Below are 101,877 nucleotides of genomic sequence, written 5' to 3'. Positions count from 1 at the left end.
CCTTGGGTTAAACTGTTTGGCTCACTGTAGTCTCGCTTTGCCAGACCATGTGTAGTAGTATCAAATCATAACAAGAGTTATCTAAAGACACTTTACAGCTAGAGTAGGTCTAGACCACACTCTATAATTTACAAGAATCAACAATTCCAGTAATTCCCCCAAGAGCAAGCATTTAGAGCAACAGTGGTGAGGAAAAACTCCCTTTTAGGGGGAAACCTCGGACAGACCCAGGCTCTTGGTACCATTATCTGATTTACATCTGTCACAAATTGGAGAAACAGAGGGGTAAAATGTGTGTGATTATGTAATGTGAATATCTTCTGATAGTTAATGTTGTTTTTACCTTATGTTTTGACTTAAAAAAATGAAAGAAACTGAGGACAAATGTGCTGAAATGTACAGTAACTGTACACGTTGAAAAGAGCATTTCCTCTTGAGAGAAAGCAGTTAGTTACAAACGCTGCAGTTATCATCAAATCTGGTCACAGGATGAGTTGGCTTCCTGCAACAAGCGCATGGACAACGCCATGCAACAAGTGGAGACATTAGAGTGACGCAATACAGTCTTTTTTTAATGTCAGGAGGCATAATTCAACATAAATTTAGATATCATTTTTTTCCTCAAAGTTTTTTGTTTGCTCTCTTTACTTACTTTTTACCCACTTTCTTCATCATTGCCATGGAGATTGGAGAATATTAAAAATGATAATAAGATAAGATACGATTCCTTAATTGTCATTGCATTTACATACAAGGAGATTCAGGTGCACTACCTGAGACGGTGCTCAACAATATCCCTTAAACATACATTAAATATACATTAACTATACCTATCCAAAACATGTCACGTTCACACACATGCAACTCACATACACTACACAATGTCAACATACTGTATGTTAAAAGAGTAAAAAGGTTAAAATGTATGTTATATTATTGCACAGTTGTGTCTATACGGTCCCCGTCATGCAACAAGTGGAGACATTAGAGTGACGCAATACAGCCTCACGTTGAACGCTTCTCAAAGTAAACACATAGACATAATTCAACTTAGATATAATTTTTTCCCAAAGTTTCTGTTTGCTTACTTTTATTTTCACCCACTTTCTTTTGGAAGATCATCTCCATGGATAATGTATTTAAAAAAAAAATGAACTTCCATCGATGTGTGATCTTTGACCTGATCAGAAAGATTAACCCATTTCCTGGGCGCAGCATGGAAATTTCCCCGTGGCCTCTGACATGTGTGATCCGCGGTTCTCCTTTCCACCATGCTCCGTATCCACACTTTGTACACTGGGGTCCTGACCCCTGATGCTGTGACGCTGGGGGAACCGGGGGGCGGGGGAGGCCCCGGCTGGCATGGCAGCGCTGGTGGGAGGGTTAGCCAAGATTGCCTGCAGATGTTGTTTCGGGGGGCCCTCTGCTTATTTAATGAGAGGATGTGGGACATAAATCTCCCAAGCCCTCTGCTGCACTATATCATATGTGAGGTCACACATGAGGCCGTTTTGGTTCAACTTCCTGTTCACTAAGAGCCACTGTAGCAGCACGCGAGGCATAGACTCATGGTGTTATAATGTAGTAGTAGTACACGGCTGTCACGTGCTTTTATCAATTAATACTACATAAACAAACGCTTGCTCTCCGGAAATGTACCTCTCTCAAAAGCTACATAGAGAGAGAAGAGCATCCAGTCTGTGAAAGGATGAAAATGATAGTAATGATTAACTATGAATGGAGGCACAGCCTTGCCTGTAACGGATCATTATGATTAAAAGGAACATTAGCATCATTAGCAGAGTATGGGCAGAATGAGTGTAGCAGCCCAGACCTCCCTTAATTACAATTATCCAATACAACAATAGACAGGATTTATCACTTTAAATGAGCAGGAAGAAATGGAAGGATCAATATAACCGATAAGTAACACTAATACAACCGTGAGACTTAGTTCTCTTAATGGTGATAAAAGATCTTAAAATGATTAAATGTTAGGTTGCATTGTTCTGACCCAAAACACAGAGACTAAACATGAGACTAAGATAGGCAGGTTTAAAGGTGTCTTTAATGCAAAAAGTCAATACTCAAGGTTGAATGTGCAGCAGGGAGTAACAGGGCTGAATCTAGTCTATATCCACGATGTTCCACTTCCGGGATTGCTCCGTTGCCACCGGAAATTCCACCGGTTGACACTCTTTTCGGCCAGATGTCCATTACCTTCCGCTTTCTTTGTGTTGTATCTTGAGGTGAGAACGCATTCTCATAAACGGGTTTGTATGATATTGTATGAAAATGTATTCACACCAATTTGTATGATATCCTAAGATATTAGGCGACTTCCGGCTGATCACGTGACGCCGGCTACAGAGCTCCGTGAGCTGTCGGTCGTATTATCAGCGGCCTTTGGTAATTGAGTTTAGCCGACAAAAGGTGACTGCGAGCCGGGTACAGGGAACCGCGAGATGATGGCCTTTCAAGGGCTGTGGCAGTTGACTTTAGCCGACAGAAATTTTAGCGTCATGTGGTGACGACAAGTTTAGGCACAAAAATGACTAGTTAAGTTTAGGGAACATGGCAGATGCAAATACAACATCCCCTCTTCTGTTAGCTCTGTTTTGGTCTCCACCATCCATCCCCTGAGGGAAATATCTGGCTCTTTAGCTGCTAAATGCTCCACTGTTTTCACCAGCTAGTTGCTAACGTTGCTGCTTGGTTGGTAGCTTTTTGGCTGAAGAGTTTGTTACTGTGGGACGCAGATCTATTCATGGATCTTATGTTTGAAATGTTCAGTTATCCAGTGGAACACGTGTGATGGTCAGTGGGGGAATGTAACATACAGTACATTTACTCAAGTACTGTGCTTAAGTACAAATGTTGAGGTACTTGCACTTTACTTGAGTCTTTTCTTTTCATGCCACTTTCTACTTCTACTCTACTACATTTCAGAGAGAAATATTCTACTTTTTACTCCACTACATTCATCTGACAGCTTTAGTTACTAGTTACGTTACACATTAAGATTTTTGCACACAAAACGTATGTAGTTTTTAAAATACGATGTTTTATTATAAATTAAACTACCCAACAATATAAATGAGTAGCTGAAATGATAAGCCGATTCAACACTTGATTGAACGCTGATTGACAGAACTGTTTGGATCAGTTCAATTTTTCTGCATTGAGTACTTTTACTTTTAAAACTTTAAGTACATTTTCCTGATGATACTTACATACTTTTACTTAAGTAACATTTTCAATGCAGGAGTTGTACTTGTAACAGAGTATTTTTTACAGTGTGGTATTAGTACTTTTACGTATGTAAAGGGTCTGAATACTTCTTCCACCGCTGTTTCTTACCTTCTGTTAAGAGATGGGCCATGGATTATATGAATGAAAATGGGGGAATGGAGCCAGAGGAGAAGACATGGGAAATCCCTGAGCTATAAAATGAAGGTCAGAGTGGTAAAAGGATCTGAATATGATTCTTCCATCACTTGTGATGGTCTTATGACTTAAGACTCTGAATTGATCTCCTAAGTTTAAGGAGGCGCCGCTTTGCCGAGACATACAAGGGAAGCATTGACTGAGGACGTTTATGGGACAAAGGGAAAATATGAACTTTCCCACAAACATGGCAGCAGATCCCATTTTGACACTCTAGCCTTTTGACATGATGTCAAAGGTAACTGCAGGCTCAGAGAATCATATAAACATGATAAAAAAAACGAGATTATTTTAGCTCGGAGATTTGGAGTGGGACACTGAAATGAAAAGGCAAGCCGAGAAGCACTTTTCTTCCACACATTCTTTTTATTTGTAAATAATAAAAATGAACTTTTTCTTTTTTTTTTAAATATAAAACATACACATCATTTGAGCCACATCTGTTATACAAACAAGTAATGTTGCAGTGAATGCTTTACTTTTTTTTTTCGAATTTTCTTTTTGTTTCAGTGGAACACAGAAGTTGTAAACAATCAGCATTTTTTTTTTTTTTCCTGTTGTAATACTGACAAAGAAAAAAAGAAAAAGAAAAAAAGGAAAAACCAGCTTCACCGGACGATGAAAAGAAAAGTCAACTCTTCTGAAGAGGGACTGAACATGGCCGAGGGTGGGGGGGTTTTCAGACATTGGGTTTGAAGCACAAAGAAGTGTTCAGACGACAACCTTTAGTGGTACACCTGTAGTTTAAACTCAGCCAGTTTTTGACACGAGTCCATCATCTTGTGTTGTCCCGCTGCATGGTCCCTATGACGTATTACTCGCTCCTCATTACATGACTTGGCCCCTTTTTGCAAATCTCACTGAACCCAATGAAAACCCAGGGAATGGCTGTCGAGTATTTACAGTGTATGACTCTCTGTGCATCTGCGTTTATTCTTTATATATAAACGTAACAGATCTGATTTGTACATATTTATTCATACATCATCTCAGCCCCTTGGAGGTATACTATGGTGTGGAATAACAGTAAGGAGGGGCTGTGAGGTCTAGCGCAGTACTACTGTGCAGTACTGTACAGCTTCCGGAAGGGGACGAGGAAAAGACATCAATGTAATCTTGGGATTTAGTTTGAGAGACATTCAGCACCGGACTGAGGGATGTGGAATTGACTGCAGTTGAGTTCAAATGTCTTTTGCGTAATGGGAATGGCTTCAGTTTCTTGGTTTTATCTCTTTAATATTCAAGTACGAGCAAACTGTACAACTGCATGCAACATACAAGCGGCCCTACAGTATGTGGAACTAACACACGTATCTAGTTCAGTTATCTTTTCTTTTTTTTTTTTTCTTTTTTTTTTTTTTTACTGTATCTGTTTTGTTTTACAAAAAAATGTGCATGCAGCTCGGATCAGGTTCCAAAGTCATGCTGGCCCCGGCTTTTTTCCTGATGGGAGGAGTCTGCAGGCCGAAACGGAGGATGAGCATAGGTGTTGGTGTCCCGACAGAGCAGTCTGATTGGTTACTTTCACATTCACAGAGATGCACAAAGGGGAAACTGTGAGCGATTCTTCTTTTTCTGTTTGTTTGTCTGTTTCCTAACAACGGGACAAAGAATCAAATGGAACCAGTGACGGGATTTTCCTTTTCTTTTTTTTTAACTATGTGTTTTTTTTTTTCTTTCAAAAAGTTAAACTTTTTGTTGTAAAAAAATTCAAGCTCTTGTGCTTGGGTTTAAATTTTCAAAAGAATGTAAACTAAAGGGTTGGATTAAAACGTGCTGGGGTGATGGTGAATGGACTTCCCCAAAACAAAAATTTAGATGGTCCTATCTTGCTCTTACTTTTTTCAAAAGTTTTTGTTTTTGTTTTACAGTGATGTTGAACCCTTGTGATATTTTAAAGTGACTTAAATTTCATTTATTTGTCAACCTCCTGGGAGGCCTAATATACATCTATACAAAGACGACTGGCCTGGACGTTTGCCAGTGGTGGAACAAGGAAAACAACGCTGCACGCTAATCTCACTGTCAAAGTGTAAAAATCTAAGCTGTGTCCTCATCACCAGTCCCCCCTTGCAGACATTTAACAGTTTTTATATCCTTTTTTTTATCTCTTGTGTTTAGTTTTTTTCTCTCCATGCACACACCAGACTGACAACATTATCATGAGCATTTTACGCAGTGTAAAAAACATTTTGTGCCAGTAATAACAAGGGGAAAGTAATGAACGACAAAGCAAACACGCTAAAACAGCATCAGAGCAGCCATGGTAAACATACTGAAAAGAGGATTTTTCGACAGAGAGAGAGAGAGAGAGAGAGACCAGTGATGCGGCTCCGAGGTCTAGGCACCAGAAGAAGGCCCTGTGCTTCCAGACTGAACACCCACGCAGGAGCACCCTGCCTGGGGGGCTGCACATTTGCGCTTTCCGAGGATGGCGACCCCCTCCACTGCCTCTGATTGGCTAGTACTCGTTCGTAACCATCGTTGGTTGGACTGGTTAGGTCAAAGATTCTCTATGACTAAAGACTGCACCAATAGTATGAAGCGGTACACACTTCCTGTCATCTACATGGAGACAGGAAATGTGGCCTCGTTTGGAAGTGTAGTGAACATCATGTGGATGGATGAAAATTTATATTTGTATAATTTATTCATATTTTCTTTTGCTAACATTAGTTATTTACGCAGCTAAAAGCCATATTTAGCCTTACGAAAACTGGTTTTGTCAGGGTGTTTGCGAACGTTAGCTGACGCTAGCTTATCTGTGTTGCAAGATCTCGCGAGAGTTTGTTTCAGAGACAGAAACAGGTCTCGAACAAAGTTAATTTTCTCCTAATTTGTCCATCTGAAAATTTTAATTTTAGTGTCAGAATGATCAAAGGTATGTGGCTTGTGAAAAATTGGTCCAATATTTACTTTGGTGACTATGGAGCGAAATAATTGCTGATAATCTGTGTTCATGTTCAGTTCTCCCATTGGAATCAATACACACGGACCTGTTGCCAGTCTCCTATGAGACGTGATTGTGGCGAAACCCATGTGACACAGATACAGGGAACTACCCTGAGCTGTGGCGTTCTAGTTAGGTTTAGGCATGAGGAGTGATATTGGTTAGGGTTGAGGAAATAGTGCGTTCCTTTTACCTCGGAACTCGGAAGCCGGAGTTGGGAATGATGTCACACCCGAGTTGAATGCGTTCCATTTACAAGTCGGATTTTTCATTGTGGGGTTAGCTCTAGCCAGGTTAGCCATTGTTAGCAATGCCAGTTGATAACAACAGATTATGCTGTTTTTTGAGCGTACAACAGCCTGTCCTCATGAACCATTCGTTCAAAAAGCTATGAAAAGTTAAGCACTGTAATTCATAAGCATTCCACGTTTTTTTTTGTTGTTGCTGTATTCACTACATTGACTGCCGCTGTATAAGAAGGAGGTCGGGGTGGATGGGTGGGCGTTAACATAACGGACTTTCAAGCCAAAGAGTCGAGTTCGATATCCGGGGGAAAATTAAAGCCTTTCACCCAAGAAATGTGTATTCCTTAGGAGTGTGTTAATCCAAACTACGATCTTTTTCCTAAACTTAACTGGTCGTTTTGGTGCCTAATCTTAAAGGACAATTCTGGCGCAAAACAGAACCTAGGGGTTATTAACAGATGTGTACGCACTCTGTCGCTCTCTGGGACATGTTTTCATGCTAATCGAATGCGTTTTTAGCTTGAAAGATGCTAGCGCGGTCCGCTGATTAGCTTACAACGCTAGTATTCGGGGCACAGGGAACGTAAAAACAAATCACTATTTATACCACTAAAAAGGATCAACATATCACCACACTTCAATGGTAGCATAATGAGGGTCCCTAAAATGTTAACCGAAGCATTGAGAACGTTGTAAGTGTACAGACAGTTTATTGAACGAACAGCTGCGGGAGCTCCGTGAAAGGGCTACGAGAGAGAGAGAGATACCGGTAGTCAATGCCGCAACACAGCCTCGTACTTCGGGAAACTGGTGGTGTACCTGCGGACATTGTGAAGCTATGGCCACCGAACAGGAGTGTCTGTGTTGCACGGAGTGGGACCTGTTGCGTTGCGATGCCCAAGAGACGCAGTGTTTTGTACAGCCTGAAGATTTCCCTTCTCTGATTAACAGGGCTGTACTTGAAACTTTTTCGGCGACCCAGACCGGAGGGACCAGATGGACAGTTATCCACTGAGTAAGTACACTAGACAAGTCATGTAGAGTGCGATTATTTCAGACATATTGAGCAAATTGCTTTTGATTTCAGTTTGCATCGCCAGCTGTAAGTCATGACTGGTTTCCAAGACGGCGGCCGCATGTAAACATGAACGCGAGTGTCTTTATAATCTATCTTTTCAATAACACTTACAAAGTTCTCAATGCTTCGGTTAACATTTAGGGACCCTCATTATGCTACCGTTGAAGTGTGGTGATATGTTGAACCTTTTTAGTGGTATAAATAGTGATTTGTTTTTACGTTCCCTGTGCCCCGATTACTAGCGTTGTAAGCTAATTGGCGGTCCGCGCTAGCGTCTTTCAAGCTAAAAACTCATTCGATTAGCAAGAAAACATGTCCCAGCGAGCGACAGAGTACGTACACATCTGTTAATAACCCCTAGGTTCGTTTTGCGCCAGAATTGTCCTTTAACTTTTGACGCGCAGATCAGCCGGCGTCACATGACCAGCCGGCAGTCTCCTAATTTCGTAGGATATCATACGTTTTGGTGTACGATATCATACGGACCCGTTCCTGAAACTGCGTTGCATAACAACATGTCCACAGATAGAAGTTGGACAGGATTGTGTGACCGACTGACTTAGTGAGACACAAATAAGACAGTGCTAATAACTGTATGATTCTACAGCTTTCACAACTGTTGATGCACGGGGCATCCATGTTGGATTTTGAGCTCGGGGTACTGCAAGGTTGTCCGAGTTCCGAGCTTGTAAATCCGAGGTCAGGGGTCGTGTTTCCAACTTTGACCTCGGACAAAATCTGACTTCCGAGTACAAATGGAACGCACTATAAGAATACCAGGGTAAGCCAATCAGAGGCAGAGTAGAGCGGGTCATGCCTTCACCATCCTAGGAAAAGAAACATGGCCTGGGGGCAGGAGTGCCGGCAGCCTGTCGGGGTTCTGGAAGAGGCCACTGCAGAGAGGACTGCGCCCCTCTGCAGGTGTGGAGGGTGATTACCTCTGTCTTGAGTCCATACATTCCGATGCTTACGTACATTTCTTTGCTTATTGTTGATTCAGTTAAAAATCACCCTGCTTCATTTGATTCTCTGACACTTTTTTTCCGTCTCCTGTGTCGAGAGCTACTGCTTGTTGTCTGTCGACGGCCCTGCTTCCTCAGCATACACAGAGAAAAAAACGATGCGATTTTTCTGAATGGATATGAAACACTGAAATGTGGCGCTCCCTACAACAGACTAAAATGAACCGCGACAGGAGTGATTGTCAGATCTCAACAAAGCTTTCTCGTTGCGACTGTTTCTGATTGTAGTTGTTCTGCATTTCTGCCATCTTTTTTTTTTTTTTTTGTGTGTGTTTATTTATTTCTCTCTACAGTACGTTTCATGAGTTTGTTACCGGTTGGAGCGGTGTAGAGCTGTTGGTCCACTAGGATCGGACCCCAGGAGGTCCGGAGGAACTGTCGAGTGACGACTGAGAAGCCCGCCGTGTTATGGAGGCAAGTGTCGGATCCACCAAGGAGGACGGTGGGAACAACTTGTACCAACCAATGACTGTGCTTGATAAGTCCAGTTCCTCCATTAGGATTTGTGCAACTCCCATGAAGCTTTTATGGTCCATGCGGCCGTAGTCTCCCCATACAATCACCTGAAGGAAAATCATCGGGTAACAGTTTATAATAACTACACACTATGTTTAGCATTAGTTAACCCTGTGAGGACAAAACACGCACCGGCGAGTCCAAGCGATGTTTGACAACACTCCTACTCAAAAAGCGATATTACAAAATGTATAAAATATTTATGAAACATATATTAACACACTAACTGACCATTAGTGCATGTCTAAAACATTATATGTGTAAATACATGCATAAATGTACATCTAAATAGTTTGGTAATCATTTACTTACACTTTTGACTTTGATCATTGACAATTCTTAAATAACTGGTTTGTCATTTTTGTTAAACCTAATTTAGAAATGGTGAATCCATCATTCATAAAGTATGAAAATACAATCATCAATCACATTATAGATGAGGTGATTAATCAAGAATAAAACATGTACAACTGTGTTTATGAATACCATACGGATGTGTAATAATGTAGGAACAATGCTTTATATAAATGATGACTTAAGTACTTACTGATACTTAACTAATGCTTCACAGTCTGTAGTTATTACGAAGTGTTACCTCAAAATCATTTTCTGTCAAATAACAGGGCAGTCTAATTCCTCCTGCTAGAACACATTTTCTCATGATGAATTTCGAAAACCTTTGCGATGACAAGAAATTAATCTTGGGCTCACCTGTAAGACTTTACCCTGTGGGCTTTCCTCGAATAGCAGTACTTGCTGGTACAGTGGGTCAAGTGTTTTCCGTGCAATCTTGGTTTTCTTTTTGGCTACGTACGCTCCATTATTCAGCAGATAGACCTTGACATATGGAGCTGAAGGCAGAGACAGAGCAATAAAATAGCCATTAGTGAGGAACACAGCGACTCTACCACTATAATCTAGCTCAGATCTCAAAGCTGCTTCTATCTTTATGGGAAGGGAAAGCACAGAGCAAGCTTCGGCTGGGTGTATCTACTGGATTTCACTGGATGTGAGGTGTATATCACATAATATCAGTGTATGAAAAGTCTATATCGACGATGTTTAATTTACGGGATTGCTCCGTTGCTGCCGGAAATGCCGCCGGATGTCGCTCATTTTCAGCTGGATGTCCGTCACCTTCCGCTTTCTTTGTGTTGGCATTCTAAACTCCGGTGGATTTATGAGGGCTATGCATGGGCGTGAATTTCATCTAACAGTTTGGCATTTCAGATTTGACATTTCTCAAGAGCAATTTTTGAAGGGGACACAAACAATACAGCCAAAAGTGTACAGTTGATATGTGTAGCTGTGGAACTCCAGTAAGTAGGCTGGCAGGCTATTTTATTCACTTTAAACATTGGATGAAGTGATTCTTTTCTCTAATACAGGTGATGCTGAACTGAGAACTGAGCCCCCTAGCTAGCAAGTTAGCTAGATAACTAACGTTAGCCAGCCGGCTCATTTTCTGTAACCAGTGAAAGCATGTCGGGTGGAATTAGCAAGTTAGCTAACTTACGATCCAACAAGCTAACAAACAAGCTAGGTAACGTTATAAACGCTAACAGAGGATTCATGGAAAAATCATCATTTTATGTCATAAATAACACCGTATCATCTGTATTAGAGAAAATAATCACTTTATCCGATGTTTAAAGTGAATAAAATAGCCTTGTCTACTTACTGGAGTATCACAATTAGCTAACGCCAGCCCCATCTCTCTTAACAGCGCTGCTCCCACTGAACGGACCAAACCACTGTGAGGCAAGGAAGGTGGGGCTCAAGATGTTTCTCAATTTAAAATGCAATTTTTGCCCCGTTTGTATTGTTCTACTCCTTACAAAATTATTTGAATTATATATTATTACATTATTTACAATACACAGCATGTTTTTTAATGATTTTTTAGGGGCAACCCTCAAATGAGGTAGGTCCTAACCCCTTCGAACCCTCCGCGATTCACGCCTATGGGACTATGGTTAACTGCTCCTCAGATCTCTGCAGGGTAAATCCAGACAGCTACCTAGATTCTCTGTCCAATCTGAGTTTTCTGTTGCACGACTAAAACAACTTTTGAAGTTACACGTTCCACCAAAACAAGTTCCTTCCCGAGACTATTTTGCAGCGGCACCCTGGCTCTGTCTGGTGCTTAGCACCGCCCAAGACGATTGTGATTGGTTTAAAGAAATGCCAATAAACCAGAGCACGTTTTTCTCCCATCCTGGAATGCTGTGTGGACTAGCCAGACCCTCCTCCGCAGCGCCGTGGAGGAAGATCTGGCAATGCAAGACTAGCGTATGACTGATGTCTGGAGAGGGAGGGAGAGATTAGTTGTTCTTTGGTATCTCAGTTTTGGTTTAGGTTCTCACCAGGGAGGGATTTTGATCCTGGCTTTTGTACCAGTCCTCGAGCTCTGATAACTTCCACCTCCAGCTGTCCCTTTTTCTCCATCATACCGATCTGGATGTCGCCTGGGAAACACAGTAAAGTGAAAAGGTGATTGGTTTTAATAAGACAGGAAGCGATCGATGACAGTGTGTCCTGCAGAGCTGAAGGTGCTGGCAGCTGCAAGATGAACATGTTGTCGGAAAAAATAAACCACAGGAATAGTAGTGACTAGGAGTAGAGCCCATAAAGATATAACAGTAGGGATTTATCATTAACACTGATCAGAGCTGTATATCGCATACTTAAAGGGTAAATACTGTTATTTTCAACCTGGGCCCTATTTTCCTATGTTTTTGTGTCTAAGTGACTGATGGGAACAACAATCTTTGACATTGGTCCAGTATTAAGCAAGATTGCTGCAGTCGGCAGTCAGCGAAACAAACAATGTAAGTTAATAGGGCAAATGTCCAGCTTGTATTCACCTTCACAAAAGCGTTTGTTTTGCCACTGACAGGCTCAGATTAATATTCTAAGTAAAATAAAATGAGAAATAAAATATAAGCAATATATGTAAATGTATGTAAAAGTAATATCCAATACATAGTATACATGCAAGTAAATAGATCAATATAAATTATTTTAAAAAGAAAGTTCATTCATTATTAAAACATATATATATGAACAAACACATAAGAGAAAAACAAAAATGATTAAAAGAGAGGAGTGTCATGAGTGTGTTACCTATGGCAGGAGTAGCCAGGGTTTGCCTTCCCACTAACTGAGCCGGGCCCAGGCCATCCAGGAAGTCACTGAACTGACTGCTGGCACCCAGATTGACTCCAGAGAAGATCAAACTAACTCAGAAAACACATACAACATCAATTAGTTACGACAATAATCCCCGAGCACCACACAGTCGGCATACTCTATGACAGGGGTCTTCAAATGGACCCCTAAGCTGAAAGAGAGACGGTGTAGGGACCCCCTACCGCATATATTGTATACAATTCAGTTGCATATTAAACTGTGCCGAATGGATGAAAAGAAATGGATATTATTCATGCATCATGTTTTAAAGTTAAACATCCATCTGGAAGGCACAGTGACTCCTTAAGCTTAACTGTATGGCTACCATAGTTACCTAAGCTTATCTTCAATATGTAAATCATATTTTTCACAAATAGGCAAATGTATCTTTGCTATTAAAATGTTGCATTCATATTAATACATATTTTCAGACTTATTTTAATTTTTGAAATTATTTATATAATTTTTTTAATAATTTGGCGGACCCCTGCATTGACTCTGAGGACCCCCTAGGGGACCCGGACCCCCTGTTGAAGATCTCTGCTCTATGACTTCAGAGTGTTGCAGTGTTGCTGCCTTCAGGAGAACTCATTTGCTGCCACTCATTATTTACAACATGAAAAACATCTCGAAAACCGGCCAAGCGAGCAAATCCATCACAGAAAACACCAGGCCGTAATTTGATTCAGTCAAAGTTTGTGTTCTATCATCGCCTCACTGAGCCCAATTTTTATTTATTTTTTTACAGCGTACTCATTACATTACATTCTGTTCACTGTCAGCCACTAGACACATACATGCAGAGATGGAAGTGTACGCCTGGATATAACCGCTGAGAACATGTTGGCATACAAACTTTACTGCCACATCCACGTTAAGTCGGGTGGGACAGCAGCTACGGTCGCTTTAACAGTGTAACATTTGCAGTTTGAAACCAAGGAAATAGAAAATACATAAAACATTGCAGCTAGAGCTCGGTGATACGGAGAAAAACAAATATCACAATATTGTTGACCAAATACCTCAATATCGATATTGCGCTGATATTGTAGGGTTGACTATTGGTGCTTTCACAAAATATTTACACAATGAGATTTTAGATAAATAATCATCAGTACCATGGACATAATGACTACGTGGGTAACGGCAAATAATAGAACAGCTAGAACAGTATGCTAAGTTCAGAAACATACATCACTTTACTGTAATGCAGCCTTTAAAACCAGAAAAACTTCCAAAATTTAAGAACATTCAAATTTAAAGATATAGCCTCATATATTGGTATTGATATTATATTGATATATATTGCCCGTAACCTAATTGCAGCTTGAAAACACAGGTGGAAATGTAAAGTAGACATTGACAGAAATAAATGAACTATCATTTGGCATTCTCCTTTAAGGGCTTTTCACACCGGTGTGTGTCTCTAACTTTAGCGGCGGTTGGTTTGAATGTGGCTTTGAGCTTGACCGCAGTGTATTACTGTGAGAGAAACATTGCAACCTGCTACAGTTTGCATGCTCTTCCGCAGTTTGCAAAGCACACCTGACTACAGGAGCCGCTTAGCTCCAACTTGCAGCGTACACCTGGTAGTCGGGTTGGATCGAGGTCTGATCGCGTTCTCACCACAAACGAAGGGCACCGAAGCGTACCAGAGGTTGTTTGTAACCGGACAGAGAGCGCTTTAAAGAGGTATCCTCGGTCCGGTTGTTTTGGTCTGCACTGAGGGCCAGATGTATGTACATTTGCGAATATAGCGTTATCAGCGCCATGGCCAACCCGCAGAAAGCGCACGCTGTGATACTTCAGCTTACGTCGTATTTACCAAACCTGCAGTTCATCGTGTAATCGCCGCCTTTTCTTCGCCCACTATACCGTAAATTGCGCTGTAGCAAAGCGTCAAGTACTTGTGCTATGATACGGCTGAGTGCAGACTGCGATATTCGTTTGAAATTATCCTGATGCCAATATTTGTAATGTAGCGAGGAGTTTAACAACTACTGGAATGGAATGTGAACGCTGAGTCGGAGATTCAATGTCATCTTTGATTTCTTCCAGTAACTGTAATATTGCATGGCTGCTTAATCTGTAAGGCTTCATGATTTCGTGTTCACTCAACAGAAAAAGTGTGATCCTTGTGGCAAAAATCCTTTCAGCTCGTCTCCCTGGCCTATGTCTCCGTCTTGCTCGGATTACTGCTGCCATTTCACCAGGAGGCATGCAAGGAAACCCGCTTGCGGCTGGTTTACACCTGCTTTTAAGAGGCGGAGAATTTTCACCGCAAAATAGAGGCGCGCTGTCACGGGCGTTTTTTGTACATACCGCGGAATACACAATTAGGCTTACTTTACACTTTCCCTCCCATCTCTTTATGGGAAACTCCCACTTTCCCCTTCACCCTCCCATGAATGCATATGCATGACACGGAAAAGCGCAACTTGCCATTTTCAGTTCACGCGACAGGCAGTCTGCGCTTTTACCTCAGTGCGGCCTGTTTGTACATACCTCGCCATGCTTTTACGCACACGTTGCAAAACAAATACGCCTGAAGTGGGCGCAAAAGCGTTACTACATCTGGCCCTGAGTCTGATTGCTGTGTTTACACCTGCCCAAACAAACCGCACCAAGCGGGTAAACGCTCCAGGGTTCGATTCAACCCAACTAAACAAGGCATGTGTGAAAAAGCCCTGAGAGAGAAAGCAATGATAACGGTTACGTAGATGTAGAGAGTGTGCAGATGGTTGATGGAAAGTGATCACAGCAGGGAGTGTGTGGTTTACTGACTTCCCCTCAGAGTTGCAGCTGTTCATGCTGCCATTGTTGGACTCTTTGCTGGGCTGGCGGCTCATGTTCCTGGTCAACTCTACCGCCATGCCGGTCTCTGTGCTCCTTTGGATAGGTGCACCCTTCTCCTTCTTACTCTTCCCCTCTGGATGAAACGGGAGACACAGAAAACATCACAATGTTGTAGTCAGAGATGATGTTGTTGTCATTTTTTCCACCTTTATTTAACCAGACAAAATGTGCTCTCTCACTCTTTTTGTCCTGTCTGATGGCATTTTGGGCGTTGTTGGGCAACAATTCCATAACATCCTTTCAGCATATTGTAATTCATTAAAAAAAAAGTGATTTGAGAGAAAACTACACTTCTCTTAGCTCTGTTTTCAGGCTTTAGACAATCTAGCCTGTGATTGGAGACTTTGGACAATCACAGGTCATTTCAGAAAAGGGGCGTCACATGCACGTCCCTTCAAGGGTAAAGCCTGATTCAATGGCAGAAAAGCCTGCAGAAAAAGTTGCTGCACTGCAAAGCAACCTAAAACAACTTATCAAAACTTATCAAAACAGTAAACGCAATAAAATGTGTCAATATCAGAGATGATGGAAAATATTGCTAATAGTTTAGCCTTGTGCCAACAGTAGCCAAAGGCCCACGGCTGCGGCTAACACAAGTTCATGTTTATGTAGCTTCAGAGCCTCGAATCACAGTCTGCCATCTCAAAGGGCTTCATAGGCCCGCCTGTAAAGTTTGCAAAGAAAACAGAATGGTAATTCTCATAGAATTGTCTTTAGATGTCGGCATCGGGCTCACAATTGCGATCGGGACGATTGAAATACTCAGTAAGTAACACTAAGTATTTCAATTCATACGAAGCATGTTCATATTCCCATGCCCATGCTCATCTGGTGGGAGGGGCTTAGAACAGAGAGGGGTGAGCTGCTGGGGGAGGGCTGTATTTTTAAATTCTGGCAGTTTTTTTTGGCATTTTCCAGAGAACTGCCTCCCCCCGCTTTAATAATCTATAAATCCCCAAATTATGATTCAAGTTAATTTCTTGAAAGGAATAGTTTTGAAATTGAGTTAAATAACGCCTTTTCCTTTTCTTGCCAATAGTTTGATGAGAAGATCAATGGCGCCCCTGAGTCTGTATGTCATTTTACGCTTAACTAAGTCAGCCGAAAATGTTTTACAAAGGGTTTTATTCAGAACAGAAAACCACAGAGGATTAAGAGACTGATTTTCTTTTGATTCTTCACACCCCCTCCGGTTTGTGACACAGCCTTTCTGGTATGAATGTGTACTCCCAAAAACAACTTAACAAAATTCCTCCAGAGCCACAGAAGACATTATGCAATTGTAAAATCGGTGCAGTGCCCTTTAAACCTTTTGCTGCCCCACAAAATGTTTGATTTAGAAAACGGCAAATCAAAGATTAAGAAAAGTTTCCCTTGAACCCATGTTGTGGTTAGGAAACAACAAACATTACAGAGAAACGGACCAGCTCCCAGAGCAAATTTATCAATGAGCTAAAGCCTTTTTCATACAGTATCAAACAATTCACTGGGGGAACGACAAAGTAGAACACTACAGGACAGCCTACAGCTCTAGTTAGGGACTCGGTGATCTCTCTTTCTGAAGCACGCCAAAGTCTCCCCCATGTCCTGCTGAATCTGGTAATCAGTAGTAAACAGGAAATTGTTGGGCAGAAAAACAACCCAAACAACAGTGTGTGGCATCTTGGACGGGGGGGGGTGCGTCCACCTTCTGACTCAAAATATTGGCATATATGGTGTGCAAAGAGAGAAAATGTAGCTACGTCATTGAGCCTGCCTTCATGCCTTGTATATGCTGCGCATGAGATGTAGTTGTACATCTAGCAGGTGAGGTGGTCAACAGCACTTAAACAACGCAATGTGCAGTACAGCCTACCATACAATGTTAAGTAGTAATTATCTTTTAACCACACTAAAATCCCAAAGTTTAAAAACTCAAACGCAAGTCTCCCTTACCTGCTTTTGTTCTCATCTATCATGAAGAGGAAATTAAGGTTTATTTCTGCACTGTCTCTACTTCCTCTCTCTCCTGTCTACATCAGGCAGAGAGGGCAAGATCACCCCCCCACTCCCCCCCTCCCTTAGGCTTTATGTTCTCTAATAGCTTTTTATGTCCACTACAAAGAAGGAGGAGTACAGTGTTTGGCTTTCATCATGCGTTCATCGAGCTGAGCTGCGAGGGGCTCTCAGCGAGCCGCCATGTTCTGAAACTCTCCCAGACATATTATTTTGTTATTTGTCTTTAATAAAGGGCGCTAGGACAGCAGAGGTTTGTTTTTGTACAGAACAAAAGGGCACTTGCAATCCGTGGTTCTTCGGTACAGTCTGCTCCTTAGGAAAAATCTTCTGCATGTGTGAGGATTGTTTCTATGTGAAACACAGTCTCATCATTTAGTGCAGTATTTCGACCCGTTTTCAAAGTTTTTTTTAATATCAGAAATATGGGTTTCTTTCAACCAAATTGCCCAAAAATAACATGCGTGCATGGATGTGCTTCGCAGGTAAAATGAATGCTTACTTTCATTGAACTTTGGGTATTTCATTCCATTTTATAGCATTCATAGCAAAACAATGTTTAAAATGGTTTCAAAACAGTATCCGGACTAAACTTTGACATACACCGGTCTGCGATCCACTCAACTATTTATAATAAATAATAATAATAATAATTTATAATTTCTGCTTTTGTTTAACTCAAAAGATAGGTATAATGTCATATAAATTAGGTTGATTGACTATGAATTTTAAAAAAAAAACGTTAAAATGTGACAAAAAGCACCAAAGCATCGGAAAAAGCATCAAAAACGTCGGGGGGAAAACGCTGGAGTGATCCAGGCCAACTAAAGGTATGTGAAGCTCTATGATAAGTCACAGTAACAGTTTGCAACCTGCCTAATCCAAAAATCAACCTGCTTCCAGACAACACTCATCATAATAGTGCTAAGTAATGCTCCATGGTGAGGGAACAACAAAATTGGCCTATTTTGTGCATAAATCAGCCATTCCCATTTTTCCTCCAGCACCTGTAAACTTTCATGGATATGAAATCTCTGCTCTGGTTGCCCTGTTGAAAATGACCAAACGTATTCAAATATCTCCAGTGATTTAGCATGGCCCTTCCATTAAAGCTATAGTGCGTAGTTTCTGTCGCCCCCATGAGGAATTCTAAGTAATGACAACAACACTGTTGGCACGTCCACATGATACAAGCCTTCCGTGATCACGCACCGCCCCCACCCCTCTTCCACACAGTTGCTAGTAGCCAAGGAGGAAACAAAGGATTAAAAAAACATGATGGACTCTTCAGAAGAGGTCATTATCTTCACTTGAGTTTCTGGGCGCGAAAGTAGCCGGACGACACAATCCAACCCGTTCTCACTCCGAACTCGTTAAATACGGACGTTTGGATAGTGGCTGTCAGCGTCTGAAGCTACGAAAAAAGCGCCCTTCAGCATGTTTGTAGAACGCACCAGGGAGACCAGCAGCTCCACGGGGTTTGAAGATGACGTAGCACTAAGAGCGACTACGGTAGCGAGTAGTATGAAAGGCCGAAAGTCCGCATAGTGAGGTTGGTTGGGGTGGTGGGTGGGTCAAACAACACAGGACTTTCACCAAGGAGAACGGGGATTGTGTCCCGCATGTCACGTTTCCTAAACCCAACCATCGCTTTCTTGTATTACTAAACCCAACCATCACTTTCTTCTCTTCCTAAACCCAACTGTCCGTTCTTCTCTTCCTAAAACAAACCGTCCCGTTCTTCTTTTCCTAAACCCAACTGTCCGTTCTTCCCGCGTGTCATGGAAACGTAAGCCCACCCACGACCTATTCCTTAACCTAACTGCGTCAAAGGTGACGCCAATAGTTCCGATTAAGCGCGTTTAGATAAAGCACGTTTAGATATGACGCTAAAGGAGACTTTTAGCGTCAGTAACAACGCCAAAGGCACCTGACCAAGCATCCGTATTTTACGTGATGGGAGTGATAATCTGTTGCACAATCTTCTGAACATAGCCATATTAAGAAATACAGAGAGAGTTGTGTAGAGTCTTAATTAGCTTTGTATCAACTCATTTGGCAATGGCTCGAATGTAACGGAGTAGGTTATGCATGAATGCTTTAAGTTGGGGGGACTCAATATATGTCCCCAATATGACTGAGTTTGGTGAAGGTTAAAACTCATTTCACAACAGAAACCTTGTCCCTGCAGATGAGACAGCTAACAGTTGCCTTAAATTAACATTAGCTGCCCAACTCTTTGGTCTGTGCTATGGGTCAATCTTTCTTTTAGGGTTAGAAAGGACATTTTGGGAGCGCCTTTGTGGCTAAGGGGTTGAGGCGCTGACCGTTAACTGCAACGTGCGCAGTTCACATCTGGCATTCTTATGCTATTTATCAGCAGCCTTGCTAAAAAACAAGAGAAACATTTTAAAAAGTGTGCAGGCCAGACTTAAAGGTGATTATATATATTATATAGCATTTTTTAAGGTTCATGCTTGTATTTTGTTTTTGTACTGGAACATGTTTACATGCTTTAATCTTCAAAAAACACTTTATCTTTCTCACACTGCTTTCATATGGACTTGTGGCTTCTAAAGGAGACATAAACCTTAGTGTCACAATCTCGGGGCTTGTGGTAATCTACCTTGGATGGTTTAGACAGTATGGCTAATAATACAAATCCTTATGGATAAAAATGTATGGGATTTCAACCCGTTCTCACTCCCAACTCGTAAAATACGGACACTTGGTCAGTGTCTCTCAGCGTCAGATACGACGCAATAAGCAACCCTCAGCGTCTGTATGGAACGTACCGGGCAGAGCAGCAGCTCCGCGGCATGTGAAGAGCAACAACGGTAGCGAGTAGTATACAAGACCGAAATTTCACGCAGGGAGGCTGGCTGGGGTGGTGGATGGGTCAAACTACACAGGACTTTCACCCAGGAGACCGGGATTCGTGCTCCATTCTTGTTCCGCGTGTCACTGAAACGTTCATTTTATAAGCCCACCCACAATCTTTTCCTAAACCTTAAAGGACAATTACAGTGCAGAATGAACCCAGGGGTTAATAACATATGTGTACCGAGTCAAACGTTCTCTGGGACATGTTTTCATGCTAATCGAATGATAATTGAAACAAGCTACCGCAAACCGGTGGTTAGCTGCTAACGCTAGCTTTCGGGGCACTGAGAGGCAAGTGTACAGACAGTTTATTAAAAAGACAGATGATAAAGACAGTAGCGTTCATGTTTACATGCGGGCGCCATCTTGGAAAACAGTCATGAGCAGTCGAATCACGAACGCTGTGTTTGAGCTATGTTACTGGTTACTGGTTGCACGGCGTTAGTCGTTCGACTGCTCATGACTGTTTTCCAAGATGGCGCCCGCATGTACACTTACAAAGTTCTCAATGCTTCGGTTTACATGTACGGACCCTCATTATGGTACCGTTGAAGTGTGGTGCTATTTTGAGCCTTGTTAGTTGTGTAGAAATAGCGATTTACCATGTCCCCCGAAATCTAGCGCTAGCAGCTAACCACTGGTTTGCGATAGCTTGTTAAAAGCTACAGACACATTCAATTAGCATGAAGAATTGTCCTTTAACTGTGTCTAAAGTGACGCCCATAGTTCTCGAGCCAGTGCCGTTTAGATAAAGCACTTATAGCTATGACGCTAAAGGAGAGTTTAACAGTCAATAACAACGCCAAAGGCACCTGACCAAGCATGTTAATCGTCACTGAGACTACTAAAGGTCAACGTATCTGTTGAGACGTTCTCGCAGTATTGTGAACATTTACCTTTTATTCCAATAAATGAAGTATTTGACATCACATCATGAAGTACATGATAATATTTAGCGTCTGTCCTATTTTTTTGGAAAGAGATTTGCCACATTCATATCACACATAACTAGTGGGATATACAGTCACCACTGGCTATGTCAGGGTTGCCATGGCAACTCACCAGGGCCACTGATCTGTGAAGTGCTGCGGCTGCGACGGTTGCCGACGATGGCCACCACCCGCGCGCTGAGGCTGGAGCGTCTCTTCTTGCTGCCGCCGCCCACCGTGCCCAGAGCTGTGTCTGATTGGCTGCCGTCGGTGCGCTCCTGGGTGTAGATCTCTCCACTCACACTGGAGCTCTTCAGCATGCTGCGGCCCGCCGATCGTAGCTGCCGACTGGAGAGAGAAGACACTGAGTGACATTGTGATCTGGTGTAATGGAGCAGGGATGTTATTATGGTCTCTGTAACTCCCTCTGTACTGTACCTTTATAAACAGAGTTGTTGACAAGAAGCGGTAGATGATGATAATTGTAACATTTCAAACTGACTTGAGAATTTATGTTTAAAGGAGACCTGTTATTTACCGTTTTTCAGGTTCTTCCTTGTATTCTTTGTTTCAACTAGAACATGTATATGTATATGTTCTCATACTGCCCATGGCTGCTGCACCTGTATTCCCCCTCTGTCTGAGACAGTAAGCTCTGATTGGTCAGTTTTTCCTGATCTGCTGTCGCTGCCTCTGTACAGTCCGTACTGAGTATATAGCATCAATAAAGTCTTCTAAACCAGATATTACACAACCGGACGAGTTCCAGCAGGAATGTTGTCCAAAATTTGGGAGAAATTAAATAGAAACCCTACTCAGTATGACATGATACGGAGTAGAAAAAAACTGTTGAAACCGCAGCATTCAGAACAGTGGGAAATCTGAGGTTTGGGCTCACAGGGATTTCTTTTAAATACGTTTACCTCATTATTTGAATTATTTGAAGCTTTGGCCACGTTTAACATGAACATCCCACATTGTAACATTATACTAGATATGACAGGAAATACAGAAAAGCATAATAGGTCTCCTTTAATCACACAACGTGTGCATTTAATAACAGAGTATACACCTGGAATCCCAAAGAAGGGAAATGATGATGACAGACAAGGGACATATCCTATCAAATTACTCAAACACAAACAGTGTTTTGTGGTTTGATGTAACATAATTGTGCTGTCATCTGGGCTACAACTCTCTAGAGAAAGATATTTAGTTCTAAAGAGAGCATCCTGGTTATGGTTAAATGTTCTAGCAGTCCAAAGCTGATGATCATATCATGTATTAAAGTTCATTCTTCTCAAACAAGCCAGTCCACGCTGACAGAAGCTGCCCTGCGCGGGATGCTGCCTCCTAGGGGTTCGGAGGAGCTGCCGCATGTCCATCCCCTCAGAGGGGGTCAAAGTGCTGCAGGAGAGCCCAGCTACGCTGCCCCTATCACCCAGAGCCCCCGCTCCCAGTGGGCCCCTGACAGCCAAAGTCCTGTGGCCCAGGGGATCCAGTGAGCGACTGGGAAGGGGGAGGCTGGTTTGAGGCCTCTCCACCGCCCCCTGCAGGGGGGTTAAGGAAGGGCGTGCAGCAGAGGGAAGGGATGGGAGGGGAGGATCCGGGTCTGCAGGACGGAGGGGGTCCCGGCAGTCACAACACAGGATGCATGCAAGGAGGGGTCGCAGGGATCTGAGACATGCAGAGGGGATTGCACAAACATACACAGGCACAGAAAACAAGGGCTAAATGTAACAAAAATGCCAAACAATAGTGTACAAAATGCAAATTGATATGTAAAATGTGTGTAACATATACAAAAATATCAGTTGTTTAATATATTGTTGTGTTTGACTTTTTATAAAAGATGGACTGTAACTAAACTAATGCCCAGCAATATTTTGTCATTTAAAAAATGTATAGATATCAGCAAGAAAAAGTACCTTTTGTGGGGTTTTATTCTGAAAGGTCAACCTTTTGAAATCCCATTTTCATCCAAAGGCAAGTGATACTAAGTATATTATGTAAACAAATACAACGATTACAATGATTTAAGTATTTGTAAGTAAATTGACAAGGAGCAGTGTATCAGACATAAAGGCATATCAAGCAGGCGGGATTTAAGGGTGAAGAACATACAGTCATGTGAACAAATCCTGGATCCATGAAATAACTGGCCTTTAAAAATAAAAATCTGCCTGCGTCTATGGGAATTTAACATAGGGGTGTACTTACTTATGCCCCCTGTATTTTAAGGAAGAACATTTTTTTTATTTACGATACATTATTCATTCACAAAGAAAATTGGAGTCCTCAAAGATTGGATTTTTCATAATTTTTTGAATTAAGGCATTAAGATCAATTTCCAAAAGATGATTTTTTTATTCCTCTTTTTAGTCAACTTTAGCATGGGTGTCCTAATTTTTTCACATGACTGTAGGTAACAGAAGAACACGTAGGAAGGGTTGCAGTGTCAATGCCACCTCTGTTTCCATTCATCTGTATGTTCTCAGTCACTTCCATAACCTATCATCAAACTGGCCCGAAGCAGATGGGAGCGTATCCACTGAATACAGATATTAATATCCCACTCTGAGGGAGAACTAACCTGAGGGCAGCCATCCTTGTACATCCTTGGATTATTAATTCCTTCCCCCTGTCTCTCTAAAAACTGACCTCCTGTCTGAGTTACCGTATAGAGAAACATTACATTACAGGCCTTCTGAAACTGACCGACCACCGTCTGCTTTTTTTTAATTCAAATTTGCATTTTACGGTTCACTGATCCCGTTACTGTATGTTTGAGTGTCCACATACTTTTGGCCTTATGTTTGTGATAGTGCTTGTTTTTTCTAATTGACAAATGTTCAATAAAGAAGAAAATCTCTTTTTTTCAACAGTCAAACAAGTCCCCACTGTCTCTTTCACATCTCTGTCTCTCTCTCTCTCTCTTTCACTGTCTCTTTCTCTCTTTCACTCTGTCTCTCTCTCTGTCCTGCTCCCTCTGCCTCTGTCTGTCTCTCTCTTTCTCTGTTCCTCCCTGTCTCCCTCTCTCTCTTCACTCTGTCTCTCTCTGTCCTGGTCCCTCGGTCTCTGTCTCAAATTTCAAATTCAAATTGCTCTATTGGCATGGATGTCAGAAAAAAATATTGCCAAAGCATCAAGGATAATACAATTCAATAATAATTAGATGCGAGTCTCTCTCTTTCACACATACTCTCTGTCCCTCTCTCTCACCTCCAACTCTAGAAAGTGTGCCAAAGGCCGTGGGGCTGTGCTTTTCTAACGCTCCGTTTGGATTGATCTGTGGTGAGGCCATAAAGACGGGGGCCCTCTCTCTCCTCGTCCCAGACCTCCATACATTAGCCAGCTAATAAGCTGCACTCCATCACCTCTGGGCCAGCTGAGGACTGCTGGGATAGGCTCATTTGTCCCTGTCAGTGCACTGCTACTGGTCAGGGGCGTGTGTGTGTGTGTGTGTGTGTGTGTGTGTGTGTGTGTGTGTGTGTGCGTGCGTGCGTGCGTGTGTGTGTGTGTGCACACAGAAAGAGAACAGGAGTTTTTATTTTTTATCTACCCTTTAATTATTGATTTCAGCTCAGCTGGACTTGATAGATTTTTTCTGCAAATGTGTAGTTTAGGTTTTATTTCATTTGGAATTATGGTTTTGACATTTTTTGTTAGCGATTTTTTGCTTTAAAAAAAAATCTACAGTCGTTTATTTATATATTCCTCAAAAAAAAAGTTGGGACCGCAAATTTGTAAAACCTTATTCTTGTTTAATGCTGCATAAAGAAAACCTATCAAGCTGAAAATAATTCAATTAAATTCTATAAGTGTTTTTTTTTTTTTTTTATTCAGAAGAAGAGTTTATTTAATTTGATTTTAATTAAGTCTTTTTATTTCAGAAATGCTGTTTAACAACTAATGTATATGGCCATTCAGAGTTGCACCTTCATCAAGCTGGGGGACTTTTGGGAGAATAAAACCAGTGGTTAAAATTAAATGGTTTTATGGTTCAAGTTAAAAACAACTGCATCCTACATTTTCCATAATGCAAAATAATTGCATACAATGCAATACAAGTTGGAGCTGACCTCTGACCTCCCTTGGAGGATGCAAGCAAAAAAATGTAATTACTTCCATACAAAGATAATTGCTACCATTAAAAAACTTCCGTCGAGTTTTGGGGGATATAGGGATTCTATCTTGGGAGAAGTGAACTGGTTGTACAGTAAGATGATGGATGGTCTGCCATCATCTGTGAATTCCCCATTTGGGATCTCTGGCTCTTTACCTGGACTCCCTGGTGTCTCCGGCTACAGTGTGTCTCCTGCGCTTCAACTCTGCAGAGAAACGTCTCTTTCCTGTCGACCTCCTCTCCTCCTCTCCATTCACCCCCCACGAGATCCTCCTGTCTTTTTTCTCCTCCTCTAATGACTTGGATCTGAGTTCAGTTTGTTTGGATTTTCACCATTCAGTGTATGTTTTTACGTATGCGTGTGTGTGTGTGTGTGTGTGTGTGTGTGTGTGTGTGTGTGTGTGTGTGTGTGTGTGTGTGTGTGGAGGAGAGAGGAGATAGAGCATGCAGGAGGACAGAAACATGCAGCATGCATAATTAAAACAGAAAGACACACAATGTGATTAGCATGCATATAAAACAGGGCCGGCTCGTGGCATAGGCAGTATAGGCAACTGGAAAAAGCAACTTAGGTTACGTTCACACCGCAAGTCTTAATGCTTAATTCGGATTTTTTTGCTCAGATCCGATTTTTTTGGCTGTTCACATTACCTTTTAAAATGTGGCCTATATCAGATTCCAGTGTGAACGGTTTGTGGTTTCGAACTGACCCGCATGCACAAAAGAACAATAAGAATGACATCAGATGCAGCACGCTGTCGCACTAAAGTTAGGGAGGTTATGGAGGAAGTAATCATTTTAACTTTTATTTCAAAATGTGTGTGTAATGGCAGACGTAACATTAACATAACAGGTGCTGAGGAGGAGACGGTTATGGTATGATCCTTCTAGTTTTGATTTAATTGAAGTATCTCCCCATACACTAATTAGGTCTAACACCTCACTCTCCCTCCATTGACTTGCTCCATCACTGTTCTCCATTTTGTAGGCCTAGTCAAGTTTTTAATTTTACTGTCTGTGTCTAGGGCTAACTGCCGCCGGTGCATAATTGTGACAAATGTCGATGTAGATTGACGTAAAAGTCGCATCAAATCCTCCTCGGTTGTTCACACTGTGGCCACATTGTAAAAAAAAAAAAAAAATCTGACCTGGGTCTGATTCAGGACCACATGTGGAAGTGGTCTAAATCTGATTTGAAAAAAAGATTTGAGTGTTCACACTACTTCTGAAGAAGTCTGACCTGGTCACTTGACCCCAAAAAAAAAAGATTTGGGCCACTTTTGCCTGCAGTCTGAACATAGCCAAAGAAAAAAACATAAGAAATGCTGAAAAAAAGCGTTGTAAAAGGACAAAAAATGTCCAAAAAACCCCCAACAAAAATCTTGAATAAAGCGAAAAGAACGTCGATGAAGAAAAACGACAAAAACCAAAACTTGCCTAGGGCACCAAAGTGGTTAGGGCCTGATATAAGATATAACAACCAATCACCCAAACATTTAAAAAGGGGTGAACTGACTGTATGTGGATAGATGACTGTAATAAAAAAAAAGGGATGGACTGACTGAAATCCACAGAAGCTTTAACATCTAAACTGATCACCTGACCAATAGCTAATGACGACTGACCTGAGTCGTCCTCCGGGGCGTTCTGATTGGATGGACATGTAGCTGGTGCTACTGAGGCGAGAGGCACTGCTGGCACGGGAGAGGGCCGACACGTCGCTCATATCGCTGTCTGACGATCTGGCCGACATGTTGTCGCTGCTTCGCCTCTGCTCTGCGTACATCTAGGGGCAGAGACGAAGGGGCAGGGGGTGGGAGAGAAATGAGGATTGAGCTCAAAATTATGATGAAAAATAGACATACAGTATATCATTTATCAAGTGCAGGAGGAGGAGGAGGAGGAGGAGGAGGAGAAGGAGGGGATCCGAAGCAGGACTGGAAAAGGTTTAGATGCTGACCTCCCGTTTGGTCTTGAGGTCCGTCTCTGGGTCGTGGGAGGCTGAAGGCCGGTAGGAATGTACTTTCATCTGCAGCTGCCGGGCTCGCTCCTCTACTGCAAGGGCTGAGACAAAGGAAAAATTTTCAAATGGGGAAAATAATTAACAAACAAATAAATAAATCACAAAGAGATTTCTCCTGCATGCCGGCCCCACAAGTCCCCGACTGGGGCACCTGGTTGTGCTGCGTGGGGTTATGGGCGTTTGCGGGGGCCCTCTCTAGTCCCCCCTCCACCCCTTTTTTTTTTTTAGTACTACTATTATTATTATTGTTATTATTAATATTGAAATATAATTTTTTTAAGTTTAGTATCCACATTACGGTAGTCATTTACATTGACTAAAACTATAATTAGCAAGTACTATGCCTTATTTTCTTCTCTTTATTTAACCAATTGAACCTATGCATTGTTATTTTATTATTTTTTTTATTTTCTTCTCTTCTACATCTTTCACCATCTTCCCCTCCCAATCCAAATAATTCTATAATTCAACTTAATTCTTCACTGTTTTTTATATCACTATGACCCCTATGGTTTGTTTCCCTTGTCATTGTTTGATGTTGTTATTTATTAGCACACGTTTGTTCTGTCTTGTCCAATAAAAAATAATAATAATAATAATAAAAAAATACAGTAGTTTGTTCCCAATAAGAGAGACTACAGGGAGTATCTTGTAGATGCAGGATCTGGTTTCTGACACTAGATGGAGCATGATGTGCACTGATGGCACACAAGTGCCCTCATGATGAATGCTACAGTAGGAGAGTCAGGCACAAACGCTTACAATCAACACTGGGAACAAATATAATTAGCTTCTGAGTTGTGTTTGGGATGATAAGCTGTCAGAAAATGGCAACTACACCTGTTATTGACTGTACATTAACATTCTCTACATTAAACCCCACCCATCTGGCAGCTATACGTCAGCTAAAACAAGCAATGCATATTCTTTTGAAATGCTGTTTGACTCAGGACAACTGTGAAGAGTTTGGGGTTTTGGTTATGAGGCCCAATGTATTACTGTTGCATGAGTAAAGAACTATCAAATGATATTTCTGTGGATACAGATTTGCCTCTTCCACCGTTCCTAATGTTACCTTGAGCTCACAGCCTCATGAGCAGCAGTTAGCATTAATGGTTAAACTAAATTTGTCTTTGCACGCTGTACCTATTTCTGAGATGTGTGTTTGTGTCTCTACCAGAAGAACTAAATGTAATTTGGCATTATAACGTACTAACTAGTGTCGCTTTGCCAGACATTCCTCCACAGCGCTGTGGAGGAGGGTCTGAGCAGTTAACCATAGTCCTCATAAATCCACCGGAGTTTAAAATTACAACACAAAGAAAGTGGAAGGTGACGGACACCCAGCTGAAAATTAGGGACATCTGGCAGAATTTCCGGCAGCACCTGAACAATCCCGGAAATGAAAGGTCGTCGATATAGACTATGTGCTTACATGACCCACCACCCATGATGATCCGGCAATCAAACGTCCATCCTGGCAGACAACATACCTTGCTCTATACTGCTGCTTTTTGCGGGGAGCTGAGGCAGCTGCCTGCCCCTGCGACCTGATGAGGGAGTCCCCGTTGGAGAGGAGGGGCTGCCATGAGGGTGTGCTCTGACAGACGGGAACATAAAGCACATCGAAAACACATTATTAGAACCGCGTTCATCACTGTAGTGAAGTGAAGCCCGACACTGAATCACAGGGACAATAAAGTGATGGCCATTAATGGTCAAAGGTGATGTTAGGAGAGGAATGGGTAAAGGAGCAGGAGAAGTAAAGGTGACACTGAGTGTGTTTACAGACAGTATGCACAGTATCTCTGTATATATCCCTGTTACTGTATCACAATGTTGAGATGGTACATTTACACAATACACTTTACTATCCACAGTTTTGTACCTGATTGTACCTTAAATTTAGTACACTTTGTAGTAACAGTATAAGATATATATGGCCACCTCGGGTAACTATGGAAGCCCTGTAAGGCAAGGTGAAAAAAATTTAAATAAAACTTCGGCCATTGTTTTGGCCATGGATATTATCTCGTACTTAAACATATACTTCTTAATTAGGCTGTTTTGAGGGCGAGAAAGCCGTGGTGAAGCGCTTAGTGGATGATACTAAGGGAATTGAAAGTTTAACCAAATGCAGCATAAACACAAGGTTTTACCTCCTTAGTTAACAACAAATGTCTACTGTAAAACACAAAGGCATGGGTTAAACAGTGTAGATAGGCGATGTATATGAAATCATATTGCGAGGAGACTGTGTGTTGTAAACTCAACTGCTGAGACGAACCAGCCTCTTTTTTTTTTCTTTACCAGCAGTCCACATGGCTAATTAATATATTTACTCACGTGACATTTAGGTGAATAAGAATTAGCCACGTGGACCGCTGGGAGAGAGAAAAAAAGAGGCTGGTTCGCCTTAAAAAATAGCTTAGTTTACAAGAATTTGCTTACTAAGACAAACAGTTTGAACACATATCAGACAACTTTCGTTTTAGCATGTTTGTAGCAATTAGCTTTTTGTGCTGTGTAACACAGCAGCAGCAGAGCAGTGGATGAGCGCAGACTGAAATATCGGTGTTCTACATGTTTATGCCTGTTGAACAGGTGTAGCCAAAGTATTGGCTTGTTACTGACAAAGGTTTTATTGCACGTATAGGCTATAGAATTTTTTTTTTTACCTTGCCTTTCAGGGCTTCCGTAGCTAACATGGCACTGTTGTTAAAAGTACATTTTTGGAATTAACTTTAACATTATTTTGGCTTCTTGAGATATGACATTTGCAGTATATGTGGTATTTGTGCATACTGTTTTACCACACTCAGTGTGACATAGAGGAAACCAGCACAGAGGGGAGTGGAGGCGTAGTGCTGGCAGTAGCATGCACCTGTCTAGCCGTGGTGAGTTTAGGCAGGACCCAGCCAAGGCTGTCTGGCCAAAGGGCCTCAGCGGGCCCCCTCTCCCCCTACTGCCCCTCAGGATAGAGGTGGGCTGGATACGACTGCCGTCAGCAAATAAAAAGAAATGAAAATATAAATCCTTATAAATACAGCAAAATGAAATCAAATGATAATAATGCAACATATGTTACTCATTTTGGGGCTCTGTGAATAATGCTATTTCTTTTTTAGAATATTTTTTTTTCTTCAAATTTTCAGTTGAAAGAATCCCTTCCTTGACCCACCCACTTACAAACTGAGGTAGACCCTACTCAAAAGGAGTAGGTAATCAAATAAATAAATAAAACAAAGAAAGAAAAGAGAGGCAATGTGAAGAGACAATATAGCTTGTCCTGATGACCAGTGGCATATTGATTCAGGTCCGGTCTGCTATATGAGTCAGCAAGTACCCATAGGCCAAACAGGGCTGCCAAATCTCGAGTAAGATGTTATATTCATTTCTAAGAGCATAAGTGATCCTTTCAAGTGGAATACATGTTTTCATTTCATAAAGCCATCTAGCAATGGGGAGATAGAAATCCGACTTCCATGGGATGGCTATGCACTTCCTGGCAATGCAGAGGGCTACTGTAAGAAACTTCTTTTGTAGGTTTCTTAAATGTGCATTATTGGTTTTCAAGTTCCCTTACAAGCATATTTGTGGATCTAGTGGGAAGGTAAATCCAGTGAGCTTGGTCATAATGTCACTAAAGTCATGCCAAAATGTAGTAAGTCTTGTACATGATCAAGTGCAGTGTAAGAACAAGCCTCCCTCTATACCACATCTAAAACCCATGTTGGATTGTAATGCTATTTCGATTGTGCAGAGGGCCGTAATGAAAAGAGTGTGCAAACAGCGTACACCATCAGTGTACAATCATCCATTTCATGCAGCCAGTGCACTCTGCAGCAACATACAGTACAGGGGTCTACTGGTGTGCAGTGGCCTAGCTGAGCAAAATATAGTCATTATTTCATAGCTGTTGTTTCTTAAGTTAATTTTTGATTAGGCCATTTAACCACATTTAAATTACATTTAACCAAACAGCAAAACAATACAAACGTCTCTTACATCAGACAGTATGAATAAGTGGCTGCAGTTCAATCAATTGTATGGCTGCACAGTTATGGAAAAAATCATAATCACAATTATTTTGGTCAATTTAAATCACTATTATTTAACACGATTACGCATCGACTTTTGAAATTTTTTTTGCATTTATTGAACAAAAACCTGTGAAACAGTTAAACAAATTAACAGTGAAAACACCTTCAACTGTGAAATTCCACTTCATACTTTTCCTTTTTTTTTCATTGTGAACACAAGACAAAATAAGCGTTTACTTGCTAAATGTAATGTGCAAAATAATTGTTTTTCTCGATTACGTTATTTTTGTGATCGTTAAGAGCCGATATCCGGATAAAAATTTGATTAATTGCACAGCCTTCATTAATTGAATCACTTCTCTTTTACATTCAGTGCTTAGTCTACGTGTGCACAGGAAGGCCTACTTAAAACACAAACTCTGGTTTGACTCAAGTGTTTGACCCCCGATCTTAGAGCAGATCCTCCGCAGCAGAGGAGCCAGTCTAGCTTTAAGATGAACAGAGAGACAACTGTGCCACTCACTGATTCTATGCTGCAGAACATTCTGTAATTTTGATTGGAAAAATAATTACAGGACCTGTTTGTTTGCTCCAAATGACCTCAGTCTCCTAAGAAAGTAAATGTCGTTGCATTTGCTACGGATATAATCTATATGTGCACTCCAAGATAAAGCATTTATCACCCCATAAATGCCTAAAATATATACAAGAGGAAAGTGCATTTGTGTATTATGTAACAGTAAAGGTGGGTGTCCATATATGCGTTGTTTTCACGGATGGGATCCCCTCGCTTCCCAGCATTGCACGCTAGTGAGCTTGCCACCAGTTTCTCTTCACTGACCACTGACAGGCAGAGAAAACAGTCTCCACCCTCCTACAACCGCGAATTTCAAAACCGACCATAATGGCGGCTCATTCGGAATACGACCTCGTATTTTACAGTCCAGCGAAACTTGTTTCTGAAAACATTTTAAGCGAGAAATAGGCCATGCAGTTGCTGAATCTGTCTTCGTTTCAGATCGACAAAGGTCAGTTTAAAAGATTTTCGCCAGCCGAGCCGGCTGCTCCTTATTTCTATAAAGTTGGCTGGATACAACTTTATGCAAATGAGGAGAGGGTGACCCGACGCTCCGATTCTCCAAAGTCCTCGCGACGCTACCACAATGCATTGCAGGGCTGCTCCCATAGAAATGAATGGGAAGCGGGGGAAAGCACGCTGACAATGGACACGCACCATAACAGGTGGAGGATAAGTTTACCAAAAATAAAAATGTTCTTGTGTCTTCTATGGATTAATAATTAGTGAAGCCCTGCACTAATCTGTCCGTACAATACTGATGAATACTAGGATCATCTTGTGTTGAATGCATTTGAATGTTTAAGGCTTGTCTAAATGGTTTTATATCAGGTGTTTTAATGTTACAACCGCATGTTCAGTGCTGCGATTCCGCTTATATGCAAACTGGTAAGTGTCCAGTAAGTGGTCAAAAATGAGTCCAGAAGATAACTTTATTAACCCTTATAAAACCACAAATCAACACCATATTGTGTTAATTAGTTAGCTTTAGGGGTGCTGGTACAAACATGTATATTGTTTTAACCTTTGGACAGAGTCAGGTTAGCTGTTTCTAGTCATAATGCTAAGTTAAGCTAACCAGAGTTTTTTTTAAGTGAATGTAGCTTGATTTCTACCATGTAAACCACAACATCCAAGCACCTAGAAACCTACAAAGCAGCAAATGTCCAACATCGGGGAAAGGTCTATTTTAGAATTAAAAAATCAAAGCACAAATATTGTATTGTAGATATCATCCCTCCCCAGAGAGCAGAGAAAAAGTGGCAGTAATGAGAAGAGATGAGTGAGTGAGTGAGTGAGTGAGTGAGTGAGTGAGTGAGTGAGTGAGTGGGAGAGTGAGTGAGTGAGTGAGTGAGTGAGTGATCTCACCTGTCCCCCTCCAGGCTTTTTTTGCTGCCCCTTTGACAGTTTGGACCTGATGAATTGCTATTTCGGCAAACAGCCGCCACAGAGACAGACAGAGAGAGAGAGAGAGAGAGAGAGAGAGAGAGAGAGAGAGAGAGAGAGATGGAAGAAAAAGAGACACGGTATGGAGAGTGATGACCCACAGAATGGCAAAACTGAATATTGACTGATGTGTTGGATATAATGTAAAAGGCTCAAGCTGAGACTTTATGGTTTGTTTTTTGTGTGGTTTGTAAAGCAGTATAGCTGAGAATTGCATATTCTTTTTTTCCCCACCAGCAACAGAAAAGAAAGCACTTTCAAGCCAGAGAGGTGGGGGAATTCAGAACAGGCGCTCAGCAGAAAGGGCAGGTGCAGGGATTACACAGCTTTAGAGACCACAAATATTTACAGAAAAAGGGGAAAAGGCAGAGGATCTGTGCAACGCTACCATCTACAGAATGAGCTTTAGGCTAAAGGGTAGGCTTCGGAGGCACAAGCAGGCAAGCAGAGCTGTAGCCTAGTGTTTTAAGAGTTGGGGACAGCAGGAGGGGGCAGGCCTGGTGTACCTGTCTTCCTCAGGGCCCACATGTTCTACTAAGATCCTGGGGCTTGGGGGAATCTTGCGGGGCAAAGAGTTGGAGCACCTAGAGGGGCGGAAGGGTGGGAGGAGGAGCATCCCAAAGGTAGGGAACAGTGGGAGAGGATGTCAGTGAGTTAAAAGGGACAGTCAAGGCTTTGAAACTGTGAATTCTCTTTAAATGTTATGGCACAATATCAGTCAAAAGAGACAGCTTGACTTTTTTTTCATTTCAGCATTTCAAGTCCCGTTAGAAATCTGAGCATTCCAAGCACTTACTGTACAAAAGCTGTAAACATACTGGAACTTAGATAATGCTGTTTAAGTATTTATTTTAAGGAATAGTTTGACACGTTTGGAAAATATACTTAACTGCTTTCTTGCTAAGAGTCTGATGAGATCATCAATAGCCAGGAAACGGTAAGCTTAGCTTAGCATACAATTTTTTTAAAAAGGGGGGGGGGGGGGGGCCTAGTGTCTGTCTGCAGGTCAGAATCACAAATTGCCATGTCATATTTAATTTGTTTAACAAAAACTGAAGTGTAAATACAATAATTTGTGTTTTTTGTTACCTATGGACAGGCTAGCTGTTTCCCTCTGATGCCAGTCCTTGTGTGAAGCTAAGCTAACCGGCTGTTGGCTGCAGCCTGATATACAAATTTAGGAGTGGTATCAATCTCCTAATCTAACTTTACACACATTTGTTAGCTCTATTACCGGGTCCGCCATTGTTCAGACTGCCTCTGCTAAGTATTCTGTGCAGAACACTACTGAAATGATAGATATTTAAAAATAAATCCAAATTCAAACAGCAGGTTTTTCTATAAAAACAAAGTGTGCAATGGCAAATTCATTCATGGATGAGAGGGACACATGACATGAACTGGCGTGAAGACGTGCAGCATCCTAAACCCTAAAATGTTGGAGGATTCCTCAATCGTGCAGTCCAGATGTGAAAGCAGGGCGTTCAGTAGAGTCTACGATCATTGTTTCTGTATTCATCTTTAAACTAAAATATCAGAACCACGTGTAAACTAAATTCACTTGACTCACGACCCTGCATTAAAAACAATGTGTGGATTTTCATTTTTTTTTTATATACCTGTCTCTGTCAGGGGAGTAAAAGTTGGTGTCTGGTCTCAGACAGGTGGTGCTGGCACTCCTCGCTCTGTCCAACGACGGCTGCAGGTCGCTGCACCGCCACAACATGGCAGCAGAGAGAGAGAGAGAGAGAGAGAGAGAGAGAGAGAGAGAGACACACACACACACACACACACACACACACACACACACACACACACAGAGAAACAGAGATGGAGACAGGAGATGAACAAGGACAGAGGATGGAAGCAGAGGTGTCAGGAAGAAGAGATGGTGAATAGTGTTGGGGAACAAATAGGAGGTAGACAAAAGAAAACAGAGAGAGAAGTGAGAAAAGGGGAGGACAGTGTGAAGTCAAATTGAGAAAAAAAAGAGGCAAAGAGGAGATGGAGGGAAGGAGGGAGAGACACAGAGAGAATAAGGAAGGCCATCAGACAGTGCAGTAACATGTAATGGCTCTGATGCTGTAACTACATTTATCATAGCCAGTCATTCCTCGTGGCCATACACTGCGAGACCACTCAGATGGAAGGTTGGTGAGTTGCCATGGGAACCAGGTCTAAGTGGGAGAGGGTGGGGCTGCTTGTAAGTGTGCGAGGAGGGGGTGAATGAGTGAAGAGCAGAGAAGCAAGCCAGTGTTTGAGTTTACTCTGCGCTTGCATACGCTCGCAAGCTGTATGTTTGTCGCGTAATGCTGCGCCGTGACAACGCTTACTTCCAACAGATGGTCGGCTCCGTGTCATCGCATGACATTGCACATCATTTTTTCAGGCCCAAATGCCTTTAAACGGATGGCAGCAAGGGCTTAGGAGTTTAGTGTTTGTTTAATGCTCTGCCAGGACATGCTTAAGCCTCTGCTATGTGCGTTGTCGCCCGAAAAAAAAAAGGGAGAAAGAAAAGGTTCTAGGGGGGAGGGAGGACGAGGGAGGAGATGGTGCGTGAAGCGTGTATGGTCTTACCTAACCGTGACCTCATCAGTGAACCTGAGCACACGGTGTGTAAGGATGCTACGAGGCATGGTGCTGCCCCCTTCCCGCCGGTGGTACGGCTTGCTCTTTAGGCATGCGGGGAGGGTGGAGCTGTACGCCAGAGCCCCGCCCACGAGAGGTGGGGAAAGGCCGGCGTGCAAAAGGGAAAGGCAAAGAAAAAGAAAAAAATGACACATGCAGCTGACTGAAAGAAGCAGAGCAAAGTAACTGAAGGGGGAAGAAAACACAAGCATGAAACGGCGCAGGCTTTTTGCAAATGATTAGGAGAGACAGAGAAGCATCATTCACATTGTCACAAAATGATGCAACAAAAAATGTGGTTGCCAGTTAACGTTGTAGCTCAGAAAAAAAAGGGAGTATTCTCAAAAAAAACCCTAAGATTAGATAGCCATAGAATAGAGATGTGGCTGCTCCGTGTTGCTGGTGATGACCGGAAACACGCCACACACAGCAACTGACTTAAGGAAGACTTGAGATAAACTGCATCTTCCTGTCTGTGATTTCAGAGGGAGGAAATCATTACATAAGAGTGTAGAGATAGTTCCTCTTGCCCTCTCTGTGGATTGACCCCACACACATATATGGGGAGATTACATGTAATGCTGATTATATAACACAATCTACAGTTATAAAGCCGCCGAGGCGGCACGTGGCGAGGAAAAACCAAGCTACAGTAGATCTATAAAATGTATAAGAGTGGCATGAAAAGGATTAGAGTACAACAGAGAGAAATGGAGGAAATGACTTCTACAGAAGGTCTGTCTGTCCAGTAGCTACATGGCCGAGAATGAGGCATTACAGTAAATATGACTGATGATTATGTGTTTTTAATGCCAGTTCAGAGGTAGAGAAAAAGTATGCTAAATATTAATATGCACTAATATTCTAGGATCAACATCTGATAAATACATTAAAGGACAATACTGGTGCTTTTGCATGTTTTAGCTATTAACTGCAACTCACGTATTCTTTACATTATGCTGACCATTTCCAAACCATTCCAGATGTTTTTGACTAATTTCCAGGCAGCCATTACTACAAGGTACACCAGCAACTTAGTATAGCATTTACATAAAGTTAAGGGCGCTCGCTTGGTGCAGAAGAAGAAACTACAGCTGGAAATTAGCCCTTGAGCTACAATCTGGCACTTTTACGTGTACTGCTGTACATGTTCATTAAATGTGCATTGTCCTGAAATAATAAATAAATAAAAATAAATAAATAAACATGCTAACAGTGACAATATTAATATGCTGATGTTTTGCAGGTATAATGTTTACTGTGTTCATAGTCTCACATAGCCAGACCTTCCTCCACAGTGCTGCGGAGGAGGGTCTGGCTAGTCCACACAGCATTCTGGGATGGGAGAAAAACGTGCTCTGGTTTATTGGTATTTCTTTAAGCCAATCACAATCGTCTTGGGCGGCGCTTAGCGCCGGACGGAGCGATGGTGCCTCTACAAAATAGTCTTGGGAAGGAACTTGTTTTTGGTGGAACGTGTGTACGTTCAAAAGTAGTTTTAGTCGTGCGAGAGAAAACTCAGATTGGACAGATAGACTACCTAGTTGTCTGGATTTACCCTGCAGAGATCTGAGATGCAGTTAACCATAGTCCTCATGAATCCACCAGAGTTTAGAATTACAACACAAAGAAAGAGGAAGAACCTGTTTTGGTGGAACATGTACGTTCAAAAGTTGTTTTAGCTGTGAAGAAGGACGTTTTGTGCCGCTACGCATCAGTTGCTACTCATCTATTTTTAATGTAGTATGATTTCTATATTTATATTTATTATATTTCTATATATTATTTCATAGCCATTTAAATAAAGGCTTTTTAAAAATATTTGCTAGAAGAGTGCCTTGGTGCACACTTTATTGACACTCCTCTATCAAAATCCAGATGGCAGAGGTCCCATGACTGCACAGATGACTTCCTGTTCTCAACTGCTACATAGAACATAGGAAATCAGTCTTAAAACTTTTAAAATGCTTTGGAAAAATGGTCAAAAGTGAAGGATATGTATGTAGGTAAAGGTCTACAACATGTGAGAGCACCAACAGGGTCCTTTAAAGGATTGCATAATACAGAGGGGAAAAGCAACACAGACCATTTAGTTAGCTAAAGCGGCACCATGACAAAAGCTACGTGGCACACACTCCAACCAAAGCAAGCACAAGCAGCACAGTGGCCTGGGAGACATATGGACATGTATTGCTTTGAGAGAACGCTGCTGCAACTACATGACCCACCAAGCCCACAAATGAGTCTGGGAAAGCTGGAAACAGGCACAGAAAAGGGGTACGCAACACTGCCTTTCACGCTAAACGCTTACCTGTAAATGTCTTTATGGATACCGTTTACTAACAGGGGCATTTTGGGGGGTAGTGTGTTGCTGTATCTACCTATGCCCCTGGTTGTACGATTGGAGATCATGCATCGTAAAGCAAGACAAGAAAAATAAAGTATACAACTGCTGTGAGTGAACACATCAAATGCAATTAAAAGATAAATAAAAGAAATTTAATCAAAAGAGCTTTGCCTTCTTTGAGGTCAGCCACTGAGCAGGTCTCTAATCCCCTCACACAGTCATCAGTGTGCTGTGTGTGTGTGTGTGTGTGTGTGTGTGTGTGCTTTCATGAGACAGTTGTGGTGATAGAAAATAGTCAGGCATGAATTTATGACTGTGCTCCTCCTGTTTGATCCTGATGTGACACTTTTGAGACATTTTGTGTTCATGCGGTTGCAAAAATGCAGACACACACACACACACACACACACACACACACACACACACACACACACACACACTACAGTATCTACAGTGCATTTAGGACAACCCACACACTCTGTTTGCATTGACGATATTAACATGAAGCGTGTTAAGATGGAGTTGTTAAAGTATAGTGAGGATGGAAATGATGATAAAGATGGCATATTTTATTAAAATAAAGCTGAGCGGTGGTTGCTGTTCTTTTATTTATATTTTTTACCTGTTTGTGTGCAGGCACTCGGCACTCCCGCCACGGATAGACCTGTGCATCTCCAGGACCTCACTGGCCATTGCCATGACGATGGGTGAACAAATGAGAAACAACCCCCGAGAAAACACAACAGAAGAGGATGGCAACTCAGACAGGCAAAGTGAGTTTATGAATGAGAGAAACCAGGAAATCGTAACTCTGAGATTTCAGTTCAGTTGCATTCATGTTGCAATGACTAGTTTCACACTGTTAGTGGTATTAGTAGAAAGTAGTTTGGTAATATCACATTACACACATTGATCGACCCAAACAGGATTCAACCTTTATGGAATCTAAGTAAATATTAGCATGTCAAGGCTCCATACTGGGAGTACATTTTGGACCAGAGCTGCTGTCCAATCATTGCTAAATGAGCCTCTTGCAGCACTGATCCAATGTATGTGCATCTTGTTTTTTTTACATAATTCAAAAGTAAAATGGGTAACACTTTATAATAACCACCATAATAGTTATTTAACTTTTAGTCCATATCCTTGACATTCAACTTCCGGGATTGCTCCGGTGCTGCAGGAAATTCTGCCGGATGCATGCATTTTCCGTTTCCTTCCGCTTTCTTTGTGTTGGAATTTTAAATTCTGTGGATTTATGAGGACTATTGTTGACTGCTCCTCAGATCTCTGCAGGGTAAATTGAGACAGCTAGCTAGACTATCTGTCCAATCTGAGTTTTCTCTCGCACGACTATTTTTCAGCGGCTCTGTGTGGAGTTTAGCACCGTCCATGACGATTCTGATTGGTTTAAAGAAATGCCATTAAACCAGAGCAAGTTTTCCTCCCATCCCCGAATGCTGTGTGGACAAGCCAGACCCTCCTTCAGTACACTTTGGAGGAGGATCTGGCAAAGCGAGACTATTTTACTGTTAACTAACAACAAAATGATAATTAATAATGTTTACTAATTATTAGTTTTGCTATAATTTCTGTTGTTTTAAGAGGTTATTGTTGCTCACATTATACCATTTTATATATTTTATAAGGATTTGTTAATGATTAAGACATTGTTTATAAACCGTCAATAAAACACTTGATTGGACGGCTATTATAAAGTTGCACCTGATGAATATAATACCTTGTTAACTGTTAATTAAGACTTTGTAAAGCATCTATAAACATTATTTAGAGAGCCGTTATAAGTGAACATACAATCCAATAATCATCTCTTCTAGATTGGCAAAAAAAGATTTAATGGGGTCAAATTAGTGTTACTTGATGCTTTATTAACCATTTATTAATCATTAACTAATTAGAATAAGCATTAGTTGCAACTTTATAATAGCCATCCAAATAATGTTTATACATGTTTTAAAAAATTATTATTATTAACCATTGACAAAGTATTAACAATCTAGCTTCATTTATGAACTTATTTCATATGACACTAAACTAATGATGAAACTAACATGCATTGTAATAATTAGTACACATTGTAAATCATAATTTAAGTGTTTGTTAACAGTAAAATAACTATTAACTAGAGGTGTTTGTTTTACGTCCGTCATTTGTTTGTTTGTCATGTTAAAACTTTTTATGCTGCTGTCTTGGCCAGGACTAGCCTGGTCCTACCAGACTCTTGTACATTTCATTTGTATAGCGAGTCTGGCCACTCTCCATTGACAAGTGTTAACTTCCTTGAAGGCGGGTACTCTGTTGAAGTATTATATAGTATATATATAGTATATGTTGAACTATTGGATCTGCCCAGAGCCCCTCTGGTAGCCTGGCTCCGCCCTCCTACGTACTGTCTGGTAGGACCAGGCTAACAAGAGGGGAGACGACAACAACTATCGGCTTAGCATCGCTAGCGTTAGCCTTAGCTAACTCCTTCACCACTAACGGAGCGAGCTGGAAAATCAAACTGTTCCCGAACCCCATGGGGAGGAGGGCCACAACATCATGGCCACCAACAAAACTCAGCAAAGATTGTTCTTTCTCGGGCTTTAACTTCTGGATATTTGGCAGCGTTGCCACAACAGACCACATCTTTCTCCACCGCTATTACGGAACTCGCCGAAGGTTACTGAACCTAAACGTCATCGTTCTCAGTCACTCCCTCTGTTCGCTGATTGGACCTGTTAAAATTTGATCGGAGGAAACCCAAGAATATACCGCAAACCCAGACGTAGTACTGAAGGAAAATGAAAATTGAGCGGAAGTACGTAGGAGGGTGGAGCCAGGCTAGGCCAGGACCCCCTTGTAAGAGAGAATCTGACTGTCAATGGGAATATTACTGGTAAAATAAAGGTAAAAATAAATTCTAAACTAATAATAACTAACTATCAATTTACCATTTATTTATGATGGTTATTATAAAGTGTTATCGTAAAGACTCACCTAAAACACACATAACTCCACCCCCAACCCATGATGATCCCCACAGATCCCAACAACAAGTTACCTGTCCTCAGAGTACTCGTAGTCCGAGTCCCCAGAGCGTTGGTGCTCTAAGTGCGAGTCTTGGTAACGGGAAGGGGAGTGGGAGTGGTGGCGGTTCTGGTGGATCTCATCCAGGCTCCTGGTGAAATAAAAAAATATCTGAGGAATTTATTTTATGGTTTTTATTTAGGTGTGATATGAATCAATGTCCACTCTTACTTTTGGTTTTGATCTAGTCTCGCATAGCCCGACCCACCTCCACAGCGCTGCGGAGGAGGGTCTGGCTAGTCCACACAGCGTTCCGGGATGGGAGAAAAACGTGTTCTGACAGAGCAACGGCACCTCTGCAAAATAGCCTCGAGAAGGAACTTGTTTTTGGTAGAACGTTCAAAAGTTGTTTAAGTCGTGCAACAGAAAACTGAGATTGGACAGACAGTCTAGCTAGCTGTCTGGATTTACCCTGCAGAGATCTGAGGAGCAGTTAACCATAGTCCTCATAAGTCCACCGGAGTTTAGAATTACAACACAAAGAAAACGGAAGGTGACGGACATCCGGCCTAAAATGAGGGCTAGCCTAACTAACCTAGCGACTACCGTTTGGATGCTGGCTGAATCTGGAATATTGTCACCACAAACAGCACACACTCCACTGACAGTTCACCAGGTAATTGTGGCAGGTGTTGCTGACCTTTGCATGGGCACGTGTGCGGGCCGCGACCTAGTCCTGCAGGAGTCCTCTCTGTGAGGAGACACTGAACGGGAGCGGTGCTGGACGGGCCGCTGCTGCTCCGGCACTGCCAACGTACTGCCCCGCTCTCTCTCCCTGGAGTTACGCTCTGCATCTACACACACACAAACAAACAAACAAACACACACACACACACACACACACACATACACACAGGGGCAAAAAAAACAGAATTCACACATAGAAACACACAGAAACACACACACACACACACATCCAGGCATTATTTGTGTGTCGTCTGATAAGGATGCACCAGTTGTCAGCCTTGTGCTACTAACTACCACTACAGATGCCATTCTCTTACAGACTGTAGAACATCACATCAGGATGTTTTACAGGCAAATGACCAGCTAACAGGTTAGCTAGTCATGTGAGCTAGCCTGAGTAGTTGACTGTTTCTGCAATGTCTCTGTCAGACCTGAGATCAGTGAGATTTGCATCCCTCAGTTCTTGTTTCCCACTGCATGGCGTGCCAGTTGAGATAATAGTTCAGGCTTTTAACCCCTCGGTGAAACTTAACCACTACGGCTACAAAGAATAGGCAATACACATGTGATCCACAGGATACGTAACAATCAAACTAAAATGGAAGGAGTCTGTACATCTGTCCTTCGATTATTTATTTCTAGTGCAGCGTCAGGTGTGAGCTCTTGAGAACTATGGGACATATATATTAGTAGTGTGTTATGTACACACTGGGCAGTGTTTGGAGAGGGGACCTCTATTAACTATTATATCGCCGAACAGCATGCTGGGTACAGATCGATCTCCGTCGCAGGAAATATTTATAAGTAGTGCATTATGTACACACTGTGTAGTGTATTGATAGGGATGTATACTAAGAACTGCATTCATGGTTGATTACTATGAGAGTTGCTCAGTGGGAGCCTTCATGGAGCCAAAACGGCGAATAACAATTTTGGCATGCTTCCGCACTATGCAGCCCATAGAGCAGGTGCACTAGAGACCTCCATTGGGCGAGCCGGCTACTTCAACAGCTCTGCTTTGCACCTCTGATTGGCTTCTTCTCCATAGCAACTGTGGCTGAGGCTCATGGGAATTGTAGTATTAAAAACATGGCTAAACCTGACTTATCAGAAATGAAAATATCATATATTAAAGTGACAGCCAGAACATAAACCGGCTTTACAGTATTATTACATCATTAGATTTTTGTGTTGAGGAGCTTTAAGGATACCATTATAAGAAAACTCTTACTGTGCATTAATCTGTTTAAAGGATCAGACGTATCATATATATATATATATATATATATATATATATATACGTATATACAGTACAGTATATATCATAGCATAGTGCACAAGCACAAATGTGTCAAGAAAATATAATGTTATATGCGTTGTTAATGCACAAGATTACATGTAAGCTCAGTGTTTGCATAAGAATGAAAATAAGCAAAGCGACGTGCAAATAAGTCGGAGATTGTGTAACTCTCTCTAACACTCGTTTCACTCCCTCATGTGGCAAACCATCTGGCATTTGGAAATGCCAAAATGAACCGTAAAAAAGTTATAAATATTTAAAACCAGGTCCACATTTCAGCTGACAGGTGCCACAGCAGAAACAGTCAAACAGCAAAGCAGTTTTGGGATTCTACTGGCCAAAAATAACGCAAAAACTTGTTAAGTGTCCTTTCAGTGAAGTCCGGGCAGGACTGGAAGCATGCAGGAGAATGGCAGGAAACTCCGTGAACAACTGTAGCTCTACAGTAGGGCTGAGCGATGAATCGTTTTCAAATCAGAATCAAGATTTCAAAGAATGCGATTAGCTAATCGTGAAGACTGCAATTAATCGAATGTGCAATATTTAGTTGAATGTCTGGTGTAACGTTTGGTTTAACATTTGTTATTCCTCTTTTTATTATTATAGTTACTGTTTTTTTCATAAGATAAATGCTGGAATAATGTTACATATCACAAATTGTTTAAAGAAATGTTCTATTTTCTGTGGATTTTTCATTTATTTTTATTACTTTATTTAACATGATTGAAAAAGGTGCAATATGGAGCTAAAAAAAGTTTTTTCCCTGAAATCGTTCAGCCCTACTCTACAGTCTAACATGCACTCAGTGCTTCAGTGTGTCTACGGGCCAGCAGAAGAGGAGAAGCCGTTCACTGCAGCCTCAGTGAAGTACAGTGCACTTCTAAACTGCAGCACCACAAAATCTGCAGTCCTGTAGCAATATGATGAAATTGCAAAAGTTTTGCCTTTCGCTGACACAGCAAAGATTAATTACTTTAAATTTGGGTGCATTTTGTTCTAAAAAAAAAAATTAAAACATACAGTGGAGCCCAAAAAAAAGGAGGGCTGGAAGGTTTGAGAAAACAGATGGAGCGAGGATGCAAAGAAGACGCTCTCTCACCCAGTGCTGGACGCCTACAGGCTAATACAAGGAAAATGCTCGGTAACCATGTCCCCCACCCACCTTTAGTCACTACCATCAAACCATCATCAAACTCTGAATCAATGATGCGATGAGACCCTGCACACACATACACAACACACACAAACACACACACACACACACATAGAGAGAGGACAGGGTAAGGTTGAGAGGTTCTGTTGTCACTGAGAGACACAGAAGAGAAAGCTCAGTAAAGGAAAGGTTAGCAAGCACACACTCAGACGCACTGTAGGGTCACAAAACAGGGATTAAATCCAACATGTACTACAGCTGCACGATATGAGAAAAATATGCGAAAACTATAGGCGTAATTTATGCAGCGGATGGGGGTTACAACCCCCCCATCCCCCAATAATAAAAACTGGCCGGGGGTAATGTAGTCAAAGAGTCTAAATGCCGTGGCCAGCAAATATTTGTTGTTAAGGTGTCCATAATTCCTAAAAAAAAAAAAACATCTCGAAACATGTAATGTTTTCAATCTGCAGAAAGTTTTGAACAATACAGCAGATTAGTTAATTAAAGCTTTAGTGCGTAACTTTTTGGTATTAATAAACGTCCGTTCCATTCAAGCCATTGCCAAATGAGTTGCTACAAAGCTAATTAAGACTATCAGCTCCACACAACTCTCTCTGGATTTCTCAGTGTGGCTATGTTCAGAAGATTGTGTCGTCCGGTGACTTTCCCGCGCAGAAACTCAAGATAATTACCTCTTCTGAAGAGTCCCTCATGTTTTTTTTAATCCTCCGTGTCCTCCTTGGTTACTAGCAACTGCGTGGAGGAGGGGTGGGGGTCGATCACGGAACGCTTGTATCATGTGGATGCACCGACAGTTTTGTTGTCATTACTTAGAATTCCTTATGGGGGCGACAGAAACTACGCACTATAGCTTTAATAATAATAATAATCACATGAATAAAGGCATTTGCTCCATAACTGGATGCAGAAAAGGCACACACTGTTGCAGAAAAATGCACCACAATGCAGGAAATGAAGCGTTTGATGCTCAAAATTTCCTGTGGGAAGACCCAGACACCCCGGTTATAATTTGTCCCCCTAATGTTGAAAAGAACGTTTTCGCTACATAGGTGGAGATCTCAAACCCCCCCCCAAAGTTACACCCTTGGTGATAACGTTGTTGAATATCGCGATAATGATATTACTTGTGAAAAAATAAATAGATCATTAAGTGTACTCGGTTCTGCATTTCTGCTGCTTTCAGTATTCTGCTAAAATGCAACAAATTGCTACTTGATTTAAAACAAACGAAAGGAAATCATTTCTAACATTCTGCTACTGAACAAATTGAACACTGAATTGAACATAAAAGCACCACTAAAAAAAGAATGACATTACATTACGTTACATTTTAAAGTGCAGCTTTCTGCTGATATTTTCTTTCAACCCAGAATGCGCACCAACAGGCAAAGAAAACTAGCTTGCCCAAATTTCCCAACCATAACACCACTGAACTCTGGAAATGGCATGTAACAATAATCAGGAGGGCAATGTGCAATACAAATGTCTCTGCTTATGTATTTCTACTGTGCAATATAACCATGTGGCAATAAGGTATCCTGATGCTCCTACTTATATACTGTTAGCTTTTATTCATATATAAATATCATATACATTTATATATTTCAGTACTTTTATCATAACATTTTCAGCTCATTATATATTATTATCTAATGTTGTTATTTTATAATATATGTGATTCTAGATAAACTTACATTTATTGTATTGTTATTATTAGACTTATTTATATTTATTTAATTGTTCCAGTACTATCGAACATGTATTTTATCACTTTTAGCGCACCCTTGGGCTGTCACAAAGTAATCTTGTTGTGTTAAACAATGACAATAAAGTGTTAGAACTTGAACTTTGAACAACTAACTCAAAAAACCTCTGCATGTCTTTCGCGATTTGTCGCAGCCTTTCGTGATTAGTTTATTATTGCGGCAGTTGATATCGCGATAACAATTAAAATAAAAAATAAAAACAAACATATACACACACAGACTTAAAATACTGTATAGAAGCAGACATACTCTGTAGTTTCTTGCTGGGGCTGTCTCCATGGACGTGTCTGCGCGGGAGGTACGGGGAAGGCTGGGGCAGAGGTATAGAGGACATGTCATGTGTTTGGAGTTTATACCAATGAGGAATGTCGTCCAGCAGGGCCGTCTCCAACTCTATCAGGATCTGAGAGAAAGGACAGGGAGATAAAGGGTGAAAGAGGCAGATGAGTGAGCAAAAGAGAAACAGTGGGTGGACCCACTTTGTCAGAGAGGTTTGTGCAGCTGGAAAACAGAAAACACAGAGCTTTTATGAAGACAAAAGTGGATAGAGATGTGAGGAATCAGCAGAAAGAATGGGAAGACTGTGGGATCGGGACACAAAGCTAACAATATGACCGACGTTACGTGTGTTAGCTTAATTTACAGACATATAGTTAGGCTGAAACTGACATTTGGATATTTGACTTGGTAACAAAATGCTTGCTGCAAACATAATGTTGGACATAACGTTAGCTTTAGTGTCCCGATCCCACACTCACGTCTGTATCCACTTTTGTCTTCATAAAAGCTCTGTTTTTTGGGTCGGCAGCTTATAAAAACTTAAGTCATGGGTTATTTACCCTGTTAGTAGTGAATACCACCACGGCAACTTTTAGGCATTTTTCTGTTGTTTGCTAGCAGACGAAATTGACAAGGAGGCTCCTTCACGCAATACAAGTCACTGGAGAGCGTTTTTTCAATACAAGTCAAGGGAGAGTGCAGTGATAGGATGCATCACTGACGGGGACGAAGCGGCCTACAGGAGGGAGGTGTCCAGTCTGGTGTCATGGTGTGAGGACAACAACCCCACCCTCAAACGAACAAGACGAAAGAGATGATAGTGGACATGAGGAAGAAGAGGAGACCTCATCGGCCACTGTACATCCGGGAGCTTAAAGTGGAGAGGGGGAGCAGCTTCAAATACCTGGGCGTCCACATTAAGTGGGGACCTCACTTGAACACTTAACACCACACAGCTGGTAAAGAGGGCTGTATTTTCTGAGGAGGCTGAGGAAGTTTGGCATGTCGCCTAAGCACCTCAGCAACTTCTACAGCTGCATTGTTGAGAGCATCTTGACCAGCTGCATCACGGCAGCACTACTGCTATGGACCGCAAACGCCTGCAGAGAGTGGTGAAGACTGCAGGGAAGATCACCAGGACTCTCCTGCCCTCTTTGCTGAGCATCTACCACCGCAGGGTCCACAGGAGAGCCGCCTCCATCCTCAAGGACCCCCCCCACCCATCCCCAGCACGGACTGGTCACACTTCTACCCTCAGGCCGGATGTACAGAAGTGTTAAATGCAGGACCACCAGACTAAAGAACTCTTTCTTTCCTACTGCCATCAGACTCCTAAACAGCAAAAAGGAGTTTATACTCATGGTCTACCTCAAAACTGTATTCAACTGTTTACATTTCTCCAGTTTGCACATTCATAACTTGCACTATTTACATTTGCACTGTTCACTATTATTATTATTATTATTATTATTATTATTATTTTATTTTTCAAATGCTGCCTTTAAAATTGTTTTAATTTGTATATCTGTAGTATATATTGTAGATTTTACATTGTTTGGCATTCGGTGGACAGCAAAGGAAGAATTTCAATGTACAGGGAAACATGTTTCCTTACTGTGCATGTGACAATAAAACTTTGAAACTGAAACTTTGTGGAGAGTTGTTTTCCCCTCTGGTGGGCGTGGCATTCAGAGTATGACGCGATGCGCTCCGTCTCTATCCCTGTACAACTCCTCTCCACTATTAACTATCATGCATTCTCTCTCAAAGCTTCAGTAAAGTGCTGGAAAAGCAGATTATGATACAGCATATACTGTATATGTAACATTATAGTATAGACAATATATTCCTGTTTACTGTCCATAAGAAAAACACACATATGATAACAGCAGTAAGAAATGCAGGTAATGCAGCAGCAACGGCTCTATCTGCAAATTATTGCAGCGTAAAAAATCTAGAAGTATATGGATATTGTGCGTCCCACCTCTCCCAGGAATTCACTCTCCTCCTCCTGGACTCTGGGCTGGTCCCACACTGTGATCTCTAGCATGCGCTCTCTGAAGTCCCGCCGGTGAACGTGGGAATATAGGAAGGTCTGGTTCCACTTTGGTTCAGCGCTCTTCTTCACGGTTTTAGTCCGCCGTTTACTCTTATCACTAGAACAAAGGCGTGAACACACAGAGTTTAGATTACAAGCATGTTTCTGACAATGACATTAAAAAACAGTGTTCCCTTAAAGGTCCCATATCATGCTGATTTTCAGGTTCAAGCTGGTACTGTATTTCGAGTTTCTAGAACATGTTTACACGCTTCAATGTTCAAAAAGCACATGCTTTTTCTCATACTGTCAGTGTGAATATACCTGTATTCACCCTTTAGCACTTGTCTCTATTTTATTTTAAAGATTATTTCTGGGGCATTTTTGGCCTTTATTTGATAGGACAGCTGAAGACAGGAAATGGTGGGAGAGAGAGGGAATGACATGAAGCAAAAGGCCACGTGTCTAACTCAAACCTGGGCCACCGCGGTAAGGACTGAGCCTTAGTACATGGGGCAATCGCTCAACCAGGTGAGCTACCAAAACGCCCTGCGCCTGTCTCTTTAAGCCCCCTTCCCGAAAAAGCCCAGTCTGCTCTGATTAGTTAGCGTTTCCAGGTCTTCCGCATCTGCACTCATGCTGTCATTGCAGCCAGGGAATGACTGTAACAGCACTGTAGCGGCACTTTCTACATATATATATATATATATATATATATATATATATATATACACAGTATAGTTGTAACATCACAACTATACAGAAGCCCTGACGGCTCGTTTAAAGGCACAGTTTCTGAATACAGGCTGTGTGCATTTCTCTGTGAATCGATCGTTTGAAATTTTTTTCACCTTGACCTGCTTTATAATCACAAAATACATGGAAATCTCACTTTTTACAATATGGGACCTTTAAAATAACAAGGGTGGGTGATGGCAAGTTGTTGGCATTAAATACTTTTAAATTCTTCATACGGCAAATTAAAACTATAAGATTAATCAGATAGATATCCCTTTGATTATAGTCCTTACTGCTGGTTAGATGCTCATTTATCATGTAGTAATTACTGATGTACTGTACATGTGAGATGGACCCACAAAATACAAGAAAATGAATACAATGACCTTACCTCCTATCAGGCAGGAAGTACATCTTGACATAGGGGTTCCGGGGTCGTCCGTCTGGTCGAGGTGGCAGGTCTATGGCTTGAAGGACGTTGACGATCAACTGATGGCCCACTTTGTCATACCACAGCTTCACCTGTAAAAATGTGTGAAGATCGTTAGCCTCTACGCATGTTTATATCCATTCACATGAACCACATGGCTCCTCTTTCAGATACTCACAGAGAGTTGTCCAGGCAGTACCAGAGGAAGGTCTCGGAGGGTCCCGGGGCTGGTTGGGGACATCACTGATATCGAGGGACGGTCCATCTTTTGCGACTCAAAGGAACTGGAGCCTGCTGTTATAGTTGTTAGAAATCAGAGAAAAAAAACGCAATAAACCCCAAAATTTAGAATTAGAGCACGCTGTGAAGAGTGTATTTCTCTCCGGAAGCTTTACTTATAGCCATATATAGCCAATAAAGCTGCACATATAAACACTTACTAGATTCTAGTGGAGGGTGGGATGACTCTGGGATTCTTGGGATGTCTCTGTAAAAAAGCAAAAGAGTCAGTGAGTTTTTCAACTTCAAATGTACAGAATATACTTAAAGATACTTTCAGGATGGACAGACAGGACTTTAGTAAACATTCATTGGAATGAATGAGTGAAAGACTCATGTCGACAAACAGTTGTATGGTAGAAGAAGAGCGAGCAGTCAATCAATTACACGTTTACATGTTAAACGTGTTGGGTAGTAGAGGAGAAAAGGATAGCTGGAAAAAGGGATTCATCTTTTGGATCTCAGGATTTCAGGGAAGGCGTGAGGGGAAGGGGCTCCACCCATTAAATCAACACTACTTACTGATATGCTCTATACACTTTTCTCAAGAAGTTTTTGGACATAATTCGGTGGATAGAGCTTTGAGATAAAGGAAGGAGACATATCAAAAGTGTGTCAATGCCAATGTTCAAGTACTTTAATGATAATGATTGCATATTGATGACGTTAATCTTACCCTATAGGTCTTGAAACAACTATTTCCACTTGAGGTTCAGCCTTGGATTCAAGGATAATGTTGTACACTTCTTTCTTAGTTGCCCCCGGCAACGACTTTCCATTCCACTGCAGCACCTCGTCACCTGGAACCAAGATGGTCGACATACATAATGATGATCCAGCCTGAGGCTCATCTCGCAGTTCATTTGATTAGAAAAACTAAGACAGACTTGTACGTCCTGAAGTCAAACTGAAATTTGAATTCTCTTCATTTTTGTTGTGAGGAAATATAAACTACAATGCTAATGCAGCTATTATGCATGTTTTTCAAGAGGACAAAACCGTTTTTGGACATATTTGTGGAAATTAATAACTTTAAGTCTGAGTGGGTGTTTCTTTTCGCAGCAGTTGGCTAATATCTGAAAGCTGACGTTGCTATCAACGGTGCACTGTTTTCTGGAGATTGTCACACTTTGTTTAACCTACAAACAATACAAGACACTTTTGGCCATGTGTTGGCTATCAGCTGAAAGCAATTCAAGCCATCTCACCTTTATAACATTCAACATACAGTGCTGCTCATAAGAATAGAAACTTAGCAGCTTACATACAGTGCTGCTCATAAGTATTCATACCCATGCTAGAGTTGACTAAAAAGAGGAATTAAAAAAACATCTTTTGGAAATTGATCTTAATGCCTTAATTAAAAAAATGAGGAAAAATCTGACCTTTTAAGGACACCAATTTTTTTTGTGAATGAATAATGTATTGTAAATAAATAAATGTTCTTCCTTAAAATACAGGGGCCATAATTATACATACCCCTATGTTAAATTCCCATAGAGGCAGGCAGATGTTTATTTTTAAAGGCCAGTTGTTTAATGGATCCAGGATACAATGCATCCTGATAAAGTTCCATTGGCCTTTGGAATTAAAACATCATCACATATCCTTCACCATACCTAGAGATTGGCATGGTTTTATTTCAGTTAGCCTAACAGCTGGTTTGATTTGCATTGATATGGATCTTATCTCAGTTAGCTATTAGGCTAACTGAAATAAAACCATGGCAATCTCTAGGTATGGTGAAGGGTATGTGATGATGTGGGGCTATTTTAATTCCAAAGGCCAAGGGAACTTTATCAGGATGCATAGTATCCTGGATCCATGAAATAACTGGCCTAGTTATTTTTAGCATGGGTATGAATACTTATGAGCAGCACTGTATGTAAGCTGCTAAGTTTCTATTCCACTCAGAAAGTGCAAGCTAACAAGCTAGGCTAAATAGCTTCACTTAGAAAGTGGAAGCTAGTTCCTAGCTTGCCAATGTTATCACTGACTAGATGTTACTCTTTGTTCAGGCTATTTCAACACCTGCTGAGTAATTTGCAGCTCCTGCACACTATAGAAACAATGTTTGCACCTGCTCGTAGGTGTCCCACAACATCTGCAAGGCTGCCTTTCTTGACTTTGGTGATGAAGGCCCCGAGTCTCCCTGTCTCTGTCATCTTCCCTCCTACCACCTGCACACAAAGGAGAGAAAGGAGAATGAATTAATCTATATCGACGACGTTTCATTTCGGGGATTATTCAGGTGCCGCCGGAAATTCTGCCAGATGTCCCCCATTTTCGGCCGGATGTTCAGATCTCTGCAGGGTAAATCCAGACAGCTAGCTAGACTATCTGTCCAATCTGAGTTTTCTATTGCACGACTAAAACAACTTTTGAACGTACACATGTTCCACCAAAACAAGTTCCTTCCTGAGGCTATTTTGCAGAGGCACCGTTGCTCCGTCCGGAGCTTAGCGCCACCCAAGACGATTGTGATTGGTTTAAAGAAATGCCAATAAACCACAGCACGTTTTTCTCCCATCCCTGGAATGCTGTGTGGACTAGCCAGACCCTCCTCCGCAGCGCTGTGGAGGAAGGTCTGGCAATGCGAGACAAGTCATTGCTCAACAGGCACTATTCTACATATTTGTATCAATTTCAATGTCTGTTACCCAGTAAACCACGCGGCTTTCACAGGAATTAAAAAACATCACTATTTCCAGTTTGAGCTAATTTAGCACTCAACTGAAGTTAAAACAAATACTAACAAATTATTTACAAGCTAGGTGTGATCCAGGTCTGAATGTGGGCGACTGTCTGCTTACTTTTAGGCCGAGAAGGGAGCCAGCCTCGCGGGGCATTGCCGACCTCTTGCTTAGCGTGATGCGTCCGATTAGGTGGTCGCCCTCTTTGGACGGTTGCCATGTAACTGGATGCTATAGGAAAAGTTATGAGGCATGGTGAAGGAGGGTAGGGAAGAATGTAGGGAAAACAGAGAAGAGGGAAGAAAATTGTACATTTCCTCAGTTCATTATACACTATGTAATTGTATGTAAAAATGTTTGTTTTTTTTGTTTTGATTTGTATTAATGCATGAACAGTGTGTAGGATTTAGGGGGATCTAATGGCAGAAATGGAATATAATATTCTATATTATTAGGGGTGTAAAGATTCACCGATACAAATTGGTATCCGGTTGTACTATCACAGATGCAACTACATCGCTACACGGACCCCTGCATCGGTCTAAATGGACCAAGATTCGGCTGATGTCGCGGTTCTAACATTACGAATCGGTTGACTGAAGCTTTTGCTGTCAAGTCAACGAAGCTGCTGTGGTGTGCGCAATGCTGTCGAAAGAGACAGGTGTGTATTTATGCGCGAGGGAGACAAAAGCCTCGCCATTTGTGTGATTAAGGACTGGGTCATTCATATTCAATGTGGCGGGGATCAGCCAATCTGTGCCTTTGTTTGGGTTTGCAGAAAAAAAAAAAACGTGCCGACTGCGAGGTTTCGTTTTTGGAGTTAGCGGTGAAAGTGGCTGAGAAGAATACATTGTGGATGATGTAAATTGTACTAGCGGTCTGTGAGTCATCCATTCATGTGTGTGTTCATAAACACGTGAGCAGACTGGTATAATATGTATTTGGGTGTGTTAAGTTTATATTGACGTTTATATGTTCTAAGATGTTCAGTTACATTAGCACAAAAGTCTGCTAGTCGCATGCTGACGCTCACAACAGTATTATTGTGCTCACATGCGTACTCACGTAATACTGTATATGATTAGTATTGGAGTGCTCACGATGGCTGTGTAACGTGGACCTGTGTTTGAGTTACTATCTCTACTGACAAGGAGGCAGTTTCATTTAACATGGAGCTGATGTGGATGCTATTGGTCATAAGAAGCTAGCTAATGAAGTTGAAGTTACAGTGTATTCTATTAGCATCTGACGTTGGGTTTACTATTCTCTGGCCCCTTTTACGAAATATATATAGTTATTTGAAGATAGACAATGCTTCTTTTGAAAGAATTGGCTTATTTTAAATTATAATGGGAAATGAATGTGTGTACATTAAACAAATATTAACTGTGTCTATCAGATTGAATCGGATCTCATCGTATCGCACCGAATGGTTTCAACATCGAATCGCACTGAATCGTTCCAGATTAAAATGTATCGTCCCTGAACCGTATCGTAGCCCATGTATCTAGATACGTATCGGATCGTCTTATAAGGGAAAGATGCTTAGAATGAGCCCTTCATATCTACACCGGGAGCGGGTCCTCTTCCATAGAGCCTGCCATTTTGTACCAGTATGTTTCTACAGTAGCCCAGAACGGCCAAACCAAACACTGGCTCTAGAGAGGGCCTTTAGCGTTTTCACGTTAGGTTTTACCATTCCACGCTTGGAAAGGGAGGGATTCAGTTGGTTGCAATCTGCGATCACAGCTAGATGCCATTAAATCCTACATACTGGTCCTTAAAGAATTTGTGTGTGTTTGCATGTGTATGTGAGTTACTGTAAGTAATCGGGGCAGACGCAGCATAATAATGCTCTGAATCTGTCATGTTTTGTTGAAACTTACATGCCACACTGTAGGATCTAGAGAATGACAGTCCCAGTCACCTGCAGGGAAAGAGAGAAAGAGAAAGAGGACTCGGTCAGTACCCAGAAGAAATGTATCTCTTATGCAATGTATATCATATAGTTCTAGGTAGGAGAGACTGGGAAATTTTCTTTTAAGTTTTATATTAAACTAGAAGGGCACTCGGAGACTGCAGTCTGCTGACAGACAGACAAACAAACAAACCAACCAACAAACAGACAAACCAAGCAGAAAGCATAAACTCCTTGGCTAAAGGTAAAAAGAAAGATTTTGACACAGTTTGGGGCACTGTTGTCAGGGCCTCTCTTTGTCATAGTCTTCCCATCCTTCTTATACATCTTTCCCAACCTGAAACACTGGTCACTTTTATAAACATACTATGGGAATGCTCGAATGTACTGTGTACTTCTTTTGGCAGGATCCACGTATGGACCATGTCCACCTTGACAAATATATATTTTTGTAATATACCTCCTTACAATGCTCTTTTAGAAATTAAATGGAAGTAAAAAAAAGAATCACAAAGACATAAAAGTTACATAATAATGGTAGTGAGAAAAGCCAATTAAAATAGCATTACAGAACAGCTAAAAAAAAAACTTGACTCTTAAACTGATTCACTGTGCTGGCCTGTCCAGAGCTCATGCCAGAGCCTGGCCAGGGACAAAGACACTAGTGCCTCTCAGAGTATCCCAGCTCTCATTAACACTGACAGATGGTCGGCTCGAGTAGAACTAACTGGCCCAGCACCAAACCAGAGAAGTCTGTCAGGTTTGTGGCCACTTTTCCACCACAGGCATAAAACAACAACAAGCTGACATCAGATGGGGATTTAAAAAGACTTTAAAGAGCTTCAGTTTCAAGGTAAGTGAAATGTTCGAGCCTGGCACAGAGTGAGATGAAAGATACAATGGAAGGTTCTGGGAAAAGAGAGCAAGAAGGAAGGGACTCAGAGCACTTTGCGCCCACTTCAGGCATATTTGTTTCGCAACGTGCGCGTAAAAGCATGTAAATGGCAAATTGCGCTTTTCCGTGTCATGCATATGCATTCATGGGAGGGTGAAGGGGAAAGTGGGAGTTTCCCATAAAGATATGGAAGGGAAAGCGTAAAGTGCGCCTTATTATGTATTCCGCGGTATGTACAAAAAACGCCTGTGAAAGCGCGCCTCTGTTTTGCGGTGAAAATTCTCCGCCTCTTAAAAGCAGGTGTAAACCAGGTGTAAACCAGGTGTAAACCAGGTGTAAACCAGGTGTAAACCAGGTGTAAACCAGGTGTAAACCAGGCGCAAGCGGGTTTCCTCGCATACGCCTCCTGGTGAAATGGCAGCAGTAATCCGAGCAAGACGGAGACATAGGCCAGGGAGACGAGCTGAAAGGATTTTTGCCACAAGGATCACACTTTTTCTGTTGAGTGAACACGAAATCATTAAGCATTACAGATTAAGCAGCCATGCAATATTACAGTTACTGGAAGAAATCAAAGATGACATTGATCTCTGACTCAGCGTTCACATTTCATTCCAGCAGTTGTTAAACTCCTCGCTACATTACAAATATTGGCATCAGAATCATTTCAAACAGTTATAGCATCAGCAGTGGGAATATCGCAGTCTGCACTCAGCCGTATCATAGCACAAGAACTTAACGCTTTGCTACAGCGCAATTTACGGTATAGTGGGCGGAGAAAGGCGCTGATTACCCGATGAACTGCAGGTTTGGTAAATACGACGTAAGCTGATGTATCACAGCGTGCGCTTTCTGCGGGTTGGCAATAACGCTGATAACGCTACATTCGCAGATGTACGTACATCTGGCCCTCAACCTTCAACTGTACGGAAAATACATATGCAACACATGCACCCACATTTTGAGTTGTATACAATGAGAATCAAATGAAAAAAATGACTTCTCTGGAAATCAGAAGAAAAAAAAAAGTCTGAGTAGACATGACTCCAGTGCTGCTAATCTGAAAACTGAAAAGTCCACTGAGAATGCTTGAGAGGATAAATGCTGACTCCACAGTTTGAACTGCTGAGTAGGGGTTTTTGGTTTGGGATAGGAAACACGCTGGGCAGATTACAAAATCTGGGCTGCTCTTCTAACTGATGCTACATCAAAGCATCCACTCTTTGCAGGTATTAACGTAGTATTGTTCTTGATAAAACCGTGTGTGTGTGTGTGTGTGTGTGTGTGCGTGTGAGCGCGTGTGCGTGTCTTCCGCTCCATCTGCTATTTTACCAATTGCAGTCACTAAAATGAACAAGCGCAACAAAATCCCTCCAACGTGATGTATAAAAATTCTCTACATCCCGTCAACTTGTTTAAAGGGGAACTATGCGTTTTTTTTAGCTTAATTTACTGAACAGCTTCGGAGTCATTGGAATGGTTATATGACTTTTTTCGAGTTGAATGGTGGTCGTCTCGCTTCCCCCTAGCGCCTGTGAGTGGAAAAACCACCCTTGCAACTTTCGTCTGGCGAGCCATTGGCCTCAGCGTCAGGAAGTATGGCGTGATATCAGGTCTCGCGATATAACGAATTGCTTCACGGTGCTGCACACATACACGCCCATTCAGGAATCGACTAACAAGGTAGCGATGGAGTTTTTCACACTACTGTCATGGCTGAGCCGGCAAAAAAGAAGCAGAAAGCTAGGAAAGCATCGTCAGAGGAACAGAGAAAGAGGAAACGGCAGACTGAGTAAACATAGGAGCTGCCAAATGTCTATTCCCAAGCTGTGGGGGGGGGAGGCTCTATAGAGAAACCTGCCAGCAAAAAGCGAAGAAAACAGCGAAGAAATGGCCAAAACTGCATAGCACCACTTTAACACTCACCTCTAGCACATGGTCTACGCAAACTACCTACATAACAGCATGGGATAATTTGGTGTTATTTAACACAATTTACTAATTCAGTTCCGTGCATTTCAACCAGGTGTGGTAAATTCAACCTAACCTTAGATCCAGATTCCGAGGTGGATGAGTGGCATTTCCCCCATTCTGGTCTACATATCCCTGCCTCTGCTGAATTATTTTTATCCCCGGTAGGGACAAAATGTATCCCCCACCTCAAAGTAATCAATGCTTCTTCACCAATAGACCATATATTATATACCTATAATAGAAGTATTTTAAACTAAGTAAAGCGTTGTAATGTCTATAGTGACATAGAACGATATAATCTGAGCAGCAGTTGCTGGTTGTATTTAGCCGCTACAGAGCTCCGGGATGCCGGCTACCAGCGGCAGTTGTTTAGCCGCCAATAGGTGACTGTGAGCCGGCTACAGGCACCGCCAGATGACGCTCCCTTAGGGGCCGTGGTAGTGGAGTTTGGCCAGAATAAGTGAGCGTCATGCGGCGATTACAGTTAAGTTTAGGCACCAAAACGACCTAAAAGGTTTAGGAAAAAGATGGTGGTTTGGATTAAAACACTCCAGAGGAACGAATTAGGGTTAGGGTTAGGGTTTCCTGGGTTATGGTAGGCCTATTTTGTTTCCGTCACGAAGTGAACTCCGCTCTCAGGCTTGAAAGTTCTGTGTTTTATGTTCACACCACGTTGTGCTATTTCATTTTGAGTTCCTTTTTATTATATTTTTGCCTTGGGATTTATGGAGTGCTGTTTGTACAGTTTCAATTTGAAAGGAAAGTAAATCGGGGATAGCTTTATTTTAAAAACACAAAATGTATATATCTATAGGAAATTGAGTAAATTGTGTTTTATTTTGTTACTTTGCACCCTCCTAATATAATGTTTTACCACCAAAATGTTTACTGAGAACATTAGCTACTATTCGGTGAGTTTGTATTTTCGGCATTCTTACTGTAGCAAATTTTAGGAAACCCCTAGCTGACTCAAATGTCCAATTTACGACTTCCGATGATGGCTCTGGATCAAGGCTGCTTCCAGCACTAGTACAACAGAGACTGACATCAGAAAAAGATCTAAATCATCAGTGCTAAATATCAGAATTTGGCATCAGAGTTAAAGCAATGGCTTCTTTTTTCGACTTCAAATTTGCACTGATGCTCTACATAGTGGAAAAGACAGGCGGCAAATTAAAGACATGATGCGTTATGATTGAGCGTAACTTTTCAAAAGTCGTTAAAGAAAATCACTTTCCATGTCATTGCTGATGCTCTCTGCACCAACACATACAGTAGTACAGTATAGTACAAGTTCATATTCATGCTCATTCTCTGGGCACCTTTGAAGTAATTCTGGTAAATGTAGAAATCCCACCCACCCACACACCCACACACACACACACACACACACACACACACACACACACACACACAAGTGGCTGAGGTACACTGGGACACAGTGGCATCCCAACAGCAGGCTTCCTCTTCCATTTCCTTGGCACCATTATCACCTTGGTGTTCTACTTTACGCCAAGGAAGTAACCCAGTTACATTAAATCCCTCCCTGCTTCCATTTGACTTCAAACATTGAGTCAAACCTGCTGTGTCAATAGTAAATCAATCAATTTCATCCGATACCTTCTTCCCGACCTCAACAGACTAGACTTTTTCTTGAGACGCCTGGTGTAACTATCCTTCAGGCAGGGGAGGGCACCGCCTATCCCTATACATTAAAGCCTCAGTCTCCGAGACTTGTATATCCAGTGGGATGCAATTCATTGGGCAGAATGGGAAACCACAATGTAAACACTGTTTACAATAATTCCGCTAAGAGGATTCTTGGAACATATACACACACACACACATACATACATATACATATATATATATATATATATATATATATGCTCTGCATTAAACTTGTGTACTTCTACAACTTTTCTTACTTGTCAAATATGCAGTAGTTGACAGAATGTTTACCAGGTCTAAATCAATTCAGATTATGTTAGGTAATGGCATACTTGTACGTTACTTTTAGGTTGTTTTCAAGAAAATATAAAGATAAATTAATACTTTCCTGGAAATATGGCTGGGCTATTTACTCCTAATTCAGAGATTGTAATCCAGTGGAATGTGCAAACAGTCCATTCTACTAGTGTGTGAATTCTCATCCCCTGATTTATATCTTCAAACCAATAAAGCCAATGTTTACCTGTTAAACAGGTACTTACTCAATGGATCTAATATGGATTATTTACTGGCTTTAAAAAAAAAAGTTACAAATATTAAATATATTCAACCTTACAACCACTTAGCGCTGTATACAGCATGGTGTCACAACAAGTTTCCCTGCCTTATATACACTACCGGTCAAAAGATGGGGTCACTTAGAAATTTCCATTCCACTCCATTACAGACAGAATACTAGCTGATCTGAGTGGGTGACTGATCTTGAATGCAATAGCTACATTGCCCATTATCAGCATTCATCCAATGTTCCAAAGGCGCATTCTGTTTACTAATCTGATATAATTTTAAAAGGCTAACTGAGAAAACATTGGAGAACTCTTTTCCAATTATGTAAGCACATAATGTAATCTGAAAACTGCTGCCCTGGTTAAAAAAACAATGCAACTGATCTCAGCTGGTATTCTGTCTATAATGGAGTGGAATGGAAATTTCTAAGTGATCCCAAACTTTTCACCGGTAGTGTATATGTTTTGATAATGTTTTGTTTGTGGATACACCTAATGTCAGTTATACATGATCAAGTATAAGTTCCCTGTTTTTCAACCCAATTCTGCAGCAGTTTCCCAATGGGTTTAAACACCAAACATCCAAAAGAGCAATCATACAGGCCTTTCACAACACAGCAAGTCATCTGACTTGATATTAATATCTGGAATATTACTTAAAGCAGCTATAATATATATTTTTACAATAATAGTGTAGTGATGACAATGTGACAATATGTAAGGGGTCTCCGCTGTATCTGCAGCTCCTCATAGCTTTACATAGCTTCATAGTAGCTACCTAGGCCATAACTTTACTGTTTTGGTTCACTCTCATAGTAGGGCTGAACGATTTGTGGGAAAAAAAATCGAATTGCGATTTTTCTTCCAGATATTGAGATCATGATTCGATTTGCGAAGTTTAGCTAAAAAAAAATGTCTCACTGTGTAACAGATAAAACATGTCATGGAGCATTATAACATGAGACACCATCAAAACTGCTCTATATTCTTATGCAGGGATGAGAACATGGATATGAGTTTCTAGCAATAAGTGGTTTTTTTTCAATAAGCATGGAACATTGAACAGTCAAACACACAACATTTATCACCAAAGCTAAAGTTATAACAATAAAAAAAAAACTATTCCAATAAAAACATATCAGTACTTTACTGTAAACTGAAATTTTTGATATACCACAGTTCAACAGCAGACGTTGGACATGGATTTGCCAGGTGGCCAAAAAAACACAACTATGCTAATGTTGCTCTGTGACTGCTGGATGTGTAAATAAGCAACGTATTGCTAACAAGTTCGCCATATCAACTTGAAGGTGATCATATGTCAATAACCAAGTTTCTATCCAAATTCTGCGCACATCTGAAACAAATTTCCAGATAACTCCTTCCACTAACTGTTATGCGAGTATTAGTACCCATGGGCGCATTGAGATAAACAATTGGCGGCGCTAATTCTCAAGTCTGGTGCTATTAAACCACTGAAGAGGAAGAGGGCGTATCCAACGCAACAGCATTCCATCAAATGCCATTTCTTCTAAAAGCAGAAAGAGAAGACTTGACCCTGTGTTACCATCTCACTTAGCTTAATACATCTATGTAAGGAAGCATACCGCACATTATCCGGCAAAAATTTGCTTATGCCACAGATGAGAGTAAAAGGAAACATCCTGTTTCGAGGCCTAGCTAGCTAAAGAGTGTTTAAAACAGCTAATAAACTCAATCCACACCATCTACCCATTACCAGTCCCTGAGTTATAGTAATCTGGATTAAAACATCTGGAACAGGCCCCTTCTGTGACCGGTGAGACAGATAAGCTGACAGAGCACAGCTAACTCTGCCTACTGCCTCTTGAATGTAGACGCTCTCCAGTGGCTTATAGCGCAGCCTAGCATCGCTTCTCTGACAGCAGTGAGCGGCGGAATGCGTAGGTGTCGCGAAGCCAGCGGTTAGCATGCAGCATGCAACCACAACCAGGCTGGATTTTGGGTGGTGGTCCGTGGCTGGCTGCTGCAGCTGGCTGGTGCAGCTGGCTGTTTGCGAAGCATTACGTAGCATGCGAGCCACTGACCTAATTCCACAAATCTGCTGGCCTAAATCACAGGGACTCTCCGAATAAATGAGAGCTGTCCTGGGAGCGGCAAGGTTTAGCCACAGCACAGAGGTGTAGATGACACACAGGGATCGTAATTCACTGTATGCTGGGTGGGTGCTTCATCCTATCACTTATCGTATAGTTTTACACTCTGAAATTAGCAAAGTATACCAAAGTATCTCTCTGCTTTTTTTGTGTGAGCATTATCGTAATCCTACTACCAAGGCTATTTCTGATGCTATGGCTAGGAAAATATGGTCATAAAGTGTGGGAAGAGGAAAGACGCTGCGATGGAAAGAAAGCTTTGTTGTGGCATTCTTATTTTACTCAGCTGTTTTAGGATAATTTAATCTTTACAATTTTTGCAACACTCCTTTCCCATGTAAAAGCAAAAGGGGGTTGGATAATTTGTCCAATCATCCAATCGGGATCTTTTTTTATCTCTCAGAGTATTAGCTGCAGGTCAATTAGCAGCTACAATTAGCTATCAAACTTGTGACTCTAATCCACACCACAGTGCACTGGGTATACAGTTTGTTATGATTCAGGTAGACAGGCTGAGGATCATGTGTGCAGATCAAGGATGAGCACGTGAGCTACAGCTGCTCATTAAGAAGTTTTGGTGAGAAGAAAAAGACAGCGGAGACTTTTTTCTTTGGCTAGCTTCAACAAATAACTTAGAGGAACAGTGTCTAACGTAAGGAAATGGATGACCGCAAACAGTGCAAGGTATGCAAGTGCGGGTAGATTTAGCTTAGTAAGCTAGTGGAGTGAGCACATCTGTCTGACTGACCTTTCTCGCTGACGCTTTCCATGTCCACGTCCTCACAGCTGGTGTACTCGGGCGTGGAGCCGCCCTCCTCCTCTGAGCTGCTGATGGACATCTGCCTCTTGTTGACTCCGCGCTTGCTCTTGTATGACCGTGGAGGGGGCGGCCGCAGAGACTCCGACTGGTCCGAGCTCTGAGAGTCCTTCCTCAGCAGGTTGTCCCCACCCTTGTCCCTTGGTGTCCGTGCCGGACCGTGCTCCAGGCGGCCTTTGTTCTGGCCCCAATCCGGAGGCACCGGTCCCCCAGGTTGGGTTCCTGATCTCACTCCACCTCCTGCAGGTGGAGCGCCCCCTCCAACCCCCACGGTCCTATCCCCAGAGTAGACTTGGTGGTTCTCCAAAAGGGCCTTGCGGTCTCCCGCTCCTCCTCCACCTCCACCCCTCCTGGCCAGACGGTTTTCAGGTACCTCCCCCCCGCCTCCTCCACCCCCTCCTCCGTCGCCAGGCCCCAGTCCCACCTCGTTGATCGCCAGATCGCTGTGTCGCCGTTCATGGCGAACCTTGGACACCCTGGCGTGCATGCGCATCTCCTGCTCCTCCTTCTGCGGTTTCACCGGGTATCGTGCCAGGTTGGGATCACTACGGTAACGATTCTGGAACTCCTCCTCGCGGCGCTGGCGCTCCCTCTGCTCCTCGTCCTCGGGGCGTCTCCGGTGGGTTTCTGAACGACCCATGTTGCCCTCCCCGTCCTCGTAGTCCTGAGAATGGATCTTCTCCAGCCGCCGTCCATCTCCTAAGCGTCTCTCTCCTCTCTCCCCTGGAACCACTCGCTCATCCAGGGATGACTGAGATGTCAACTTCCCAGCAGCTCTTCGGCCACTACCGCGGCCCATGCCTCCCTTACCATTTTGCTCATGGAGAGAAACTGGCCTTTTCCTGTATGAGAAGAGGATTCATTATACCAATGTGTCATGTAGTCTACAGATATAAACACATGTGCATCTTTGTCCATTATAACAAGCATTTGTAAATGAAAATAAGGCTGAGAAGAGTTGTTTTTGTACAGAAATATCCTGTGCTAAGAACATCCTTTCTGTATTTGCGAAACCATACGAACAGATTAAAACTTCCACTAGCCAACAACTCTTACCTAACTCACCCCCTGGATGAAAACAAAAGGGATTGAATCAAAGACCTCTCAAGACTAAAACCTGTGACCTCACTTCTGCACTGGTGAGAACAGACACAGATCCATTTGTTTACCCCAGGGATTAAAAAAACAGGAGCTTTAGCCAGTAAGCAGTCCTGGCTTTCTGGGTTTTGAAAAAAATATGGTTCCCATTCTCCAATTCTTCATTTTCCATCATGTTTATGATAAAACAAAAATGTCAAAGATCCTTTAGTGGCAGCAACTGGCGCATAAAAATGAAATATATCACAGAAGTTGTGACCAATGTGTGTATCTTAATGCCTTACTTTTCTCTAGGTGGTTCACTTTGGGAGCGGGAGCCAGGCATGGTGTCGGCCCCCTTGGCAGCAGTGACACTGGCGGGAAGCTGTGTCCCGTTCGGCGGCCCCGCGTTGGCGTTGGTGCTAGAGGGCGGGGCTTGGGACCTGGAGCGGAGAAGCTTCCTGTCCCGTTGGGCCTCACCTCCAGTGGCTGGGGTGCCCAGGCTCCCAGGTCGCGCCCCTGACCCTGAAAACCATTCTCCTGATTTGGTAAGAATCTCCTGCTGTTTACGGCACAGGTTGCATACCCACATTACCTACAGGGGTTGAGAGGACAAACGTGTTTTCAAGCTGGGTTCAGTAGCATTACAGAAGAACATTAAATCAAATGAAATACCTAACAACAAAATGGTTAGGCATGCCTCTGACACAGAAATGTGCACAAATTACACATCACAAATTCATTTAATTGAACATGTAGCTCTATCACCAAACAAATGCAGCATTGTTAACTTTATGGGAACAGATACAAGTTCTCCTAGACATTTAAAAGTATTGTATCTAACTTTCACAAACACCTTTTATAGCATCTTTCAGTACATCAATAAGCCACCTTATAAATAAAAGATATTCCCCCACATGTTTCCCCCTCCTTCCTTTGCTACAGCTAATCATATTTTAGAAAGTACTCAGATATGAAAGACTGTGCTGTTTCAACATATCCATTATCGGTGAATATATCTTGGTGGAGGCTATGGTAGTTCTGAACTGCATATTTTAAAACTACAGAACCCCCTTAAGAGGTCAAGTTTCACCTGCCCTGTGGTTCTATTGCTGCAAATATTATGACTCCTATCCTTTTGCATTGTAAGCCATTATAAAAATCTATTATTTTCAAAGATGGATCTGTTATGCTCATGGTGGTGATATAATAAAAACAGCACACTTCAGAGTGCTACAACGACAGTTATAATACTGTAGTGAAAGAAGAGGAAGGGAACATGAACTCCATTGTATTGTACTGTATGTATGTATCATTTTCATCCAAAAGGAGAAAGAGTAAAGCTATTCTAGTCAGTGAATCATCTTTGCACATGCAGGCAATGCTTTTCTGTTATTTAGACTCTCAAAATACTCTGAGATGCACCATCATAAAGTAAGATTGATGCCCACAGCCATGTACAGTAGCCATAATAACATTTGATTCTTCATCCTCTAAATCAAACCCTATAGACAACATCAAATACTCACATGTAGCCATGGCTACTGAATATCGCCTCACTTCGACAGCACGAAAACAGGGGTTTATCTCCCTCAGTATTTATAATCCCAGCGGTTTTTATTTTTCAGAGAAACAAATCCAAAGAAGAGCAAAGAGGAAACACAGTCGTCCCTTGTATTCCACTGCAAAACCTTGGCACGAGTTAGGGGGAAAAAAACACCTCTGTTACTCCTTGATCCTCACTGGGATGGACTGTTAGCAGTCAGTTTAGCAGTTAGCTTTCAGCGCGCCAAAGCACATTTATCATGGCCTTATTGAATCCTAGTTGGCGCATGTCCAGACTAATCTAAAGTAAATCAGCAGCGCGCACGGCCCACAGCTGTCGGCCAGTCACCCAGCCACACACCACAGTCTCTTTCTCTGTCTCTCTGTCTCTCTCTCTGTTCTCCACCTCTTTACCTCAGCTGAGTGGCCACAGATTTGCAGTAGCCAGTAATCCTTTCAGCCCCTTGCCATTATTCAACTCATCATTTGATGGCAATACCAGCTCACGATTCATAACTTCTAACCTACAATATAACCACCCCTCCTCCTCCTCTTCCATCATCCCCCTCAGGCAGAACTACACAGGTTAGAGATTAAGCCCCAGATGCGACAACCCCCCCTCTTCCCTCTTTCCCAGTGCATGATGGGATATAAACTACTTTATCATGTGCAGTGAAATGTACAGAAACGCATGCATCAATTTCACACCTCAAATTTCAGCCAAAAGCAGAGAGTCAAATCAGTCTTCACATCCGGATCAACTTTAAACTTCTGAAGACATTTTTAACTCTCTTAATGCCAAGACCTACGATTCGGGCTATTGGCGTTTTTATATTCTGTTGCCAATATGATGCCTTGCTTTGAAGATGTGAACATGTTTTTGTTCTACAAAACCCTTCTTTGACATTTTATCCACGTTTGATATTTGGCAGTTTAGTTGGCGCTTTGGACACATTTCACATGGTGCTCAACAAGTATTGAGTCAGGATTATATCAAACTACTGTCAAGTACCACAAGTTAAATGTCTGGACAGATTCATAATTACATGTAGATAGTTACAACATTTTGCGCATTATAGATTTTCTTTATTATAGAGTTCTTGTATAGCTTGGCTGCATTCTCAGCTGCCAAAAATACAAACAAATGATCACACAAAAAAGACTCCGAAATTGGACAACACAGACTTCTTTTTGTTAGAAAAACACTCTTTCTCAAAGTAAGATATCATTTTATCTTATCAAAACTCTAGTAACATATTGGCACTAGTATTGAAGATGTTCACAGCCAGCCCTAGTATTGACGTTCAATCAGCACCCGGATGGCCTGCGAGTATCTGTTGGTTGGTTGCTGTGCTAGTTGCCGCCAACGAAGATAAGTGAATGCTCTAATCCACGAGCCTAATCCTTGAATGAAAGTATCATATAGTAAGATGCACATCATGGGACGGCTGTTCTGACTGGCCCAGTGTGTTCTCAAACCAAAGAGAGACATTAAAAAAACAGATCTCATTTTCTAATGGCATGTGTTCTTTATGTGCTTTACAGCCTATACACTGCAGATGGGGGAGGGTAGTAGACAATAAAGAAGTTATAGAACGCATGGTCGCACACACACAGGATATAATACATATAATCCTTCACTGGAGTGATTGTGCTCTGTGTTCCTAGATAGCCTGCCAGATATTGTAGCGGGAATTAATTGTCTCTGTGTGTGTGTGTGTGTGTGTGTGTGTGTGTGTGTGTGTGTGTGTGTGTGTGTGTGTGTGTGTGTTTATGTCTATGAGATGCAAAAGTCCCAACCTACAGTATAGTGTGTCACCTTGAGTTCAACTCTTCACTGTGGAGCGGAATGTGTGTGTGTGTGTGTGTGTGTGTGTGTGTGTGTGTGTGTGTAGATATGTGAACAGTATGTATATTTAGGACGTTCTTTGAAACCTTCTCGCCTAAAAGAGCGTGGCGTGGGCGACTGCCTGTAGGCGAGATGTGTTTGTGTGTGTGTGTATGTGTGTGTGTGTGTGTGTGTGTGTGTGTGTGTGTGTGTGTGTGTGTGTGTGTGTGTGTAATAAGCAGTGCCATCTTGCTCATGTAAAAATGTGTCAACCTCCTTCTGTGAATGTGTTTCTCCATGGTAACCAAATCACGGAGAGCCAGTGAGAGAAAGGGGGACAACGCAGTGTGTGCGACTATAAAACTGAGAAAGACAGAAAGAGAGTGTGCGTCAATACTGAAGGACGATAACAGCAGAGTAAACTAAAAACTGCCATTTAGACTTGCTCAATATACCATTGTATTTGCTCTCTGAAATAACCTAAGCATGGATTTCCTTCCCGTTCCTTGCTATTTATTTCCTTGTCTGTCCTTTTCTCTACTCTACTTCCTTTAAGTTCCTTTCCTCTCCTTTTTTCCTTTCCTTTTGTTTTCTTCTCTTTCTGTCTTTTACCTTCCCTTTCCTTCTGTCTTTCCTTTCCCTTCCATTTCCTTCACTCTACTCTATTAATTTACTTTTACATTTCCTTTCATCTCTCCTCACCCTCTGGCACGGCTGACACACCTAGCTGACTTGACAAATGAAGACACCACACACCTGTCACTCATACTTCTCTGTCCCGTCCTCCCTTGCCTTCATCTCCCGCCCCCAGCGCTGCTCCATCCATCTGCTGACAAAATGGTGGAGGCGTGCGTCTGCAGCTCTGCCAACAGCCGCAGCATTCAACAGCAGCTCATGACCTATACAGCATTCATTTAGGCCTGAATTGTGTGAACATCAGCCTTTTCCTTAAATGGGCAAAATAAATGGGAGCCTTGGGGCTGGCGGGGCAGTGGGGAGGGTGTGTTTGGCTTTCAGTGAGCGTGTGCACTGACCCTGTGACACAAACACACACACACACACACACACACCTCGGCAGAATGACATATGAGGCAGCGCTGGGTGTAAACTGCCATCGTTCAGGGAATGATAAATCCTGAATGGTGGGAAAGAAAGACGACCGCAAAAGACATAATGCTCCATTTCCTCTAATAAGATAGTAGATCAACTTTTCAAGCAGGCCGAATGCATTCAGTGGCGAGGAAGGCTGAAAGGAAAGCAGGAGGAGAAGACTCTCTCGCTGCTCTCGGTGCTCATTACCCAACAAGTCCTCCAAATCAAACAGCAAATACTGTACGTTGCACGTTAACAGGCCTACCAAAAAGGGACACGCATAAGCGTTTCCTGATCTGGCAAAGCGAGACTAGCTTTAAATTAGTCCCTTGATAAGGTAAGAAAAAAAATATCTTAAAAAAAAGTTGAAAAACAATATTAGAAGAGAGCATTTGTGTATAGCCTGGATATAGAGGACAACAAGTTATGATTATGTAATTACCTGCGCTGGTACACTAGTAAATAATAATGAGAGCTGTTGTTAATAATGAGTAGCTGTCTTTTTTTAGGCTAACAAAGACTTCAACCTCTAACTGCAAGCGCTCTAGCAGTGCTCTACCATTTATTTTAGAATATGGAAAGTAAAACATTTCTTTCAGAGGAAGAAATAAAAGAATTGCTGATGAGAGACTGTGTCGGGTTACAGCGCCATCACGGTGATGTCAAGACTTTCTATAAATGAAGCTAAACTGGGGCTTGGTTTCAAAAGTTGTATTGCATAGCTGCATGTTTTTTGTCTCATATGACTCATTTTTTTAGTGATGTCGCCGCATTCCCAGATCTCAGCAATTATCTTGGTAAATACAATGTTATTTTTACTGATACGAATCACGGCCCAAACTTGTAACCCACAGGTGGGCTTTCACTTTCCACTCATGGCTTTTCAGTGAAGGTGATTATAATAATAATAATAATAATAATAATAATAATAATAATAATAATAATAATAGCAGCAGCAGCTATAACAGTATTACAAAGCACTTTACAAACATTAAAGACTTGTCATGAGTAGTGGTGGGAATCACGGGGTACCTTTCGATACGATACATGGCTCATGATACCGATGATATCGCGATACAGCGACTCTGCTATAATCATTACAGTATATTGCTAGACAATCCCATAATGATACATCACGATATCGGTCTAACTATGAACACAAAATGCTCCGTGAAAAGGTGAAGTGCGGGTTTTCTCTCTTTTTGTTCACTGTAAGTCCAAACTGTTAGAAAACAGCACAATTCTGCAGCACAACTTTTGTGTCTGTACATTAAAATGACACAACTATGGAGCAACTACGGGTCCAGACTTTGGACTTAAAACGTGGCTGGGACAGCTGTTATTTTTTTCTCAAACTGCTGTCCGCCATCCCGTTGAAAATCTCTTCCTCTTCGGCTAGTTAACTTCAAGTTTCCCTCATTCATATGAGGTCCAGGAACTTTGGACCAGGATGCATGATAATCTATGTCAGATTGCAGGGATCCAGGTTCCATTCAGCTCAGGATTATTTGTTCTGGGAGATGGGTCAACACATAAGAAGCTGGGTCCATACTAGTTTAATGATAGCCAGACAGATTTTTTTTAAGAGGATGGAAGAATGAAGGGGTGCCGTCAATCCAGGAGTGGGCTTGTGAGATGGCTAGGGTGGAGGCGTTTGAAAACATGTCATAGAAACGGTTTGCCAGGTTGGATGTCTACACTAGAAAATGGGGAAAGTACCTGAGCTTTCTGGAGGGCTCCTAAGCTTTGTGCTGGGGAGATACGAGTATGATGGGCTTATGGTGTTATCATTTATACATATGTTTACTTGCTTTATGGTTTATTGTCTATTTTGTTACAATGTTGTTGAATGGTCTTGAACATTTTTGTTGCTGTGTCATATTTTCTTGATTTTTGTCTGGGTGGGTGGTGATGATGGAAGGGGGAGTGGGGGGGGTGTTCATGTGAGTTAGTTTTTTATGTTGTTAAGAAATTTAAATAAAAAAAGGTTTCCCTCATTCATGTGTTCTTTTAGAGCACCTTATTTTATTGATTAAAATATCGCTATTTGGCACCGGCATATCGATTCTTGTATCGCAAGAATAGGAAAACGATATATTGCTGTGTCGATATTTTGTCCCACCCGTAGTATTGAGCATGTTGCTCTTGGTTTTTGCCAGATCCAGTCAGGGAGCTTCTATTATTAGACATACAGTTCGTAGCTGTGAAGAGATATCGTCAGCTCTGAAATCAGGCTCTGCTATAATGTTTCTCAGGCTCATAAGCACATTTGTTTGTAGCCTAGGCAATGTGTGCAATGGTGTGTTGGTGTGAGGATGGATATACGGGGAGAGAGAAAAGACATAGGGTCAGACTGATACGTAGAGTGGACAGATGAAGGGAACAAAGTGTTACAGAGGCTACTACAGAATCAGTGGTGTATGAGAAGGAGTGTGAGGAGGGGAATGGAGTGTGAGGAGGAGGAGGAGGAGGAGGAGGAAAGAGCAGCGGGTTAGTCATCTAGTACCGAGAAACATGATTTAGATTATGCAGTGCATCTTCCCTTCCAAGTAGAAAGTGCAGTGTCAGCTTGATGCCGAAGGCCTGTGTTGCTGTATCAGTGTGAATCTGAGCCCGTATGTTGTGTGTTAGTGGTAAATTGAAGGCCAAAAACTAATTTAAACCCCACAGGGTACCAAATACTTACAATTAAACGCAGAAAACAGCTGCAACCAGACTACTAAAAATCCCAAACACGTGGAATTACATTATATATGCAAAATACTTAGCTACTATAATGTGTGTGTGTTTCTGTACTGTATGTATACTGTGTTTTCGTCAAACTATAAAGACTATAAAAAGGGGTTCTGGTATAATTTGTGGCTTGTGAAGTGAGTAAAAGTGAAACTGATTCTCTTATCTTTGCCTAGATATTTACTACGAGATATTTCAGCATGTATGGCTCATTCTGAAAATATTAAATCAAGGTTTTGTGTGTGTGTGTGTGTGTGTGTATGTGTGTGTGTGTGTGTGTGTGTGTGTGTGTGTGTGTGTGTGTGTGTGTGTGTGTGTGTGTGTGTGTTAGGATGCAGCCCCTGCCTGCTATCCACTGGGAGGCAGTGCTTGTCTACAAAGGAGACACCAGCACACAGCTTCTTCACACACTTCAGAGCTAGCTTAGCCTTTTGGTGACATGCTGAAATTGATTTCAACTTGAAACTGATGGTACTTATTGATGCCTTCTGTTCACAAAGCAGCGGCCTCTGCGACGTGTAACGTTAGACAGCCAATTACCAGCCTTATTAGATCTTCAAGACCGGTCTCAAGATCACTTTTAAAAGGTCTCGTCTCGGAATCGACTGTCAGCCTTGTCTCGGTCTCAGATAAAGAGGACTCGGGATTTTATTTTAAGACCGGTCAAGACCACAACTGCAAGGATATCACTAAATTGCCTGTGTATCGTCTGATTTATGTGTCAACATCATTACAGTGACGCTAGCGAAGCTAGCTAGCTAGCTAAAGTAATCAATCTGCCTCTGTACCAAAACTCTCCAGAAGTCTCTTCACCCCTCACCCAAAGTGATTTAGCTAATATTAGCTATACATATTAGCTAGTTGTGTGTATACTGTATGTTTCAGTTGTTTGGTCTGGTCTTGGTCATGGTTGTCTCGGCCTCAACCCCTCAAAGTCTTGGTCTTGTCTCGGTCTCGATACACTCTGGTCTTGGTTACGACTTGGTCTCGGTTTAGGTGGTCTTGACTACAACACTGGTAGAAGCATGCTGCGTGCTTATTGGCTCACTGACTCTGCTGAGATTTACTCCTCAGGTATTGAAATAGGCTATTGAATGACGAGGCATTTTTCGATACTCGATACTTAAGAGGCAATTTGGTCGGTGCCTAAAAAGTACTGAATTCGGTACCCAGCCCTAGTCATGAGTTGGTTCACTCATGACGGGGTGAACGTCATTTACCGGGTTACTTAAAAGAACTGGTCTTCTCATCACTAGATGGTGCCTGGTAAGGAACAGGCTTTCAGGATATCAAGCATCTTTCTGAAAGAATTACCAAGCGAAATTGGGCTTGCTCTCCAGAGCAAACATAGCTACCTAAATTAACAGCACTTACAAATGGGATATTGAGCAGTATAGCAGCAAGTTAAAGGTACACTGTGTAGTGTTTTAAGTATTGTATTAACTAAAATCAATGTCTTCATTCATAAATATGTCCTCATTGGTGTAAAATTAGCTCTGCCAATGATCTGACTGATCCTCGTAAGCGAAGAATTTCTTATCCGTATTTACATTGGATGGACATAAAGCACTAGCCTACCCGTCTAGCTAATCCGCAACGCGTTTTGGTTCAGAGCCAGCGTCACGAGACTGAAACTAGCTGAAGCGCAAATTTGAAAGCCTGCACTGCACTTTAGTTCATAATGAAGGATCATACTTATGCCGATCCACAGGAGAAGGAATCCTCGTCGCCAAAAAAGAGAAAATTGGAAGACATGTTGTCATAGCTTCTTGGTACATAACGGCTACCGTAGTTGCAACACGCATTTGAAAAAGCGAGGCGCTAGAGAGCACTATTCGTTTGAATGCAAAATACAATTTCACCGCTAGATGGGAGAAATTCCTACACAGTGTACCTTTAAGGACAACAGGAATGTTCCCAGTTGGATTATCACCTGTGTTGTACTGTGTATTCTTCTGATTTTGTATCTGTCCAAAGTAGTTGCCCCACCATTTTTCCACCTAAAAACGCCACTGCCTACAGGTGTATACCATAAGCAGCACATCAAAAGCCTGTGTGAAGAACATGAGTCGATTTGTTTCCCTTTTCTATTCCGACTTACTATGTGCTGCCTAATCTGGGTGCATCCGCACAGTCAAACAATTAATTTCTCTTTCTGACAGTTCAAGGCCTCAGCGACATCCCAAACTAAAAACTCACTGCCATTCTCTTCACCATTCCTGGCTTTGACAGGGCTCATCAGTAACGACACGTCAGTGACATATTGCAGCGACCAAGCATTGAGGGGAATTGGTTAAGTAGACAAAGTGGAACATATACCGGGCCCCTCCCGTCTCCCCATGGCAAGGCTGGACTGGTCTCAAACACGCAGGCAGGGAAAGCATGCAGCACAGGCATGAGTGTGCATTCATTATGCATTCAGATAAATGGTCTGTAGGTACTTTCTTATATGCATGCTATCTGAAATGCCAATCTCCCAATCCCCAATTTTTGTCAAGGATTTCAACCAGTATCCATTGGCCCCCTTGCAGCACAGCCATGCCTACAGCCATAGGAAGAGGGGTCAGGATGGGTCAGAAGGGCCAGACGGCCTATATTATGGCTCATGCTCGCTCTGCCTGGCAGTTGATTTTTCAGGGTCTGCATTCATTCTCAGAATTAGAGTAGTGATGCAGGATCACCAGCTAGCTGCCCTGGGACCGCTTGACCACAATGATCTGTGAGGCGAACACTGATAGTGGGTCTGAATTCCTGTTTTGATACTGTGAATGAGCACAGACCCAAGTGTGAAAAGGGGAGACAATAGTAGTGACCCATGCAGCAAAAATCCATCACCCAGCAAACCTTACCCTGTCCTTCACTATGAGACACTTTGCAAGGGGAGGAGACAGACAACGGACACAGAGTTAGTCAGACACAGAAGCTCCCCGCCCCACACTGTACAGTAAATGCTCTGAGAAATCAAAGTTAACACAAAACCATGACCTATCAGGGACTCCCTCTGTTCAGTTAAGTCAGTAATCCATAAGTGGATTTGTACACTCACTGGCTCCGTTCCAATCCGATAGCTTGCTCTCTTGCATCTGATATTGTTGCTTTTCAACCCTTTTTTCCTTCAGCGGGGAAATGAATAGCTCTGGCCAATATGGAAAAAAACTAAACTAAGATATTCTACATCACCTGTCCAGGGTAGAAGTCAACATGCTGTAAACACACAAGAGAGATCTCAGCTCCAGATTTGAACACAGCCAGCATTTTGTTTTACCTTCAGGTGGCACAAACATCACATTCACAACACAGAGAGAAAACACACCAAAGAAAAAAAAAAAGATGCTAACCACTTTGTCCTCCTTTGTGGCATGCAGTCCGGGTAGCAGTGAGCATTGAGAAAAGTGACGGTGGGAGTAAAGCAGGAGAGGAGAGGAGAGGAGAGTAAGAAATGGAAGAACATAACAGATATAAGAAATAGAGATGCAGAGAGGGTGAATAAAGAAAAGAACAAAAGAAGAAAAGGGGGGTAAAGAGGATGTGGTGCAAATATTTGTTAATCACATTCTGCACAATTGATACACACACTTCATATTCAGGGACAGAGAGTGAGGCGGTGGGGAGAGCAGTATGGGAATGTAATGTATGTGACCACTGACTTGTTTGGCTGCAGCGACATGCATTAACACCGCTTGGCGTGACTCATGACCTGTGACAACATCAGGATGTGTCACAGCTCTTCAACACCAAGAGGAAACTGGGAGGCCAAAAGCAACATGGAGCACTTTCTTCCACAACCCTCACCGTTAATAAACGTCTGTAAACACCCCCCCCCCCCCATATTCAAATTATTTTGTATTATTAATCTGAATCTGCGAAGTAACTAAAGCCATAAAATAAACAGTGGAGTAAAATGTGCAATAGGCCTACTTGACTGAATTGTGGTCAAAGTTTAAAGTAGGAGAAAATGAAAATACTCAATTAAAAGTGTATATATATATATATATATATATATATATATATATATATATATATATATATATCCGTATTTGTTTCTGTTTTGGTATTTGTTTATTCCTGTTTAATATGTTTGTTTGTATGTACATGTATGCACCCAATCACCAAGGCAAATTGCATGTTAGTTCCACTAATGTGGCAATAAACTGCTTTCTGATTCTGATTCTAATACACTCCTATAAAAATCTCTTCAAACGTTTACAGTTAAGGGTGCTTTGTTCATGGCGTACGATGTAATGAAAGCTCTTCGATGTTGGTGAAAGGGCAACATAAAAAACGTTTTTGAATTATGATTAAGCTATGATATTTCGATCATTTTGTTTTGCTCGGGATACAAACTAATTGGTTCAAAGAGGTTGTTGTTTTTACTTCATTTTGAATGCAAACCGCTCTGTGAATGCTGTGAATAATACAGAAATGCAGTGTGATGAATGAATGCATCAATTATTTCTAATCCCTCTTTAATAATAATGATAATGACAAAGTTTGTTCATTATAATGTCAAGCAGGGGCAACACTTTGTGTTGGGATGGCATTTGCACAGCATGTTGCTGCGATGCCTTCTGCAGGGCACTGGGCAGCACTACACAGCTCTGGCATTAGGAAGTGATGAATTATTACAGTAATCTGCTTAGAAACAAATAACAGTGTATTGCCTAATATTTCAAGCCAATCATTTTGCAATTTTGCAGAGCTACCTATAGTGCTATGTACAGTATATAGTGATTTGTGACGTTATGTGAGAATTGATATTAAAGCACACTATTATTTTCAGAAAGGCTCTCATTGGAGTTCAGTCTATTTAACAAGCTCAGATAAGGCTCAGTTAGATTTCTGAGTTTGTGAAATGATGTTTAGAAATAATTTTAAAGCCTGTGGTAGTATGTGGTCCCATTGCTAACCTGTGAAAAACGTTGTAGCTGCAGTTGTTGTGCACAAAGTAGTCTATATCCTTGACGTTCCACTTCCGGGATTGCGACGTTGCCGCCAGAAATTTCGCCGGATGTCACTCTTTTAGGCTGGATGTCCGTTATGTCCGCTGCTTTCTTTGTGTTGTAATTCTAAACTCTGGTGGATTTCTGAGGACTATGGTTAACTGCTCCTCAGATCTCTGCAGGGTAAATCCAGACAGCTAGCTAGACTTTCTGTCCAATCTGAGTTCTCTGTTGCACGACTAAAACAACTTTTGAACGTACACATGTTCCACCAAAACAAGTTCCTTCCTGAGGCTATTTTGCAGAGACACCGTGGCTCTGTCTGGAGCTTAGCTCCGCCAAGACGATTGTGATTGGTTTAAAGAAATGCCAATAAACCAGAGTACGTTTTTCTCCCATCACGGAATGCTGTGTGGACCAACCAGACCCTCCTCCGCTGTGCTGTGGAGGAAGGTCTTGCAAAGCGAGACTATGCACAAATTCAAATCAACAGTAACGTTACCCAACACTAAAAGCCGAGCTTTCTGAACATATGATTGAAGTTTCAATTCCCATGTGCTTGTTTAAAAGGATTACAAAGGGCGGTAATTATTTTTGAACAAGCCCAAAATCGTATTGACCTTTGTTTGTTTTGGTACCTTTTAAGGGTACTATATATGTTGGGCTTTTTGTTGTTGGTAATTTATGTAATGATAGCTGTTGTACATACAGCATATTTATACTCCAAATAATTTGCCGTTTTTCCCGTTTATTTTAATACTGTGTTTTTGTCTTTAACCCTTGTGTTGTCCACAGGTCAATTTTGACCCGTTTGTTTTTTTTTATATCAGAAATATCGTTTTCTTTCAACCAAATTGCCCAAAAATAATGTTCTTCGCAGGTAAGATTTTGTGTGTTTTATTAAATTTTATAGCATTTGAAAAAAAACTTTCAACGGTTTCAAAACAGTATCCAGACTAAAGTTTGACAAAGACCCTTCTGTCATCAACTCAACATACTCAAATAATTCATAATTTCTGCTTTTCTTTACTCAAAAATCAAGGTATAAAAAAAAAGCGTTGAAAAAAATGACAAACACAATTTAAAAAGCGCCAAAAGCATAGAAAAAATGCGCACAAAAAAATTAGGTTTCAATTTTGATCCAGAAGGAAAACAAGGGTTAAACTAGAGGGAAAAACAGTGTGCTACTGATGTGGGGTGAATGAGCACACCGTAGGCGGGAGAAGGTTTTTATGTAATAAAAAAAGGCTCACACTTTCCTAACCTTGTTATTCTGCTTGGCCAGCTTTGACGAACCGGGACAGAGGCAAGCACCGCCGAGACCAAAAGAGCTTCACTTCTGATGCATCCCTCCCACACATTATACACACACACACACACACATACACACACACACGTGTGTGAGGAAGAGTGCTAGTATAAGTACATGTGTTCACCTATGTAAGATAGGAATGAACATACTTCCTCATTTACATCAAATGCGCGCACACACACACACACACACACACACACACACACACACACACACACGGAAGACAGAGTTGTGTTCTCTTATCCCTTGTGAGGATTTATGAATTAAATTGCTCTGCGAGTGTCGAAATTAAGATCCGTTTTGGTTGAGTGATGCAATAAATCGTGAAAGGTAACTTTAATGAATAAAGTAGTTATCATTATCAGAAATCCTTGTGAAAGGACAAGAGCTGAATGTAAACATGGCGTATGATTGAAACATTTTATTGCATTACGTCCTCGTGCCGTTAAGTAGATAACAATGGAGTCTTACTGTATGATGTGAGGGAACCAGGTATTGACTCTGTTTTGTAATTGGTGTAAACCCAGTTCATTTGACTGGACACTAACACATTCATTGATTCATTGTGTCAAAGGGACACAAAAACAGAGAAAATCTAGACATATGTTGTCACACATTGTTAGGAAAATTATAATTTGCATTCTACTGTCTTCATTCATTTTAAAACTGTTTGCATAATAATATCATATTATACTGGTTGCTCTCTCACAAGATAACATGGAGTCATTGGCTATCTTGTCTGGGGCCCGAGGACAGAACATGCGTCTCTCTAACCAGATAAAGGGGACGCCATCGAGTCTGACCAGACAGATGAGATGACATCTAAACTGACAAGATAGACAACTGACGACATCAAACTCTGTTATGATTGTATTTCACACATAAATAAGCTACTGTTTGAGGCTTACGTTAGTCACTTTCTGTACTTATGCTGTGAGTGCTGTAAACTGACCCTACTGGCAAGTAAACAAACTTTGATATAACTTCAGCGGTTCCATCTATTCTTTGATAATGTAAATTATTCTAACACATTAAAAACAATGATTAAGTTATACAATGTTTCATAATAAGATACTTTTAATTGTTATTTGCCTGTTGTGAGTTATGTATATGTGTGAATGTATATAATAATTACGGTTTACCATGCCACGATAGAAATCATTGATAAATGTATTACTACTCAAATGTATAATTAAACTTGTTAAAATGTACATTTTTGTGTTATTTCGTTTTTGTAAAAATATCCTGTCACAATAAATGCATTCATATCGCCATTGGGTATTTATCATCAGAGGCTTTGGAATCTGACGGTCAAAATGACCGCTCACGGCAATTCTAGTAGTTATGGGAAATCCGGCACTTCTAGTGTTAACATAAATATACCTTAAATCGCCTTTTCTTTTGACTGTGTTAACTTTTTTAGGCCCCTGAAATTTCACTTTTAAGTGACGCTAAGTACCATCTCATGGAAAGAAATTCCATATTAAACGCTCCTTATTTTGATTATATAAAAAGGCCATACTGATTGTTGTTTTTTGGAGCACATTTCCTTTCAAAAAAAATTATTTATAGACTGCATTTACATCACGCTAGTCTCATCTCTGTATTTCCATGCAACAGCCTGTCTGCTGTGAAAGCAATATCACTGGCTTTACCAACAGGGATACTATCTTTATCCCCAGTTCTCACTGGTCTTTGAGTTCTGCATACGTGTGTGCCAGTGTGAGTTCAGGCCCGGCTGGGCTAGGCAGATCCTGAACAGATTGGGGACCAGCAGGCCAAGGATGCAGGGCCCATATAGTCAGGTATGATACCCAGGAGGAGGTCATCTCTCTTGGGTTGTAGCCCATAAAATGCTTGGATGGAGGGTCGGGTCTTAAAATAGTGCAAACAGGTTTATGGATGGATGCCACACTGATCCAACCTGGATCAAATGAATGGTTATAAATTAGTGATACGGTGTGGGCCTTGTGTTTTATAATAGCGTGGCCTCTGCAGCCTGTAGCATAGAGGTAACGCTGCTCATCAAGGGCGTAACTTTGGGTTCAACATTGGGGTGGGGTGTTGAGATCTCCAACTATCTAGGCAGGTCCCGGGACATGTCTGCATGTATTTTATGAAAAGCAACAAAAACATTTTGTTTTGATTATTGGGAAGGTTCTAATCCCCCCCATCCCCCCGTAAATTACGCCTATGCTGCTCATGGTACGTGTCCACTGTGGCATTTTTTGACGGCAGGGATCGGCCCGCTTCCCAGCATTGGTTGTTGGTTTGCTCGCCACTAGCAGTTATCGGTTTCTCTTCAATGATCACTGACAAGCAAAGAAAACTGGCTCCACCCTCCTACAACTCCGATGGCTGCACCTGATTGGACGAACGCTTCACGTGGGCTGTCAGGTCCTGAATTTCAAAACAGGCCAACATGGCGGCTCGTTTGGAGACTCTCTCTTATTTTACGGAAATAGTTCACCGAAATGTGTTTCTGAAAACATTTTGTGCGAGAAATAAGCTACGTAGTTGCTGAATCTGTCTTCATTTTAGATCGACATTGGTCAGTTTGAAAGATTTTCGTGAGTTTTCGTGAGGCGGCGAGTCGAGCTGGATGCCCCTGATTTGCATAAAATAACCTGGACCTCTGAACTTTATGCAAATGAGCGGGCAACTCGACGCCCCGTTTCTCGAAAGTCGTCGCAAAGCTAGCAGAATATATTTGCACGGCTGCTCACATAGACGTTGAATGGGGAGCGTGGAAATGAGGCTTGCCAGTGGACAGGTACTATCAGTGGCTCCAGTGCATTGTGGGTTTAAGTTCAAGACAAAAGCCCATTGACTTGATCCCTTGACTTTTTTTCTACAAGATGGAGTAACTTTGGACATTTGTGTTCCCCATGGGTTGATCTTAGTTTTCCTCTTGCGCCTCCAATACTTGTTTTATGACTAAATACTTAAAAAAAAATTCCCATCAGTCACAGCTGTACTTTGTGTTTGGTTAGCAAATGTTAACATGATTGCCTGCTCAGCAAAGATTGTAAACATGATCTACCAAACATCAGCATGGTAGCATTTTCATTGTGAGCATGTTAGCTTGCTGACATAGCATTTATCTTTAAAGCACAAACGTGGATCCTCACAGCACCGCTCGCATGGCTGTAGACTCTTGTTTATATCACAGCTGTCCCACCTTCGCTGCCACTCTCGACTATGTTGGTTAATGAGCAGTACAATATAAATGTTTAACGGCAACAGAATCAAACCACCTTTAATGATGGCTCTACTGTCTGTCTGTAGCCTCCGTATGTTCCACAACTCGTATTTTCCTAAATATTTGTTACATTTTTTTAACCGCTGTCGGCACACCGACCATAGTTACTTGCGGCAAAGTTAAACACCTATACTTGCCAGCAACAAATGGAAGCTGTGTTTTTTTCAAGATGTTTCGAAGAAAATGTGGATGGTGCAGCAATTCAGCGATTCATCTTGGAGGTTGAAAAACATAATAGAAACCACAGATCTTTTCTCTCGAGGACAACGCCAGAAAAGACAGAGCATGGAGTGTAACTGCAGGAGTGCTTGGAGTGGAGGGTAGACACTAGCTTAATAAACACGTGATTGTTCTGTAAAGTACTTGTAGAGTCAATATAATCTGCGAGTCGGGCACGCAAGACGCTCCGCTTCTGAGACGCTCCCGGTGTGGTATGGACCGTGACGGAAGACGGAACAAAACCGGAACGCAGCACAGACGCGCGCGCCCAGTGGAGAATCGGAGTAATATCCAACATGGCGCTGGATGGCTGCAGTGCAGTCACAGGAGACACAGGACAACACAGATGCCGTTAACTGGCGTGCTGTCGCGTTCCAAGTAAGCTAAGGTGCGACCATTTATAACCATTCCACAACACTACAGCCTCAGACTTGACAAAATGAGCCTTGAAGGGCCTAAGACCGGTGCCAAGACATTCTTCCAATACACTTTGGCCTCACCAAAGTGTGACCAGGAAGCAACGAAGCAGACAGTAACAAACACAGAAGCAGAAGGACCAACAGTACATCTATAGCGGGAATGAGATGAGTGTGAGAGGGAGAAAGAAAGAAAGCAAAAAGGGGGGGGGGGGGGGGGTAAGGGGGCAGGTTTCTCACATTGTTGGAGCGCAGAGAGACCCGCCCTCCACAGCGAGCGCAGAATTTGGTCTGGCAGTAGGAGCAGAGGTGGCCGCAGCCGTCGGCGAACTTGGTCTTGCGGCAGATGCCGCAGGTGGGCGCGTCGTCCTTCAGCTGGGTCTGCTGACGCCGCGTCTCCACGCCGATGCGACGCACCTCCTGTTTGTAGCTCTCAAACTGCTGGTGCAGTGTTCTGCGGGGAGAGAAAAGTGGAAGATGTGCCCATCAGTGGTACATCATGCATTCACAACCTTGTTGTACTTGATCAACTTTAACCTCCAGACACACTCTTCCTGTGTAACTATCCTTACATTCATGAAAAACAAAAACTGAATAACTGAATAATTTTCCAAATAAATGAATCTAACGGACACAAAAGTGATGTTATGCACGCACAAGTTTGAGAACAACATTTCAGTTCCAGCGAAAAATAACTGGCAATTAGAGCGCCACTTGAAAGGTGCCTTTCAAAACAAAATCCCTGCACGCAATTAGATGAAACTTCAGCTCAGTTTTGCTCTCTGTGGCTCACAGCCTTTTTCCCCTCCCTGCTTTCTGGGATGCCTATGATGGAAAAAAAACAGAGTGTGAATTGCAAATCAGGCCATGTGAAAACCCCCACAGTGTTGTAACAACAGAACTGTCAAAGGAATACTGCATTAGCATAGCATGGCTCTCGTGTAGGGGGACCCAGACAGCATTTTGATTACCAGGCTGAGTGAGGGAGAAAGATAGAGAGGAGAGAAGATGGCTTCATTCACAACGTTGCAGCCAATTTGCCTATTTGTAAAAGCAGACCAACTTTAGTTAAGTCTCTGTCAGCACACTGACTTTAGAGTTGTGTCTGTGAGCCATCTGTCAAAAGAACTCATCAAGACAGTGGCGTGCACTGGCATTCAAACTTTTGCACATTTGCTGGGGTAAAAATGAGCAATTCCTGCTGAATCTGTTGAAAAGAAAGATGTATGAGTGGAAGGCCCGGTGATTAGCACGACACTGAACGCCTCCCGCACACTTGTCTCGCTTTGCCAAACCTTCCTCCACAGCGCTGCGGGATTGTCTGGATTTACCTAGACTTTCCACACACTGATTAAAGGAGAATTCCGGCCAATTTTTACGTTAATCTTGATCGCTATAGATATGCGAGCAGCTAGCAGCTAACAGGCCAAGCTACCCACCGGCAGGATCAAGACAAGGGTAGGTGAATTTAAACAATGTCTGAGTTGAAAACGCATCTTGTTGTCACGATAGGGCCCTGTTCATGTGGCACAGACATATTAATTGCATTTTGTGTCTGTTAAGAGGCACAAAGGCACTCCTAAACTTGCCCAGACAACTGCCATTTTAGCTCAGTGGACGCTCATAGAGGTAGCTGCAGCAACTCCAGTTTGCTAGGACTGATCCAGGTCGGGGGGTTTTTCTATCGAAAGTACTAAGATTAACGTAAAAACTGGGGTTGGAGTGAGAAAATCCGCAAAATTCCTGAACTATACAAAACAAAAGGCCATCACACGTTCAAAGATCCCAAAGTAAGATTAAAATTCCTTGTTTTGTCCGAACAAGAGTCCAAAAAAAAAAACAAAGACATTCAGGTTACACTGTAAACTAGATCACCTGGACATGTCCTCCCGTCTGTAATGCTCAGCTGCTGGGCAGGAAACAGGTAGAGAACATAACACCTGATCTGTTGTCAGCAGCTTTTGGTGGTTGAAAAAAAATCAAACCGATAACAGTCCTCCAACATGACCTATGAGTCCAGGGAGGATGCAGTGTCTTTACTGAATGCTTTTGAGTTAAAAAAAAAAGGCTCTGTCTTTGCCTTTACTGAAAAACTAGCTGTCCAAACGAAAAGTTATGTAACAAACAACAAAGTATACAGTCTCCATGAAAAGAATCTTTCAAATGCCAAACAGAAACTGTCCAAGAAATGAGTAGACAAAAGCTAATTGTACATTCCTCTTCACTAGTGCGTTTCTTGCTGTCTCTGAATAGAGGCAGCAGACTGTGCCACCATACAGAGCTGGAACAGGGAGGTGGCTGCTGGACTGGGACACATTTGGCCAATCAGCTGACACGGGGAAATGGTTGGATCAGGAACGACGGTTTTGTGACGTGGAATGTTGAATGAAATGTGAACAAAACAAAATGGAATCATAAAGGAATATTTTCTGGAAAAAGAAGAAGAAAAAATATATCCTTTTGTGTCCTACACAGCCTGGGTACCTTTAGGCTGATATTTTGAATATTATCAAATCTTATATGCATTTTTCTCAAATATTTGGTATGTAATGTTTAAGTTCCAATGCTGAAGTTTTGTAAAGCCTGAAGGGGACTTTACAACAAGCCGTAATAACCTAGGGGCTCAACATCAAAGCATCTGTGCCATCTATAATGCAGAGCCAGGACACTTTAAAGTTCAGTCAAATAAGTTAACATAATGAAGATCATCACTGTACCATGAGTGCATCGTTTTATACCATTACACCTTCTGATCTCTTTATCCTCACCAGTTTTGTCTGTGCTTGACGGAGGAAGACATGTTTAAGCTTTGAACAGATAACATACATACTGTGATAAAGCATCCAGTAGCATCTTGTATAACTGTAGTCATCCAGACAGACAGACAGACGCAGTGTCTGCACATGCATTTATACTCAAGAGAATTAGAATGGTGCATGTTTTCACTCACAAATGTTTCAAGTAGGCTTTGCTTTCGACTAATAGTCAAAAAGAATGACAAATGGACAGTGGAGTTGACACAAACCTCAGCTAAACTGATCCGTACGTAATTTCGAATGGAAAAAACAACATGATACCGTCGCGGCAGCAACGTCATAAACATGACCTCTGACCCGGAGAAGCTATCTATCGTGCCAATGGGAGTCCAGAGGCTGAGCCAAGCCCAGGCACCATGGGAACAGCTGTCAGAAACAGAGGGTGCACAGCCGGTTGCCGTGGTAACGTGGGAGCGTCAAGCACTGGGTGTCAGGGGGTGTCAGTGCACCAGCTGTTCCTGTTCTTAGAGCCATGGTTTCATCAGTATTTCCTCCACTTCCACACATTAAGCAGACATGCACTGTTAAAGCTGCACGAGATGACTTTTTTTAAATATGAAAATAAATCTGTGTTCTCAGCCTAAATCAGAATAGAGTCTGAGTCAGCACACAGTTCCCATATCCGTTGTAATTTCTACCTATATTGCATATTGTGAATGCTACCTTTTGTTAAACTTAACCATGACTCGGCAGGGGATACATGAGTGACCCCAGCCATACGGATGAAAATGGAACCACTGTGTGAAGACACAGGGAAGAGACGTCCTCTCAAGTAGAGACATGCTGTCTGTGTTCACTCTACTGTGTGTTCATCGATTACAGGCCAGAGCCTGCTGCCTCCCCAGGGGTCAGCCACCATGACTATGATCCCAAGGGGAAGACAGACTCTTTCTTTGGTCAATTTCACTCAAAAAACGATATTTGGAACCGATATGCATACACATTGAAAATAAAAATCTTTAAGTCAAAATTAAGATTTTGGAATGTTACAGCACCAGACAGCAGACAGACAAAGTTAGCAACTAGCTAATGATCATAGTGGAACATTTAGCATCTAAAGAGCCAGATATTTGTCTAAGGAATCTGTAAAGACCAAAATTTGCACTTATATTAACTGGACAGTAGTCTAGCATTGCTAGACCTACCTCCACAGCGCTGCGGAGGAGGGTCTGGCGAATCCACACAGCATTCCGGGATGTGAGAAAAACATGCTCTGGTTTATTGGCATTTCTTTAAATCCAATCACAATCGTCTTGGGTGGCACTAAGCATCAGACGGATACTTTGCAACAACTCTGACCGCTTTGGATTGAAAACTCCGGAGTTGCTTTGTAGTCTGGACGGGCAGAAACGGAGACCTTTGGAAACGACAACGCACGTCAGTCGGTCTTATCGGTTAGGTAGGCTTACTGTACATACCTTTCAGTAACAGTTCCACCTCATAGACGTTCCAAGCAAATAAATCCCTGGTTCTTATGGTTTGCCATTGTTGTTCTATCTCTAAAGTTTTTTCAATTGATATATCCATGAAGACATAGAAGTGTAGATGTAGCCTAACTCCTTCACACTGTACTATCTATAACCTCCAACCTAAGCTAACCCCAAAGCTAAGCTCAAATAACCTAGCTAACTGAGCAGAAACATACAGCCATCCCCACACAAACCCCATGTGATTTCTGGATGTATTGGTTGCTAGCTAGACAGCTAAGAACACACAGCATGTGAAAAATATAAAATTTGGAGTTATCGGAAGGTGTAAATGTCCTCTTTTAGCAGAAGTAAGGCATACTCACCGCCTTCAGACCCAGCGCTAAGCTAACATGTCCTGACCAGGACCGCTGTTTTCACAGAGCACACAAGATATCCATGACAGTACGCTACTCATTACTGGATAAAAATAACCTATTGGCACTACTGTAATGTGTTACTATCTAACACTGTTAGCATGTGGCCGTGCTAGACAGTGACCATTGGGGCGTGAACCAGTTGAACTGTGGGCGTCTCCTCTCTCTAGGTCAACACCATGGGCCAGCAGGAACAGCAAGAGAGCCAGATGTCAAAATAAGTGTGCAAATGAGCACCCAATTACACTCACACACACACACACACACACACACACACACACACACACACACACACACACACAAATATAAAGAATGACACAGACAGAAAACCCACATGTACACACGTATGGGTTTGCCTTCGCCTAGGGCATTATATTTAGCCCAGCGTGTCCAAGGACTCCATTCCTCTTTCTCTCTCAAGTTCTCTTTATCTCTCCCTCTTGTGTCTCCACTCTCTTCACCAGTCATTGGTGTGGAGTTGTTAATTAGCACCGCTATGAATACATTGCCCAAGGATGGGGAGGGGAGAGGGGAAAGCTGTGTGTTTGTGTATGTGTATAGGGCAGTACTATTTCTGTCTCATCAGCTGATTCCTGGTGACGCCTTGCAGAAGACTCCTTCTCAGTCAGAAGAAACATAAGAAGTTGGAACAGAAGCAGCCTGTATGTTTCAGCCCTTGGGAAAGGGTAGCAGGAAGTATGATAAACTGTTTTTCAAAGCCTTGGGCCCTTGGATACTGTTGCTTCACCTGTAGCAAGCAATGCAAATTCACCACTCCCAATTCACAATGCGTCTTCGATTTCACACAGAAGTAAACAAAGGCAGACTTTCCATTTCGAACCGACGCCCATGGATTTGGTTGGCTATAATGCAACAGTAGATTTATGTTTTGATATTTGTATGTCCAAACAACCTATGTTTCATTTTACCATTCAAGATTTAAGAATGAGGACTAAATAATGAGCTTAAAAGTAACACTAACACATGTTGTCTGGTGTGTAAACTACAACTCTTAAACTATGATATAATAGCACCTCCACTGACATGTATTTGGAGAAATCCTAAGCTTGACAAACCTGCGGTTTCTAGTTAAGGTGTTTAAGCTGTGATTGGACCATTGCTGCTCAGGAGCAGGGTTTAGCGAACAGTCAATTGACACCAATGGTTGTAACAACACAAACTGGCTTTTTTCAGAGGTTTGGAGGTTTTTAGTTTCAGCATGCTGGATCAATAGTCCCAGCACTGCATGACAGCACAATTGAGAGTATTGAAGGAAAAAAACATCTCTGCTTCTGATGGTGCTAGAGACCGGGAAGACAACAGACATGTTGGCAAACGCTGTGAGGAGGAGGCAAGGAAAGGAGGAGTCAGGGGTGGAGGCGGAGTGATCAAAAGGGGTAAATAAAAGGGAGCAGACACATTTATGGAGGAGACACAGTGGGGTTAAAAAAAAAAGGAAACAGGAAGACAAGAAGAACAGGTGAGGAGTGGTTTACACACAATTCCAGAATTCTTCCCATCTCAGAAAGAGATGGGTAGACAAAAGGCTGTCTGCTGGGTGGAGAAGGAGGAGGAGGAGGAGGAGATGGAAGGAGAACAAGTGGAAAAGCAAAGGATGAACAAAGAGAGCCAAGACGGAAACAAGCGTGGGCCAGAGACCAGCGGAGGAGAGAAGCTGATGCATCCGGAGCCACTCTATAAATACCACTTGAGAAGAGGAGTGGATGATGGAAAGAGGATGGATACAGGATGATGGAAAGAGTAAAAGGGAGAAAGAAGAAGAGGAGAGAAAGGAAAAAGCAAAGACAGATTTGCCCAGGAACAGTTTATAAAAGCAGGAACATGAGTCATTTTTAGGAAATGAAGAATGAAGTGATGTGTCAAAAAAAATTAATTCAATCTAAACATTCCTGCTGGAGTGTGAAGGTGATGAAAAGAAGAAAAGAAGGCAGGGAAGGGAAAGAAAGAGCAACAGATGGGTGCTTAACCAAATGCAAACATCGTCTTTGTTTTCTTGTTTGCCTGCCATGATGTTATCCATGACGACTTCTACACATTTGGCTTCCTCCACTGTCAAAAGGCTATAAAATAGTACCAACGTCATAATGCTAGCAGAAATAAAGCAACCAGATGGCCAGCGTGTATCTATCTATAGGGCAGCAATTTCTCAAACAATCTGGTCAATCCTCCCTGGCTTGATAGGGTTTGATTCCCAGCTGTCATTCTTTCCAGGATCCAATGTTACAGCCACATCTGACTGCTGTAGTCACATAAACCTACTGGTTTAGTACACAGCTTCAGGGGAGCAATGTTCAATGAAGCATAATCTAAGCTGCTGTGTTCTCTATCATTTATTTTAGAGAAGGATTTAGACTTTATGGTGTCTAGAAAATAGACTTTATGAAGTTTGGGGAGAAAAGTAACCCTTCTACCACCATACCAATCCCTTTTTATATCTCCAAAACAACAACAATGTGCTGAAAAATATATGTTCCTTTGATTGTTAGATGATGGGTAAGACTTTAGTAACAAAGTGATCAATTAGCTTTTTTAGTTTCACTTAAATATTCTGTAACTTCATCTAAATCAACGATTAGCATCCACCAAAGCCAGTGTGGGAAAAATGTAACAATCGATTATGATATTTGAAGTAGCAAGCAAATGAAAGTGGGGTGGATAAGGCAAGTGTACAAATGTCTCTTTCATACATTCACAGTGAAATTGATTACAATGGGCTCTAGATATGACAATTTTGTTCAATCGGACGGTTGGTCCATGACTTTGGTCCAGAATGAAATAACTGGTTGGATTATCATTCCCTGACTTTTTGTTATGAGGTTTACTTTAGCTATTTTAGGTCAAATCAACTACTATTGAATGGATGACCATACCATTTGGTACAGTATCCATGGCTCCTTCTGGATGAATTGATCCCCTGACATCTAGCACCATAATCAGTTTCAGATTTTCCAATATTGTGGCTTAGGGACCACACACCTACTAATGACACTCCCAAAAAGCCTCAGCTGTACTTTGTGTTTAGTGCTTATTATCAAATGGGACTATGCTAACCTCAGGGGGATAGGACCTGGGTTTCCGTTCAGAATCTGGTAGTGACAGGCATTACCTGCTAAACATTTGCATGTTATAATTGTCATGGTAAGCATGTTAGCATGCTGACGTTAGCATTTGGTTCAGAACTAATCGTGGATGTCATGCGCATCACTCCATTCACATTTCCATGGAATTAAGTATGACATACAGTATTGAATATGTTCAGGCTACAATGAATTTGGATCTTGACCAATATTATCGTAAGTTTTAAGTCTTAGTAGTGAAGTTAAATCACGCAAACATTGTCAACAACCAATGCTTGTGCTCCCTACAGCACCAAACAGGAGCAGGGTTTTCCCTACCTTTATAAGGTTTGGGTTCAGCACCCAAGCCCTTTTGGGCACCACCTAAGCCGAAAGAAGGTAACTAGAAGGCTTTTCTCAGATCTAATGATGGTAGTCGGGCCCCAGTGGACTTCTTTAGCCACTTTGTGTCAGGAATTGCGAGGCTTGGACCCAAAAATGCAGAGTTGAGGCATTTATTGAACAAAAGACTTACAACTACCAGAGGTAGGCAGGCAGGCAGGCACAAACGAAGATAACCAGAAGACAAGACAGGGGAAAAACAACCAGGAAGGAGCGACGCAGGGAAAACCAGGAATGGAAGACATGGACGGAAGACAATGAACCGACACGAGACAAAGACAGCACAGAAACTACATACACAAGGTAACAAGGGTGAAACAAGGGACAGGTGACACGAGGGCTCAGGAACAGGTGAAACACATCAGGGCGGGGCAGACAATCAGGAAGGCAGGAAAACACAAGGCAGGAAGTAAAACAAGACATAACAGGGGAGAGAGAGAGAGAGAGAGAGAGAGAGAGAGAGAGAGAGAGAGAGAGAGAGAGTACTACAAAATAAAACAGGAAAAACTACAACAGAAACCCACAATCGTGACCCTTTGAGTGTTATTTATTATTTGCTCTAGCTTTTTTTTCAACGTTTCAGACGGATATGGTAATAATAATGTACGAAAATTATGTGAAATTGCATTTCTTTTATTACAAAGCGTAACATTTTCTTGAGGGATGACCCCTAAACACCTAAGTCTTCCACAACCCTAGGGAAAACACTGTAAAGAAATGTAGGTTTCTAAATTGTCGCACGACGTGCATTTGTAATGATGAGTCACTGAAGGGTCTGTGTGGTTGTACAGGTTAAATTAACTTGATTTTAAGTTCAGTATTGTTTCGAACACAATGCCACTGTTCCTGCTCCATCCCTGCACAGACTAAGTCCTTCAGCTTGGTAGCTTTAGCCTGTCTCCAGCCTATAGCGTCAGACTAAGCAGCCCCTCCCACAGCCAGTGCTTAGACGTTGATAAATCTTTTTTATTGATGTCGTGAGTGTTTTACCCGTATTTATGGAGCAGAGTGCTTTTTGGCATGGACTCCACAGTGTGTACAGTATGTGTGTATATCAGTGTGTGTCTATCACTCTATTTTTCTCCTCCTCATGTATTTTTTCTTTCTTTTCCATTCATTTCCCCCTATCTTCCTCCCATGCCTTTATTTCTTTTCCTCTCATAACTCACTCTTATCTCATATCTTCAATACTGTACATTGGATTCCACTCTGTCACAGCCAAGGAATTGATGTTCTCTTCCACGTCACTGTATTCACTTTGCGCTATCCTCTTCTTCTGTTTCTTTCTCTCTTAAATACTGAGACACACACACACACACACACACACACACACACACACACACACACACACACACACACACAGACAAACACAAACACAAACACAAAGCCTCTGACCTCACACAGCCTGCAGGTTGACGTAAACCAGGAATGTAGTTGGTGCAGTAGTTGTGGAGTAATTATGGGCGATCTCTAATCACCTCACTCTGTCCCAGTAGCTTAGGCTAGCAGCCCACTCCTCCGTTGCCCACCCCCCTCCTTCTTATTCTTCTTCTAACCCTAACCAAACCTCCACACAAAGTGAGCTCAAAATCAAATGAATTGTTGTGTTGGATTTTTGTTGATGCGCTACCTCCAATGTTGAACAGTGTTTGCTGATTCAAGTTTAGTAATTGTTTGTTTTCCTGCTTTCCTGCTGCAGTTGTTTGTGGGTTGCTAGTTTAGTCATGCACATACAACATTCAGTAGGTACTGTATGAGGTATCATTGCGATTATTTAATTTTAGTTTTACGGTTTACGGCTGTGTCAGTTCACTGTGACATCACTGGTGGGTGTGGTTACAGGTGCAGTAGAGCAGTGGTTCCCAAAGTGGGGTCTGGGGACCACCAGGGGGTCCTTAAGGGAGTAAAAAAAATAAGACTTTAACACGCTCAATTCACATTGGCATTTATGATACAGTACGTGTCCATTGTCAGCGTCATTTCCACACTTCCCATTCATTTCTATGGAAGCAGTCATGCAATGCATTGTGGTAGCGCTACAAATGAGTCGCTCCTCATTTGCATAAAGTTGAATCCAGGCAACTTAATGTGGATAATAATATATAAAGGTAATTTAGGCAGAACTCCAATTAATACTTTTTATACACACACACACACTCAACTCTTCGTGACACAACATGATTTAACATTATCTAAATAAGCATATAGAGACATTTTTGACTAGTGTTACCAGAGGGTACACATTTGAGTCCCATACAATGTTGTGTGCGGCCACCCATGATATAATCCCATCTCGTCCTCTGACCACAAACACAGACGGAGATGGAAGGAGAGAGGGAGAGAGATGTAGATAGCCTGGTCAGCCCGAGTAGAATGTTTTCTAATTAAACTTTAATGCTGGGGAGGTCTGAGAGCACTAAAGAGGCTGCTCACTGAGGCCTGCTCTGGTCTCTTACTCTCAGCACACTCACTCAGAGTCTCACCCAGCCAGACCAAACCATCTCTTCCCATCCTCTGTGAGTGATAGAAAGGCCACGGTCCTGGTTCTCTGTCACACTGTGTCCCCTATGTCTCTGCGGCTGTAGCTAATGATTAACCAAATCAGCCCAGCTGTATAAACACACAAACGCAAGGATGTTTCCCAAATTGCATAAGATAGTAAAAGGCAAACGATAGCTCAGAGGTTTAAGGACATGTGCACCTGTGTTCTTTTAGAAAGGAGGGGGGGGGGGAGCAGTTCAAGAATATGCAGGTATGTATTGTTTGATTTTTAACATATATATAGTGCATGGCCAAAAGCACGTGGACACCCAAACATTTGAAATATGTGATTGTTGAACACATTGTTGTGAGTGATCAGTCAGTTATTTAAATGGTTAGGGATCTAGTCCGTCATGCATAAAAGTAGCTACAGTGGGAGACCATCTTCCCCCCGAAAAATGCTCCCAGAGGTTTGTACAAGCAGCAATTACGGCTCTAGTAGCATCGGTTGTAATTATGACGGGAGCAAAGCAGGAAGTAAGGTGCCAAATTTCCACATTAGGAGTTGGTTTGGGGTGGTTTCACCCAGGAAAGTCCTGTCTGAAAATAAAAGTAAATGGAGAGTTTTTTTTTTAACTTAACGAACAGCGTCACGTGCGTAGCCTTCAGGAAGTGAAGTAACGTCTGAATTTAACCCAAACCACAACCGTTTTCTAAACTTAACTAAGTAGTTTTGGTGCCTAAACATAACCAAACTGTGACCATTTCACAACGTTAAAGACGTGTTTAAAATGTTCAGCGTTACGTTCAAAACTGTGACCGACGTTCTCTGGTTTAGATATGAGGACATACCGCTCCTGTGGGTCGTATTAGAGCAGGGGTCTTCAACGTTTTTTAAGCCAGGGACCCCTTAACTGAAAGAGAGACGGATCAGGGACCCCCTAAAGGCTAAATACATGCCTTTTTTGCATAGAATACTAAGCTATTAAAATATTAATTGTTGGCGTGATTTTATAAATCGTGTTTTAATGTTAAACATACGCAAAACCTCATGATTCCATCTGTGTCGACCATTTTAAAATCATAATTTCATTGCGCCAGTAACTTAGTTTGTAACATGAGCGCATACAAGACATTCAAAGTAAAAAGAAGAAAGGCGAGAAAATTTCTTTCATTCTTTATATGTTTGTGCCTCTGTACATTTGTAACAGTATCACTTAAGACACATTCTGACTTTCTGGCAGTAAATTCCAAAGAGTAACCTTTCAGAAGAGACTAGGATCATGACTGTAATTTGGACTGGTGCTCAAAAAGAGGGTGCATGTTAAAGAGTTTTAGTACTTCTGAGGGTGTTGAGATTTCAGGCTTTTAAACTGACTTTTTGACCCAGATTTAAAGCAAGAGTGCATATTACATACACACTCATTCACACACACCCACACACACACACACACACACACACACACACACACACACACACACACACACACACACACACAGGTGCACATGCTTGCTGAGGTATATCCAAAAGTGAACCAGTGAGTCCTTTTCCTTTTTTTTTCATTTGACAATGAAAGACTGAGAAGCAAATACAAGATGCAGCTTTTTGTGACATGCAGCAGAGATGACTGATGTGTAGACAAACTCGCAAGAGCGTCAAACACACACACTGAACACACACACACTTATGTGACATGAAACACAAATCATGTACACACACATAGACACCGTTAGCCCCCCCCACCCCCCCGGCTTCCATTCCTCCAGGTGTTGCAGACACACCCGACTGCTTTTGAGTTCTTTTAATTAAGAGCAAAGTGTGAATATCCAACCCAGCACACTCTGAACACACACACACACACACACATATGGAGCACATGCATTTGCACTCTCTCCAGCTGTCTGGAAAAAAGAGTGGAAGCTGACTGCAAAGCAACAGGGCAAACTGTACAGTAACAGTAGAGGCATTTTGTCTTTGCAAGAGCATTCTTTCCTCCTGCAAGCTTTCATCCACAGACCGAGAAAACAGCAACACCATCTGGGTGTGTGGTGCATTTTGTGCGCTGCCTGTCATCAGTACTGCAGTACACATGCTCTCAGACGTACTGTTTAGATGCTGTGCGTACGTGAGGGTGGGTATGCGTAGATTTTGAGTGTGTGTAAGCAGGGGCGTAGCACAAAATTCTGGGCCCTTAAGAAAGGCATTCTCTATGGGCCCCTCCCTGCATCCACAGCTATTCATTCTTGCATCTTTTTGGGGCCCTCATCACATGAGGGCCCTGGGTACTCAGTCCCATTTCCACCCCCAGTCCGACACCCCTGTGTGTCAGTATTATGTGTGTGAGGAAGAGTGCTAGTATAAGTGCATGTGTTCACCTACATAAGGTAGGAATGAACATGCTTCCTCATTTACATTAAAATACATGATCAAATGCACACACACACACACACACACACACACACACACACACACACACACACACACACACACACACACACACACACACACACACACACAAGCACAGATCTGCATTTCACACTGTAATTAGTAGAATTTAACAGTGGGCCAAAACGGAACCAGGTTAACAAGAAAAAAAAGAGGTTCAGAACATCAACAGCAGCCAGTGAACTGAATATTTAAATATTTCAGGAACTGCTTCCAAGTGAGTGCTATTTTCAGACCTGATCCATAATTCAACATTAGCATTTTTCTCACAGAAACCTTGAAACTCTTAAGTCTGCTCAAGAAAATGTTTCTCTTTATCTCAGCTGAAAGTACCAGATTGTGTTAAGTGGGAATCTTTTTGTTTGACTCTAGAGACAAAATTTGGTAACGTGACATACTGTAACGCTAACTGCTACTGTTTTCAGCCAGCCACTATGCAAACAAGTGAAATCTATCTCCGAGTTAGACGAAGGGTATCTGTTTAAACAGGATAGAACGATTCATAGAAAATACACAAAAGTCAGTAATGTTGTCATAGGACCAATGCTTGGAGGACACAATAGGCAGTTGGAGACTAGTAAAAGCATATCTGCTACAACAGTAAGAAGCATTAGACAAGATATTGAGGGAAATGTTGATTTAATAGGGTTGATGAGAGCAGTGATAATGAATTAAAATAGTAAAGTTGAGGGCCTTAAAAATGAAAAACTGTGCTATAGGACACTAAGGCCTCTTTCACACTGGCTGCGTGGCGTGAGCGTGTCAGCTGCGTGGCGTGTCCATTTTTATTTCGGCTCCCATGTTAACAGGTTAGAGCTTCTCCTGGATATGGCGATACAACTATCTGAACTCTTGGGGCCTCCGCTCTAACTAGCTTGGTTTGAGGGCGTGCCACACTAGCAGCTAGGCGAGCATTATTACGTGTTACAAAGTGATTCAAAGTGATTCAAAGTGATGCAAAGTGACGCAAAATGGCGTACATCGAAGTAAAGGTTGAACAACAACAGAGCTGTTTGGAGCAGTTTGTGAACAGTGTTTTCTGTTGGAGATGGTAAGTCCCTTTGGGGTAGACTTTAGACTTTTTCACTTTGTAAACCTATAACGTACACAGAAAGATATATAACACAATAAAGGAAAGGGGAAAAGCTAAAAAGCATAATATGAGCACTTTAAAGCCTACTGTTGAACTTGGCTACTAAACTAAAATGTACCTGTTGGTGGACAGTAGCAGCCTTATCAGACAGCAGGCAGGGAGGGGGGGCTACGCTGCCCTTTATATGCACCCTGTAGCCTGCCGGCATGGGGAGCCCTGGTAGAGAGATTAGCAGTGTGTGTGTGTGTGTGTGTGTGTGTGTGTGTGTGTGTGTGTGTGTGTGTGTGTGTGTGTGTGTGTGTGTGTAGGACCCCTTCCTGTCTCCCCCTTTTCTCTCTCTCTCTCTCTCTCTCTCTCTCTCTCTCTCTCTCTCTCTCCACCGCTCTAATCCTTAAAACCTCTAAATCCTCCCTTCTCTCCCTCCTTCTGTGCCCTAGGTTCTAATTTCTTCTTCTGTCCATCTGGTGTGAAGGAACAAACTCCAGCCAATCGGCACCTCGTATTGAGCGACAGACCCGAAAAGGTTTTAAAGCATGTTACTAACAATAATACTAAAGCCAGATGTGAGTTCCCAGTAAATTCAACCAATGGTACTACTAATAGTGTTTACTTGTACTTTAGCTCTGCCTTAACATCAACACAAGTGGGCGCCTCCATTAACCCGCCACTCCAACCCTTAAGGCTCCGTGTTGTGCGTCCACGACTCCACCCCCGTCTGAAATGTCTACAACCTCTCTGCTGAGAGCATCAATATTTTACACATTTATTTCTATATTTACATTTTGGAAGCCTCCAAAGCTCCCAGGGGGTGGATGGGAAGTTGGGAGTGTTGGGTTTCCGGATTTTTTAACATCATAGCATCGGAGAGGTTGCTCACTGCTGCGTTCAGCATTTGGCTCTCTCTCCCTACAGCATGACAGCTCCCCTCCACTAACATCCTCTGGATTAGGAAGTCAATGGAGGTTTAGCAAGTCAAAGGAGGGAGTCTGTGAAGTATATAGTGTATTAGACGTGGACAGCGGTGGAAGAAGTATTCAGATACTTTGATACTTTACTTAAGTAAAAGTGCTAATACCACACTGTAAAAAATACTCTGCTACAATAAAAGTCCTGCATTGAAAATGTTACTTAAGTAAAAGTATGTAAGTATCATCAAGAAAATGTACTTAAAGTATTAAAAGTCAAAGTACTCAATGCAGAAAAACACTTACATTTTAGAAACAGTTCTGTCAATTAAATCAGTGTTTAATCTGCTAATTATTTCAGCTGGACTTGTGGGCTGTTATATTGTTGGGTAGTTTAATTTATAATAAAACATCCTATTTTATAAACTACATGGGTTTTCTGTGCAAAAATCTAAATTTGTAAAGTAACTAGTAACTAAAGCTGTCAGATTAATGTAGTGGAGCAGGCACGTGCACACATAGACATCAAAGGGGGCTTGAGCAACTGACCTTTTTCTTCCTCGAGAGAAAGAACCCTTTTTCTGGGGAGCTTTTCTTTTTTTTTTTTTATAAATGAATAGATAGATAGATATATATTCTTGTTTGCGCACAGCTTTCCAGTCAAATAAATGTATTTATTGAATAAAAAAAATCAAAATTTAGTTCCGATTAAAATTGAATTGGTAAGGAAGTCAGAGTTGTGTTAATATATGTTACGTTTTGTTTAGATAAATAATTATCAGAGGTGCCCTTTTTTTAGCCCCTGCCCCCAAAATGTCTGTGCACGTCGCTGTCGTGGAGTAAAAACTACAATGTTTCTCTCTGAAATGTAGTGGAGTAGAAGTAGAAAGCGGCATGAAAAGAAAAGACTCAAGTAAAGTGCAAGTACCTCAAAGTTGTACTTAAGTACAGTTCTTGAGTAAATGCACTTAGTTACATTCCACCACTGGACATGGACAAAGTGTCGGTTAGCGCTGTGGATCACAGCCTGACCTAGCACATTATTAGCCCAGAACCAGGTGTTCTGGCACAGATCGGGGCGCCTGAGTTCCTCTCATGCTGGAGGTTAAACTCATGACAAATAAAGTCCTGTATCAGTATAACCTTATCACTGCCAGCTGCTCAGGTCTCAGGCAACGCTGCAACCTGATTGGACAGTGCTGTCCAGGGGAATAGTCTCAGTACGTAAGGTACAGAATGTTCTTTTGGAGGTGACTTTTCACTGCTAGGGGAAAGCATTGTTGGCTGTTATTTACTGTAGGCCCACTCCTCCAATAAAGATGAATTTGTTGTAGAAGTTTCACCGGCCCTGTTTCTTGACCTGCTTTTAAAACCCGTCCGGAGTGATTTGATCATGAGTGGACGGCTGGAACAATTGAAAAAAAATATGGCAGTTTAAGAGTTGTTATTCCTTGTAAGTCAACTAACAACAACCTGTATTAATGTGTCAATCTAATCCATGTTTGTTGCCATTTTTTCTGACGCTAATTTTTAGGAATGTAGCTAGTAGGACGTTCTTAATGTAATCCCACTCTAATTAATGGACTGTTTCTCCAACCGGCAACAATAGCCGACACCGAGCACAACCCCAGGCCTATTAGAATTGCTGGCCAATTCTAGTTGTGACTAATGGTTAAAAACTCTGGAAGAAAAGACGGTGGAATCTTCGCAGAGAACATTTACTTTGACAATAATATTTGATGGCTCTGTGACCAAATGAAGCCTGTTAGCGTGGTTTCACTTTTTATATGAAGTTCTCCGTGTATAATTTAAGGAATTAAGGTGATCTGTCCAAGGTCTTTTACCACCCATCAATGCCAGTATCTTTTTGTTCACGATTTTGGCATCAAAATGGTTCTCACTACTACACATAAGTATTTTTAATGCCATACAGCAAAGATCTTTAACAGGGGGTCCGGGGCCCCTAGGGGGTCCTCAGAGTTACAAATTGTTGTTTGATAATTTTTCAAATAGTTGATCAAAAGAAATGTCTCAAAATATACATTAACATGAATCCAACATATTATAAGCAAAGATAAACCAGCCTATTTGTATAGGTAAGCTAGCCACTAAGGTAGCAATCCAGATATAGTTAAGTATTCACTGTATATGTATATAAATGTATATGAATATGTCAAAAATGATTTTAATAACTTGCACCATAAAAAGCCTAATCGTGTGTAAAGGCCACCCTGCACACTATAGTAGGCTGGCTTTTTTTATTTTGAACTCAATTTTACAATATAAGTAGGGGGTACCTGCTCTGTCTCTCTTTCAGCTAAGGGATCCTTGGCCTAAAAAAAAACGTTGAAGACACCTGCCATACAGCATTATAAGTACTTAAGAATTTGTTCTGGTGGCAAACTGTTCCACAACATTCATTTTGCTCATACACTAATATTTCGTAAATCACAGCAGAGCTTGTTTCTTCTCCAAAACACAGAAAAATAAGTAGGCTATACAATCCATTAACCATAGTCCATAACTATCTACTCTCCAGTGCTATCATGCATGCTAATGCTGCAGAGCATACTCTTAAACCACTGGATGCCATTTACCACAGCGCCATTAGATGCCATCAGTCAAGATACTGTATATGATGGGGCGCCCTGGTAGCTTACCTGCGTGTGTGTGTGTGTGTGTGTGTGTGTGTGTGTGTGTATGTGTGTGAGATGCTGATCCTGGCTTTGCAGAGGTGTGACAACACATTCTCTCTACACACTGTTGTAAACATTAAAGACTGCAACTCACAACTGCTCCCTAAACATTATTTGCATGTTTCTCTAAGATCCCATTTTTCGTTTTATCCAAAGCGTGCTGGAACCATGAAATGGTTTAGCCAGATGATGAAGCCATTATTGACTGAACCTGAGCCTGTGCCTCATGGAACATTAAATTCATCACTTCCTCTCCCCATGCGGCTCTCACCCAGCTTCCTTTTTAGGCTGCAGTCAGGAAATGAAAACAGCCATTAGAATGGAAGCAAGGAGCCAGAGTGCTATGGGATGCTGCACGCCTGCTACGGCAACATCCTACATAATGAAGCCAGAGACAGGGCCGTCACATGTTTCAGTGCAGGTGTGGGTCGGCTCGGGAGGTTCCAATTGCCATTGCTTGTGGTGGAAACCCCTGAGGCATCAAACTGCAATGTAACCAAGCCTTTGTATGAGGCAGCTGTAGCACACCCAGCCCCTCATGACGGAACACTGTAATGTCTGTCTAACAGACAGTAAGTTTAAAGCGACCTATAGCTCTCTCTTCTCATTTTCCCATAATGCTCCTTTAGTGGCTTACAGTTATAGCCTATAGCATCCTTCTGAAATGTATCACTGCTTTTTTTCTTCTTCTTCCTATTCCTACACAGCTCAGGTTCTTAGTATTTGACGATGGATCGCCATTTGGTCTAGTATACACAGGGTTTTCAAAGGTGCTACTGTACAATATATCCGGTCTCTTTTCTCATCTAGCTATATCGTGTCTGGTTCCGGGCTGCTAAGATTCCCAACCACACCCCATCGTCTTCTCTCCGCCGAGGGGGAGCACAAATTATCGAACACACACCGCCTCACCACCGTCCGTCTGTCCGGCTTAAAAAAACGGTCTGTGTCGCTCCAGGCCCAATGAGCTATAATGTCATTGTTGTTCCTATTATTGTCAAAACGATCTCTCTCTCTGACATCACACACACACACACACACACACACACACACACACACACACACACATACAAATAGACGCGCATAAACACACACACATTCACTCCGCGGCTGCAAAAATCTACACTAATAAAGCCACTCCAGCCTGCATGCGTGCGTAAAAGGGAAATCAGAGCGGTGTTGGATGTGTAAAATGAGGGATGGGGTGCAGCTGTCCCCATTGATGAAAACAAGTGGGTGAAGGATGGAAAATGCTATGATTCATCTTCTCTTCCCCCCTCCCCTCCTACACATACTCACACCCACACACACACACACACACACACACACACACACACACACACACACATACACACACAGCAGCAGCACTGTCACACCCCATCCTCACGGTCCTATCTGCACCTGTAACACGTTTGACCCTGTTTCGGGTCATCTCCATTGACTGTGACTATATTGTTTAATGTACTGATTGATTCCAGCAGCAGCTTCCGGCTGTATCTCTGCTGCTGACTTCTTTTACAAACCCACCCTGAGCTCTTCCTGCTCTGCTGTGCCTTTATGTTGCTGGACATGGGAGCACCCAACTACATCGACAAGTGCATCGGCTACTGGTTCCTGGGTGTGATGATGGTATGGGTGTGTGTGGTGTTGCCCACCACGATGGTAACACTGGGCTGTTGGTAATGGACAGCTCGGTGTTCGACTGACATCTTTCTAACGGGGGCTTTGCTATGCGTTATAACTTCCACAGAAAAGGAGAAGAAGAAAAAAGGTTGCCCTTACTTTAGCATGGCTTGTTCTTTATCCTCTTCCTCCTTTTGCCGAGCCATCACTGCCATGATGATCTTCCTCTCCTCCTCGGTGAGATGGCTAAGGTCCGGCAGATCCGGCATGGATGGCGGCGCGGTGGGTGGGCGAGGGCCACCCTGGGGCCCCACCGAGGCGGACATCTTTTCCACCACCACCACCACCACCTCCTCCCCACCACCTCCTCCTTCTCCTCCTCGGCGAGTCGTTTCGGCTGACAGGTTTTCCCGGAGCGTTTCCGAGCCACGCCTCACGCCATGGTCCGCGGGCGGAGCGGCAGCGGCAGCTCTGGTGAATAGTGCAAGCCGCTCATGGTTGCAGGCACCCTCGGTTGTGCTTTTGTCTGTCCTCTCTGGGTGTTTTTCTCGCACCACGCTCTCGTCGTCGTTCCCCCCCACCCCCCGCCGGCCCGCCTCTGCCCTCCACCGCCTGGATTCACGGGGAGCCCATGTCCGTTTTCTTCACGCCGGGAGTTGAGTCGAGCTGAGGGGGGGACCTGGATCACTCAGCTGGTCTGTCTGTGGTGCCGTCGTCGGACTGGAGCTGGATGTTAGGGCGGTATAGGCGGAGTCCGTGTTGCCTCTGCCTCTCGCTCTCTCTCTCTCTCTCTCTCTCTCTCTCTCTCTCTCTCTCTCTCTCTCTCAGTCAATGGGATGCAACCCTCCTTTCCCGTTTTTTGCGGAGGTTCGCTTACTCATGTGAGAATGGGATCCTCACCATCATCACAAGATCAGCCTTTGCTGTGGCTGCACACACACACACACACACACACACACACACACACACACACACACACACACACACACACACACACACACACAAAAAGTCTCGAAGACTCACCAGGGGTGGCGTTTAACAGCCATGGCCAACCCTTATTGCCGATTCTCGCGATAATAAGTATTTTGTCAATTCAAATACATCACACAGGCTATTAGAGCGTGTTTATTTTCAACCACGTGTAGCCCACGTTGCAGCGGTTGAAGTTGTCTGTAGCCGTTCGTCCATTCAGCACCATGGACAGCAACTCGACTGAACACACAGATCTTTCCCTCTCTCTCTCTCTCGTTTCTTTGAAAGATTACTGTCCGGCTTTTCATTAAAGGGATAGCTCGAAGACAGGAAAGGGCAG

General features: G+C 42.1%; 1 protein-coding gene across 30 annotated transcripts; it reads right to left on the bottom strand.

Moving 5' to 3' along the window:
- Positions 1 to 8,976: 8,976 nt before the first annotated feature.
- rims1b (regulating synaptic membrane exocytosis 1b) lies at positions 8,977 to 101,466 on the bottom strand. 30 transcript variants are annotated; one of them, XM_036000698.1, is made up of 36 exons: positions 100,725 to 101,466; positions 81,424 to 81,637; positions 74,373 to 74,384; positions 73,884 to 73,904; positions 64,142 to 64,431; positions 62,691 to 63,601; positions 54,670 to 54,710; positions 52,904 to 53,014; positions 52,171 to 52,270; positions 50,767 to 50,890; positions 50,613 to 50,669; positions 50,252 to 50,298; positions 49,990 to 50,102; positions 49,773 to 49,903; positions 48,590 to 48,761; positions 46,576 to 46,729; positions 44,546 to 44,602; positions 42,037 to 42,190; positions 41,371 to 41,487; positions 38,926 to 38,988; positions 38,268 to 38,345; positions 35,906 to 36,025; positions 34,948 to 35,037; positions 34,582 to 34,586; positions 33,251 to 33,311; positions 30,147 to 30,260; positions 28,756 to 28,862; positions 27,200 to 27,303; positions 26,865 to 27,025; positions 25,396 to 25,545; positions 21,247 to 21,461; positions 15,235 to 15,379; positions 12,385 to 12,497; positions 11,625 to 11,726; positions 9,970 to 10,109; positions 8,977 to 9,305 (listed from the first exon to the last, which is right to left on the bottom strand). In XM_036000698.1, the coding sequence occupies exons 1-36, from the start codon at positions 100,889 to 100,891 to the stop codon at positions 9,087 to 9,089; spliced, it is 4,980 nt and encodes a 1,659-aa protein (XP_035856591.1). In that variant the 5' UTR covers positions 100,892 to 101,466; the 3' UTR covers positions 8,977 to 9,086. The 30 variants fall into 30 exon arrangements, with proteins under 30 accessions (XP_035856591.1, XP_035856590.1, XP_035856597.1 ...); XM_036000697.1 differs by having other exon boundaries at positions 49,990 to 50,105; positions 100,725 to 101,465; XM_036000704.1 differs by lacking the exon at positions 50,613 to 50,669.
- Between the last annotated feature and the right edge of the window lie 411 nt (positions 101,467 to 101,877).

This window comes from Sander lucioperca, chromosome 4 (assembly GCF_008315115.2).
Source record: "Sander lucioperca isolate FBNREF2018 chromosome 4, SLUC_FBN_1.2, whole genome shotgun sequence".
Taxonomy (NCBI): Eukaryota; Metazoa; Chordata; class Actinopteri; order Perciformes; family Percidae; genus Sander; species Sander lucioperca.
Note: the sequence above shows the minus strand (reverse complement) of the source record. Positions and strands in the feature narration are given on the sequence as shown.

What these genes read in the sequence shown, in the direction of transcription:
- rims1b (XM_036000697.1), bottom strand. Translation starts at nt 100,891, where the DNA reads ATGTCCGCCTCGGTGGGGCCCCAGGGTGGCCCTCGCCCACCCACCGCG. An exon ending in AAAGAACAAGCCATGCTAAA is followed by an intron (nt 81,638 to 100,724) that starts GTAAGGGCAACC and finishes CTCTCCCCGCAG; the next exon opens with AACACTGCACCAGCAGTTTG. An exon ending in ACTGATGAGGTCACGGTTAG is followed by an intron (nt 35,038 to 35,905) that starts GTAAGACCATAC and finishes GTGGCGGTGCAG; the next exon opens with CGACCTGCAGCCGTCGTTGG.